At 38.6% G+C, this 140,621-nt stretch overlaps 14 protein-coding genes and 1 pseudogene across 33 annotated transcripts; 9 read left to right on the plus strand and 6 right to left on the minus strand.

Moving 5' to 3' along the window:
- The first annotated feature begins 7,400 nt into the window (after positions 1-7,400).
- On the plus strand, positions 7,401-14,377 carry LOC104417863 (disease resistance protein RPV1-like). Of its 2 annotated transcripts, none has more exons than XM_039299407.1 (5): positions 7,401-7,989; positions 10,261-11,347; positions 11,515-11,823; positions 12,005-13,603; positions 13,692-14,377. In XM_039299407.1, the coding sequence occupies exons 1-5, from the start codon at positions 7,460-7,462 to the stop codon at positions 13,878-13,880; spliced, it is 3,714 nt and encodes a 1,237-aa protein (XP_039155341.1). In that variant the 5' UTR covers positions 7,401-7,459; the 3' UTR covers positions 13,881-14,377. The 2 variants fall into 2 exon arrangements, with proteins under 2 accessions (XP_039155341.1, XP_010027370.2); XM_010029068.3 differs by having other exon boundaries at positions 13,740-14,377.
- Positions 14,378-15,335: 958 nt separating this feature from the next.
- On the minus strand, positions 15,336-20,659 carry LOC104415888 (probable inactive ATP-dependent zinc metalloprotease FTSHI 4, chloroplastic). 3 transcript variants are annotated; one of them, XR_005545440.1, is made up of 5 exons: positions 20,192-20,659; positions 19,350-19,359; positions 19,049-19,294; positions 17,914-18,128; positions 15,349-15,712 (listed from the first exon to the last, which is right to left on the minus strand). XR_005545440.1 is itself a non-coding variant. In XM_039299186.1 (4 exons), the coding sequence occupies exons 1-4, from the start codon at positions 20,477-20,479 to the stop codon at positions 18,016-18,018; spliced, it is 657 nt and encodes a 218-aa protein (XP_039155120.1). In that variant the 5' UTR covers positions 20,480-20,659; the 3' UTR covers positions 15,336-18,015. The 3 variants fall into 3 exon arrangements, 2 of the variants coding, with proteins under 2 accessions (XP_039155120.1, XP_039155121.1); XM_039299186.1 differs by having other exon boundaries at positions 15,336-18,128; XM_039299187.1 differs by having other exon boundaries at positions 15,337-18,138; positions 20,192-20,652.
- A 2,094-nt stretch (positions 20,660-22,753) lies between these two features.
- On the minus strand, positions 22,754-24,145 carry LOC104415889. 3 transcript variants are annotated; one of them, XM_010027286.3, is made up of 3 exons: positions 23,966-24,145; positions 23,778-23,840; positions 22,754-23,638 (listed from the first exon to the last, which is right to left on the minus strand). In XM_010027286.3, the coding sequence occupies exons 1-3, from the start codon at positions 24,068-24,070 to the stop codon at positions 23,543-23,545; spliced, it is 264 nt and encodes an 87-aa protein (XP_010025588.1). In that variant the 5' UTR covers positions 24,071-24,145; the 3' UTR covers positions 22,754-23,542. The 3 variants fall into 3 exon arrangements, with proteins under 3 accessions (XP_010025588.1, XP_010025586.2, XP_010025587.2); XM_010027284.3 differs by having other exon boundaries at positions 22,754-23,092; positions 23,966-24,143; XM_010027285.3 differs by having other exon boundaries at positions 22,754-23,074; positions 23,966-24,141.
- A 4,000-nt stretch (positions 24,146-28,145) lies between these two features.
- Positions 28,146-29,759, minus strand: LOC104415890. 2 transcript variants are annotated; one of them, XM_010027288.3, is made up of 3 exons: positions 29,598-29,759; positions 29,414-29,476; positions 28,146-28,583 (listed from the first exon to the last, which is right to left on the minus strand). In XM_010027288.3, exons 1-3 carry the CDS (start codon positions 29,700-29,702, stop codon positions 28,461-28,463), a joined length of 291 nt encoding a protein of 96 aa, XP_010025590.2. In that variant the 5' UTR covers positions 29,703-29,759; the 3' UTR covers positions 28,146-28,460. The 2 variants fall into 2 exon arrangements, with proteins under 2 accessions (XP_010025590.2, XP_010025589.2); XM_010027287.3 differs by having other exon boundaries at positions 28,146-28,601.
- A 25,277-nt stretch (positions 29,760-55,036) lies between these two features.
- LOC104415891 (mitogen-activated protein kinase kinase kinase 3) lies at positions 55,037-60,335 on the plus strand (the record flags this gene model as incomplete). Its single annotated transcript, XM_010027290.3, has 11 exons — positions 55,037-55,440; positions 56,172-56,492; positions 56,672-56,759; positions 56,853-56,915; positions 57,067-57,227; positions 57,326-57,401; positions 58,156-58,215; positions 58,378-58,485; positions 58,583-58,813; positions 59,329-59,522; positions 59,637-60,335. Coding segments are annotated over 11 exons (1,968 nt in total), but the record flags the coding sequence as incomplete, so codon positions are not given.
- A 1,057-nt stretch (positions 60,336-61,392) lies between these two features.
- Positions 61,393-64,423, plus strand: LOC104415892 (5' exonuclease Apollo). Its single transcript, XM_010027291.3, is given in 5 exon segments — positions 61,393-61,723; positions 61,840-61,945; positions 62,280-62,438; positions 62,441-62,490; positions 62,897-64,423. Coding segments are annotated over 5 exon segments (1,707 nt in total). The 5' UTR covers positions 61,393-61,519; the 3' UTR covers positions 64,085-64,423.
- A 596-nt stretch (positions 64,424-65,019) lies between these two features.
- Positions 65,020-68,566, plus strand: LOC104415893 (ABC transporter I family member 10). The gene is made up of 6 exons (XM_039299286.1): positions 65,020-65,257; positions 65,439-65,610; positions 65,696-65,782; positions 67,560-67,685; positions 67,757-67,879; positions 68,126-68,566. Exons 1-6 carry the CDS (start codon positions 65,184-65,186, stop codon positions 68,333-68,335), a joined length of 792 nt encoding a protein of 263 aa, XP_039155220.1. The 5' UTR covers positions 65,020-65,183; the 3' UTR covers positions 68,336-68,566.
- Positions 68,567-69,976: 1,410 nt separating this feature from the next.
- Positions 69,977-78,040, plus strand: LOC104415894 (GDP-mannose transporter GONST1). Of its 3 annotated transcripts, XM_010027295.3 has the most exons (10): positions 69,980-70,354; positions 70,949-71,089; positions 72,041-72,270; positions 72,393-72,532; positions 73,853-73,982; positions 74,449-74,547; positions 75,122-75,276; positions 75,835-75,951; positions 77,340-77,437; positions 77,515-78,040. In XM_010027295.3, exons 3-10 carry the CDS (start codon positions 72,052-72,054, stop codon positions 77,565-77,567), a joined length of 1,011 nt encoding a protein of 336 aa, XP_010025597.1. In that variant the 5' UTR covers positions 69,980-70,354; positions 70,949-71,089; positions 72,041-72,051; the 3' UTR covers positions 77,568-78,040. The 3 variants fall into 3 exon arrangements, with proteins under 3 accessions (XP_039155278.1, XP_010025597.1, XP_010025596.1); XM_010027294.3 differs by lacking the exon at positions 70,949-71,089 and having other exon boundaries at positions 69,981-70,354; XM_039299344.1 differs by lacking the exons at positions 70,949-71,089; positions 77,515-78,040 and having other exon boundaries at positions 69,977-70,354; positions 77,262-77,398.
- Positions 78,041-78,757: 717 nt separating this feature from the next.
- LOC104415895 (protein DA1-related 1) lies at positions 78,758-85,028 on the minus strand. 4 transcript variants are annotated; one of them, XM_039299342.1, is made up of 13 exons: positions 84,884-85,023; positions 84,607-84,642; positions 83,595-83,744; positions 83,280-83,358; positions 82,191-82,383; positions 81,276-81,396; positions 81,085-81,168; positions 80,333-80,449; positions 79,993-80,205; positions 79,817-79,879; positions 79,582-79,697; positions 79,443-79,501; positions 78,758-79,272 (listed from the first exon to the last, which is right to left on the minus strand). In XM_039299342.1, exons 3-13 carry the CDS (start codon positions 83,694-83,696, stop codon positions 78,950-78,952), a joined length of 1,470 nt encoding a protein of 489 aa, XP_039155276.1. In that variant the 5' UTR covers positions 83,697-83,744; positions 84,607-84,642; positions 84,884-85,023; the 3' UTR covers positions 78,758-78,949. The 4 variants fall into 4 exon arrangements, with proteins under 4 accessions (XP_039155276.1, XP_010025599.2, XP_010025598.2 ...); XM_010027297.3 differs by having other exon boundaries at positions 83,595-83,750; XM_010027296.2 differs by lacking the exon at positions 84,607-84,642 and having other exon boundaries at positions 83,595-83,750; positions 84,884-85,028.
- A 1,593-nt stretch (positions 85,029-86,621) lies between these two features.
- On the plus strand, positions 86,622-90,844 carry LOC108954717 (annotated as a pseudogene).
- On the minus strand, positions 90,756-97,153 carry LOC104415896 (protein DA1-related 1). Of its 3 annotated transcripts, none has more exons than XM_039300654.1 (12): positions 97,057-97,153; positions 95,640-95,741; positions 95,463-95,553; positions 94,358-94,551; positions 93,491-93,611; positions 93,301-93,384; positions 92,467-92,583; positions 92,127-92,339; positions 91,915-91,977; positions 91,699-91,802; positions 91,559-91,617; positions 90,756-91,386 (listed from the first exon to the last, which is right to left on the minus strand). In XM_039300654.1, the coding sequence occupies exons 4-12, from the start codon at positions 94,549-94,551 to the stop codon at positions 91,061-91,063; spliced, it is 1,281 nt and encodes a 426-aa protein (XP_039156588.1). In that variant the 5' UTR covers positions 95,463-95,553; positions 95,640-95,741; positions 97,057-97,153; the 3' UTR covers positions 90,756-91,060. The 3 variants fall into 3 exon arrangements, with proteins under 3 accessions (XP_039156588.1, XP_039156589.1, XP_018716610.2); XM_039300655.1 differs by having other exon boundaries at positions 95,640-95,699; positions 97,057-97,149; XM_018861065.2 differs by lacking the exon at positions 97,057-97,153 and having other exon boundaries at positions 95,448-95,553; positions 95,640-97,050.
- Positions 97,154-99,353: 2,200 nt separating this feature from the next.
- LOC104415897 (protein DA1-related 1) lies at positions 99,354-105,380 on the minus strand. Of its 7 annotated transcripts, XM_039300539.1 has the most exons (15): positions 105,291-105,380; positions 105,161-105,199; positions 104,770-105,034; positions 104,547-104,667; positions 104,231-104,321; positions 103,633-103,680; positions 103,404-103,599; positions 102,472-102,592; positions 102,273-102,356; positions 100,933-101,052; positions 100,601-100,813; positions 100,423-100,485; positions 100,194-100,312; positions 100,054-100,112; positions 99,354-99,889 (listed from the first exon to the last, which is right to left on the minus strand). In XM_039300539.1, exons 4-15 carry the CDS (start codon positions 104,646-104,648, stop codon positions 99,573-99,575), a joined length of 1,533 nt encoding a protein of 510 aa, XP_039156473.1. In that variant the 5' UTR covers positions 104,649-104,667; positions 104,770-105,034; positions 105,161-105,199; positions 105,291-105,380; the 3' UTR covers positions 99,354-99,572. The 7 variants fall into 7 exon arrangements, with proteins under 7 accessions (XP_039156473.1, XP_039156468.1, XP_039156469.1 ...); XM_039300534.1 differs by having other exon boundaries at positions 103,404-103,680; XM_039300535.1 differs by having other exon boundaries at positions 103,404-103,680; positions 104,770-105,025; positions 105,291-105,378.
- Positions 105,381-109,048: 3,668 nt separating this feature from the next.
- LOC104417864 lies at positions 109,049-109,555 on the plus strand. Its single transcript, XM_010029069.2, has one exon. It carries the CDS (start codon positions 109,049-109,051, stop codon positions 109,553-109,555), a length of 507 nt encoding a protein of 168 aa, XP_010027371.2.
- An 864-nt stretch (positions 109,556-110,419) lies between these two features.
- Positions 110,420-111,367, plus strand: LOC104417866. Its single transcript, XM_010029070.2, has one exon. It carries the CDS (start codon positions 110,420-110,422, stop codon positions 111,365-111,367), a length of 948 nt encoding a protein of 315 aa, XP_010027372.2.
- A 20,523-nt stretch (positions 111,368-131,890) lies between these two features.
- LOC120287504 lies at positions 131,891-132,877 on the plus strand. The gene has a single exon (XM_039300311.1). It carries the CDS (start codon positions 131,891-131,893, stop codon positions 132,875-132,877), a length of 987 nt encoding a protein of 328 aa, XP_039156245.1.
- The last annotated feature ends 7,744 nt before the right edge of the window (positions 132,878-140,621 follow it).

Consider the following 140,621-nt stretch of genomic DNA (forward strand, 5'->3'; position numbering starts at 1 on the left):
GCCTTGCTTCGACTTTCCTTTCGAAGTCAACTGGACCTTTTTTCTTTTTACATTCAGCTACATATTTATCCACAAAGGTTGAGTTAGCCTTAACTCCTTTAACGAGGTTGCACTTCCAAAATTGGTTCCCCTTGTTAGGCAAGCTCTTTAGGTACTAGTCACGGTCCCACCAAACGTGGACTCATCGGTTGGCCCTAGCAGCCCATCAAATCCACGAAGGCGTGCGATGAGGTCGTTGTTGAACCAAATGTACCATGCCACATAATGATAGGGAACCACATCGTCAAAACCATCTTCAACCCACACGATAGTAGTGCATCTATGATAGGTGATGCTAACTCCTTTGTCTATAATATCGGTAATAGTCACTTCCATATCAACAAGCAATCCATGACGAACAAGAGGGGAGTCCATACCTGCAAATCTAAAAAACAAGGAGTGAGTCACAGACTTAGTAAGTAAACTCATTAACCCTTTCAACCAAAAAAAAAAACTCATTAAACCTTGGTTAGGAGGATGCCTTATCATTGAACAAAGCATGTAAATATCACCTATCAAGTGTCGATGGCAAATCAATAGCAAACCATTCTGATAATCTTGTCTATATGCATTAGAATGGTTCAACTTACCTTTAATGCATGAATTACCCAAAATCATCAAAATAGAACATAGAAACATGCACATGGAATTTCATTTATTAACTTAACCAAAATCCATCAGTTCATCTGAAATCCACTAGGCATTTGAAAATCAGGCATCTAAAATCCACCAGCCATCTGAAATCCATCTGATAACGTCACCAAAATCCATTGATGACGGCAATAGTTTTTCCATCATGAGACCATGCAACAAACATCACACAATCCGACTTCTTATCTTCGTTTTCTTAGCCGATGCAACAAGGCCCGAAGGCATAAACATGCATGTGTGTGTCATGACCTACAAAACCATAACTATACAATATGCTAAGCGTGGTACAAGGTTTGTGGCTCAAACCAATATGCCTAAGTGCCGACCTAAAACCAAGCAAGGTTTGATTGACATGCCTCAATATCGACCCAAGGCCAAGCAAGGTTCAATCCATCATGCCTCAATGCCTGTTTAAGACCAAGTGAGACCCTTCTATGGTCTAAAGCATGATAAACTTATGGACACTAGTACATGAGCAAATCATAGAAAAACAACCATCAACATACAAATACAAGCACAAGTGAGAACACATCCAAGTCTAAACTACGTAGGGCAACACCCTAACCAAGGATTAGAAAATTCACTTACTACTTGACCAAGCGATTTGCCAATGGCCGAGCAATGGCTAAATGGCAAGGGTGAGAGAGGAAATGGTCGAGAGAGGGCGAGGCGTGCAAGAGAGGAGAAGTGGGAGCAATGAGCCAAGGTTGGGGAAATGAAGGGCTAGTACTTCTATTTATAGGCTAAACCTCAATGATGGCCTTTCCAATTGGTCTAATAACTTTTTTGGGTGGCAAGACTAATTAGGAGAGGTGGTGCCCTAATGCCTTAGAAAAATGATTAGAGCCTTGAATGTGTCTTTCTTATTGGTCCACTTAGCCATGAGTCATCACCTAATGAAGAACCTATCTTGAAGAGGTGGCACACCTACCTTGATGTAGTGACGTCCTAAGGCCGTAGAAGAACTCTTGCCAATCTTCTTATTGGGCCACCTATATCATTGATGATCATGAAATTGTTGAGAAAACATTCTCTAAGCAATTTTGAAGATTTGCAAAACTTATCCGGAGTAAAGACTTTGATTCCGATAATAAGTATTTTTCAAGTGGAAGTCTGATGGGTGTGATTAGATGTTATCAATCAGAACCAAAGTTATGGCTTAAGTACTTCCTTCCATATATGCTCTGTCAAACGGTTAGGATGGAGACAATACACTCGTGCAATGGCTACTGGCGATTAATTGGATTCCTTGCCTTATATATAAGGAGTTCCAAAGGAAAGTTTTCCAAAAACAATCTCTCGAAGATTTAGATTTCTTTGAACGTTAGATCTGAAGCGAACCAATCTTTCCAAATTAAAGTACTCAACTTATGGAAACCCAAAATCCTATATGGGTGGTAGAATTTATGGGAAGTTTTATCCTCGGTAACCTTGAAGCGATCAAATATTCTAATCAAGATCCAAACCAACGTGTAGATTAGCTGAATAATTCTCCTAGAAATATGTCCGACGGTCAACTTGGATAGGGAAGAATATAAAAAGAGGTCTCGAAGCTGAAAGGAATATACAACAAGAGATAATCAAAGCTTATAATTCCAAAATCTGAAGAGTATTTCCAATCCAATACATTCGTCTCATCTCTGTGAGCAATATTGTGTAATCACTTAGAGATGGAGAGTGTGTAAGGAGTTGTTCACACAAGCTTGAGTAATCATTTCTCAGGTTTTATAACCTCTTATTGGTTCGTATAACGAAATCTAGCCAATAAGTTATCAACACGGGAGAAAAGGCGTAGACTTGCAAAAGCCGAACTACTATAGATTTTTGTGTGTAATTTTCTATGCCTTTCTCTCTTGATTTTACTTGTGATAGATTTAATTGTACACTGGCAAGATCTAATCGCTACACATTCTGTCACACGTTGTACTTTTGCAATATTAGTTTTAAATTCTTCTAATTCCTGTAGTATCACCTATTTACCCTCTCTAGATGATAGATCTAGCCCTAATAGAAATGATAATTTGGCTAAGCTTGCTCTCCAAGGCTTACCTTAGCGTAATGATGACCAATTTCCTATAGAAACACCTAAACTTATGAATCATCCTCTTCATTAATTGCTTAGTTTTAGTGTCATCATGAGACTTGGATTTTTGTCACATGTTAAGCTACTTGTTCTCTAAGTTAAACTCCTATCTTGCCACTTGGACGTGTAAGTCATCCCCCTCATTGAATTACTAACTTCCAAAGAACATAATTGCAAGCATGAGAAGGAAGCCAATTTAAGCACCATCATTATTGGATGAGAGTTTCTTGTATTCATCCATGATCGGTTACTCTATTCGGACTGAGGTTCATGACTAATTCACAAGTAGACAAGGTTAGACGTAGCCAACCCTAACCCACATGACTAAGTTGGTGGCCTATCCTAACTAACGCATTGCCAAGATCAACCGAGCTCAAAGCCTCAGAGCTGAGTTGCTCGGGCTCAGCGCCGAGCTGACTATGCTTGGGACTAGCTGATCGAGCTCCAGGTTGGCTAACCAAGCTCAAAGTTCAAGTGACTAGGCTCAAAGCTAGCTCATGGCTTGGCAAAAGGCCGAACTCATGGCATGGTTAACCGAGCTCAAGATCGAATCCATGGCTGGACTGACCAAGTTCATGATTGGATCCATGGCTAATCCATGATATTTTGCAAATGGTTCATGGTCAATCCATGACTGATCCATGTTTGAGTATAGCCGATTCATAATCGACCCTCGATTGACATGCGGTTATGTGGCATTGATCAATTTGGGACCAATACACGATCGCATGGAATCAGCCTATGGTTGTCCATGGCTAATGCATGACCATGTGGAATCACCCACAACTGATACCTAATCATGTGGCATCAATCCATGACCGTCCATTAATCGATTCATGACGGTGCATGATCGTCCCACGACCAACCCTCATGATCGAGCAGCTAATCCATGGTCGAATAACTCTAATCAACTTACATGATTGGTGGATTGTTTCACTGCCGATCCCTTTGCCTATCCATGGTCGATCCTTCAATCAAACCATAGTTGATCCTTAGTTAGCTTTCCTAATCGACCCAATTGGTCCATGACCAATCCCTGGACTGATCTATGGTTGATCCTCATTATCGGCGTACCAATCCCTGAGCCATCTCCTATGAATAAGACAAGGGCCAGAACTGTGAATGTTACATTGACCGAAAGAACTATATTGGCAAATCGTCAAAATGTTTAAAATTAAATTGACGCAATTGAAAAATTTAAGACTAACTTAACAAATCATCAAAAAATTTAGAACTAAATTGGCACAATTGAAAGGTTTAGGTCTAAATTAATCGCCAGACAATAGGTCGAGGACATTTTAGGCAATTTCCTCGATCATTCTATTGACAAAGAAATCAAGCAAACATCCCATCAGTTAACATTGTACATCGGTGAAATCTAAACATATAAATCATGCAACTTTAACGGTACTCATTCATGTAGAGTCTTGTAAGCCAAATGCTTTGTTACAGAGTGCGCGATGGTTGTAATACAAGGCCAATCCCATAGTGGAAAAAAAAAAGTAATTTATAGAATGCTCGTTCCATGAAAGCTTAATACTACGGAAAACTTCAAATTAGTAGACTTGTGACAAATATACCCTTTGTTATTTTTCATTAAGTTTTATTGTCAAATTGTTGAACTAGATAACACATGGCAATTTATAGGTATAACAATTTAAGGTTTTACCTTATATTTATCACAAGTGTTTCAATTTGTGCGAAATCCCACTTAATGAAAACTAATGGGAGATGAATTTATCATAGATATATCAATTTAGGATTTGCCATGATATTAACCTCATTATGATTGTTGCGGTGATAGAACTCATTACGCAATAAAATGGAATCTCGAAGTGGGTCCCATTGTTTCTAGATACATTTATTATTGTGAGTTTAGCTAATTAATCATGATGCGTGGCATCTTTAATTAGGAATTAATGCAGCACTAATCCAACCGAGCTTTCTAGGGAGTTCCTGCGCATGGGTTTGAACCAATCCTAAAGGTCCATGCAATCATTTGCTTTTCAACGTAAAGGCAAAAAATATTTGACCAAATAAAAACATGAAGGCAAGTCATTAAAGTGAAGAGATCAAAGCAAATATTCCATGATGAATGGTACCGATATGCTTAAGGCCTCATTGGTAACTCTCTAATTCTTAACTATTTCTATTATTTTGTTTCTCATAATTAAAAAGAAAAAAAAAATCATTTGGTAACGTCAGCTATTTTTCTATTCTTAGGAATAGATCGGTGATCAAGAAATAGATTTAGAACAAAATCAAAAAAAAAAAAAAAAAAATATTACTTCTTTAATCCCAAAAACAATTCTAGAATTAAATTATTTCTTTTCTTTTTCTTTTTTTTTTTTTTCCTTTGCTTCTTCTTCCTTCTCTAGCCAATCACCAGGTGTGGCAATGGGCTCGACGATGGCCGGCAATTGGCCAGAGGTCTAGCAAACTTGCTAGAGCCTCACCGGCTCTCGTTAAGGTCTAACGACCTCGCTAGATCTAGGCTAGGTCAAGGCCGACCTTGTCGAGGTCCAGCAAGGCTCCCCCAAGGCCAGCAAGATCGCCAGCCATCAGCGACCCACCGATTGGCTAGAAGAGGAAGAGAAAAGAAGGAAAAAAGAAAAGGAAAAAAAGGTAAAATCTCAAAAAATTATTGAAAAATTAAAAAAATTCTATGTCACAAAAAAATTTGAGTGCAATATAAAACACATTCCTATCCTTTTCTGTTTTGAGAATTGAAATTTTATCCAGTTACCAAATACATTTGAATACTCATAAACTTGTACAAGAAACATAATTAGAAAAAATTATTTCGAGCAGAAACTGTTTTTGAGAACATAATATTTACCAAATGCACTCTTAAGAGGTTCTTGGTGGAGTACTTTTTGTGGAAAATGCAGCAAATTCAATTTTGTGATATGAAAGAGATTTTTTTAGTTATCTAAAGTCTCATGTGTCCTTATGAGAAGTATTTCTTTAGGGATTTTTTATTATTATATATTTATATAGATCAATTGTGAATTCACAATATTAGACTGTGATTTTATATATGTTTAACAATAGATTTAGCTACACAACAATCATATATGATTTAAAGAGAATCTTTTTTTAATGCAAAAGTTCAAAAGTGAACTTAGATATATGTTGTCTACATAGCCAGAGCCATATGACAAGCACGAAAAAGAAACTAGAAAGAAATTGGGCCGGGGAAAGGGTATACCTTTGTGCTTCTGTTTTGTAATGATAATGTCCTCCACCGTATTTTTAAAGCTATCCACTTTGTTCATTGTAACTTGGAAGCTGCAGCTGCTGCGAAGTTGCTTGTACACGTTTTTATGGCAAATGGCGTCATATGACAAGCACGATGTTGTCTACATAGCTAGAGCCATAATGATGTATGTTTAACTATAGATTTAGGTACACAATAATCACATCTGATTTAAAACGAATCTTCTTTAATGCAAAGGTTCAAAAGTGAACTCAGATGGATGTTGTCTACATAGCCAGAACCATATAACAAGCCCGAAAAAAAAGAAAAAAAGAAATTAGGCCTTTGAAAAGGTATACCAAGAAAAAAGAAAAGGTATACCTTTGTTTTTTTTTTGGTAATGATGATGTCCTCCACCGTATTTTTAAAGCTGTCAACTTTATTCGTTGTAACTTGGAAGCTGCAGCTATGGCAAAGTTGCCTATACGCGTTTTTATGGCAAATGGGGTCAAATTCAACTGTATGAAGTGTAATATTTTTTAATGAGGATTTTACAAACTAATGCCCTAGAGACATACAAAGAAATTTTATTAAATATTGTTTCTATTATTTTATGCATAATCAATATATTAAAATGAAAACATTTTTTATTAGGTAGGCTAACAAGTGCATTTTGGGCACTCGTTAACAAAATCTTTCTAATAATAATCCTCGACGTCCCCATAACATGTCCTATTCATTATTCAAAAGCAAATGTTTCAAAAAATTTCTTGTAAGGCCACTTACTCTCTAAGTTGGAAACAATGTTTTGCCATGGCTGTTGATGTTCGAACCAATTTCTATGGTGTCTTGATTAGATATGAATACCTGAAAACTTTTAGGATATATTTGTTTCATCAAATTTTTTTAAGAAAACATTTTCCTCATTTTCTAGCGTTTGATTCGCTTAGAAAAACTAGTCAATGGAAAAGATTTTCCTACCAAAACTTAAATTAAAGAAAATATATTTCTCTTTAAAAGAACTGGAAAATGTTTTCCAAAATAATTCGATATATCACTTACAAAAATGAATGAATAAAAAATATGTCCATTATTCACCAAAATAGTTAAGTATAAACTGATGTTGATAATAAAAATATTTTGGATTGATTAACTTTTCCAAGTGATATTACTAACTATTAAATCTTAAATTTTTTTATGAAATAAACACACCCTTAGAATCTGTTGGTCGGCTAAGTCGATTTAAATTTGCCCAATCAATTTGTAATGGTGGGCTCATATGTTGAGTCTTTGTGAAATTAGTAAATTAGTAATATTGTAACGGTCCATTAAAAGTTTGAAAGACGAAAGTGACTTGATATTAAAGTCACCTGTCGGTAGAATGTTCTCAGATGGTAAAGTACTTTGACCGTGCCCATCAGAGAGAGAGAGAGAGAGAGAGAGAGAGGAGGAGGGGGACGACACTGTTTATTGCGAAGTGAGCTCCGATGGCGAACTCAAAGGCAGGAACAAGCACCAACAATACATTAGGAGGTGAATATCAGGTGTTCTTGAATTTTAGAGGGCCAGATACTCGTCGTGGATTTACCAGTTGCCTCTACCATGCCTTGGTAGATGCTGGGATTTGTGTTTTCGTCGATGACGAAGAGCTTCGACCAGGTGAAAAAATTAGCAGCAACCTTCTACAGGCGATTGACAACTCCAAGCTCTACATACCCATTTTCTCGACAAATTATGCTTCGAGTCATTGGTGCCTCCGTGAGCTTGCAAAGATGGTGGAGAACACCTCTAAATCTAAAGAAGATGGCAATAAGAAGGTGATATTGCCCATCTTCTATGACGTGAAACCTGATGATGTGCAACTAAAAACCTTGTTATATTGCGATGCCATACTGAATTTGGAGCAAAAGATGGCGAATCAAAAGATGAAGTTGAGCTCTAAGGATGTAGAAACCTGGCGGCAAGCTCTCAGAGAAGTTGATGGCACCAAGGGGTGGGAGCTGGAGAAATATCCAGGGTAATTATCTAGCTGTGAATGTGAAAGTTATTTTTAAAGTTATACTGTAGATCTAATAATAAGTCATTAATTATATTCCCAGTTAATTTTCATAGATTTAAACGAATGCCTCAAATTCTTCTTTATTATTATTCTTTTAAAATGGGAGATATCCGATTTTTTCTAACCAAATACGATTATTATAATTTCATTTTTGACCTAATCTCCATTGTATAAATTTTGGTTTTGCTTCATCCTTTTTATACTAATTTGATCCATGTCTGCATTTAGATTGTTAATTTCCGTCTTGTTTCCCAACTTTGTTAATTTTAGTTTAGTTGTATCATGATTGTTAGTTAATGCTTTTTACTTACGTTACAATATTTCTCATGCAATATATACATTCCCATCAAAAGTGAAATTTTAGCGGTTCCATACAACAACTTTATGAGAATTAATTGATATCAAATTAAAAGATGCTTGAGTTATTATTTTTAAGTTACAATGAAATTTCAATCAGATATAACTTAAAGTGCGACACAGAGTACACTTTGAATTTGTTGTTGCTATAAAAATATGTTTTGAGTAGTAATATTAGTTAAACGAAAAATAGATCACCACAATGCCAACAGATGATTAAAAGTATTTCTATTGTGTTGATGAACTCTATTGGATTCACCCTCCATCGCTCCTTTGCTTCCTCACCACCATCCCGTCTCGTTCCACTGGCAGCAACAGCAACAAGTGAGCCACAAGCTCACTAGGATTGGCCAAGCCTCGAGCTCGCCGACTCACGTCTTGGCCAATCGGTGGGCTGCCAACCATCGTTGAGGCACATGGCCGACGAGAGGATGGTGGAGGAAGGAGGAGGAAGGAAAATAAAGAAAATAATAATTTTGTAAAATAAAAAATTTAAATTTCCAATCTTTAAAAATATAATAATAAAAAAATTAAAATTAAAATTAAAAAAATTATTATAAAGGAGTTTAAAGAGAACATGTTTGGCTTAAGTGAAAGAAAAACGATTTCCTCAAAAAAGGGAAATCATTCTCCCCACTTTTGAAGGAATTCTTTATGGAGGGAAAATATTTTCCTTAACTTATTCATTTCCTATGAACCAAAGCTAAAAGAAACTGAAAAAAATTATTACCAGAAATTATTTTTCATGAAACAAACGGAGCTTAAATTTTGATAAGTATTGTCTTGATTGCTATATAGAATTCATTGAACTTGCCTTTTTTTTTTTCTTCAGTGAATCCAAACATATATGAACTTATCTTATTTATATGGAGTCTTATTTATCATCGCCACCAATAGTTCCGTTGATTAGATATCAGTCAATTGCTCATGTAATTCAGTTTTTTCGTAGAAGCAAAATCTGGTGTATAGTTTGCTCAAAAAGAAAAAAAGTTGGTCTAACCATTTCTCTCTCGGGTGCGCGCCCATTGGATAACAAATTTAAGTATGTACAAGAATATAGATGGAAAATTGGAGAATTGCTAAAGTAACTATGAAATGTAAACTAAAGGGTGAATCTCAGACATGAGCATGTCATATGACTAAACCTCTCAAAACCTTTGCTTACTTGTATATATGATAATTTTATAGTTTATAGAAGTGAAAACTCAAGACATTTGATGTAAATAATTTTTCGTCTTTTAAGTGAAATAATAATGCGGTGATAAATTTTTGTGTCTTTGAGCACGACTAACATTCAAAAGAATGTACTTACACAACTTTATACGATTTAGTATATTAAGATACAAAAACAACTTTTCTTGCACTGCTTTTGTATTATATTCTTAAGTGGGGTTCATTCTTACTTGCAATAATAAAGTATCAACGTAGATTCCTGGCTCTATCACTTTCACTGAATAGAATTCTATCTATTGATGAGTTTATGAAATTGATTACAAAAGAGAAACGACAAAAGCTTGTTGTATATATGAATAAGAACCACTTAGTTATATACTCCTTTTTCTGTTCTTTTTAATTTTTTTTGCACAAGTATTGTCGATCTCGTAATTTGAAAATAATATATTCTGATTGTGGTATACTTTCATAAGAGCAACTTTTCTTACAAACTTGATCATTATCTGGAATCCTTCCAACATGCTAACAGTATTTAAGATAATCAGATTGAAAATTGTTGACAGTTAGATAATGAGTTTTTCCCCCCGAAAAAGTTTTGACCTCGCGTTCCTATCCGGTTCCTTGGTATATGGTTGGTCAACATGCAGGAAAATGAATTTATTGTCTTTTCTCATTTGAAACTACTTGACTTTGTGGCAGCCATGGGGATCTTATCAAGTTGATTGTTAACGAAGTTATGGATAGGCTCATGACAAGACAAAGAAAAGTGACCGGAGATTTAATTGGAATGGAGGATCCAATAGCAGCCATAAACAGTTTATTGCACATCGATTCTAATGGCGTGCGGCTTATTGGTATTTACGGGATGGGTGGCATTGGTAAAACGACACTTGCCAAAATTATCTTCAACCAGTTATGTCATGTCTTTGGGAAAAACTGCAGCTTTCTTGACGATGTAAGAGAAATGGCAAAAACCAAGGGCTTGGTGAAGCTACAAGAACAATTATTGTCTGATACCTCAAATTCTAGAGTGGCTCGCACCATTTGTAACACTCATCATGGGATTAATAAGATTGGAGAAACAATTTACAGCAAGAAGGTATTGATTGTTTTGGATGATGTCGATGATGGCAACCAAATCAAAGAACTAATCGGAATGAATTCTTTGTATCCTGGTTCTAGGATACTTGTTACCACGAGGGACAAAAGTGTTTTGAAAATAAGGGGATTTCACTATGAAATTGTGCCTTATGAAATGAAGGGTTTAAGCAATGAAGACGCACTTCAACTTTTTAGTAGACATGCCTTCAATGACAACTCTCCTCTGGCCACTTACTACAATCTTTCAAAGGACATTGTGTCTACTGCAGGTGGACTACCTTTAGCTCTTCAAGCAATTGGTTCATCACTTTTTGGTCCAAAAAAGAAAAAAATATGGGAAGAGATGCTAGAGCATTTAAGGAAAACACCAAATAGGGATGTCTTGGGAAAGCTAAAGATTAGCTATGATGCCTTAGAAATGGATCAACAACAGATATTTCTCGATATTTCATGCTTTTTCATTGATGCAGATAAGACTTATCCACTCTACATGTGGAAAGATTGTGGCTTTAGCCCAGAGAATGCTATTGATGTCCTGATTAATAGGTGCATGATAAAGGTTATAGACAATAATAGGTTTTGGATGCATGATCAATTTAAAGATCTTGGAAGGGCAATTGCTAATCAAGACCATACCAGGTTGTGGGCTACAGACGACATCATTCGCAAGTTAAGATCAACAGAGGTAAAGTATGACCAAACTTAATTTGAATAGAAAATCACTTATCATGTTCTTAATTGAGGATTCACATTTTGAACTTGGGAGCTACTCTTCTGTATCATTTTTTTTCTTCTCTTGACATCATGGGATATTGACAAATTCCTGCTCCTGCTCCTCCATGTCATTGGCAGATCAAGGAAAACATTCAAGCAATCCATTTGCCATCTTTGGGGATTAAAGATCCTATAATTGTCACTTCGGAGCAAATTAAGCGGTTCCCATATCTACGGTATTTTCGGTTGTGTGATGTAGCTTGCCAAGGCGACTTCGCGGGCTGTCTTGCTGAGTTGAAATGCATCATTTTGCATTACCCTCATCAAATTCCTTTCCTGGACCGCCATCCACAATTTATGGCAACTAATTTGCATCTTGAAAACGTCGTTGTAATGAGTCTTTTTGGCAATGAGTTCCCAGAAGATGCAGTCAGGAGCTTAATCGAGGTATGTCGGTCTCCCTCTTGATTAAGTGTAATTCTCTCATTCAATAAAGGACAAAATTTGATGGATTTATAGTTTCACATTCTCATTTAGTGAGAGGATCAAATGACAAATGATACAAGTTGGGAGCCTAAATCCATGTTTATTCTATTTTTCTTTCTTGATATTTCATTGGCTTCTATAGGGGGCAAGGAAATTGAAGGTTCTCACTCTTCAAAAAGTTCAGTCATTGCACAGGACACCAACCTTTTCCGGGTACTCAGTTTTAGAGGAGTTGACTATCTCCGATTGTCGTTGTCTGAAGGAAATTGGTTGCTCTATTGGGAAACTAATGTGGCTGACTAACTTGAGTGTTGAGTCATGTTCGGAACTTGGAAAATTACCAGAACAAATTGGTGAACAACAGAATCTTCAGCACCTCTCCCTTAGGAAGTGTGGTAGCTTAAGGGAACTCCCCGACTCAGTTTCGTATTTAAAGTCATTGACAAAGCTGGATATGTCTTCCACGAGTATTACAAGATTACCGGATTCCATCGGTAAACTACAAAGCCTGTCATTTCTCAATGTATCACGCACAAAAATTGTGAAATTGCCTAGGACGATAAGCAAGCTCAATCACCTGCAAACACTGAACCTATATGGTTGTCATGAGATCCAAGAGTTGCCGAAATTCCCCAAAAGTTTGACCACTCTACGGCTTAGATCTATGTCATTGCAGACTGTTCCTAACCTTGCCAACCTTACTAACCTTGTTGAACTGATCCTATCTGATGCCTCTAATTCTAGAAAGAGATCAAATATAACTCAAACTTGTGACTTGTCGTGGATTGAGAGTTTATCCAAATTGAGCAAACAGCACTTGTGCCTTTCAAATGTCCAAGCGACATCTACTGAGTGGAGTACCTTTTCTCTGCTGAAAGAACTTACTCTATATGGACTAAACTTGCATACCATCAAACAACTTCCGTCAAACTTGACAGTTTTAGAGCTCCATCGCACTCAAGTGACGCAAGTACATCTTGACGGGCTTCCTCAGTTAGAAGAGTTGACTGTCAGAAGTTGTGTACTCCTCAAGAGATTAACCGTTCCATCAAGTTTGAGAAAAGTGAGAGGAATCGAAGTGTGTCGGTGCAAAGAGCTAGTTGAAGTTCAATTTCTCGGTGTCTTAAATTCACTGGAGATATTACAGGTTGAGGGATGTGAATATCTCGAGAGGTTGGTTTGTCTGTCGGAAGAGCCAGAGTGTGATGAGCCACAAGCTCTCGAGTTGACTGGTGGGAGGAGGAGAGTGTCCCTTGTCTCAAGCTCCCTAAAGATGCTTAAACAATTCCAGCTGCGGAGGTGCCGAGCGCTACGGGAGATTCAATTTGTTTCAACCTTGGAATCACTAGAAGGTCTTTTCATTCTAGAGTGCGTTTCGTTAAAAAAGTTACGCGGCTTGTCAAGCTTGAACAACTTGGAGCATTTAATAATTGGACGGTGTAAGAACCTGCAGGATGTCGAGGGCATTGACGAGTTAGAGATTTTGCAGTGGTTGGAAGTTTATGGTTGCAGATTACTGGAAAGGATTATCGATACATCGAGCTCAAAAATACCAAATGAGTGCCGAATAGAAATAAGGGATTGTAGTAAGTTAGTCATCACTGGTACATATGGTTCAAGCATCACTTGCGAGTCTTACAGAGAGAAGATTCTGCATGGACCAATACAAGCGTCGGACTCTAAAATTGATACAACTTTTTACAGCTGCGAAATAGAAACAGGGGATCCTCTACCGGACAAGGTGAACTTCTCTTAATTCATAGATCATCGCCGTTTGTTCTTCTCTATTTGCTTTCTGTTTCTTTAACAAAAAGGCCTTTCCTAAATAGAGTCTAGGCCCGAGAGACCGCAGCCCATCTTGTCATTTCCTTATGCAGAATCAGGAAAATAAAGAGGAGAAGAGAGAGGGAAAATTAGAGCCGGCAAAAGCAGGAGGGAAAATTCCAAAAAGTCTTCTGAAGCGGTTCGCTCTCTCGAAAAAGTTCTCACCAACGTGTTTGTGTCGAAGAAGTCCGTGAAGTAAAGAAGCAATTCCGCTCCCTGCTTACCAGCAGCTTATATCTTTGTCGACCAGCGAGCACTTGCGTCCCAGGTGCCGTTTTCCGTAGCATGGCCAGGACATTTTCGTCTCCATTTTTCTGAGATAGCCCAATTGCATGTGCCACTCCTCATGTGCAACTGGGTTAAAATTAAATTGCCAAAATTGGAAAAAAAAAATGAAAGCTAGGTTGTTCGAGTCAGCACCAACAGAGCTAAAGGTTGTTTTCTTCCCTCGATTGGAAATGGAGGATCGACAGTGTGGCGTGGAAGGAGGGCAGCGGTGCGAACCACTTGGATCAAAGCTAACCCTGCGAGGCGATCACATGCATGTCCAAAACCTGGGTAGGAACTCCTGATTTTTAAATGTTTGGGTTTTCATGTTTAAAATTTGGTGTCTATGTTTGGGTGTGAACTCCTCGAGAGATTATCCATTACATCATGTTTGAGTAAACTGAGCCAAGCGAGGTGTCTTCTTGCGCAGAGCTAATTGAAGTTTAGTTTCTCGGTGTTTTAAAATCGATGGAGACCTTATGTATTGTTGAGAGGTGGGTTTGTCTATCGGGGGCTAAAAGCTCCCGAATTGACTTATGGTGGGATGAGAGTTCCCTCGTCTCAAGCCCCCTAAAGATGCTTCTAAGAACTCCTACTGTCGGGGTGCCTACAGCAACTGGAGATTCAACTTGTTTCTTTGTCGAAATCTTAGGAAAAATTACGTTTGTTGACACCAAATAATGACCAACCCTATAAATCGATGAGTAGCAAGCTCAGTTGAGAATAAAGATTGATCAAAACATAAGTCACCAACGAATAAAGCAGTCAACAACTTAAAGGGGATGGATAAGGGCCTTCACCAGCACCATCGACGAACCTACATGCGATCCGGAAGCTGGGAGGCGTGACTGCAGTGTGGTGCTACAATGATCTTGAAGCGAGCCCTACATTCGATCTGGTCATGAATCGCTTCCATGACGCTATGCTGCCCCTTTGGGACCCCAACATAAAGTACTTAATAGATGGTAACAAAAGACTCCCTTTCCCATTTGAGAGTGTGGTGTTGGGATGCGAAGGTGAGCCAGCCACTGGATTTACCGAAGGAGCTCTCTTTCAAAAAGGCTTTTGAGGATGTTAAGGTCATGGTCCGCAGTTACTACAGCTAAGGAACAGGGTGTTGATTAGTTATCCAAAGGCGTGGAAAGAGGGCTTCAGGATGCATGGGTTGGTCCTGATTTGGTCGGGTGCGTTGTGTACACAAGGCTTTCATGCTTGCCGGCACAGTGGACACTGAAACACATCCAAGGACCAAACAGGCTTTTAACTATGCACATAGGCTCCCTTACGCCTGGCATATTATCCTTTGAAGATGCCCAAAAAAACCTTATCGCAGCATTCAACCATAACAATATCATGCAATACGTATCACATGAACTGGAAAATCTGCGGAAAAGGCGCATATGAGTCTACTACTATCAGTTTCTCTACTAGCTTTGATGGGACATAACGGCTTCCCCTAAAAGATCGAGCTGTCTCGTATTGCTTACATACATGTTAAATACGTACTCTTATCAAATGCTCAATTTTATAAAATTGATCAATAACAGTTGATATGGAGAAAGGCAATGCATGATTATGGACAAACCCCAAAGATTTTTCCGATGTGCTGTAGTTTCAAAAGAAATGGCTTGCCATAAGAAGCTGAGGTTTTTCATTTTCTTCTTCCATCTCTATGGCAGCTTCAGCTTTGATTTCCTGAAACCCTTTTATCCCATACACCGTCAATCAGCTTCCAAGTTTTATCACTAATAACTTGAGCCTGCACATAAATGGAAACAGAAGGGCAAGGCAACATCATTTTGCTTGGGAACAAATATAGCAGCTAAAACTCGCTAAATCACATTTACAGGTGCAGCAAATGTGGAAAGTCCAACATTTCCAGGTGCAAAAGTAACGCTCCCTGGTAGCGTTACCATAGTGTTACACTGTAAATACCCCATCATCCAGCATGAACGAGAGCTCCACACTCATCTACAAGACTCGCAGACGGCTGAACAAGGAACAATAGAATAGTGCTTTCAGCAGGTCCATGTGGTCATTGACATGAGTGTTACATGATGAAACCACATAGTTCAAAAATACTTCACATATTCCTCCGAGCCATGAAGCAACAAACAATTCTTTCTACTTTTTGTGATGAACATGTACTGATTGCCAAATTTCCTATTCCTTTTTTCCTCTTTAGCGTGCATCACCAGTTTTTTTTTTTTTTTATTAATCCCATTCCAGATTAGGACGGTGTTGAAGACATCCAAGTAATAGCCAATTATGATGACTAGAGTTTTATGGATGGGTCAACTATTTTCAAATTTTAAACTATAAAATGAAGATGTGGTCCAATAAAAAAGTCTATGCTAGCTCTAATAAGTCCTTTTCCTCTACTATGATTCTCCAATCCTCCAAATTAGAGGCGGAGTTAGATAATGAAGATTCTTATTGTGTTATCTTGCTTCCAACAACACTCGCCTAAGTGATTGCATGTGGCATAGCTTAAGCAAGAACAGATCACATGCCTACTGGTTCATCACAGAATAACTAACCAATCCAATTGCAGAACAGTGACCACTAAACAACCAAAGCAAATATTTTTAATATCTCATGAAATAAATCCCGAGGTATCGGCTTTTATCTCCTTTTTCCAATAAAACACCTCTGAAGCATAACCACAATAAGGAACTAGGAAAGAGAATTTAGTATCACTAAGAAGCCATAAAACCCATTAAAAAAATAATCTTCAAGTGCACTAACATTTATCTTCAACATTAAATTACTCAAAATTAAATGACTTGTTAAATAAGAAACAGGACCTGTGATTGTCCCTACAGCTGACTGGTATTCCCGAAATACCAAGGGGCATTTTTCCACAGAAAACTGCATGAATTCATCTCCAAGAGCTTCCATTCTTGCTGCTAGCTGTTAAAACTAATCAAGTTCTTATATTTATTTCAATATATTTGGACAATTGTTTCAAAAAGTAGCTCTTTTATGGGCCAAAATACAATGTTGTCATACTTGTATTAGCCATACGTACATTTGGCACAAGATTGCCCTGATTTCTATGGTATGCTTTTCCAAATGCAGTCATCCCTGTCTGCAGTTTAGGGATCTTGTGGTTAAGTTTTCCTTTTACATAGTTCAAATTTTCGTTAAGAGGCACCAATGTTTGCACTATATCAAAGCAAGCTGTGACGTAGAGACTTTAAAATCATCCATTTCTGTCGGTATCTGAAGCAGACCTTGTTCCCTCTCTGCACCATCCTATAATAGCAGCAGGTAGAGATGTGTGTGTGTCTGTGTGTGTCTGTGTGTGTGAGAGAGAGAGAGAGAGAGAGAGAGAGAACAAGAACTAAAAACTTAATAAATAAAATGCATAAATGCCTGGCTTAAGTAAAGATCTCAAGTTGAAGCTGAGGAGAATAAAGTACAAGCAACTCAAAAGTTCAAAGAAGTATCTTTACACTGTTATTAAGACTAAAAACAGTTTCAGACAATAGAAAGCCTTCAAAGATGATGAAGAATGAAGAAAATGCTCCATACATAATAAGCATTTAAATATTCTACCATGTTTTCATCAATAACTTTAGCGTTCGGATTAATTGGAGGTAGCCTTGCAAATTCCTAGTACAAATCTCTTTAAGTCCAACATATGCCTCCCCACGTACAAATTTTCATGCTTCGGTCTTAGGTCAAATTTCAGCCTCCACATGAAGGGAAGTGTTGGAGCATTTAAAGGTTAAATCAAGTCTCAATCTAACAGTTTAAACTTTTAGCCTAGTTGACAGTAATTCTACAAAGATTTCACATACAGCATGTAAGCACATCAGTATAGCAAATTGCAGGAACAAGCTTCTAAGTGCTCTTTCATAGCCTTCTCTGTAGCTGGATCAGTATATTTTTTGCAGTGAACAAAGAAGAGCTCACTGCAAAAGTACAAGCCAATTGACAAGGCAAGCCACATACCACATCACTGCAGTTGCTACAGTAGAGTAAACTTCAGCACGGACTGTGTCTGCGTTAATTACATCAACATTCACTATTTGTTGATGCAACTTTTGCCAGACATCATTCCAGCAATCTCGGCATACGGTCAACCACATGGCGCCAGAAAACTATTTCTTTCCGTGAATTCCCTTGGGTTTCTTGTCTATGTCCATCTTTATAGCAAGGTAAGATTACTGCATAAAACTGAAAATCCATCTATCAGATAAGAAGCAGAATTCACATGGAGCACAATTTAGTGGCATGTGTTCTAGCCTATTCAAGAAGGGAAATATTGTAAGCTAGCGAAACATATATTCTCTGCTAGTCAGACAGCATCAATACCAGGACCCAGGCATTCCAGATGATAAGCATGAAGTTTGAATCCAAAATAACTGAAGCAGCTGCATCTAGTGGGAGAAAAGACTTTATTCTCATTTCATACACAGCAACTGTCTTCATAAGTTTGATCTTTTCCTTTCTCTCCTTCTTCTGGCCATTTATTGTTTATCTTTTTCCTTCTTTTCTATTTTACTTTCTTCCCCCTGTGGGGGTACAGGCCTTAAAAACAGTATTTATGGAACAATATAATATATCAAGTTATTGCAATAGCATTAGCTCATGATACACCTTCATAGGCTCAGATGAGATGGAAAACCAGGATTGCAAGGGAAAATGATCCACGTGTTCCAACTGTTCCATTGTTAGAACCTAATGTAGCAAAAATTGCAATATTTCATACTCATAAAATGGGTACCAAAATATCTAAACAAGAAGGCATTTGAAACTAGTTGAAATGGCATGATCTTAGGGATCGATGAGATGGAAAACCAGGATGAGATGGAAAACCAGATGAGATGGGAAAACCAGATCATAGGCTCAGATGAGATGGAAAACCAGGATCGCAAGGGAAAATGATCCATGTGTTCCAACTGTTCCATTGTTAGAACCTAATGTAGCAAAAATTGCAATGTTTCATACTCATAAAATGGGTACCAAAATATCTAAACAAGAAGGCATTTGAAACTAGTTGAAATGGCATGATCTTAGGGATCGATAGTACAAAATAGTGGAAATTTTCTATTTTTAAATAATAGTAGCCAAGAAATCAACCAACCTGACATTGTCTGGCCATAATTCGAATACCCAACAAACTGGACATTATTGGTGTTAAGAAGACCCAGAAAATCACTGTAATCAATCCTATGCGAATTCTCAGGATCCCACTCTGTTCCTTTCAACTTTCCCCGCATAGTCAGCAAGGCCCTGCTCCAACTCGAAGCCATGACCAGCTGCCTCTCTAATTGGACATTTGCCTTCCGTTCAAGCTCTTCCAGCTTACTTATCCGTTGTCTCTCGGCATCTTTTTTTTTTTGGTAAAGTCTAATAATTTTTTTTTGGTAAAGGTCTCTCGGCATCTTTCAGTTTCTGAAAGTTCAAAAATTTAGAGCGTTTAAGAAATTAAGGAAGCAAAAGGGATTCAGCAACCGTACCAGCTAAATTATGAAGTTGAAGACAAGCATCAATGAACCACAAGAACCTCTAAACCCTGCAGCCAAAGCAGCTTCCTAGCAGCAAAATCTGAATAGTAAAAAGAACAGAAGGATCATCCCTTCACGTGCCTCCTAGTGGGGGAACTGTCCATAAACTTAATGAGCGATGCCCTTGAGTCTTTCACCACATTCTCTACCATATTAATCTTATTTAAAAGGCTCAAATAAGAAAATAATGTACTAAATACAATGTGCCCTTAAACCATCCCACTAGCCATATCAAGTTGTATGTGAATCAAGAGACAGCAAGCAAGAGAGAGAGAGTGAGGCGAGAGGTGTGCTGTACCGATAAGAAACGGTAGAGCATCTACACTACACAGAATCTGAAGAACCGGTTACATTTTGCACCAGCCGAACAACACAAGGGTGATTCTACTTTATCTAGACAAGACGGCAAGAATTCATGGATGAAGCTAGAAATGCAGGTCAATTAAAAAAAAAAAAAAAACAAATTTTATCACAGAATGCAGGGCTACAAAAGCAGACCCGGCCCCCAAGCTCACACGGGCTACAACGCCAAGAGCACTCCGCTTGACTCCATTCCATCAATGCATCATCCGAAATTCCACTTTTTTCAGCGTTCAACAGCCTCATTTATCAGAGCAAAGCATAACCCAGAATTCCAAAACACCCACGACGCCGATCCAAATTACATAAACAACAAACTCAATTAACCGAAAAAACCCGAAAGATAACACGAGCCGAACCTCGAAGAGCTGGGCCGCCTCGGGGTCTTCCTCAACGGAGCCTGCCGACGTGGCGACCGACTCGGGACCGGAACCCGCATTGGAAGCACTGCGTATGCCGCGACCGAAGCCGCCTCGGCGTCCGGGGAAGAGGATTGGCCGGGAAGCGGCGGCGGCTCCACCGACGCGGTTGGAGCGACGGAGGCAAGACGCAGAGAAGGATAACCGAGCGGAGGAGGCTCCTCTGGAGAGGGAGGACGGCTTGGGGAAGAGGGCGAAATCGAGAGGTGCGAAGCCGCGAGAGCTCATCTCTCTCCCTCCACCATGAAAATGCAGCAGCAGCAGCAGCTCTCTCTCTAGGAATCCTGCTGAGCTCTTCTCGCGAGAGAGAAACGACGACGGTGCTGGCGGAGTTTTCTGCGGGTTTTAGATTGGTTTTCAGGTGGCGACGCGGTTAAACGACGTCCTTTCAATCCGAATATGGAGTTTTTACTTGATTTGAAGTTGACTTGGAAACTCACGATGGGATTATTTATATGATCTCCATAGATTTACGGTGCGTTTGTTTGAAATTATTTGTGTTCCGGAGACCAATTTTTTACCAAAAAAACGCGTTTAGTAAACTTGTTTCAGAAATAAAAAAAGAACCAAAACACGTTTGGTAAATTATGTTCTTTTTTGTTTCTTTTAATTTTTTAATATTTTTATTTTATTTTTCCTTTTTTCTTTCTTTTTTTTTTTCTTCTTTTTGGCCGGTTGCCTACCGGCCATGGTCGACAAGGGCTAGCGGCCTCACCCGGCCACAACGAGGCTTGCCGCCCGCCGAGGCCGAGCCTCTCCGTGGTTGGGCAAGGCTCGGCCCGCCTTAGCCGGGTGAGGCCGAGCTCACTAGCCACCGCCAGCAACGCCGACAGGCGGTGGTCCGGCGACGCCAAGCCTCGCCGGTGGCTAGGCGAGCTTGGCCTCGTCGAATCTGGGTGAGCTCGAGCTCGCCCAGCCAAGGTGAGGTCAAGCCTCGCCGAGGCGGCGACGGCCCAAGCAAGGTCACCCACCCTCAACGGAGGTCGCTAGCCATGGCCGAGGCCGGCGACCAACAAAAAAAAAAAGAAGAAGAAGAAAAAAAAAGATAAGAGAGAGAAAATTTGTTCTTAAAAATTATTTGAAATAAGAAACAAATTTTTGTTGTTTGTTGTTTTTTTTCAAATGTGTTCGAGAACAAAAAACAGATTTGGAACAAAAATACAAACAAACGCATTTTTGTTCTTTTTTGTTCGAGGAAACAAAAAAAAAAACAAAATTTTTGTTCATAAATAGAAGAAAAAATACAACCATGGACGCCCTTAGTAGCTTATGTACGACTTCTTGCTATATAAATATTTCTTTGTTATAAAATAAAAATCCATTCTTCTTCGTTCTATGTAAATTGAACAATCGACAAATGGAATACTCTGTTTATTCATTTTACATTTCTTAATGTTCCTGTTTTCACTTGAGTAATGAAGTGCTTGCTATATAGATGGTCCGTTGGATTCTGGCCAATGGTCACGCATCTACCGTTTGCACTCTCTAAAAAAGGTCATGAATTATCTTTGGGGATGCTTGGACGACTCGAACATTCTAAAGTTCTTATTTTTCCATCGATGGTTGTCGAAAATATTTGATAACATTAAGTACAATTTGATTGACATACTTTTGTCCATTTCCAAGTTATAAATTAATGCAAGTGAAGTACAATAGTTACGATATATTAGCCAATAGTGTCAAAATGGAAAAATTATCAAAAATGTCATAAATATGTTATAATTATGCTAATTCAATTATAAACATTTCAATTTAACCAATTTAGTTATAAAATTTTTGATAATTTACTAATTCAATCTACCTAATTAATTTTGACTATAAATCGATCACATGGACACTAGCATGACTAGCATTGATGTGAATAAATTTTTTAATTTTTAAATGGGAAAAGTATTAAAGGAATCATAAACCTATTACATGTGTATCATTTTAGTCTTAAGTAATTCAATTGGACCAATTTAGTTCTAAAACTTATAAATTTGTGCAACGGAGTTCATCCAATTAAATTTTAATCGAAAATCGTTGACGTAAATGCCAGTTGTCTCATAGCATGACCACACTAATTTGAGCAAATTTTATCATTTTAAATATTTTTACATGTTTTTCTTCTTCTTCTTTTTTTCATTATGGCCGAAGATGGTCACCAAGGGCCTGCAATCCCTCGCTCGCAACTAGCAATGGCCCACAAGCCCACCTTAGCCATAATGGAAAAGGAAAAGAAAAAAAAATTGTAAAATTTCTCCATGACAATGCTGGTCATGGCACATAGACAGCTAGAATCCATATCGATAATTTCCGTCCAAAATTAATTAGATTCACACAATTGACACAAATACAAAATATTTAGGATTTAATTGATACCAATGCAATAAATTTAAGACTTTTTTATACTTTCCCTTTATTTAGGACTTGCATTAACATTTGTGGAAAATATCGGATGCCCACGATTTGTAACAGCCTTAAAGTATGGTATAAGTGTACTACTTTTGAATCCGAACCAAAGGCAGCAACAAAAGTTAGAGATTATAGTATGTATAAACCAGAACAGAAGGGATTAGGCAAGAGAAAGGAATGGCAGCTAGATCGATGATAATCCTCATTTTCATTTTGGCAAAAAAAGAATGGAATTAATATAGTGGTAAGGCTATCAGGGAAGAAAAGCTCAATAGCATCTGTACAAAGTGTCCGCCCGGCAAGAGTGAATTAGAATGGCGCAGAAACGGCATCCCTCCGAGATGGCAATTGCAATTCATTGCCATCGTCGTCATTAGGCTCTTCCTGCAAATTGAGTCCGTTGCCACGACAAATTACTGGTTCCAAGCCCTGTATCATGCAGCAACTCTGCCATTACCACGTAAGGAGAAAAATTGAAGAGAACTCCTCACCGCAACACCCACTCCACATGAAAGATAGCTTATATGCTTATGGTAAAACAAAGATACACACCAGTAAATTGCTTTAATTATAACAACTTTCAACTCCATTAACCAGATGATATTGGTAATATTCGACAATTGCAAATAGAACCCTTAAAATATATTCCTATCACCATCTAACTATTTGCCCAAATAGTTAGTCCAGATCTCAATCCGACCTATTATCGTATGCACCCACGTGACCAGCTTAATTTAAGAATTTATATGTGCTAGATAGGTGCACATGCGATTACATATTAATGATGTAAAGCATACAACTAAGATAGTAAGGAGAACATTTCAGCTGCTGTCAAAACCTGATATATTAATCCATTCAAGTCAATCTAAGGTCAAATGTTATGAATTTTCCCACCATTTATAACCTAAAATGTTGCTGAAGCAGCGATAGATTTGAGCAAACAAGGGGCGTCGCATCATTACTTCGAAGGTACAGATCAAGGGAGGGCGAGAACTGAAAATATAAGACAAGAAAGCTATCATCGACTCCTCTAGTTTTGCCCTGTTAATCACATATGCAGATCAAGCATGAACATTAAGGAGGAAGTGCTAACAAAAGAGGTGAGGATGCTTCAAGACAAACATGATGTTACCTCAGTGAAGATCCTCAAGGCCTCTTCCACGGTGCACGTATTCACCACGTACAGAGCCGCCTCCTGCTATCCATGCGCACGACATTAACGTCGACATCGATCGCCATCGAAAACTCACGCTCATCAGTTCCCCATCGAAGAATCATTCGCTTACACTGAAAAACAAGCATGAACAACAAGATCCTTACCCTGGCAAGCTTTATCTGATGGAAGCTGAGCGTCTTGGGCTCACCGTCGATGGACGCCCTGCCCTCCATGCGCGCCAGCGCTGCTCCTCCTTCTTCTTCCATCATCTTACAGACAGAGAGATGGAGAATGTTTAGTGGCGAGATTCTTATGAAGGTGGGTTTCAAGAAGTGGGAATGAGAAACGTCACCTCTTTTCTCCTTATACCTGCGAAAGTCGCCGGCCAGAGCCGCCGCCCTACCGAAACCGACGTGTGGCCGCTTGGGGGCGGTGGTATCGAACCACGTGGACGGCGCGATCGGGTGGTCACGAATCGTAGGGTAGGAGGCGGCGGTGGAGGCGTGTGACGTGGAGGTTCGGCAATGGCGGGCCGCGTTTCTAAGGCGCTACGTACGCGTGTTTGGTGAGCGTTTGGACCAATGGAAGTCCAACACTAAAGCACCGGCAAATCTCTGCGGAATGAATCGGAGAGAGGTCGAGTGATGGCGACGCCTTCCTTCTTACGTCGTGGCATCCGATGTCGTCCTGGATTACATAAGATATTTGTCGTCCCCAGGGGGCGTGATGTCGTACTTGCTGTCGTAATTACAGGGTAATTGCGTGCAGATTGCTTCGACTTCATCGTCAAATAACCAAGATAATTGACAAATGATTACTCGAGATTCGCCATCAATTGCATCAGATTTTAAACTTATCGAACTCCCTAACGAGAACCTTAACACACGAGCCAAAACTCGACGATCACAGATGGATGATTACTTTATTTCACTATTTTCTAAGCTTCATTTGATTATATTGTCCACATCTGCAAAGTTGAAAATCAGAGCAAGATCCAATGTTCGACCAACCATTATAAATCAACTGAGCTATTCCCTATCGCTAATTTTTTTTTCATATAGACGCATATCTCGTGTTTAATAAATTATGGAGGTCATGCTTATGTGTGAATACTTGATATTGTGGTGCACGTTTTATATATTTGGGGCAATGTGCTGAATGTATTACCTGTATTGGAATCGATGCTTTCCAACTTGCATTATGTAAAGCCTATAAGAGGCATAGCCTCTGGCTAGGCATAGGGACAGCATAGAAGGGGGATTTCAAGTTGTACACTCAAAGGAAAAAACAGAAAACAAAAACAAAAAGCTGTAAGACACTTTATGAGCGATACGTATTACAATTGTCGACCCGACAGATCATTCCGACTGTATACGTGCGGATGATCTGGATCATGGCTTGCAGTCTCAAACCTTAAACAAACTGTCTTTTATTTTAAGAAAATTTCGTTCATATATCGTAATTAAATATAAGAGGAATATTAAAATTTCCAAATAAAGGAAATTCCAAAAAGGTTGCAAAACAAAACAAAAACCTAAAATAATATTAAAAAAAGAGTACGGCTTTCCAATTTTAAACAAGCTCTCATCCTAAAAGACCAGATTTGTTACAACATCAAAAAACAATTGGCGGTTGATCATAGGAACCATCAATGATGAGCACACAACGTTCTTTGCGAAAACTACAACTTACAGTGTGCTCCTAAGTTCAACATCCTCAACATCATTGCCATGCAAAGATGATGACAACAACAACAATAACATGTTGAACTATCATAGATCGAACACTTCTGAAAAAATTCCCAAATCTAGATTTAGATCAAGAGAAAAAAAAAACGCATAAATTTAGATTTACACCTAAATTAAGAGAGGAAAAACAATCGATGGCTGATCACCGGAACCGTCACTAATAGGTACACATCGTTCCTTGCAAGAACTATAACTTGCAGTGTATGCCTAGGTTCAATGTCCCCAACATCATTACCATATGGAGACGACAACGACAATAATATGTTGAACCACCGCAGATCGAACACTTCTAAAAAACTCCCAAATCTAGATTTAGATAAAGAGAGAAAAACTCACAAATTTAGATCTACACCTAAATTGGGAGAGGACAGCTTCCGCCTAATCTTGGGGAAATCGTAGAACCACGTATCGCACATCTGTTTGTTTTCATTGAGAGAGAGAGAGAGAGAGAAAAAAAGAAGAAGAAGAAGAAGAAGAAGAAGAAAGTCAACTTAGAAAAGAAAATCCGAGCAAAGCAGCCTCGCGTCGATGAGAAGTTTCCTTGAGAGAGGGTTTTTTAAGGGAGAGAGTTTTCATTCATACAAAGTCGGAATTATTTGTATGACATTTAGCAGCTTACGTACAACTTCTTACCATATATATATATTTCTCCTATAAATACAGATCCGTTCTTCGTCTTTCTACATAAATTGATAAATCGATGCACGGAACACTGTGCTTGTTTTACATTTCTTGTTGTTCCCATTTTCACTTGAGCAATGAAGTGCACGTTAATTAGATGGTCCGTTCGATCCTACGCGATGATCGTGCATCTACTTGTTGCACTCTCTGAAAGTCTTAGCGTGCCTTCATGGACAATGTTTAGACAACTTGACTACTATTGATGTTATTTTCTATCGGTAACTATTGAAAAAATTTCACAACAATAAGTATAATTTGTTGACATACTTCTATCCATATTCGAGTAAAAAACCAACGTAAGTGAAGTTAATGGTTACGATATACTACTCAATAACGTCAAAATGGGAAAATGACAAAAAAATTTATTCATATTGCATTTGCCCTAATTCAATCATAAATCTTTTAATTTGGCCAATTTAGTTCTAAAATTTTGATAAGTTCTCAATTCAGTCCATCCATTCAATTTTAGCCTAAAATTGATGATGTGTACATTGACCGTCTTACATGATACGGGCGGCATCTACGCATAATTTTTTTTAATATGGACGACATCACCCTATTAGCCCTAATCAATAAAAAAATCAAAATCAAAATCAAAATTTTAAAAAAATTTCCACGTCAACGCCTTTGGTATCACATTGGATTACTGATATTGATGTCATGAATTTCAAGTCAAAATCGATAGAATTCACTGAATGGCTAAATTGTTAAAATATTTATGACTAAATTAACTAAATTAAAAGGTTTAGAATTGAATTAACAAAATTGTAATAGATTTATGGCTTCTTTTATCATTTTCCTATGTCAAAACTGTTTGTGATGAATTTCATTGGATCAAATCATTGAAACAATTGCAAATATAACAAAGGAAGTCCCAATGAAAGCTCATTTTAATTAAATTTTTAAGAATATTCAGTTTACCTTCTTTGCATGACTCCCCTATATTATCTTATTAATCCCGCACGACATTCTCATTTCGGCCATGTGCTTCCCCTTCTTGGGTTAATTCTATAAGCGACTGGGATGGGATGGCTCTGACTAGTAGTTGAGACTGGTTACATCTCAGAAAGTTAGGTCCATCCATTTCTAATTTAAACGTATGTGTGAAATCGACTATACACGATAATGTTAGATTTATCTATATTACAGAAAATAGCACGAGTTATTAAATAACTTCTTTCATCTTGTCCCCAATAAAATAAAAAATCGAGATCTTATTGCGAATCAATGTTATACGACATCTCTTCCATTTATGCACATGTAACATGGACAAAGGCTCAGATTTTCATCGCAAAATGATTAGCATACATATTATTCTCTAACAAGCTTAAGCTTTTTAGAAAGAAAAAAAAAAACATAATTATATACTTCGACATGGTAGCACCCGAACCAAGAGGTTTTGAATTTGATTCCTTAGACTTCTTTTCCCCCAATTTATAAAATACATTATGTACCGCCTTCCAACTAATTTTAAACTTTCAAATGAGACGGCCATGCCCTACATCTTAAAGCGATTTAATGCAGATAAGAGCAAGGATTTGTCCTGTTATGGTTTCACATATAATTGACTTTTAGTGATTGTTTAAATCCATCGGATACTAGACATCATTTGAAAGGAAAAATACTTTTAAAAAAATCCCAAATTTATTACATTTGTATTTCTCGACAGCCACCAATGAGGATCTCAGCCCTACCCCAAACCATTGCTGGGCACAAGCAAAGGCTTGTAGGCCCTTGCCAGCCATAACAAAAAAGAAAAACAAAAAAAAAAATTGTAAAATTTGTCCACAACAACATCAATCATATCACATAAAATGGCTATCATTCATGTTAGTAATTTTCGGCCATCAAATGAATTCAATTAGCACAAGTGCAAAAAAATTTATGATAGAATTAGTATTGATGCAATAGCCCCTCATTTGAAACCTGCATTAACATGTGGAAATTATTGGATGCCCTCGATTTTTAACAGCCTTGAGGTATAATAAAAGTGTACTCCTTGTGAATCCGAATCAAAGGCAGCAACAAAAGCTGGAGACTACAGTATGTATAAACTTGAAACAAAAAGGGATATGGCAAGAGGAAGAAAACGGTACCTAGATTGATGATAATTCTTATTTTTCATTTCGACACCTAAGTTAATCACATAATGGAATAAATTTATTGGTCAAGGTATCGAAGAAGACAAGTCCAGTAGCATATGTACAAAGCGTCCGCTGGCAAGAGCGAGCTAGAACGGTGCGGAAATGACATCCCTCAGAGACTGCGGCAGTCGCAGTTCATCATTTTCGTCTTCATTAGGCTCTTCCTCTCGATCAAGTCCGTTGCCACAACAAATTATTGGTTCCAAGCCCTGTATCATGCAGCAAGTCTGCCATTACCATATCAGGAGAAAGATTGAAGAAAACTCTTCACCACAACACGTACTTATACACACGAATATGGTGTATATGCTCATGGGAAGACAAAGATGCACACCAACAAATCACTTTAATTATAATAACTTCCAGTTTCATTAACCCGATGATATCAATAAGATTTGACAATTTCATCACGAATGCCACATATTATCCGCGGGGGAAATAGAACCCCTAGAGTGTATACATGTCATAATTATAATAACTTCCAGCTTCATTAACCTGATTATCTCAATAATATTTGACAATTGCAACACAAACGTGACATGTTTCTATGTGTGCCCAAATAGTTAGTCGAAACCTAGATCTGACGTATTATCGCACGCACCCATGTAACTAACTTGATTAAAGAATCCATTTATGCTAAAAAGGTGCACATATGAAAAACTTCAAGCATGCAGCCGAGATCATAAGGAGAACATTTTAGGTGCTATCTGGAATGACGTCTCAATCCATTCGAACCAATCTTTTACATGTCAATGTTATGGATTTTCTCATCATTTATAACCTAAAATGTTGCTTGACCAGTGATAGACTTGAGCGAACAAGGGGCGGGCGTCGTCTCGTGAGTTTGGAGATACAGGTCAAGTGAGGGGAGCACTGAAAATTCAAGACAAGCAAGCGATCATTGACTCCTCTAGTTTCATTATTATCCGCTGCATCGACTTGAATACCGTTCTTAATGGCATACGCAGATCACGCAAGAACATCAAGGGGAAAGTAAAGATAAAGAGGTGAGGATGCTTCAAGATGAACAAAACGTTACCTCAGTGAAGATCCTCAAGGCCTCTTCGACGGTGCACGTATTCACCACGTCCAGAGCCGCCTCCTGCTATCCATGCCAACGACATTAACGTCGACATCGATCACCATCGAAAACTCACGTTGATCAGTTCTCCATCGAAGAATCATTCGCTTACACTGAAAAACAGCATGAAGAGGATCCTTACCCTGGCAAGCTTTATCTGATGGAAGCTGAGCGTCTTGGGCTCGCCGTCGATGGACGCCCTGCCCTCCATGCGCGCCATCGCTGCTCCTCCTCCTTCTTCCATCATCTTACAGACAGAGAGATAGGGAATGTCTAGTGTCGTGATTCACGTGAAGGTGGTTTCGAGAAGTGGGAATGAGAAACGTCGGCTCCTTCCTCATCCTTATAGCTGCGAAAGTCGCAGGTGAGCAGCTGCGCCACGGAAACCGACGTGTGGCCTCCGGTGGGGACGGCAGTACCGAACCACGCGTACGGCCACGATCGGGTGGTCACGGCACGTGGGGAGGAGGGGCCAGCGGACGTGGAGGTTTGGCAATGGCGGGTCTCGTTTCCTAAAAAGCCCTACGTACGCGTGTTTGTTGATCCAACGCTAAAACACCAGCAAATCTCTCCAGAATGGACGAATCGGAGAGAGATTGAGTGACGGTGACGCCTTCCTTCTTTTGACGCAGCATCCCTTTGCTCCTCCTGGATTGCATAAAATAAAATATTGTCGTCCCCATGAGACCTAATATCGTACTTGCTGTCGTAATTACAGCGGAATTGCGTGCAGATTGCTTGGGCTTCCACGACAAATAGCCAAGATCTATCAGAAGTGACTGCCCGAGATTCGCCATCGATTGCATAAATTATATACTTTTCTTAGACGGGTAGCTCACTATGATAAAAATAAATTTCAAACTTATCATACACTTTGAGTGTGTTTGGATGGACATTTAAAAATCCCTTCAAGCCCCAAAATTTTCATCCCAAATTAGGGTATTTGGCAACCATTTTTCAAATGGCTTTCAAGTGAAAATCAACCCTTGAAAATGCTAAAGGCCTTGTTTCATGAAAATAATAAATTGCCTATTTTGCCCTCAAAAGTTTATTGAAAAACCACTTTTGCCCATTTTGAAAACCAAAATAATCTTAGATCTCGTTTCTCTTCCCACCCTTCATCGCTCTGCACCCTTCCATCACTCTCTCCCTCATGACGACCGCTTCTTGCTCGACTACGCTCTTCGCTCAACTACGCTCTTCGCTCAACTACGCTTTTCCTTTGCTCGTCCTCTGTAGGTTCATCTCTCCTCTCTCCCCCTCGCTCCTGAAGCCCGGTGTTCCCGGTGAGGAAGGGGGGGAGTCAGTGGTCTTGGACTACGGCCAGCGGAGGAGCTCCTGTGGGTACTGCAAATCGCCGAGTGGGTCTAGCGTTTCTCACGATTCGTACGGTTTCTCCTTCGTTTCTTGTGGTTTCCCTCCCCTCCCCTGTTGTTGAGTGCAGTTTTTTGCGCGAGCTCTGGTGGCTCGGGATTGGAGATGCCGTGCTTCGGGTTTGCCTTTTTCCGGCTTTTGCCGTCTGTTGTGACATTCACGGTCGCTGGAACTGCTGATTCGCATTTAGTCTCTAGTTCTAATCTGATGCTTTGTTGCATGCGTCGACTTGTGCTAACGATTTTTTCTCGTTTCGAGTTGTTTGTTTTTTAACGTCTTTTCAACTTGGATCGCAAGCTTGATTGTGCAAAGCCTAACCGTGGATGACTATCAAGGTTGGTGCGCAATTTCCTATTTTGAGAGTCTGGGCACCTCTGGATTGTCGATGCGCTGTTACTAATCCCAACTCACTGCTCTCTCTGATGGAAGAATTGGAGTGGGAAGTAAGATCTGATTGTAATGACTATCCAAGGATTTTGGGTCTCCAGAAAAAATGTGTTCTTTTTTCAACTTGCTGTTCATGAATGATAAATTTGGGGGATACTGATGAGCTTTCCCTTTTTTCTTTTCCCGTCATCTTGTTGTGTTATCTTGTGTTAATGGTTTAAAGATGTTCTAGGGGACTAAAGTAAAACCATGATCACGTTCTTGATGTTGTGACTGGACTTTGTGACGCGAACAAGTTATTTGTTAGACAGGGCTTGATGACACAATCTGGTTCAATACCAGCTCCTAACAAAAGCAAGGGTTAGGCTTTCGACTATTGGCAAATCCTAATGTAAGCATCAAGCAATTCTGTATCAATGATGAGGGTGCATTTTTGTTAGTATTATGGACAAAGCCTATGAGTCGGCATCCCTTATTTTGGTGTTTTGTGGTGTGGCTGGTTATTCATTTTAGCTTCTTGTTCCATGGCATGTGAAAATTAAAAATTGTGGATTTTGAATCACCGATGCATGTTGTTGTAAGGATCCTTTTTGGTAGACCTCATTACTTATTTGGTAGCTCAAGATAAAATTTAGTAGATATAGAACAAATTCAATGACTCCTTTGAGGCTTGGACATTGCTTCCCTTTTTTTTTCCTTAGTTATTCATACCAAATTAACACATTGGTATTTGGCATTGAGTTGATTAAATAGGGGACTGTACGCTTGACTCAGTTTTTTGTATACTAATACATCTAAGTACTGATCTAAACATACCATGATGTAATTGATTAGCCAAGCGTCTTCAACATGGAGTTATTCCAAAGGTTTAACCAGATGGCTTAAGCAAAATGAATGTAGAGTACCTTAAGCTTGAGACAACTTATTTGTTGAGGAATTATACAGATGCTAACTAATGCCTTGATAACATGTGGGGCTTTTTCTCCATTACAGATGGTATAACAATTTAAGAAAAGTGACATATGTCCCTGGATTCTTTACTGAGTTACAAGTATCAGTGAAATTGTGTGAGATCATTGAGCTTGAAGTAGTTGCTTCATGCAAAATGAATTAACACAGTTTCTAGATTAAGTAGTTACTTGTATGTGCTGACTTGACTTTTCATAAATTCCAATTCAAATACCACTTGAAGTGTACTTGCAGATACTTATCTGTACCTAATGCTTGATCTTTCACTGCATATACTTTAGATAAGCTCATCCAGGGTTCTAAACGGCAATCTCTTCTTCTAGAGCCAAAAAGGTTAGTTCCAATATGATCTTTTTCTTCTGGGGTTTCTACATATCCAGTAAAAACCCTTGCTTTGCCTCGTTTTGATTTGGTACTTTTCTTGGTCTTCTTTGCTTTTGATTTGAGTTATGTTTGGTTTGTCGTCTGTGAACTTTTACTTGCTCTGTTGGTTGATGAGAAAGCGAAGAAGCAGATGCTAGTAGAAGAGCCAATTGCTAGTTAGGGCTTTGTGATCCACGCTAGGAAGCTAGAGTAATGAGTGAAAGACAATGCTCTTAGATCAGTCCAATTTGGCTGGTTTTGTTGATCTTTTTTACGAAACCTTGTGACTTAGGAGTAATGTGTGATCTGTTGTAGTTCAAAATTGAAAAAAGCAATTCAGTGTGGATTGCATTTGTTGTCTATTGTCTTTAAACTGAAATTACACTTTTTTAATGTTGCATTTATTAGTAGATGGCAAGTTCATCAAAGGAAAAGACATTTTGGAGCCTTAAAGATGTAGAAACCTTTTGTAAGTTGTGCGTTGAACAAATTGACAATAGCAATCATCCTATAAACAATAAAAGGGATGGATGGACGGTTATAATTAAGAAGTTTGAGAACCTAAGGGGTAAAAAGTATGATAAAGGTCAAATGAAGAGTAAGTGGGATAATCTTAAAGAAGATTGGAAAAGATGGAGGACATTGATCCTAAAGGAAATTGGATTAGGATGGAATCCAAAAAAAAAAAAAATACCATTGATGCAAGTGATGAATGGTGAGAAAGGAAAATTCAGGTTTTTGCCCTTTTTTATTAATTTTTTTTAAGTTCATCTTTTTTCTATAAAACTCACGAAAATATTTATTATAATATGAAAATCCTAAGATTAGAGCTTTTAGAACGAAAGACATACATCCGTATCTTCAAGTTTTATTGGATAGAATGTTTGAAAATATTGTTGCCACTGGAAGTATCACATGGAATCCTGTACAAGGCTTACCTATTGATGAGGATGTTGTGGCCACACAATTTGACATCGGTGGTTCAGCAAGATTTACTGATGATAATATAGAGGACGATGTGGATGGAAAGACTAGTGAACAACATCAAAGTGATAAAAGAATGTCGCAGAATTCGATGAGACAATCTCAAGGAAAGAAACAAAAGAAATTGAGTATAGATGATAAGCTAGCAATGCAAATGAAAATGATTTGTTCAGCTATTGAAAATAGAAGTTATGTCGAAGAGTTTCATCCTTACAAGGAACTCATAGAGATGTTGAAAGCTATACCTGAGATTAAGCAAGACCAAGAGTTATATTTTTTTGCACTACATTATTTTTCAAAAAAGAAAGATAATAGACAAATTTTTATGAACTTGGATAGTGATCAAGAAAAAGTCACATGGCTCAAGTATAAGTTCGCACAACGTAGGGCTCACTAGGATATTTTCTATTTATATTTTTCATGTGTAATGTTATTGTAATGTTATTTTCACTACTTATTTGTATTAATTGGCGAGACATATTTATGTTATATTATCAGATTTGTTTCTAATTGGTGTTCTTTTTATTGAATGGAGTTTGCATATATATATATATATATATATATATATGTATGTATGTATGTATATGATAAGCGTTTTTTGTTGATGAATGATCTAAATAATTTATTATATCTCTTATTCTAATTCTATTTTTGTTACTTTAATCAGTTCTGGTTGATTCTCCTGAAAGGGAAAACTATGAAAAAGAGATAGAAGAATATTGACAACTTTGTGCAGCTGCACATACCTACGGTGTTTATTAGGCAATATATGATCAAAAAATACCATGCATGGCATCGTCATATACGGGAAATGCATGGTTAAAAGAGTTGATGGATGTTGATGGATGCTGATGTTAATCCTGAAAGGTTTTATCGAATGTTTAGAATGGATATAACTGTGTTTAGGAATTTAATGAATGATTTAGTGACATGATATGGTTTGCAAAGAACTAGAAATATTGATATTGCAGAAATGTTAAGATTGTTTATTTATATTTTAGGACATAATATAGGTAATAGGTTAGCGCAAGAGCGCTTTCAGCATTCTGGGGAAACCATATGCAGGCTATTTAGCTTAGTTTTGGAAAAAAAATATGTGAAATGGGAGTAGATTTGATCCAATCATCCGATCGGCAATTCAAGGAAGTTCAAAAGAAGATCAAGAATAATACAAGATTTTTCCACATTTTAAGGTAAGTTATGATTATACAATAAAAAATATGAATTACATATAAATCAAATAATATTTTTGTTCTTGTTTTAATATTGCATTATAGCTATAGATGGTACTCATATTCCAGCGGTGGTACCTATGAGTGAGAAGTTTCGTTTTATTTGTCGAAAAGGAACACCAACACAAAATGTGATGCCCGTATGTAATTTTAACATGGAATTTACTTATGTTTGGACTGGTTAAGAGGGAACATCTCATGATACTCGTATATTTTATGAAGTTATTAGGAGACATGATTTACAATTTCCCCATCCTCCGAAAGGTTCGTTAATTAATAGTTTTCATGCATTAATATATGTATGTGTTATATGTTGATTAAATTTACCACTTTTTTATGTAGGTAAATATTATTTGGTTAATGCCGGATTTCCAAATCCCACGGGTTATTTGGGGCCATATAAATAAGTTAGATATCATTTACCTGAGTTTCAACGAGGCCCTCAACCGATGGGTTATAAAGAAGTATTCAACCGTGCTCACTCCTCACTACGATCAGAAATTAAGCGAGCTTTTGACGTATTGAAGAAGAAGTGGAAGATTTTAAAGAGTATGCAAAGTTATCCATATACAAAGCAAGTGAAAATTGTGATAGAAACAATAACTTTGCACAATTATATACGAAAAAATACCCTGAATGATGCACATTTTGCTAGAGTCAATTTGGATCCCAATTTATATACAATGGATTCTGATAATGTAAGTGAGGAGGGTAATATTTCAAATGATGATGTAAATATGACACGTTTATGTGATCAAATAGCTATGAATTTTTTTAGGAAATAATTAAGGATATTTGTAATTTTTAAGGATAATACGCTTCTTTCCTCAAAGCATATGTTATCATGTTTTTATTGTAATGAAAGTATTTTTGTTGTAATTGAGAAAGAGAACATGTAAATTTTTTCCATCTAATTTTTTTAGCAAAAAAAGAAATTTTAATTTTAATAAAATTATTTACACAACATCTTTAACATTGTTGTCAAATATAAATTAAAAAAGTCACAAACATTATTTTTTAATTTTAAACAAAAAAATTAAAATATTTAGATTAATCACCAAAGGGGCTTTGCAAATATGTTTTCTACCAAACAGCTTTTCTCTCAAAGTTACTTTTCAAAGCAAAATTTACCAAACAATCTTTGCATTTGTTCAAAGTAGCTTTGGGCTTTCAGCATTTACATTGGACTCAAAGCCCCTTGCAAATGTTGAACCAAACGCAGCCATAATAATCTCAAAAGCCACATTGAAACTCAACGAATAGCCTTAATGGGAAGTTATTTGCACTTCATGGAGAAGCAATGCCGCCTTACAATTGTCGACAATTGATCATTCCGATTGTTTTTGTCCTTACAATCTTAATCATGACTTGGAAGTTTGAAACCTTAACTCTATACCAATGTTATAATTGAAATGAGATATGCTTAACTCTAGTTTGATATGAGCAAATTGCAATACTACATTTGAATTAGGGCCAATTGAAGATGCGTTTGTTTTATTGAAAATTTTATAATAAAGGAAAATACTTTTTACAATAATGCTTGCATAACCATGTAATGGTATCACGGTCATACCTCAACTGTAAGTGTTATGAATGTAATACACACACACACACACACACATATATATATATATTATGGGGGGGCCCACTTTAGGTCTTGTAGCTAGCATTCCAACGTAACACAATTACACTATTATGTTAAAGGTACTCTATTTTTAATGAAGATCATTTTCAAGGAAAATGATTAATTTAAATTTGTCTAGTGGTTTAGAAAAAGTGATTTCTTTTTTACTAAAAAGAAAAGTCGTTATTCCCCCAAATTAAGCTATTGTTTTCAGTTCATAAAAAATGCATTTAGTAGATCAATTAGTTTTTTATCATCCAAAAGTGGATGATCGAAAAAAATTTCATAGAAATGATTTTTCTTCAAATAAACAGACCTCAAATTTTCTTTTTATTTCCCTAGATGTAGCAAAGCTTAGTATATTCTCCCGTGCTGAAATGGATTAGGATGCAATAGAAATGGGTTATTAATAAAGTAAAATAACAATCTTAAGTGGTTATTTGATATAACGTCCAATTAGCTTTTCATCGGAAAAAGTACGAAAATGGTTTTAAACCTATTGCATTATTACCAATTTATATGTAAACTTTTCGATTTGATCAATTTAATCTAAATCTTTTTAATATTTTGTCAATTGAGTCCATTCGGCTAATTTTGTTGGAAATTTGTAATATAGATGTCATTGATTCTACATAGCATAGCTAATGCTGATGTTGACATTTTTTTTTATAATTTTTTTCTTATTTCTTTCTTTTATTTTGTAATATCTTTCTGCCAAAGATCGGCAAAGGCCATGGTTAACGAGAGCTAGCCTTTTCGAGCAAGGGTCGCCCTCATCGCCACAGGCAAGGGTTGGCCTAACTTGGGCAAGTGCAAGCATCGACAAGACTAACCCTCTCCTAGGCAACACTCGGCAAGCCTCGCCCTAGCCTAGGTGAGGTTTGACCTCATCTCACCGGTGCTCATCCTTGCCGGCCATTGGTAGAAAGAGAAGGGAAAGAAAATGAAAGGAAAACATATATTGCTTAAAAAATCCATATCAACACCAACTGTGTCAAATAGGATGCTCGGCATCCATGTTGGCAATTTTCAATCTAAATTGATCGAATGAACTCAATTTAACAAAATTTAAAAATGTGTTGGATTAAATTGGTCAAATTGAAAAGTTTAGAATTGAACTAGTGCTAATATAATAAAGAAGTTCTTTCATCTAGTCCAAAAGAAAGAATAATCGAGATGTTATCGTGAATGTTATATGACATCCCTTTCATTTATGCACATGTATCATGGACAAAGCTTCAGATTTTCATTGCAAATTGATCGACATATATCTCATCCTCAAACAAGCTTAGACTTTTAGACAAAACATGGTTCGAGCTAAACTTCGACATGGCAACACTAGAGCCAGGACTTTTGAATTTCCCTCGTTGGACTTCTGTTCCCCAAATTTATAAAATAAATTCCGTGCCACACTTTAACTAATTTTAAACTTTCAGATGAGACCGCTAATGCACCACATCTTAAAGCAATTTATTTAGATAGGAGCAAGAAGTTGTTCTTTTATGGTTTTACATATAATTAATTTTTAGTGATTGTTTTCATCCATCAAATGCTAGATATCGTTTGGAGGGAAAAGCACTAAAAAACAAAATCATAAATCTATTAAATTGGTATCATTTCAATTTTAAAACTTTTGATTTGACTAATCTAATCTAAAACTTTTTGCATTTATATCAATTGAATTCATTCGATCAATTTTGACCGAAAATCGCTGACATAAACACCAGACATCCTATGCCAACACACGCCAGCAATACCTTGGACGTCAGTTGTTCTATGTGGCCATTGCTAGTCGTAGGCGTGGGCCACCAAGCCCTCACGCACAACTAGCGACGGCTCATAGGCCTTTAGCAATCTCGCCAACCAAAATTTAAAAACAAGAAAAATTGTAAGATTTTGTCTACGGTAGTGCCGATCATTGCCATATACAATGAATGGCATCTATGTTAGTGATTTCCAACTGAAATTGGATGGATGGACTCAATTTGCACAAACATAAAAGATTTAGGTTTGATTAGTGATTAGTACTAACGCAATAATCTTAGGACCTTTTTGATGCTTTTCCCTTATTTTGAACCTCCATTAACATCTATGGAAAGTATTAAGTGTTGTTTGGTAACACTCCGAGGAACTTTTTTTTTTTGTTACCTGTTATAGAAATAGAATAGACATGCATTTGGTAATTTTTCTTATTCTCAAGAACAAATTTGTTTTTCTGAACAAATTTGAAACATAAATAAGAAATAAATAAATAAAAGTTGCTTATTTATTCCTAAAAAAAACTCAAGAAAGATGCATTTTTCTCTTTTATTTTCTTTATTTTTCTCTTCCTATCTTCTTCCCCTTGGTTAGTTGTTAGCCTCGATGATGGCTAGCGACCGGCCAAACGAGGCCTGGTGACCTCATCGGCCCCTCGGGCTCCTCAGCCACCGGCAACGCCCCCCAAGCTTTGTGGTGACCAAATAAGGTTGACGACCGGCTAGAGGAAGGAGGAGAAGAAGAAAAAAGAAAAGAAAAAAAAGAAAAATGTAATAAAATTATTGATAAATTAGGAAAAAAAACTCAAGCCACACAAATATTTAGAGTCATATTGGACACATTTTTATTTTAAAAATAGAAATTTTTTGCAAATACCAAACGCGTTCAAATGCTCAAAAATTTATTCAAGACATAAAAATATAAAAAATTGTTTTTAGACAAAAACTGTTATTGGGAATATAAACATTACTATACACACCCTTAGATGCTCACGATTTTTAACAATCTGGAGATTAGTATAAGCATACTCCTTGTGAATCCAAACCAAAACCAGCAACAAAATCTGGAGACTATAGTCTGTATAAAGTGAAATAGGAGGGATTTGACAAGAGGAAGAAAATGGTAGCTAGATTGATAATGATAACGCTTATTCTATTTTCTATACCTAAGTTAATCACATGATTAGATCGTTAGCGAAAATGAAAGGAATAAATTTAATGGTAAGTGTATTGAAGAAGAAAAGCTCAATAGCATTATACAAAGCGTTTGCCTGACGAGAGTGAGTTAGAATGGCACGAAAATGGCGTCTCTCGAAGACAATAGTTGCAGTTCATCACAATCGTCATCATTGGGCTCTTCATTTAGATCGAGTCCGTTGATAGAATAGATTACTGGTTCCAAGCCCTGTATTATGCAGCAAGTCTGCCATTACCACATCAGGAGAAAGATTGAAGAGTACTCTTCACCACTATGCACACTTATACACATAAAGATTACTTATATGCTCATGGGAAGACAAAGACCGGCAACTTGCTTTAATTATAACAACTTTAAACTTCATTAATTCGATAATATGGAAAAAAGTCAACGCAAATAGAAGCCTTAGAATATATGCATGTCATGAATTTATGTGTGCCCAAGCAGTTAGTGCAGACCTCAATCCAACGTATTATCGTGTGCACCCATGTGATCAACTTGATTTAAGAATCCATGTATGCTAGGTAAGTGCACATGCCGTTATGTGTAAACAATATGATGCATGCATCTAAGATAATAAAGAGAACATTTTAGGTGTTACAAGAGTACACGTCTTAATCCATTCAAATCAATCGGCACATGTCAAGTGGTCTGAATTTTTCCATCATTTATAAAGTAAAGTACAGTTCGGCAAGGGGCGTCTTCATGCTCGAAAAGAACAAGAATCTCTCGTTACTTCCAACGTACAGATTAACTGACAGCGAAAACTGAGAATTCAGGACAAGAAAGGTACCACCGACTCCTCTAGTTTCAGTCTTATCTGCCGCCTCGATTTGAATACCGTTCTTAATCGCATTTGCAGATCACGCAAGAACGTCAAGGAGGAAGTACCGACAAAAGAGGCGAGGATGCTTCAAGACAAACAACATGTTACCCCAGTGAAGATCCTCAAGGCCTCTCTTCCACGGTGCACGTATTCACCACGTGCAGAGCCGCCTCCTGCTATCCATGCGCACGACGTTAACGTCGACATTGATCGACATCAAAAACGTTACCACCTTTCTCGTCCTTATGCCTGCGAAAGTCGCAGTTGGGCGGCTGCGCTACGGAAACCGACGTGTGGCCCCCTGTGGGGGCGGCGGTACCGAAACCCGTGTGCGGCCACGATCGGGTGGTCGCGATAAGTAGGGAGGAGGAGGCGGCGGACGTGGAGGCTTGGCGATGGCGGGCTTCGTTTCCTAAAAAGCCCTACGCACGCGTGTTTGGTGATCCAACACTAAAACACAGGCAAATCTCTGCGGAATGAACGAGAATCGGAGAGAGATCGAGTGACGGTGACGCCTTCCTTCTTTTGACGCAGCATCCCTTTGCTCCTCCTGAATTACATAAAATATTGTCGTCCCCAGGAGGCCTAACGTCGTACCTGCTGTCGTAATTCCAGCGGAATTGCGTGCAGATTGCTTCGACTTCAACGACAAATAGCCAAGATCTGTGAGAAGTGATTGCTCGAGATTCGCAATCACTTGCATAAATTGCGCACTTTTCTTATGACGAGAGAACCCGTCACAAGAAAAATAAATTTCCACCTCCTCGAACACCTTAATAATAATCGCAAAACACAAGCCAAAACTCGGCTATTAACATGAAATTATTTGCAAAAGCGGTCCTATGTGTTTCTCGTGCCCAATCCAAATGCAATAACTAAGCAAATCCCAAATGGTAATATAGTTTTTGTTGACCCTAACCCTTAATTAGTTTGACAATCGCAAATCATACTAGAATCGGGTGACTAATCTATCTCACCATTTGTATGATTCATTTGTTTATATTGGGTAGGTAAATTGAAAAATGCAAAAGTTGGAAGTCTAAGGAGAATTCAACGTTCAACCAGTTATTATGATTCGGCTGAGCAATTCTTTATCATTACTCTATACACCCATATTGTGTGTTTTACCGAATTACCTAGGCCATACTAATTCGTAAATACTTGATATTGTGCTGCATATTTTGTATATTTGGGCCGATGTGCTGAATTTATTATCTGTACTGGAATCGATCCTTTCCAACCTCCGTCATATAACAAGCCTATGTAGCATAACCTCTTGATGGTCAATCGGACAGCAAAGAAGGTGGCGGAACTAGGGGTGTGCATGGTCCGTCATATACCAATCCTACACAACATGACCATTGATGATGTTGACTCTTTCTTATAATTTTTTTTTCTTTCCTTTTCAATCTCTCTTTCAAAGGCCATGGTTGGCAAGAGCTGGCCTTCCTAAGCAAAGGTTGCCCTCTCACCATAGGCAAAGCGTACTCCTTGTGAATCCGAGCCAAAGCCAGCAACAAAAGCTAGAGACTGTAGTCTGTATAAACCGAAGTAGGAGGGATCTGGCAAGCGGAAGAAAATGGTAACTAGATTCATAATGATGACGCCTACTTTCATTTCTATACCTAAGTTAATCCCACGATTATATCATTAGTGAAAATGAATGGAATAAATTTATTGGTAATCGTATTGAAGAGGAAAAACTCAATAGCATCTGTACAAAGCGTTTGCCTAGCGAGATCGAGCTAGAATGGTGCAGAAACAGCGTCTCTCGGAGACAGCAGTCGCAGTTCATCACGATCTTCATCATTGGGCTCTTCCTCTAGATCGAGTCCATTGCCACAAGAGATTACTGGTTCCAAGCCCTGTATTATGCAGCAAGTTTGCCATTACCACATCAGGAGAAAGATTGAAGAGAACTCTTAACCACAATGCACACTTATACACATGAAGATAACGTATATGCTCATGGGAAGACAAAGATACAAGCCAAAAAATTGCCCTGATTATAACAACTTTAAACTTCATTAATTCGATAATATAGATAATATTCAACAATTGGAAATAGAACCCTTAGAATATAAACACGGCATCATTCTATGTGTGCCCAAATAGTTTGTCGAGACCTCAATCTGCGTATTATCGCACACACCCATGTGATCAAATTGATTAAAGAATCCAAGTGTGCTAGGTCGGTGCACATACGATTACATGTAAATGATGTGATGCGTGCAACGAAGATCGTAAGGAGAACATTTTATGTGTTATAAGAGCACAACGTCTCAATCTATTCAAATTAATCATCACATTTCAAGTTTTCTAAATACTTCCGAGATACAGATTAACTGATGGCGAGAATTGAGAATTCAGGACAAGAAAGCTACCGACTCCTCTAGTTTCATTATTATCTGCTGCTTCGATTTGAATACCATTCTTAATCGCCTTTGCAGATCACGCATGAACGTCAAGGAGAAAGCATAGATAAAGAGGTGAGGATGCTTCAAGATGAACAACACGTTACCTCAGTGAAGATCCTCAAGGCCTCTTCCACCGTGCACGTATTCACCACGTACATAGCCGCCTCCTGCTATCCATGCGCACGACGTTAACGTCGACATCGATCATCGCCATTGAAAACTCACGTTGATCAGTTCTCCCATCGAAGAATCATTCATTGGCAAGCTTTATCTGATGGAAGCTGAGCGTCTTGGGCTCGCCGTCGATGGACGCCCTGCCCTCTACGCGCGCCATCCCTGCTCCTCCTCCTTCTTCCCTCATCTTACAGGCAGAGAGAGAGAGAGAATGTTTAGTGTCGGGATTCCCATGAACCTGGGCTTCTAGAAGTGGGCGTGAAAAACGTCCCCTTCATTCTCCTCCTCCTCCTTATACCTGCGAAAGTCGCAGGCCACCGTCAGCCGAAGCGCTACGGCAACCGACCTGTGGCGGCGTGTGCGGACGGCGGGAACCAACCACGTGGGTAGTCACGATCGGGTGGCCACGAATTGTATAGGTGGGAGCCGCCGGAGGAGGCGTGTGACGTGGGGGTTCAGCGATGGCGGGCTTCGTTTCCAAAGCGGTACGTACGCGAGTTTTGGTGCGCGATTGGACCGATGGGGATCCAACACTAAAGCACCGGCAAGTCTCTCTGGAATGATCGAACCGGAGAGACATTTAGTGATGGTGACGCCTTCCTTCTTTTGACGCAGCATCCTATTTTCTCCTGCATAGATAAAATAATGTCGAGACAATTCCAAACGAATCAAAGCACCCTCGGGGAACGACTTGTCGTCCCCATGAATCGTAATGTCGGACATGTCGTAATCACAGCGTATTTAGGTACAGACTGCTTGGATTTCATCGACAAATAGCCAAGATCTATTTTGTACATATCCAACTATCATCGACTCCCAACATATGCCTGAGAGATTTGCTGTATAGATTGAGTTCTGTTTTCGGTGACAAGAGAACCCACTTTGAGAAATAGATTTTGAGCTTATCGAACGCCCTAATAATAACCTCAAAATATGAGCCAAAACTCGACGAATAGCCTAAACATGAAATTGTTTGTGCCCCATGGTGTGGATAAGTGGACCTATGTGTGTTGTGTGTCTAATTCACACTCAATACTTAAGCAAATCCCAAAAGATTAATGTAGTATGTGTTAACCCTAACCCTAAATTAATTTTGACGATTACAAAACCCTCGTAGAATTGGGCGATTGTTTATTTAGTTATACCGCACAGCTCTCAAATATCCGAAAGATTCGGAAAACTGCGAAAGTTGGAAGGCTGAGCAGAATCCGACGTTCAACCAAGCATTATAAATCGGCTGAGCAATTCTCTGTCACTACTCTTTTTATTTATACGCATACCATGCATTTAATAAATTACCTGGATCATACTAATGTGTAAATACTTGATATTGGGTTGTATATTTTGTATTATTGGGCCAATGTACTGAATTTATTATCTGTATTGGAATCGATTCTTGCCAGCTTCCATCATATAACGAGCCTATGAAGCCTTACTAATCATTTGGACAGCATAGAAGGTGGTGGAAGGGACAGATGCATGGGACATGTTCAATCGCGTGCGCCGCCAAAAGGGACGAGGAAAAGGACTTTCAAGTTGGAAGACACCTTTCTCTACTGAAGGAAGAGCGATGCCGTATTCCAATTGTCGACCCAGTTGACCATTATGGCTGTATCTGTCCTTACAATTTTGACCATGACTTGAAGTTCGAAATTATGCTTGACTCTAGTATGACACGAGTAAATTGTGATGCCACATATGAACTATAGGACAATCAACGGTATGTCTGTTTCGTTGAAGATTTCATGACAAAAGAAGATATATTTTATGAAACTTCTTTTCAAGCTAGGTAGTTTTGATTTGTTTGGTGGTTTAGGAAAAGTGATTTCCTTCTCACTAGAAAGGAAAGTCGTTTTTTCCCCCCGAGTTAAGTCTGTTGTTTTCAGTTCAAGGGAAATGCCATCCAAGCATTGAATGGTCGAAAAACGATTTTCTAGAAACAATGTCCTTTCAAACAAACAAACCTAAAATTTTCTTTTTGTTTCCCTTGATGTTACAAAGCTTAGTATTAGGGGTGAGCATGGTTCTTAAGTAGAACCTAAAATCGAAGAATCAAATTGGTGAGAACTTGTCCAATTCCATGTTCCAAGGTATATAGGTAGGTTTCAAGATCGGAAAATTGGGAAACTTGTTTCAATGGGTAAACTCTAAATTCTAGGGAGGTGGAACCTGAAACCTAAAACAAGTTTTTGTGTTTTTCTTAGTTTATGTTTTCGCATGATCTTGCGGTATTTCATGGGGTCAAGGAATATCCGCAGTCTACTTAGTTTGATCAACATCATATTCCTACTACTACTAGTCAAGGAATATTTGTAGTCTACTCAGTTTGAGCTTCCATTTTAGGACCAACACTTTTACTTTGTTAATATTTCATTTTTTTTTTATGTGTCTAAATATAAGTTGTGGTTAATGAATTGTAACATCAAGTGGCGATCATTAAAAGAAAGCGATGATTTATTGTAATCGTTCAATTAATAATACAAATGAAATCTAAGTAGAACCTAAAACGTGTGACAAAGTAGGTTTTAGGCTCTAGAGTATGCAAATAAGTTCAAAGTTCCAAAAAATAAGGAATATGCTTCAAAAGATATATTACAAGTTCCAGGTAAAACTTATATGGAACTTAGAATCACTCGCCCCTACTTAGTATGTTCTCCCAAATCATTGTTGGATTAGAATACAATAGAAATGAGTTACTAATAAAGTAAAATAGCAATCCTAAGTGATTATCTGATATTACATCCCATTAGCTTTAGTTATATTGCATATATCATTCTTGTGATATTTTCTCGATTTAGATGCCCATTAAGAGATGTGGTTTGGCTCATGTGTCCTTAGATAGGTCCATTCTAAACAGCGAAATTGTGTCCTTCGTGTAAAAAGATTACGGATTCTTTTCTTCGCAATAATAAATTTCAATAAGTGCTGATAAGTGAGAAAAAACTGTCGATAAGAAAAATAAACAATGATCTCTTTTCCAAATAACTCATTAGTAACTAACCGACATATTTATATATTAAAATTTTTATTATAATTTGCAAATTACAAAATTTCTACTAGCTTACCAACTTTTATTTGTATAATTATCAACGCTTCAGATCTACCAATTCTATGAAATCACCAACCTAAATTATAGTGACTTAGCATACTTTGTCAATATTAAATTACCGACTAGTTTTTTGGTTTTCATTTGAATTATTTGCCTATGTTTAATTTTATATATTTTTAATTTACAAACTTTTCAATTGAATTATCGACTTCATCTAACTCGATACTAACTTTTTTTAAAGATTACCAATCTAAATTTGCTTAACTCGCCAATGTTTTTCCCTCATTGAATTACCCCCTTAGTATCTGTCAAGAAAACAAATAAATGTTTATAAACAAGTCGGGTGAGAGTTGATAAATTAAAATTAATCTATAACTTTATCGAACATGAAGTGGTAAGTTACTCAAATAAAGATCGATAAATTTATATTGGAGCTGGTTAGCCGTAAGGCATTCTTTAAGAAAAAGAGTTGGCTAATTTGCAACCTGCCATATCAAACGTGGCAAAGTTGACATGAGATTTTCTGGATATTTTTTTTCTTTTTTTGGGTGATCGGGCTGGGATTTTTTTCTATAAAAAGAAGGGAATTTGAGGCTGTCAATTGTTACGGATTCACTTCACTCCACATGTGGTGGAGCAAAAGGACTGCCACCCAAATTCACTTTCTTCTTTTGGTTTCCGGGGGCTGCTAAATGCTCTCTGACGGTAGGGGCCACATTTTCACGAGAGGCAGCACCAATAATTCTCCACAAGGTACGACCCCCACATAACATTCATGAACCTCTTCAATTATGGACCTACCTAATATCATTTTGGACCCTCCAATTCATCATTCGGAAATCTTTTGCGAGAACCCGAAAATTAAATTATTCTTCCCGAAATCGAAGTACATCATGATGCGACCCGTGCCAATTTTCGCATGCTCACATGTTAATTTTAGATCATCAGAGGCGTGATTTGAATCGTCAGCTTAACTTTTCTCGTTTCAAAATTTTAATGGAGATCTGTCCTTCTAGAAGAGAAATAATGATTTTAATTTTAAATGTATTGTTCTAGTTTTCTAACCTTTTTTCACGCGATGATAAGGTGCACAAGGAGTGGGGTCCCAACTAGAGTGGCCAACCCAAGAGCGTTCCTAAAAGAGTGTCGCTGTAGAGAACGCTTGATGCCAATCGTGTTCGCGCCCACCTCTTTTTTTTTAAATGCGATGGGGTCCTACATTATCTCACGTACCAAAAAGTTTGATTTAAAATGACATATATATGATTTTTAATACCGACAACCCAATAGAGTCACAAAGCCCTAATCTAATTCTTTGTCTTCTTAATTGTCGCAAGTTTCTTCGAATCAGGCTCGATGCTTTGTTAGTTCGTGACTAATTGTTTGTAAGGTGAGGGAGATGTTAGATCGGTTTAAGAGAGCATCTTTGGGAAGAAATCCAGGCGTCCGGCAATAATTAAACGTTCTTAATTAGATACAAGGTAGTGATTTTAAGATAGACAGTGGACGATTGTTTAAGGCAATTATTGTATAGTGTATTGATAGTAGGTACGAGAATCATGGGTGGGGATTTCTTCTTCATTCTTTTTTTTTTTTAGAACATTATAAATATCGATAAGTGATAAAGCTAGAACCGAGGCGGTTGGGCTAATCGATGAAAGAGCCGCTGGTCTTCCACGAGGTCATTAATTCAATTCATGCCGGGAACGAAGCTCTAAATAGTTCATGTTGTGTTGCCTAGCGATAACATATATTCTAGACCGTTAGCATTTTAGTGGACACTTGGTAACGGGCTTGTCAACTTTAAATTTTCAAATCTTGGGTGACACGGAGTAATTATGACTCAAATTCGAAACTCTATAATTAGTGTTGGGTTTTTATGGGGACGTCCCAGTGAGTTGCCAGTATCGATCGTCCCTTCCGACCCCTTTGATTAACGTTAAAAAAAGTTATAAAATGCAACAAGAGAAAAGATAATTGCGGTGCAAGAATAAGTATGAGAAATAAGGTCATTCGGACGTCATATAAAAAAAAAAAACAATTGTTAACTTAAGTTCGAACTTGCTCGTGGCAGCAAGTGGTCCAGACAAGTTAGGTTCCAAATATTATTTTATGGAGCTTGTGGATAATATAGCTTTAAATGGGTTTAAATCTCAATGTTTTTCAATCTCAAGGTGATAACAACACCATACTATTAAATAATAAATAAATAAATTTCTCGGATAAACCCTCTTCTTCTGCAAAATATATAAATTTTTAAATTTTCCCTATCAAGTTTATTTTTAAAGAAGATGCCAATTATAAGAATATTATTCTTTTCTTCAAACTTTGTGTCCTTCCGGATTTTTTATTTTTTTATTTTTTGCTTTTTGAGGTGGTGATGGAAGGACCAGCAATGAGAGTGAGACAGACGCATGCGTGATCAAATAAAATCATATTATATGGAAAACAAAATCGATTATAATTAATTAAAACCAAGAAGACTCAAGGGAGCTTCATAAAGTTTTTTTTTGGTGTCATCGCCTTCCAGAGTCCACTTCCAAGTTCCTTTCGCACTGGCCAATCCGAATACAAAATATTCCCAGCTGGACAGCACCGAGACATATCCAGATAGAACTTAGGAGGAGCTCTGGGTAATTGTTATCTCAATAATTATATAATTAGTAATGCACACGAAGTAATCTAAGAAAAAGTCACTGAAAAATTCCACAGGGTAAATTCGTTTAAAAATTTAGACTAAAAAAATTCGTTTCCAATGAAAAAAGAAATCAAATCAACATTCAAAAAAGTAAAGTGGCATATTGGTGAAACGTAAACCTATCAATCATGCGGGTTTGATGACGTTCGTTCATGAGTAATGCTATAGTTTGAATGTATAATTATATGCTAGAAGATGCACGGTGATGGGACACGGTTATGATTGTAGCAGACAAATAAATATCAGAGAGTGGTTATTGTTGGAATGACATGGTGATTGAATTGATCACGCAATGGAATTGGGTAATAACTATCTCTATTAAGGTTAACACTATTTAAAATCTCAAATCGGTTTCCTCACAACATATTTACTGCTAAATAATGAGACAAGGACCTCCGACCTGAATCCAAATTCATTGATATTTGTTTACCATCCTATTAAAAATGCATCAACGCATGTGGTAGATAATGGCAAAAATAGATTTGGCACGGACAATAGAAAAATTTGACATGAAAAATCCACATGTGATGACATATATGCACTACAAAGGAGGGTGAGTTTCGATAGGCTCTATCAGTCCAAGATTCTTCGTGAGATGAAGACTAGTTTTGGGGACTGAACGTATCGAAGGGTAACGGCTTTAGAATTTTCAACAGTATTAACCCCTTCAAAATCTCCATATGGGTCCCGTTGTTTCTAGATGCATTTATTATTGCTAGTTTAGCTAATTAATCATGATGTATGGCATCTTTAATGAGGGATCATTCCAACCCTAGAAAGGCTGTAGACCTTTTCTAGAGAGAGAGAGAGAAAGAGAACGCGTTGACCGAAAGGGTCAAGAGAGGTGGGGGATGTATGCGAGGCAACGTGATGGGAAGCGAGAGAGCGTGGTTGGCCCCTCCGTACGAAAGTTTGAGTCCAAATTGCGCGGCCATGTCGCCTTGTGCTTGACTTTTACGGCCATTGGACCCTGATTCCGTCCTGCGCCTCGATACTTGCAACCTAAAGAAAGGAAAAAAAAAACGACGTAGAAAAAGACATGGAAAGGGCTTTCCAATGTGAACTCGAGAGACGAACGGGTCAAATTGTGGAATTTTGGGTAGATTATTTATCCTCTGCCAAGATCCGGGAATGGATTGCAATCGCACTCATGCAACTTTACAACTTTCCGACATTTTATATGATAATGGATTATGATTAATTCAGTTTATGTCAAATTACGTTGACATATTAAGCTGTGATGCAAAAGGCCGAGCTTTCAGAATCTTTTTAGATCTATTTTAATCTTATTCAAAGGTTGATTTACACGGATTGGCTAGTTGGATTGTTACAACGTAATATAATGAAATATCTGCTTTGCAAATATAGCACGATGGTGAAAGCATTTGCCAATAAATTACGACGATGATGGTGTGTTTTTTATCATAGCGTCGCAGTAGATCATGTCAAGAAATTAGATGATCCCTAACTCTTGATCCCTTTTTAAAGAGGGACAATTTAGTAGATTTCACATGAACCGTCTATCACGTGTCACCAGATGATGATGCGAAAAAATTGAAATTTCAACCATAGAGTACTGTGCTTCGGAAATCATGTGGAGGGCGTTCCGCACGTTGGATCGCCTCTTTTGAGTTTCGTTCTTTCTCACGGTGGAGTCAAAAATTGCCGGATTGGATGGCCCCGAAAGTCCACGAAACCGCGAGACACGAGGGGAGAATATTTACATCACCTGCTATGCATATATCTCGAAAAGCGACCAAAACCGTCTCCGATCGAGCCAACCACTCCCCATCGCTTTGCTTCTCGAAGACGATTCTTCCTTATCTTACAAGACGAAAGTCAATGACATGTCAATTGACGTAATGGCAAACGCCCCCCGCCACAAAAAAAAAAAAAGAAAAAGAAAAAGAAAAATCATCCAATGACGGCAAATCCTCATGCAATCTTCCTCCCCTCAGATCGTCCATATTCCCTCATCTGGAAGGGATTACGACCATTCCACCAACGTTGTTGCTCTCGGCCCTCCGACACACCACGTGCCCAGAGCTTTTGTCCTCTATCTTGCTCATCCATCCCCTCCTCTGGTCTCTCTCGTTTTTAGGGTTTTACTCCCTTGCAAAAACGTGCTAAATAGTCTAAACTTTCTCGAAGGGACTTTCGATGCTGAACAAAATAATGCATCCTTAGCTTTCGATTATCGTTGATTATCGTTGAATAAAAGTGCTCGACTTTATCCTTTCTTATGGTAGCTGTCGAGGATGGATGTTTCATGCTGAGCAAGATTGGGTTATTGTGCCCGGCAACTTTTGGGCATGTACACATAGCAAAAGGGATCATTATGTCCTGATACTTATTGGCGATTGCTCTGTAAAACAAGGAGAATTTTTGCGACGATTGAGAGAATCACAATCCTAGGATGGTTCATTGATTAATCATGAATATTCAGGCAGGCTTTAAGTTATTGGGTAGTTATGAATAAATAGTACGCGATTGTGCAAGTATGCAAAAGACAATATTAAAGTTTAGGAATTTTCTTTCTTCTCCTTTTAATTAGTAAGGCAGGTTGGAGATGACTAATCATGTCTCAAGCTCGAACCCAACAACTACGATGGTATATCAAATCCAACTCCAAACATGTGTTTCGTCACTATTTTTCTGCACTTCTATATTTTTTTTTTGTCAAAAGAAAGTACTTTGTAGTACCGCAATGAATTATCTTAACATTTGTTTATAAACCACTATCCACGATTTGAACCTCTAACTCTCATTTAGGATTTATTTATGGGATTTGAAATCTATCCAACACCTAACTCTTGTCATGACTTATAGGGGGTCCTTTTTCTTTTTCTTTTTTGTAAAAGGTAAGAAACTTATAGGGGGTCCTTGTGGGTGGGGAACCCAATAAAAACTCGACCATGACCATCCCTATCACTCATTGCTTGATACTCGATCGGAATTTTAGTTTATAGAGTTTCGTCAATACTTAACATGAATCTGGTAGGATAAGCTTCAACATTATTCTAGAGGTCCCAAATTAGATTGTTTGGCAACGTCGAAAAAAAGGCCTTGACAATCTCGTGCGAGGAAAAAGATGATCGATCTCAGTCGGCTTTGTTCCTTGCATGTTTAAACAAGTTCACCCACGCAACTTCGTAGCTCCAAACTTCATAATCGAGCATGAAAGACAAAGCCAAACAACGTAATACGCACATCACGATGCTTTTCCTCGACCTTTTGCTACAAATCAAATCGAGAACAGTAGAAAGGGATTGGTGTGACATGGGATCAGATGAAGATCTAACTCAATCGGTTCATTCTTGTTACGAAACTGGGGGAAAATTACAAACATAGATTTTTCTTTTTCTTTTATTTTCCTTTTGTAGGACGAGTAGGTTGTCCATCCTAAACGTTATCTTCTTGCTTGATTGGGGGGAAAATGCCAAGGAACATTGACTGTTAGAATATTGTCATAATAATTCAAAATTTTAATTGATTTTATAATCTTCCGGAGAGCTAATTTTCTTATTCCATCATCCCATAAACATGTTGTTCATGTATAAATACCCTTCCATCGTAATGAATCTAAAATAGGATATTATGGTGACCCCCTTCTTCTTTTTTTATTATTTCGATTCTAGTTTGATACTAGTTACAGTTGCATCAACATGGACTTGGATTTTTTTTTTTTTTAAGATGGATCTCAGGAATGCTTAATCAAATGGCCATTTTGCCAAATTCAATACTACTACTGTCGAGCAATTTGGATCTCAATTAAACTCTTAAGGTGAAGCATTATTTGTTCATCGTAGTGATCGAGGCATTCTGTTACTTCTTCTTTATGTGGATATATATATGATCATTGCAAGAGATGATATCGAAGAAATCACAAATCCAAAGCAATATGAGTTGGGTCTTCAATGAGCAGGTTTGACCAACGATAGAAAATTGGCTACCGTACTACAGCCTAATGACAAGCTGGACCTTTTTTGTGGTACCCCTATGAGAGATGCTACACTTTATGACTTTAGCGATTCATATTGTTAGGAATGCACAGTAGAAACTTGATACCCAAGTCCGAATTTATCAACATACCTAATAGATCTATTTTCACTTAGAAGTTTAAGTCAGTAAATTATTAATCAATTAGAATATATATTAATTTTTTAACGCCCATTGGGTCTGTGTTGCTACACTACAATGTTTACTGACCAAAACGTGCATTGGTCATTGGAGCAAAAGCTTGATACTTTTCATTCGAGGAGATTGCAAGAGCTTGAACTTTCTTTCATTCAAAAATTTAAATCTATAAGTTATAGATCAACTAGAATGTACTAACCACTTACACCATACTAATTCCCTAATGTGAGATTTGTTTTTTTTTTTTTAGCACAACTCACACTTGCATATTATATGTGGTTTATATAGCGAGCCAATTAAAGTCTACTTTGCATTTTATCCATTGCCCTTCGCTATACATCTAACTCCAGATTAGGGTTACGAGCCTACTCGGTTGCCCACTATGCTAGGGATGTAAATGACCCCATATTTACAAATGGTTTTTATGTCTTTCTCAGCAATTTTTTTTTTTTAATTTCTTGGCGTGTGAATGATCGCCTAGGCACTTTCTGGTGCTGAATCCGAGCATCTGGTGCCGGCTAATACTAGGGTCGAACTTGTCTGGCATTCCCCGTGAAATCGCACACTGTTATTTAGCAAAAGCACACCCTGGGTAGCTCACTAGGCATAATGAGAACGAAGGCTCTTTTGTCCTTATCTCTTTTGCTTTTCAAGCCACGGAAGAAGGCTCCTTCGAGCCACTTCGAGTCTAAGATGTTAGAATATTATCCAAATATTCCGACTTTTAATTGGTTTCACAATTTTTGTGATTTTCCAGGATAATTAGCTTCATTGTTATATTAGATTTGCTTTCTTTCTCGTATTATTTGCAAATAAATATCCATTGATTTTAGTATCTTAGATAGTCCCATGATACCATGATTCTTTTCTTATCATCGGTTCTAACTTTGACCCTTTTTTTTAATCTTTCTTCTCTTACTTTGCATGCAGACCTTGACCACTTTAGAGAAGGAAGTGGGATTTATTCCCGTGCCAATTTCTTCTCTACTTCATCCAACATAGGATTTATATATTCAAGGGTCTCTCTCTGTCATTTCTTTTCAAGAGCATATTGACCTTTTGGACTGTCGTATTAGTCTTTCCATATTATAATAGGACGTAAACATGATAGCATTTTATAATTAGTTTTATGTTGCGTTCCTTCTTTCTTTTCATGATATTTATATACTGTTTGACGAGTCATTTTCATTAGGAATGAGTACCGGTCTCAGTTCAACCTATCAGTTCTCAAAATTTGGAACTGAAAATGAATTGTACCGGTATGCCTTTTTTTAGATAATCTTTTTCGCTTTGAAAATTAAAGCAACAAGCATTGTTGTATATGATGTCATACTAGTAACAAATTAAGAAATTTTAGAAAAAACTCACATACGACGAAATATGATCATCAACGCAAATTAATTTGTTTTCTACATTATTCAATCTTATGAACTATTGAATAAAAATGATACGATTTGAATATAATAGATACAATTAAGATGCGTACAATAGACATTCTATTTACGGTCAATCTTATTTTTTTAGCTCTCAAGTATATGTTTAGAATTAAAATCCGTTTAGTAACTCAATTTGATTTTTCAATTTCTAGAACAAATTATCAAAAGTAAAATGAGTACTATTCGTGTCCTTACCGACCTAACTCATGCAACATGAATAGGTAGGTAGAAAATAGATAAAAATCAAGTTAATCCCACCTTACGTAATCATTTTTTTTTTCTCCTTTTCCCTAAGCAGAAGTGGGGTGGGACAATGCCATAAAGCTTTTGTCGATATTTTTTTTCTGAAATATCGATCTGCAGAAACTTTTTCTTGGCAAATGAGCGTCGCAATTCGACACGTGGGGGATGAAATTAGGGACGCGGACAAGACACCCACGTTAACCAACGCTAACGCCATCTCCCCCCCTTGCCTTGCCCTCTCTCTCTCTCTCTCTCTACCTCTACCTCTACCCGCCCAAACGCACTTTCTCTCTCTAGGCCCGCCACGTCATCCTCTCTCCTCTTTATCCAACCACCTTCCTGCCGTCCCAACCATTTTCACCTTCACTTCTCCTAGCTGTTTCTCACTCCTCACTCCCCCCACCCCCTCTTTCTCTCTCTACAAAAAAAGAAAAGCAAGAGAGAAGAAAACCCAAGAAAAAAAAAAAGTTGTCTTTTTTAACCCCCACCTCCCCTCTCCATCTCTCTCTCTCTCTCGTTTCTCTCTCTTCGTCTTCCTGGCAGCTTCTTCCTTATAAAATTTCCACGCAGAAACCAAGTCCAATCTTTCCATCTTGACTCTCTCTCTTTCTTTCTCTCTCTATCAATCTCCACTCGTTCCACCTCCACAGGCTCAAATCCTCTCTCTCTTTCTCTCTTTTGGTTTCTGGGTTTTTCTCTTCCGCCCCTTTTGAAGGAACCCACGGGAGAAAGATGCCTTGGTGGCCGAGGAAGTCCAGCAAGTCCCGGGAGGACGCCGCCGCCGCCGCCGCCAGCGGTGCCCAGTACAGCCCCCGCAAATCGTCCGTCAAGAACGACGCCAAGCGGAATCCCAGGAGCTTCGACGAGGCCTCCTCCTCGCGAAACTCGCCCAGGAACAGCCGGGACTTCGGGGGGGCGGCGGCGGCGGCGGCGGCGGTGGGCCCGCCGTCTTGTTCTCGGGCTTCGATTCGGATCGGGGCCTCCCCTTGCCTCGGCCCTCGGTCTCGTCCATCCAGGGGACCGAGAATGGGTCGGTCTCTGTCTCGAGCGTGAGCTCGTCCGGGTCGTCGGATGATCCCCAGCTGGTCAATGGTCACGCCCAATTTGGAGTCCAGAGGTTGGGTTTCGCGAGATTCGCGATTAATCTCCTTCTTGCCCTAATTTTTCCTTCATACATGATTGTAACCCTTCGGTGGAGGTTGATGATTCGGCGACGCGTGAAGTAGATTTGGTCCTTGGTTTTAGGGCTAGCGTGAATTATTGGAGTCGACGGTCGCTTCTTTTGCAGGTGATGCTGAGCGGCGATTTGTGTTGGTTTTTGCGTAGTAAAGGGTAAATGATTAGCTGGGTAAGGAGGGTTTCTTGGTAATTGATTGACATGGGATCGAAAGAGTCGATTGTTTTCTGGTCTTGTCTCTCTTGATCATGTCTTTCCTCTCTCGAGGTCGGAGCTTTGATCGTTTCAACATAAGGACAAGGTCAGTTTGGTGGCGAGTTCGTGTCTTGCGCAATCTGAAGTTGTGGGTGGCTTTCATTTCTAATCCCTTTGATATCCCTTGTCTTTGTGTGTGCGGGTGTATTCGGCTTGCTTTTGTTGTTTGAGGTTTGGTAGGCTCAACAGCATGTATGATCGTAAGTGTAATGACTTCATAATTAAAGCGATGGTCTTTTAGAGACCGACTTGCGTCTTGTTTGTGTTGAAGAAGATCAGATGAGTAGTGAGTGAATATGATTCTCTATAAATGGAGGGATGGCATTTGATGTTGTCCTAAGAGGTGCTGTGGGTAAAAATGATTGCCTGTATAGGCAGCACGTGTAAGTATGATCTTTGTGGTGTTTTGATGACAGGGGACTTAGCAATACAAAGTGCACTGCAAGGGCAAGGAGCCCCAGTCCTTGTGCGAGGGGGCCCACAAGCCCCACATCGCCTCTTTGTACACGATTGTCGGGTTTCAATCTTGATTCTCCACAATCAGGAAGGCAAGATGATGCTAGGAGCCAATGCCATCCGCTGCCTCTTCCCCCGGGTTCTCCTACAAGCCCTTCTTCGTTGCCCAACAACAGAAATGGTGGGGCGCCTGAAAGCCCCACTTCTACCCTTTCAAAATGGAAGAAGGGAAGACTTCTGGGAAGAGGAACTTTTGGGCAAGTTTTCCTTGGATTCAACAGGTACGTGTACTCCAAAATTTGCTTGCAAGCAGAATAATTGAGATGTCTCACTTTTCCTCCATCAACTGTCATCTACTCTAGATGGCTTAATTTGGATAAATGGTTTTTGAGCCTTTCCATGTTCGTTCTTCCAGCATAATCGACACATTTGTTAACTTGTCTTTCTGCTAACATTACAGTGAAGGAGGGCAAATGTGTGCTATAAAGGAAGTGAGGATTGCTTCGGATGATCAGACATTAAAAGAGAGTTTTAAGCAGCTTAATCAGGTCAAATGTTTAACCCATTTTATGTAAAATTATCACTTTTAGTCTTTTGATGGTATGAAAATTGATGAACTTGTTGTCTTCCGTCATCTGCAGGAGATAAACTTGCTTAGTCAGCTTCGTCATTCAAATATAGTGCGATACTATGGAAGTGAATTGGTATGGGCAGGATGCTTTAGTGGAAAACTTAAAAATTCATAGGCTCATGCATCAGAATACATGCAAATAAACACAAAATGCAAACATTGGCACTTCTGTGTGGATTTGCAGTGAATTAATTTTTGATATTCTGCATCTGTCGTTCTTGTAGGGAGAAGATGCACTCTCAGTTTACCTTGAGTATGTATCTGGTGGTTCAATTCACAAATTACTCCAGGAGTATGGTGCGTTTGAGGAACCTGTTATTCAAAATTATGCTAGGCAGATTGCTTCTGGCCTTGCCTACTTGCATGGAAGAAATGTGGTGCACAGGTAATTGCCTCTCAACAAGAGTTGTGATTTCTTGTAAATTGGATGGCCAACCTTATAGGGTTTATTAAGTTTCGCTAATGGTATTGCGCACCTTGCAGGGACATCAAAGGCGCAAATATTTTAGTTGATCCCCATGGTGAGATCAAATTGGCGGACTTTGGCATGGCGAAGCATGTATGTCATTTGAATCAATAAGCAGTTTTAAATTTCCTTTTCTTCAATATTGCAAAGGATGGCAAGTTTTCTTGGGGATTTATGTTACTCCTTTCATATGTATTTCATGACTCTCTTTAATTACTCCACCCAACAAAGATCCCACCAAAAATCGCATTTTAAATATTTGGAACGGTCTAATGCAAATTTCGACTTTAGGGGCTACATTGGAACTATATACCCTAGGGTAAACAAAGCTTGCCCCTTGATTTTTTTGTTTGACATGAGGATTCCTTGGCAAAGTTAGAAATGTTCGTTTACTTCATTGGGTTCTCTGGTGTGAGAGATCATCTTATTGTGAAGTTTAGTGATTTTTAGCCTGAGTGGCTGAATGACAAAATTCTTGCACCCATCTGATCCTATGAGTGTTCTCTCACCCATATACCCATGGCTACCCACAAACATGACCACAGCTATTGGGAGGTGTATATGGATGGTCCTTTTGCTAGTGCTAACACTACTATTCATAGACCATGGAGTTAGCACAATTTGGGTAAGGAGGAGATGTATATAGGTAGGTAACAAATCAGAGTGGCACAACAAAGCATGGTGAGCCCATAACCCATACCCAGAATTGAAACTGGCTCTGATAACAGAGAAGTTTCAGCCATGCCCATGTTTTTACTTACAGGAGGTGAACAATTTTGCAGCATGTAATTATTTTACATAGTTCATAACGTGCTGAGAAATTCTTGTCCTCTTTTGTTTGATACAGATAACATCTTGCCAATCAATGCTTTCTTTCAAGGGTAGCCCTTACTGGATGGCACCTGAGGTACTCTCTCTCCCCGCCCCATGGGGTTGTGTCTGCATGTGCATGTGCATGTACTCATCTTGTGGTGGCTACCATTTTTGCATACATTTTATATCACTTCTTATCCATGTTCCCTTTACCCATGTCTTTGCCCACCCACTTATATTGAGTAATTAACCTCAGGTTGTGATGAACACGAATGGCTACAATTTGGCTGTTGATGTGTGGAGCCTGGGATGCACTGTTCTTGAAATGGCAACATCGAAGCCACCTTGGAGTCAGTTTGAAGGGGTGCGTTAGACTATCCTGAACATCAATGTGCTTTTTTCTTGCAGTTCCCAGTAGTCTGCAGGACTAAATCTGTTTTCTTTAATATTGAATTAAACAGGTGGCTGCCATTTTTAAAATTGGAAATAGCAAAGATATGCCTGAAATTCCCGATCACCTTTCTAATGATGCCAAAAGTTTCATAAGGCTGTGCCTGCAGCGTGACCCATCGTCCCGGCCCACAGCTGCGCAGCTACTTGAACACTCTTTTCTTCGGGACCAGGCAGCATCAAGTAACATTAGCATTACCAGAAATGCCTTTCCTTCAGTGTTTGAGGGGACCCGCACGCCGGTAAAGCCTTCTAGAATGCTTTTGTTTCCCTTTTGAGATTCATTTGTCTATTCCTTTAGTCCATGCTTTTTTTAAGTGAGAAAGAGTGTTGCACTATATACGTTGAGATTGTGTTTGTTGAAGAAGCATTTGCAATGTGTCCCATGGAGATGGATGTATGGTGAGAAAGGTCTGTTATAAACTCGCGTTAAGTTTCTGGCTAAAAGAAGATTTTGCATTAGGTTTTTACTTGTGAGGTTTTATTTTTTGCTGAATGCATTAAGGCTGTTTTGTGTCTATTATTGTGTGTCCGCCCTCTGAATAAGTATTTGGGACTTATTTATTCCGATTTTGTATGAACCAGGTTCATATGCGGTGCTCAGTGTGTGTGGTTCTTCTTTATCCCAAAACAAGGAAATGAAGAGAGGAATCTTGTGATAATTTAGTTGTTGTAGAGAAGATTAGTGTACCGAAAAAATTGAGACTGGTTACATTGATTATGAACTGGCATTTACTTCCTCTTTTGCTTTGAGCAGCCAGCGCTGGATCTCCATCCCAACAGAGGAAACGTGACTCCGGGTACTGTGACTCCGCCTGAAGTGGACTACCCGAGACAGCCAGTGGGAATGGTCTCTCTCTCCAACAGAGGAAGCATGACTCCTCCTGAAGTGGACTACACGAGAAGGCCAGCAGGAATGCTTTCTCCCTCACGAGCCTTGAGAAGTCCAAGGTATGTGCTTTTCCCATGCTTTTGGTCATGTGCATGTGTGTGATTTTTGTGTTCCGTTGTGGAACAGAATTACTTTTTTCAGGATGTGTATTAAATATTTTATCCTCCTAGCAGGAATGATGTGAGAATGATAACATCTTTACCCGTATCCCCAACTTCAAGCCCATTGCGTAATTTTGGAAATGCACAGAGGAGCGGGTTTCTCTCACCTCCTCACCCATCTTATGCTAATGTTGGACACAGTGGTTACACCTTGAACGACTACCCCATATATCCTACAAGACCAAACACAAGACAGCCTTTGGATCCTTGGCATGAAACACCTCTTTTCAGTTCTCGGACGCCCAATGGATCCCCGAGAAGGGCACTTATTTGATGTAAATAGCAAAGTAAAACTGTAGGTCCTTTTTCAATCGTAACAGGAGAGGAATGAGGCAAAGCTCTATATGCTGTATCTAGAGGGAAAGTATAGCAACGCGTCCTTTCAGACAAAAGTGGGGGGGTTTCTCTGGCTGCTCACTACAGGAGCTTCGAGACAAAGTATAAAGAGGCTCTTCATGGCTTTGGTGGAACTTGCGTTTCTCGCCTTTACAAGTTCCTCCTTGCATATAATAAAAAAGGGTGATGGAACTTTACGATCGGGGATGTACTGTAGCTTGAATCTTGTAACAATTTGTTGATTGTTGTAACTGAGGCGATATCTATGTTTGTAACATTCTTGTTTATAGCTTAAAGGTTATAAGATGAATACCCAGACTGCTGTCAGCCTGATAAAAACGAGAGGATTTGGCCCTTGGTGGTTGTTCCCTTTCCTGTCTGCTTTTACTTCACCTGTTCCCAAATATGTGGAGTGTTCATATTTTAGAAGTGACCTTGGACAGCTTATCAGAGTATGCATTGGCGCCTGGCGTTGTGGTTTTGCTTCAGTTTTCTCATCGAACGCCGCAGCTCTATGTTCCGGCTGGTTAGATAAACTGTGGAACTCAACATGTGCTGGTAATGTTGAGGTAATTTTCTGAGCTCTCAAATTGGCAACAGGACTTTGGGAGGACGGATTCCAGCTCCAGTGCATCGGAAGTAAAATCCCAGTCGTGTTTGGCGAATCGAGAATGTGGGGTTGATTGCACATTTGGCGATGGAAACTGGTTTAGGCTGCAAAATGGCAACAAATTTTTGATGACCTTTCCGGAGTCTTGGGTTGCATTAGAAGTTGGAACTAGGGAAGAATTCAACCCAGGCCTCAGCTGATTTTTCGAGCCTCGGTAATTGTACGGGAACGGTAACGAAAGATACGGTGGACCTAGTTCAGCATTTTTCAAAGCGTTTTGGAGAAAATTTATTGTGTTTAGCAAATTACTCGTACTGCATGATCCTATCCATCGGTCACCTCTCGTGTTTCTGTTCATTCCCTTTTTAGCACGTTGCGTCTCGTGCTTTTACACAACAAATCACAAGTGAGGTAAAATATCTTACCATCCATGAGAAATAAATCGAACATTATAAACTCTAGTTTATTAATTTATTCAATATTTTCAATATATTTAAATTATTGCATGAAGAACAAATACTTCGGTGAACTCTAATCAAGACCCCGATGATTAGAGTTTTCTCCCTCCCGAGGAGGGAGAGGTTCAAAACCGGCACGTCTCCTGCAGCTAGATTTATTTATGATGGCAGTTCAGTTCGTCTCATTGGGTTTACCCGGCGGCCAACTATACGGGGTTTTGGATCATCAAAAAAACGAAAAAAAACAAATAATAGCGGAAAGAAGAGAAGAGGGATCATCAAAATAAACTCATTTACAATTCAGCACGAAAAAAAGGAAAAAAAAAAGAAAAAAAAAGGGATTTCAACTTTTCCCACCATTTTTCCTCTGCAACTCTCTCCCTCCCTCCTCGCTTCCTTCCCATGGAAGCTTCGAGGCTTGAAGAAGAGACCCTTCTCTCTCTCTCTCTCTCTCTCTGTGTGGCAAAATCGGAACTTGAAGGAGGGGGAAGATGCCGGTGGAGATGCCGAGGGGCCTGCCGTTCTCGGTGGACACGTGGACTCCTCCGTCGCCGTCCCGGCGGAAGCGCCACCGCTTCCTCACCCACGCCCACCGAGACCACTCGGCCGGGATCGCGGCAGCCGCCGCCCGCTCCTCCCGCCCCATCTACTCCACCCGCCTCACCAAGGCCCTCGTCCTCCACCACTTCCCTCAGGTCCGTTCCCCAGAACCCCTCCTCGTTCCATCGTGGCTCGTGATCCTTGCCTTTGGGGGTAGAAATGGAATTTCGGGTCGATTGCTGATTAGGGTTTCGTTGGTTTCTGGGTGCAGCTTGACGGTTCGTTGTTCGTCGAGATTGAGGCGGGGCAATCCCTGGTGGTCGACGATCCGGATGGGCCTTTCGCCGTCACTGCTTTCGATGCCAATCACTGCCCCGGTATGCGATTTTATATGATTTAGAACTGAGGCTGTTGAGTGCGTGATGATCTTGTGGCTGCTGAGGGGATTCTATTGGAAAAAAATTGGTTTTCTAGATAAAGATGCATTAACCGCTTCTTTTGCTTCGTTCATTAGCATTGGGCGAAGAGAGTTATGCAAAAAGATGGCGAATTTTGCCTTGTCTTGATGTTTTGACTTTCATTCCGTGATCTTTTTGTATTCATCACTGCGTAGGAGGATTCTTTTTTCGTTTTCGGTTTGGTGGTTTCTAAAGGATGCTATTGACATATGATCCTGGTCCATCTCCTGGTGCTGGTTTTTTTGGATGCCAGGAGCTGTGATGTTCTTGTTTGAGGGCGCCTTTGGTAACATTTTGCACACGGGAGATTGCAGATTGACCCCTGAATGCATGCTGAACTTACCGAACAAATACATTGGGGGAAAAGGCAAAGAACCAAAGTGTCCACTGGATTTGGTTTACTTGGATTGCACCTTGGAAAGTACCGCCAAAGCATGCCAAGCAAGCATTCAGCAATACGACAGGTATGAATTGAATTAGTTGCCACATAGCCTCTCATCCTTGTTCCTTTGATTGAACTGCATAGCTTAGTCATATCTCCACCCAAATGCTGAGGCTTGTTTTTCAAGCTATATGGTTGGTCTACATCATCTCATGCCTTAGCTCCATGACTTTCTTAGTCAATCGACAAGTGTACAACTTTTTGTCATGCTGTACTTTTACAAGATATTGTCATTAACATTGGCATAGTGATCGTCATTGTCCTGAACTCCAGTTTTGCTCATGTGCTTTTTGGATTTATCTTGATATGGGTTGCAACTTAATAACTCACCGTCTCTGTGATGCTTAGTTTGTCAAAAATGAGAGGAATGAATCTCTTGGTTTAAAGTTGTGAAAAACAACAGAAAAGTATTTATATTGTTTATGCAGGTGATCAATTGTATATGGAAGCACCCTGACGCTCCAGTTGTCTACCTGACCTGTGATTTACTTGGCCAGGAAGAGATACTGGCTGAGGTGTCACGGACCTTTGGGTCCAAGATCTATGTTGATAAAGCTGCCCATCCAGAGAGTTTACGTTCTCTGGCACTCACATTCCCGGAGATCCTCTCGGAAGATCCATCTTCTCGTTTCCATTTGTTTGATGCCTTCCCTAGATTGTTCGAAAGGGCTAAAGCAAAACTTGAGGAGGCTCGAATTAGTTTGCAGCCCGAACCCCTAATAATTCGGCCTTCATCACAATGGTATGCATGTGAGGAGGAGTATTCCCTGGCAGAAATTAAACTAAGACAAAGATTCAATGAAGCAGTTAGGGATGAGTTTGGTGTTTGGCATGTCTGTTACTCTATGCATTCATCAAGGGATGAATTAGAGTGGGCCTTGCAGACTCTTGCCCCTAAGAGGGTGGTGTCAACAACACCGAACTGTTGGGCTATGGAACTGGATTATGTCAAGAGAAACTGTTTTGGAACTAAAGTAGCCTCAGAGGACCCTATCTGGAATCTTCTAGGCATCAATGCCAAAATTCCCATCAACATTGACGTCCCTTCTGAGTGCATGAAGTTTCCACCTTCATTATCTGAGCAAGCTCATAGTTTTGTGGACTGCGAAGGAAAATCAGCAAAACCATCCACCGGTGGGAGTGAAGTTTTAGATTTATCTCCTCCGAGTAAACGGCCCTCACTGACACTATTTGGTAGGGCCAGAATTGGTTTTGAAGGCTCAATTCATCTGCAGGAAGAGAAGAAAATTGCTTCCAGAAATGATGAGCCATCACATATTATTTCCACCACTATTCATCATACTCAATCTGAACTGTCATGCCGAGAAGATAGATATACTTCGGAGCATTGTGAGGAATTAAATGAAGAAAAAGTTGAGGAAGATATTGCTGAAGTAGTACAGACTAAGAGTCCAGAGGCAAAAGAGCCAGACAATTGCAAGTTCGATTCTTTTTCATCGCTTGGGTCATCGAACAATTTCAATCAGTGTTTGAGAAAGTTGTACAGATCAAAGAATGTCCCGGTGCCTCGACCTCTACCCTCCTTAGTGAAATTAAATGCCACTAGACGTGCTATTGGGAGCTTTAAAGGTAAGCCGGCTTGTGTTCGCCTCTAAATGTGGACAAGAGAGCAGAAGTCGGAAGAGATGCTCTGGAGGTTTTGATTATTGGTGAAGACTACAGGAATTACAGGGTATATAGAGAAAGAAATAGGCAATTTCGCCTTCGGGATTTGGTTTCTCAAACATACAGCTATCAAGCATTTGATAGTCAAGGCGGCAAACCATTTTTATACATTCCATTCTTTCACATAAGTGCAGATGATTGATTGTAGGAACATTGCCAAATTGGCAAATACAGAGATGCACATATTCATTTGTAATATTGTTATAGGACACTCATATAAATTGATTGCGTTGAGGTATGTAATTAGAGCCCAATGTTGGTGTTTTTCATGAATTTTTATTTCCTTGAAGCTTCTAGGAATGCAAACGGGCTCGGAAGATTATGTAGTCGGTCACGAGCAGGAAGAAATCAGAAATTATCAACCGTATACAGAGGTCTTATGCATAGCGAAATTCACTTTAGATGCTGAATCCTCCACTAAACGAAGTCCATTCAGACAGCAAAGTGAAAAAGGAGACGAAAGAAGTGAATTCTGCCGGAAAAAGAAAAACATAAATAATCAAAAAATTATTAAGGTTAATATTATAAAAAACTCAAAAAATTGATATATTTATGATAAATTTACTTGATTATTTTCGTTAAATTTTATCATTAAATATCGTTTGATGACACGTGACTGTTGACGATTGTATCACTTTAGAGTTATATTTTTCGTTTGTTGTATGTGTATCGGGTTATGATATTAATATAAATTTTATCTAGAAATAATGGAGGGTCACTTTGATGGGTTTTGATTATCAAAAAATTAATTTGGGATAATTTTGCATGTTTCAATTTAGGATTTATGATGGTCAAAAAGCTAGTTTAAAGTAAATTTGTTTGATATGGAGATTTTTTGTGTTACTAACCCAAATTACTAATAAATTGAGGAGAATCACTCTGCTTTGTCGGCGGCTATATAGCAAGCGTTTTTCGACGGGGACAGCGTACGATGAAGCCTCGTTCTTGCTCGTCGGAGCTGAAAAGCGAACGTCTTCGGTCGAGTTCGGAGCGAGCGACGAGAAGAGACTTCTTCGCCATCGAAATGCAATGAATCTCCTCGCTCCCCTCCGCCCATCGCCCGCTCGTCCTTCTTCCCTCATCCGCTCAAATCCGCTCTCCAGGTTCATCCCCTCGCTCTCTCTCGAAAGCAAGAGGCCCGCGCATCGGAAATGCGAATTGTTCAGCTCGGCATTTCTTCAAACACGTCGTGTGCTGTGGGTTCTCTTGCTTTTTGGGCAAGTGGGTGTCTCTGTCTCTCTGTCTAGCGAGTCATGTGTGCGTTTCTCTCTGTGTTTCTTGAAGGGTCAGCGCTCGTGACGACTTCGCCATTGAAGCTCGGCACGTGAACTTCTCTGTCCCGACGAGGCAGGGGGCGCCTGTGTCCATCCTCAAGGACTGCTCCGTAAGCATTCCTGCGGGGCAACTCTGGATGCTTCTTGGCCCCAATGGGTGTGGGAAGTCGACTCTTTTGAAGGTGCTTTCACTCTTTTTCTTGTTGTCTAATTGGCTGATGGTGTTGTTATTCTTCGTGCACCTGACGATTTAGTCGTGTCGTTCAGATTCTTGCCGGTCTTTTGGCTCCAACTGGAGGGAAGGTGTATGTCAGGAGGCCCAGGAGTTTTGTTTTCCAAAATCCTGACCATCAGGTTAGTTTTTTCGTTCTCAACATGTTTGACAAGGTTCCGTTAGTAGGCTTTTTATATGCTTTGGACTGGGGATCTTTTAGCTGGTTCTTGTACCTGTAGAGATGTTTTTGTTCTTTAGTATATATGGAGATTGTAAGACCGAATGTAAACTTATTTTCTGGTTGTTGACAAGTGGAAGTTGGCTAATGTATGATAGAATTTCGGTTGGTTATGGTAAAATGAAGGTCATGTTGAAGAGTTGTTTTGCAAGATATCTGAGCAGGGACGATTTAGAATTGGGGTTGTAGACATTACTGTCCGAGTTATAGTTGGCATGGAAATGGCATGAAAGTTCTGATGTGTATCTCCATCCTAAAGCATTGCCTTTGTGAACTATTGGCTTTGTGCACAAGTAAAGGTTGAATTTAAAGTCAAACTTCCAACCATGTTGGTCAGTTTATACTGAATTTGAGAGCACATATGTACTTCACTTCCATTCTTATGTAACTAATTGTAGTATTTACTAGCTGTCTGCTTTATATTAGTCACGATTGGCGTTCTGTGACACTTCTAATTGAGATCTGCTAAACCAAGTCAAAACCTCAAGGACCCTAGTACTTTTTTGGGTCAAAAGGACCCTAATATTTAAATGCCCTAAGAACTTGAAGTAAATTTTCCTTCTGAAGCTAGTAGAAATGTAGCAACTCCTTGCAATAATGTCAAGAAATGCCTACATTAGGAGGATTGGAGCAGGTTTTGTTAAGTTGGGTTCATTGCTCAAACCCTATCCAGTTTGTTAATATGGATCCTGTGATCAAGACACTCTGGGCATGTGAAGCTATTTGCCAATTGTAAATGGTATTGATGTCAGCTAGCACCTGGTATATTGTGAACATCCATTGAGAATGCATGTGCAACGCATGTAAGCACGTGTGTGCATACGTGCATAGTAGGAAGGGAGGGTTTCATCTTAGGTTATCTTTGGGATCATCTGCGAGTCCAAAAATATGCTCTATTTGATGATAGTAACAACTTGTGAGGGTTATTGTACACATATTGTCCGCTTTGGATACTAAATTCTCACGGTTTTGTTCCTTTCGGGGCAGCCCATACCTATCCCAAGAAAACGCGTATGTATAGTTAGAGGGACCTAAGCCACCCCTTAACAAAACATCGTCCTCGCTGTGGCCCCACACGCGGTTGAGAGTTGGCTTTGATATCCGTTGCTCTCGGGGCAGCCCATACCTACCCCAAGAAAACGCGTATGTATAGTTAGAGGGACCCAAGCCATCCCTTAACAAAACATCGTTCTCGCTGTGGCCCCACACACGGTTGAGAGTTGGCTCTGATACCCATTTCTCTCGGGGTAGGTTCCATTCCTCTCGGGACAGCCCATACCTACCCCAAGAAAATGCGTATGTACAGTTACCTTAACAAAACAAGGTCCTCGCTGTGGCCTTCTCTCGGTTTTGTTTCTCTTGGGCAGCCCATACTATCCCAAAAAAACACGTATGTACAGTTAGAGGGACTCAAGCCTTATAAGCTAGCTCAGGACTTCCTCACTAGGCGATGTGGGACAAGAGAGGGACTCTTTCCTTGCGCACGTCCGGGGACCGAGGCGCAGACGCACCGCCATCCCTCTTCCCCGCGCACCATCACTTGGGTCATCACAATATTAGGAAGGGAGGGTTTTGTCTTTGGTTATCTTTGGGATCATCTGCAGGTCTAAAATATGCTCTATTTGATGATACCAATAACTTGTAAGTACATACCATTACCAGTGTTTTGCATGTTTCAGGTTGTGATGCCGACTGTGGAAGCTGATGTTGCATTTGGCCTTGGCAAATCCAACCTTACTCAAGAGGAAGTAAGGTCCAAGGTGTTCCAAGCTTTGGATGCTGTGGGCATGTCCGACTACATGCAAGTAGGTGATGGACACTTTTAAGTATACTATGATCTCTAGATCATTAGAATTATATGATGCTCACCTTGCAGAGACCAATTCAAACCCTCAGTGGTGGTCAGAAACAGAGGGTTGCCATTGCTGGTGCCTTAGCTGAAGCATGTAAAGTTCTGTTATTGGATGAGCTCACGACATTCTTAGATGAAACGGATCAGGTATTATCCCATGGGCTTGAGTAATTGCAAAATCAAATTCTTTTGAACTACGAATTATGTTCTAAAATAGATCTTGTTTTTTGGTTTGGATTCAGACTCGTTATTACATTGGTTTAAAAGAAAAAAATTGCATTCAGTTTACGTGTTTGAATTGGATATGTGAACTTGTCAACAGTTTATTCTCTAAATTAACTTAATATTCAGATAAGTTTGAGACTGAACCCTGTGCTTTCCTCATCTCACTAGATTGGTGTGATCAAAGCAGTAAAAAATTCTCTAGACAAATCGCAAGAAGTTACTGCATTATGGGTGACTCATCGGCTGGAGGAGCTAGAGTATGCAGATGGTGCCATATACATGGAAGATGGGAAAGTTATTTCTTATGGAGATCCAGCCAGAATTACGGATCTCATCAAAGATAAGCAAGCAGCTTATATCAATGACATAAATTGTTGACACTGTTGTTGTATGTTGATTGTTTGCATGATACGTAGAAAGAAAAGGCAACAAGAACGATTGATACCATCCCCTTTCTTAATGTGGGGTTGCGTCTTGCCTATGCTCTGGATTATTTATTGTGGGCACTGCATTTGAGTTGAAAGTTTGTTTCCATGATCAGTGCTCACAATGCAACATGTATAAATGCAAATTATTTTTAGACGCAATACAATTTCTTTGATTGATATCTGTGTGCATGTGTACGGTGTGTCTAAATTTCTATAACACTACTTGAGAGACTTGGGAGTTGATTGTTTCTGTTGGTATTGTACAGAAGAAAAATCTTACATGATATTCATGTTTGGTAAAAATCAGCTTCTCTTTTTTGGTTTTAAGTTGCAACTCACCCATTCATTGGCCTGGCTTCCCTCCCTCGCTTGGAGTGCAAATGGGTGGCCCTGGAAAGCATTCTACCTATGAACACTGATGCAACTGACTGGTCCGTTTGAGCATGTCTTATAAGAATGGCCCGATGCAATCCGAGGATGCTGATTTCTATAGCAGAAAGAATTCCGGTTTCTTCTTGCTGCAGCTTTGCCTCTGGCCAGGTTTTGCATAGTTCCCAAGTAGTCATAAGTGTTTAAAATAGGCATGGAAATGTTATGCCCTAGCAATGAATGCCAAGAACAGACATGACCATCGATTTTGTGTTGCGGTATTTTTGCTTCGAGTCCATCAAGATGAATCTCTCTCTCTCTAATAAACAGGTCATCTGCGAGAGCCAGTATAAAATATCCAGTTATACTCCAGAGGGAAAATGGTATCAGGGAATCCATTTTCGCGGAACACAAAATATGGAAGTAAACTGAAGGAAAATAAAGCTCAATTTAACACATGTGAAACCGGTACTTATCATGAATATGAACCAGAAAACTGATTTCTAGTTCTCAATCCAAAGACTTGGAAGGGTACTTATGTTCCGAATACTATGACCCCAATATCGAGCTGACTTGCTGCTGAGTTCAAGCAATTTGTACTCATCACATGAATCATAGAACAAGTTTCTACAATATTTCTTTTCGAGTGTAGTGGAAGCAAAAGTTCCCAGGAGAAAAGCAAGAAGAAAGAGTGCGTCATTCCAAGGTGTTTGCCCATGTGCTTCAATTGCCAACGGTGGATGTCTAGCTACTATGATCGGTTGATTGGCCACTGCAGCATGGTCCCCGTATAAATCTCTTGCGTAAGGTCAACGGCATTTTTGCATTTTTCTAACTGATGAACTTTGACTTTTCCTCCTGTTCGAGTTGAGCAAAACTGCACTAGCTTCCCACTTTGGTTTCAACCCCACATCCCGCATCCCGCATCCCGCATCTTGGTGTCATCTGACCAAACACTAGAAGTTGCTGAATCTATGATAACTCATCAAAATATTTAATATAATTAATGTGAACTGTCTCGACTTTTGAAGTGTTTTTGTAATCACGCATTGTACGAGAAATATGCCGCATAAAAAATCAGGAACTTTCTTAAACAACGGGGAGAGCCAATATTTTTCGACGATATCTTTCGAAAAATTGAAATGAATAAATAATTCAATTTTGGGCATAAAGAAAGAATATGAAAGTGATGCTGTGCCAAAGCTTCAAGAGGAGTTGACCATCCGGTCAAACATGGAGGATCTGCAAAACTAGAGAGAGAGAGAGAGAGAGAGAGCCTCCATTTTTCACTCAACCAAAAAGCCTGCACCCTTTCTCCCTTCCCCTTTTTTTGAATGGTCAACGCGCCAAGCTGTTTGCACTCTCCCCTCTCTCTTTGTCTTCCTTCCATGGTCGCCTGCTTCCATACATCGCCGGCTCGACGAATCGGGAAGCAAAAAGCTCCGGCCTTTGCAGCCTCTGCGGCCTCTTCCCTGCAAATTCTGTAGAATTCGTTGAGCTCGAGGAGCACGCCGCCGTCTCCGGCTCCGTCTCCGGCCCGATCTTCCGTTCCGGGTTGCGCCGATCTCTCTTGCCGGCGGGGGCGATTGCGAATTCGAAGGTAAGTTCGAATCTTTTCGCGTTTTTCGTTTCTGGGTTCTTTCTTCCGGCAATAGGGTTGATCAGTGCGCGATAAATTTACTCTCTCTCTCTCTCTCTCTCTCTCTCTCTCTCGTGATTATCTGCCTCGTTGCTTCATCACCTGCTCCGACTACTTCCGCGAGTGTCAAGTATGTGGGAATTGCCGTTATTCCATTTCTGGAAAGGTGATGAAGTTGGCAATTTTGGTATGACTGGTTAATTTGGAAGGATTTGCATCGGCTGCTGGATTCGTTCTTTTTGTGTCAGTAGCTGATCTACATGTTGTGTATGTAAAGCAATTTCTGACCCGTATTAAAAGTATGGTCAGTTCAGTCTTCTTGGGTTAGAGGGACCTCGGTCATGCCTGGAAGCACTTATTCAATTGTAGATTGATGTGAGTTAATGATTGGATCGAATGATGGGATGTCTCATGTTTCTAGTTAAAATTATCTTCTTGTGAGAGAGGATGGTGCTAGCGATTTCGGATTGTATGTTTTTGCGTGCAAAAGTTAGTTGGTTCTTGGGTTCTTTCTGAATGCTGTAGACATCTTATGACAAGAACTTTCATCTTTAGGTGCTCCAACAGATTCTTTAATCATAAGTGTGAGAGGGAATCATCAGAGGATATTGGCGCCAAAAACGGGTTTTGCGCTGCAAATTCCCGGACCTCAATAGAAATCTAGGTTAGGACAGGTCCGGTGAGACTTGGTGAGAGGTACGCTGTCGGTAACGCAATACTCTAAACTTCCACTGCATATTGTTTGCTTTACCTAGTTACAATACCTTTTGTTAGCCACAGTTTACTAGTTGATACTTGACTTTCTAGAATTTAGTTCTTCAGCCATTGATAGAAGAAGGCACTTAGTTATACTTGTACATGGTGACAACTCGAAATCACTGCTGTGTTGGTCATTTATTAGCTTATTGTTTCTTGTCCTCATCTGTTCTGCCTTTGCCTTGTTGCTTGCTTTTGTTAATTAGAGTATATTCTTTTATTCTATTATTTTATTATTTTGCTCTCATGCCTGAAACCTATAGGTGTATTAGTTTGTGGTTTTTTTTCCAGACTGATGGTGTATTGTAAGTGAAAATGAGCAATTAGTTTGAGTGATGCAACTGCAGTGTGATGTGCACTGTGGAAGGAGGAAAACACAAGAAATGAAGAAAAACAGAATCAGGTGAAACCTGTGAACCGGATTGGATGTGAAGGGGTTTAATTGGTCAGTTAGTGTCCTTCTCTCAAGCTTGGTTCCCGGTTTCAGAATGAATAATTCCCAACCAAAAAAATTTGGTTCGATGTAGTTGACAATGTTGAATTGGATTGGACCAGTCAGTCCACAACCCCAGTTATGACCCCATACCTTGAACCTATCTTTTGCCATTAGGTTCTCCAGTTTTTGGCCTCTATCCACCTTGGTCCCTAACCCATCTTGGAACTCATTCAATTATGCTGGAGTCATAGGCTTCCCTGCTCCTTCCTAATCTGATTTCTCATCTCGCATTGAAGTGTTAAATGTATTGTGACTGTAAGGTGAATCTTACCTTTTCCTTGCTCTATTCTAAGTTTTATCTTCCTGGCTATTACTCCTTATTATGCATAGACGATCTTCATTTTATTTTTTATTTTTATTGGGTCATAAACAATCCTTCATGTTGTTTACTGCAGATTATCACACAATGAAACCTTTGGAAAATGGGGACTCTGATTTGGAAGGTGGAAGGCTGGGAAAAGACAGAGAGAGAACAACAAGAAGTGGAAGGACATTTAAAATGCACAACCAGGCCTTGTTATCTGGGCTTGCATATTGCATGTCATCCTGCAGCATGATCCTGGTCAACAAGTTTGTACTCTCCAGCTATGATTTCAATGCAGGCATATCATTGATGCTCTACCAGGTGCTTTTTCCTGCTGTGTTAGTTTTGCTTTACCCGATTGTTCCCATGTTAGGATATGTGCTGAATATCTGATGGCTTTATGCGATTACTGACATAGCCTGTAACTCTCTTTGGAATTGCAGAATCTTGTGTCAGTTATCATTGTGTCTACATTGAGCCTTTTCGGTGTGATATCGACAGAACCACTGACTTTAAATTTGATTAAGGTCTGGTTGCCTGTGAACGTAATATTTGTTGGAATGCTCGTTACGAGCATGTTTAGGTATGTTGATTCTTCCCCCCCTGGGGAAATTAAAGTCTTTCACTACTTGGCATTGGCCTTTTTTTTTATGTCCACATCTTTTCTGAAATTGGAAGTCTCCTAGCATGCATATATATCCTAGTCATTCAATCGATTAAGATTACATGTCTTGGTGAGAGTTAATTCAATGCAGCTTTTTGGTAAGTTGGAATAATCTTCTGCATCCCTGTGGAAGCATAGCAAATTGATCGTGGATTGTCTGTTTATACTGTTCTAAAGGAAGAGCTAAATTAAATGGCTATTTATGTTTGAAATTTTCCCTTCATCATCATTGTCCCTGATGCTTTTCATTAACCATCCTATCAAGAGGTGTAATTAAGTGTTAAATCTACAATTCTACGTTCTTATGACGATTTTCAATGTAAAAGACTTGAAAGTACAAACTTACTTAATCTGATGTGCATATGAGCTTTCCAATAAACTTTAATCTATATTTTATTCTCTGGGTTAAATGCCGCTATCAGTATTCTCTAGGAGTACCTTGTGTATATCTTTTGTGGTTCACCACCTAATTTTGATGACAACTCCCCAAAAACTTATCTTAGAGAGAGTTTACAGTACTTGTTACTAGATGATTGGTATGGATGGGCATATAGGGTGCTTAGATGGTGATTCGAGTTCCTAAATACACAAAGTTTCCCATTGTAGGATCCATGTATATTTGAATTCTTAAACCATGTTTGCTAATTCAATGCAGACATTACTCGTCATAAAACATGAAATTTCATATCTCATTGGACAGTTGCGCTGAACTCATTAATCTCTTTACTTTTTTCCCTCCATCTGGTAAATGATACTGAACTCCGATCTTCCCCTTTTTTTTTTCAGTTGATTTGGGATTACAGTGAGAAAAACCAGGTTTTGGTTTCTATGCAGGGCCATCCATTTTAGTCTGTGAATGGGGCAGTGAGAATTTAGCTTTTAGCATGTGGAATCGACTGAACTGCACATGCTAAAAAATACATATATAATACCAGCATAAATCATTTAGAATATCTTTGTAATATGAAAAATTGGAATAATATTTCATTTCAAAGCATGAAATGGAAAGTCCTTTCTTGGGGCTTAATGAATTTATGCCTTTTTCTTGTAAGCATTTCATTTATTTCCTGTCTTTTGCCCCCAAATTCCTGTCACATGGTTGTGATTCAAAACCAGCTGTTTTATTGCGAAATGTCTTCATCATCTTTCCCTCTTTAAACCTCAAAATTTCATCCATAAGATTATCTCAATTTTTTTCAATGAGTCAATTAAATTGACTCGTCTTTGTTGTTTCTGCAGCTTAAAGTACATAAATGTTGCCATGGTTACTGTCCTGAAGAATGTTACAAATGTGATTACAGCAGTTGGGGAGATGTACCTATTTAGTAAGCATCATGATAATAGAGTTTGGGGTGCCTTGTTCTTGATGGTATGTTTCTGACTTTTCGTTTAATTTCATGGGGACCAAGATCAAGATTGACAATTTCCAGTTACAGAGAAAGCTTATACTTGCATAACAGAATGTATATAAGCAAAAAATTGGTCCACCTGATGGAAGCATTGACTCATCTTGCTGAGGTGTTTTTATGAATGGAGCAAGCATTATTCTGGTGTATTGAATCTTCTGTTAACTCCATGAGAGAATGTAAATGTCCATACATCTTCTATTGGCCAACAGATCTGTGATGCGTTTAATAAGCCATTGCATTGTTGTAGCTGCATGCTCTTTGCCATTGGTTCTTCTGCGCTTTAAATTTCCATCAGTAGTCTCTGCAGAAAGATTAGCTCTCTCGTATGATTGTGCTTAGTTTTCCTCTTTTTGATGGATTGCTACTTTAGGAAATTTCATGAATTCGGAAATGTATAACTACTGAAGGTTTTGCTTAATTTGGCAGATCATTTCAGCAATTTCTGGAGGGATTACTGATTTGTCTTTCCATGCAGTTGGCTACGCATGGCAGATCACTAATTGTTTCTTAACAGCGTCATATTCAGTAAGTATGCTCAAGGTTCCTTAATGTCATGTGGAAGTTTCAATTACCTATTTTAGACGTTTGACAGAGTGTAGAATTTGCATTAATGATACTATAATTAGGACCATTGAGATCAGATAAACTTTGCAAGTTTCAAAGGAAATCTGTGGAAGTACTTCTCACTAGTTGTTTCAAATCAGAACTGCTATGGTTTCCCTGCTTCTACTTTTAAAGATTTGCCAAATGCTTATACAAACTGCTGAAACTTCTAAAAAATCTAGAATAGACTCCCTGAGCAACCCTCTCAAACAGGTGGGCCTTCTCTAGATGAACAGATGAAATCGCATATATTGTGCATAAATTAATTAGATGAGAATTTGGTCTTTAGTTAATTATAAGTGCAATGTAAGTGTCCATACTGCCATATTCCTATTTTTGTTCCCAGTGGTTGTTAAAACTACATGAGGTTATCCTGACTGGGTTATGGGATCTATCATCCTTTTCTCTCACCAAGCTCTTCTACTTGTTTGAGTTACCAATTGAGATGGAACTGGTGTGCGTCCATTTATCCATTTACTCTTTTTGTCTAATGCAGCTAACACTACGTAGAGTCATGGATACAGCAAAGCAAGTCACAAAATCTGGAAACTTGAATGAGTTCTCCATGGTCCTTCTAAACAATACCCTCTCTTTGCCCCTTGGAGTTATTCTTATATGTGTTTTCAATGAGGTGGACTATCTGATTAGCACGTGAGTTTTCTCTTTCTTCATTTCATGATTATTTAAGTGCCCTGTGATCTTGTTAAAGTTGTTTTCCTTTGATTTTTGTATTCTTGGTATGTTTGTAAAATCTTTTGCTGATCGGTGACTGAACTCAAGCTTATATGAGTTTATTGGCTGCCTTCAACCTGGTGGCAATTTATTTGTCCTTGACCATTAGCTGGAATCTCATGTGGCTGTGTATCGTGCTTTTTTTTCTTTCACTTTTAAGTAGCCTTGCACTTCATTTCTTTTGCTAATTTTTCTCTTTGACGTCTGAAGATGTTATTTTGACAATGTGTTATGTTGACGCTCATATTAACCCAGTGGATACCTGTCACTTGTGATTGAAATAAGTTGAGGATGTCCTATGTAATATGAAGTGACAATGTTTTCATGATTTTGCTGTTTCTATCGATTACAACATGTTATTAAGCTTCAAATTGTTTTCTAGTCAAGAAATCATGCTTGCATGATATGGGCAATATGTAGTTTTAAACCTGTTATAATCAAGCTTATGATATTTTCTTTGTATTTATGTAATTGCAGTCCTCTTTTAAGGTTACCAACCTTTTGGTTGGTGATGACATTTAGTGGAATTCTTGGGTTGGCTATAAGCTTTTCTTCTATGTGGTTTCTTCATCAAACAGGGGCCACCACTTACAGGTTTGAACATCAAGTTTGCTCTGTCTGATATCAATACAATATTGTGCAAGCTTTGGGTTTCTTGGACAGTGATTACTGCTTATTGTGGTTTACTGAAGAAATCCTGTTTTTGGCCAATATATAGACTTTAAACAACTAGCAGACAAACTGTAATTTTTTGCCCATGGGAACATGTGTGTGACTTCCTGATAGTTGAGCCCTGATTGCTCTCTGAAGGGTGACTAAGAAAATTTCTACTCAGCTTTAGGAAGAAATTGAGAAAAACATGAACCCTAAGTACGTGTTGACTTAAGAAATTTTTGCTCTTATGTTGACGTTTTTCATTAGCTTTTCTGAGTCACTTTTAGTTTAAACCCCCAAGTCCTAGTTGGAAAATTTTTGATGGAGAGTGTCTTGTTAGCTCAAGTCGTGTGGATCCTCACCTCTTATGTCAGTAAAAGCGTGCTGCTCTTACTCTTTTATTTCACATGTATTTCTATCAGGTTTAGTTCTTGGAACATTATACTATGTTTCACTTGTCTTTTATGTTGTGTTTTTACTTAAATGCCCTTGCCATCCTGTGGGCTTGGAAGCTGAGCAAAACAATATTTTCAAAAATCTCGACCTGAATTTTAATTCTCTGTATGGTTACATCTTGTTGCATGTAGTTATGTTAGGTTGAGGTTGGAGATAGCTAGCTTTCTTACACTTTGAGATATGCTGATATATGCAGGTTAAATCTTCTTGCCAACTTGCATGTTCCTTCTATACTTGACAATTATCTAAAATCATTTGCACTGTCAAAAATATCATCTGTTCTTTTGTCGATTTCAGGTTTTTCTTCTTAAAAAGTTTGTGTATTTTCCAAGCTGCATGGTCAAATAATATCAAACAATAACACCGATAAACAAGTTTGGAACAATTGGATGATGACCTAAGTTTTTATTTGTGATTGAGTTGTCTGGTCCCCATCGCTGTTTAGTGTAAACAAATGAATTGATTTAGCAATTTAAACAGTCAAGGTTTAGCGCCTGTTTATGTATACTGAATAAAGGAAAGAAGGAAGATGTAGGATTTGCCAGTTACCAACATCATACTTTTGTTACTGGCCAACTATTTAGCTGACGATTTGTGAAGTCTAATAGGCAATCGTCGCATCTTTTATTTGCCTTTTCTTGACACAAACAATCCCCCTCTTTCCCTTCTTGATCAAAATTATCAAAAGATTGGAAAATTAAAAATTATCCTTGGTCTTGACCCATGAAAGAGTTGAATATGTGAGTAGAATATAATTCATTTTCGCAATATGACCTTTTGAAAATATGTGATAGGATGGACTTCGAAGTAAAATGGATTCTAATCATGTAAACAATACGTGGACGATCTCTCATACCAGATGCCATATGCAGCCTTGTAGGTTCATTAAATAAGATCCCATTGTCTATTGCTGGCATCCTCCTGTTCAAAGTACCGACTAGTTTGGAAAACTCTGCAAGCATCCTCTTTGGTAAATTTTCTCCCTCTGGTCTTCACTATACCAGCACAGCCACAGAATATTATGTCACGTGTTATTGTGTCCTGCAGGTCTTTTGGCTGGAGTATTTTTTGCGAGAGCCAAAATTCGGGAGAGATCATAATTCCAAGTTGTTAATCAAACACTTGTTGCATGGCTATTCTACGTTTTTCGCACATCAAAGATCATCGCTGCTTTCTATTTTGGTGAGAGGGAAATTAACTACACTCCACTGCTCATCAGCTCAATTTCTTCCTGTTGCTGAGGGTTTGTGCTCTACTTCTCTTTGCTTGAAAGAGAGGAATTTTGTGGGCTTGGGCAGTCGGGATCTTCTCTGTTGTATTCCAGAAAGAGGTTGCTTGCTAATTGTTGTGTTAGGAAATATACCAGATTTATATTGTGTTGCTTGAGAGTGACTTTCATCTTGGCTGTATTGATGAAGAGAGCGACTTGGCTAGCAATAGCGCTGTAGTAGAAAGCAGACTTCGCCTTATACATCTATGCAACAATTCTTTCTGCTGTTTGGTGGAATTTATATGTAGAAACTGCTCAACAGAGAGAAATGGAAGTATGACACGATCATTGTTAATTGCTTTAGCTTGTTCTGCATATATGATGTCTTGTGTCAATAGCTATGGAGGCCATGACATTTACAGCGAGCATTATGATTGGGGGTGTTAAATATTACGTACGCAAATTAAAAGGCCTGAACAAACTGCTGGTTCTCTTAGATCTCCCATGGCAAACGATCACCTGAAATATTGATCCTTAGTCCTGTCGTACGCCCTATGCGAATGAAGCTTTGATGTTTGTTGTTTGGGCAAACTACGGTATTTGCGGATTACCATAGGCCTACTTCCAAGAGCGTTAAGTCTGAGGCCAACTGGCCATCAGCTCAGCTTGGGACAAAAATATCATGCAGTTTGTGGTAGTTGGAGAAGCAGTGATGCCTCCATGGTTGCCGGTTATGATTCGTTAAGGTTAGCAGTTGTTGGTTGAAGTATGCGAACGCTGGAGTTTGACTGCTCGTAATCCTTAAATTTCTAAATTGTAGGAAGGTGTTGAAGCTTGATTAATCATAGTCCTTCAGTGATTCACTATGAACTGATTTATGCCGTCCCGGGTTATTAGGTACCCCAGAGTTGGGAACTGAACTGTTTGAACAAAAGCTAATTCCAGAAGAACTGACGCAGCGACTCTGCAAGATGAGATACATTGGCATGACAACGAATTCCTCATGATGAACCCAGCATTACACCTAGATGGAAAAATGTATAAGCAATGCACATATGCACTACCCCGACCCCTTTTCTGTTACTTTAGAAAATAGAATATATTATCTTATTATACCCCTGGTTCTGACATCTGCTATATAAACGTCAAGCAAATTTGATTGCTTATAAATTCATAAGTTCTACTTATAATCTTGCTTGAGCTGTATTAAGTCACTAATGCAAGGCAACTAACCACTGAAAATCAAAGTTCCACAGACAGCCACTTAATAAATCACGGTGGATAGGTCCCCGTGCGTCGAATGTAATCGAGAGTTTCCCTAAGGCCATGCTTCTCCACTGCCTCGTTTCCTAACCTAAATCCCTCTCCATAGGCCTCTGAAATATCATTCTTTATTTGAAGTTTAAGAAACTCGCTCAGTTGTATCTCAAAGTCTGACCATTTGCCCTTCTTCGAAGTCGATGAAGCGGAAGATGATGGCAAGGAGGATGACGAAACATCATTTGTGGAGCTTAAATTGATCGCAAAATCTAACCACATATAAGCCAGAACTTGACAAATGCCTTCTTCAACCTCTGGAGCAAGGTTAGGAAAACCTGAAAATTATGGACATTAGTTCTGTCCCTCTAAAACTTTTACAGGAAAAGGAAAAACAAATGCAGTATTGACTTCTTTTGAGTAATGCCCATATCTCTGTACATTTTTATCAAATAGGCTGTTTCTATTAAATTAAAATAACAGCAGATACCACAGGCCATAAAAGAACCTTCGAGTTGAAGCCAAGCATGCATCATCTCATGTGCCAGGATTGAGCCTGTTAACAGCCTGTTTTCCGAAGAACGATCAGCACGGTGCAATGATCATACAGAAGAAAAACTGAGATTTGCTGCAAAACTTCACATTACCTGGGTAGACCATGCAAAATGAGGATTGCATTCACGTTGCATGAGTGAACCAGCTTATGAGGCTTAGGTATCGTAGCAAGAAGGTTGCCTACTTCAATTCTTGCCCCTCGCATATCCTGTTGGATTATTGAAAAGCGGTTCTGAAATCCCTTTTTTTCCCCATCAAATACAGTCACAATACAGTCACAATGTAAACATTTGATGATAGCCCAATCTAGTCAAGAGCTTTTCTTACAGTGGGAACACTCCGCCCTTCTGATAAGCATAGTCCTCTAGTTTCGTGTGAGTGATGATGCCCCTTAACAAGTTTCAAGTGAGTATGAAAACCACAAAAAGGAAAAAAAAAAATTAAAAACAAATGTTGATATTTGGAACCATATTCACCTAGATAAGACTTGCATCAGTACTTACATTGGTTTCTCCTTCCATTGCTTCGTTCAGCGCTTGTCTTCCAACCAAGAGTAGAGGAATCTGCTTGTCCACTTTCATATTCATACCTTTATAGAATTTTCGTATTTCGAGATAAAGAGGCTGACACTCGTCGGTATCCATAATTGCAGATTGTAGACACTCTAGACATAGCTTTCGACCGTCATCAAGCGACAAGTACGTCGTGTCTCTTGACTACACAGATTTGACGTTCTTATGTCAGCAATGAGATGGGAAAATTGAAAAGTGCTCTATAGCCTAGAGTTAATGTCCTACAGTTCTACCAGCAAGCAAAGCAGGATGTTCATGTGTGGGAACTCACTTCCATCCTGTCACAGCTAGAACATCTTGGAGTCCCATCTTGCTCATGTGCTGGGCAATAAATTTGCTTCCAGAAAGGAAGAAACGCGTACTCCATTCCCTCGTTGTTTGTTGGCAGCTATGTGACGCAAAACAAGCAGAGCGTTTATAGGAAGCACAACTTTTCATTTTAGATGTAGCAATTTTATGACAGACTACACTTAAGAAAAATGGAAAGAAAGTGTCGTCGTAGATTTGTCGGTATAAAATTTGTATTATGAGAAAATCAAAACAGCAGATGGCTTTGAGTCTGACATTCAGTACCATAACTGGGGCATTTCCTGTGCCTTGCAGTGTAGTAACTAAGTATTGTAATAATTAATTATGAGTCTCGGGAGTATATTAGTTAATTCTGGAGTGAATATGAGTTTCCCCACACGACTTTTATGCTGAAGATTATTAGTTGAGGAAGGAAAAGCTCCAAGAGTACCCTGAGCTGCTTCTTCGATTAGTTTTTAATCGTTATGGTTTTCACTTCATTTGCTTCTTCAGTCTTGTAAAACAGGAAAGACTTCCAAAAAGTATTCTCGAACACCCTCTAAGTCAATTCCCTTTCATGTTTTTATCAAAAGTCAAGACCTGCCAGACTGTCTTACGGTTTTGCAGTCTGAACTTTATACGGAGGATGACACTTTCCATAGCTCGGGACTTTCACTTGATAATCCTTTGTAAACAACCTTTCAATACAGCACCGTTCAATGAGAAAGGACTTACATAATTCCTGCAAACGTCACATCTTAGCTGATGGTAGTCTCTGTAGCATTTTTTATGATAGGGGTGTTCCCCGGACACTGAAAACTGCAATATCAATCTTTCGTTACATAGTATATACTGTGGAAACTAATATAGTTGAAAAACTCATAGGCCAAACCTCAATCCGAAGTTAAGTGGACATAAAAATTTACCTCAGGATCAGCGATTGCAAGATCACATGCGTGGCAGCGAAAGCATTTCGAATGCCAATCAGCATCCATGCACCTCAGGAAATCTCCAAGACCAATCTCACTCTTGCATCCTGCACAGATTCTGAATGACTGATGTTGTAAGTAAAGTTGATTGTGAGATAAGTCCTTCTAAAAAGAGGACCTTAGTCTGAATATGAGAACGTAACATAAAATATGCATGAGAAGTACTGTTACACCAATCATGCATTCTATGCCAGAGAGCTGCTGAGAACTTATGGAACCCGCAAGTCGATTTGCAGATAATTTCTCAAAAGAAATTGCTTCTGTACAACAATAGAACTGACATCAAATCAAATAGCCATATTTTTTTCTTGAGATTCAACAAATCTCAACACCTATTCCAGCAACTTGTGCTAAACTTTACTATATATGAATTTAACAAATTAATTCTTCAGCCCCCCAAATTGGAACTGGATTCATCATCCACATGTTTTTGCCCCATACCAATTGGAAAACTCAGTTCCTTGACAACACTAGTTAAATGTCACAATCTCTATATTCTATGCCTGACCTGTTACATCTACATAAAATATTAGCTTCAGCACATTTCTATTCATGACTGAAACTTCTCTCCAACTACACAGTAAATCACAGGAAAAGAGAGGTTACAGAGGAATTCTACATATTCCAATCAGTATCAAAGCTAAAGCCACTCTATTTCACAAACTTCTACCTTCCATCTCAAGACTTGGACATTGTATTGTCTCATATCCTTTTTGATATCTCAGCAATAAGAGAAGCCTTGAACTGTTAAAAAGAAAGAAAGATACTAGAAACCTCTCAAAATGAAAGATGGAAATTGGACTGACATTTCAAAGATAACCAAAGACAAGAAAGCTCAACAGCTGAATATACCTTGAGTCTGAAGATGAAACTGGATGAGGTTGAATTGAATTTTCATAGCTCTGTCTAGATTCTTCTACAATTAAACTTTCTTGGAGAGCTATGGCGAGCAGTTCATCCTCCACCAACTGAGTTTTATCATGACATTTGTCTATATCTAGCAGGGCTTTAGATGCTTGTTCATATTTGGATTGATATTGATCATCTAGGGAAAGATTCAACAGACGAATCATGAAATCACTCAATCATTTATGTAAACTTTTTTATTGACAAGTGAGAAATATTGTTGCACAAACACGCTAGAAAGGGGGATTAATCCTGCATACAAGCCCTCACCAAAAACGACTAGCAAGAAATCCCCCAAGAACAAAGAGAGTTGTGACCACTAAAACAAACAGCAAATTTACTTTCCTTGGACAATCTAAATCTCACATGAATATTTGGCAGCATGAGCAATCTCAAAGACTGAATAGCTACGTGATTTATGGATTCTAAGATTTCTAGCTCTCAATGTATGATAGTGAAAGACATTGCAAGCTAGCTTATGCAATATACAACCAGAGGCTTTGCCTTTAAAAAGAGCTGATGACCATTTCAAACCTTCTTCCCATGAGCCAGGCATTTTGGAAATCTGCATAACTGAAGGATGGATGCCCATAACAGACAAATTATGGGGAACCACCAGAGAAATTATGGGGAACCACTTATATATGTAGAATTTACATATGTAACTTTTGAACATATAATGAAGTATATTGGTAGTAGAAAAGAAAAGCATGAAGTGGTTATGGTACAAAAAGGTGAACAGATTCAATAATTCGCAACTCCAACTTCAGCAACACTAAATAGCCTACAGGCGATCTATTCTATATAAAAGAGGGTAAGAAGAATTGAAATAGAGAGTAAGAACAAGGCTTGAATACATTCTTTTGCGTATGCTGCAGTACTTTTGCTTCTAAGTCATTCACTCTTGACAGATTAATTTCAGAGGCATCGCACATTCACCGCATTATTGATGAGATAAGAATCCCTGTGTAATCATTCAATCAAATGTTCATCGTAAATGCTTACAGTTTGGTGATGCACCAATGAAATTTTTACCTTTCTGATCTTCTTCTGAAAGCGAAAGGGCAATTGCATGATCTATAGCATCCCTCTCATCATATTCTGTTAACTTGTTCTGCATCCAAATTCTCAACTATGTAAACGTGACAAGAAGGTGCCTTCAAAGAGAGTTAAGGACAAAATCCACAAGCTAATAAGAGTTTTGTGACATTCCCTCTTTTTGGAAAAATAGCTTCCAATGAAGAAAATGACTGCATCATTTCCCCTTTTTGTCCAATAAATGGGTCATAGAAATAGACAATTTCCAATTTTAGTTAAAGCACGGGAAAAACCTACAAAAACCGTTTATACCGCAGAATTTTGTTGACTTATCCAGAATCTGTGACCATCAGTATTTTGCTGATGTTGTCTTCCATGGCCAAGACCTTCGAGTGTCTGGGAATACCTCTCCATGATGCAAAATGTTGCTAGTCAATAGCAGCAAGCACTTAAAGTAAAGACCTGCAGCTGTGAAGATAAAATCTTAGCGACTGCTTTGGGTGAACTGAAGCACAAACATCTTATGGTAATAGAGGAATGTTAAAGCTACCTCAGTGGTCCCAAAATAACTCATAGGCAGTGGATCAATCACTAAGTTTTTAGGCATTAGTAAAATAGAATTGCATACATCAGAAAAAAAATAAAAATAATCAGATCATTTGTATTGAAGAAAAGAAATGAGGACCTTCGAAGTAAAAGATGCATAAACTGACTCGACGGATCCTAAACGAGCTCTATTCAGCATCCAGATTCTATATAACATTGGATGAAGCAAAAGAAGTGACAGCCCACAAGAACTAAGACCATAAACATGACTAACAGGTGACGGACAGGAAATTAAGATTTCTTGCGCATTTTGGACGTCCTATTTCATGAATGAGTTGAAACTTGCAAAAGCGATTTCATTCGTGGCGAGCCATAGGCCCACAGTATTGTCTCGAGCAGGAGGAAATGGACGAAAATAATAAGATCGATAAGAAGTAGCTTAGTTCGATAAATGTTGCCTACTAGACCATAAGATGCCCTTTAGAAGGACCGCCATAACAAGTCTCAAGGAAATTAGGAGAGTGATTTTCTATATTCTCTCTCAATTTCATATTTAGCTGAGCTTCTTCCACATCAACAGAAGGGTGATCATAATTCAGCCCAAGACCAATAACATACTAAAAGAGAAAAAAAAAAAAAACAGAAAGTAGTTAAGTCTTGTTCTGGACATGGATCACAAAATGCTCAAAACACTGCTGTCCGATTGCAATAATTAAACAAGTTATCAACAGTTCTATGAGTATATAGATAGATAGAGCACTGTATCTCGGAAACCCACCAGTGATCAAACAAGAATCTTCAGAAACAGAGGAATCTGTAAAAGAAGTGGAAAAAGAGAAGCAAAAATCAATGTCCCTCAGCAAAGTTCAGTCTTCTAAGAAAAACCAAAAAAAAAAAAAAAAAAAAAAAAAAACGTCACGAGGAGAAATAAGAACCTGAGTTGCATAAACTATTAAACAATGGGTGAATCCCAGTCAAAATGGTAACACTTAAACAAATTTCAAAGATCATGAAGCTGGTGACCCTCTATGTCAGTATGTGATGCATGGACATACCTTGATCAGACAACAGAAGGAGTGAGATTGTTAGAGAGTAAAGTGAAGAGCAACTGGACTTGAGTATGGAGTTTTTAATGTCCACGCTTTCTTCTTTTTGTGAAAAGCTGGTCCTCACCTTCTAACCGGTTTCCTCCATGTAACTACAGACTACTGGTCAAAAAGCTAGAGCGTTTGTCGTTTTGATTATATAATTTATATGCACTCTTACGTAAGGTGACCAGTCCACAGAATTTAGTAACATACTTGCAAAGCATTTGCACTTATCTCTCTTTTTTTTTTTTTTTTTTGGTAAACTCAAAGATAATACAATATAATAGTAAATATATTGGAGATCCCGACCTTAAACTTGTACTGATAAATTCCATTAAAAGATCCTTTATTATTTATTTTTTTATTTATTTACCGAGTGAGTCATAATCTTGTCATGTTGAAAGTGAGTGGAAAATTCTACCCCAAAGCAAGTAACATTTGAATCATAATTTCTTATCTTTCTTTACTAAGTTAACCTCTTCCTATTTTACAAAAAAAGTATGTCTCCATTAATACATCGAATCTTCGGAATTATATATATAAGACAATTGATTTCATAAATATCTCACTATCTAAATTTAGATTTAAATCACTCTTATACAACTATTTTTTTATTACCTGAACTAACTAAAAACTTTAAATATATGTCACGTATGGAAATGCGGTCCGTTGATAATAACTATAAAAATGAATTGAGTTGTTAAGAGTATTTTGATCTATTAATAGTAAAGACCGAAGTACAATCTTCTTTTTTTGACCTCACTCCTCTTTTGTATGTACATGGATTGAACCTCACAAGCCCTTTACCAACGAGGCCACGTGCCTGTTGATGATTGGAGTAATGTTCGAGGAGAGTATATTCAGCCACAAAAAATCTACACCGAATGAAAAAAAGATCAAAATGGGGTTCTATGCAAAGGAATATAAGTGAGGAATTTCTCCTTTCTAACGAGGATTAGACATCGACCAAAAAAAAAAAAAAAACAAGGATTAGACGAATTTCGCCGGAAATATAATGATAGGACTTGGCAGAGGAGGTTAATTATCCTTTGCTCTCAACTAATTTTCCACATTTATGCTTGTACAAATTTGGGTTTTACACTTTCTCAGTTTCTCCATGGTAATTTATTTTTATATGTTCTTTTTCTTTCGAATAAGTGATTACTTCAGAGGTGAATGATGCTTTATGTTGCTCTTATTCAGGTGGCCTAGGAAATGTGAAGTCCGGTGGGTGGTGGCTTTAGTATTTGAAATTTCGTCAAGACAACTTTAGAAAAACAAATGTAAAATTTCATGGTTATTTTATTGCTATTTTTATTTGATACATTGTTCTCATCTAAGTATCATAGACACTGATACGCGATATGTGACACGACATGAATGATACGCCGACACGTCGTTTATCAAAAAACATATAATTCCAACACATTGAGTCATATTGTATATAAATATATATTTTGTATATATACATAATAAGTTATCATTTTTGTGATTATTGATTCAAATTCACAAATAAATATATATAAATAAAAACCCTAGAATGAATTTACATTAAAAACATTAATCTACCATTTATTAATATTTTTTATTGTTTAATTTGATAAATTCAACTTCATTCCAATAACCTATAAAATTTGAAGAGAAAAAAAAAACAATCACATTCTGGACTTGCATGTCAGAATTATCAGAAGAGAAGAGAAAAAACATGAGTGGTGAGTTGTGTATCATAGGAAGTGAAAGTTAGAAGAGAAGATTATATTTTTCTTCTTTTCATATCTATTATTTTTATTGTTGTTTTTGTTTTTTTAATATATATACATTTTGATCCCTCATTTATTAAAATTTTTAAAAATTGATCTTACTTGTTGGAAACTTGTATATTGGAATTTCAATTCTAGTGTTGAGAAAGTTGATTAGGTGTTGGATTTTCCGACACGTGTTGACCAAGTGTTGAAGAGTATTCAAGAGTGTTGGAGAGCATTGGACAAATGTCCGAGTGTCTGACATGATCCAAATTTTTCGAAGAGTGTCGGTGCTTCCCATGTCCTCACTAGGTGAGTATTTTATTAAACACAATTAGTGCATTCATCACTGGATGATTGTCAGGTAAAATAAACTACACAGGCCTATTATGAATTAGTTTTAGGATCTGCCATCCTTTTCTCTAATCAAGCACTTCTACTCATTTTAGTTGCCAACTAAAATTAGACTACTGTCCATATTTACTCATTTTTCTAATGCCCACTGATACTGTAGAGTCATGATACAGGGCAACTCGCACAATCTGGAAACTTGAGTGAGTTCTCTGTGGTCCTTGACAATAATACGCTCTCTTTGCTCCCTTGGAGTTATTCTTATGTGTTTTTTCAATGAGGTCGACTATCTGATATTAAAATGTACGTTTTCTCTTTCTTCCTCTCATAATCATTTATTTGACCCATGACCTTGTTAAAATTATTTTCCTTTTGTTTATGTATTCTTGATATGTTTGTGAAATCTTCCGGTGATCGGAAGCTGAGCTTATGTAATGATCCGGTCCTGTGAGGGATGGAAAAAGAGCATGCCTCGTGAGGATGGCGATGCGGGTGGGATTGAATCGAATCCCATATTGTCTAGGGAAGGTGACGTGATTTGCTATATAAAGAGTAGTACCACTCTTAACTGCGAAAATGCGTTTTCTGGGTGAAGCCTAGAGGAACAAAACTGTGCGGGTTTCGGTCCAAAACAGATAATATCTGGCAAGTGAGGCCAGAGGTCGGCCTTACAGTTTAAGCTTATATCTCAGTTCTCTTCAAACTGGTGGCTATGTGATTGTCCATGACCATTAGGTGAAATCTCATGTCGCTGTGTGTCTCGTGTTTTTAATTTATTTTTCACTTTAAAGTAGTCTCTCACTGCATGTCTTCAGCTAATTTTTGTCTCTTTGACAGCTGAATATGTCCTTTTGACGATGTGTAATGTTGACATTCATATTGTTAAGGCGTGCTTACATGACAAATGCAATCTGTAGTGTCAAACCTGTTATAATTACGCTTATAATATTTTCTTTGTTTTTACGTAATTGCAGGCCTCTTTTAACGTTACCAACTTTTTGGTTGGTGATGACAATTAGTGGGTTTCTTGCGTTGGCTATAAGCTTTACTTCTATGTGGTCTCTTCATCAAACAGGGGCCACCACGTACAGGTTTGAACGTTATGTTTGCTCTACAATATTGCGCACGCTTAGAGCTTCTTAGATAGTGATTACTGCTTGTTGTGATTTACTAAAGGGAATCTGTTTTCGGCCAATAAATAGACTTTAAGGAGCTACTGGATGGACTAAGTTCTATTTTTCCCCCAGGGAAACATGGTTTTGACCTCCTGTTAGTTGAGCCCTGATTGCTCCCTGAAGGGTGACTAAGACACTAACTATTCCATGGCTTTAGGAAGTAATTAAGAAAAGCATGGACTCTAATTAATGTTGACTTCAGAATGTTTGCTCTTATATTGACATTTCTCATCAGTTTTTCCACCTCATTTTTAGTTTAGACACCCAAGTCCTAGTTGGCAAAATTTTCAAACGAGGTGCATCTTGTTAACTTGAGAAGCGTGTGAATTCTCATATGTCAGTAAGAGTGTGCTGCTTCTTGCACCTTTTGTTTTACTTGTACTTCTATCAGGTTTAGTTTGTCTTAGAACATTATACTGTGTTTCACTTGTCATGCATGTTGTGTTTTTTGTTAAGTACCTTTCCCATTATGTAGGCTTGTTTTCAAATCTAATTGAACATTATGCTAGTTCATCTTACACAATAGTTTTCAAATCTCTTGAACTGGGCTTTAATTCTCTCAGTATGGTTACATCTTGTTGCACGTAGTTATGTTAGATTGAGGTTAGAGCTAGCTTTCTCTCTTCCATTTTATCATATACTGATATTTGTAGGTTAAATCTTTTTGCCAACTTGCATATAACATTTATACTCGATGATAATCTAAATTCATTTGCACTGTCAAAACATCATCAGTTATTTTGCCGGTTCAAGTTTTTTTTTTTTGTTAGAATGTTTGTGTATTTTCCAAGTTGTACAATCAAATCATGTCAAACATTAACAGCTATAAATAAGTTGGGAGTACTTGGATGATAGGCTAAGTTTCTATTTTTGATTGAGTCGGACAGTCCTGATCGTTTGTTTAGCATAACAAAATTATTTTGTTTTAGCAATTTATAAAGTCAACGTTTGCATGTTTATGTCTACGGGTAAAAGCAAAAGGGAAGATGCAGGATTCAGTAAATTACCGACAACATACTTTCATTACTGGCCAACTATTAGCCGAAGATTTGTAAAGCCTAATAGGAAATCGTCCCATCTTTTCTTTGCCTTTTCTCTACCCAAACAATGCCCCTCTCTCCCTTCTTGAGCCTAATTGTCAAAAGATTTAAAAACTAAAAATTCTCCTCCTTGGTCTTGATCCATAAAAGAGTTGATTATGTGAGGAGATAATTGATTTTCACATTCACATTCGAAGAGGCATATTGATGCGATAAGATGGACTTTGAGGGAAAATGATTTATAATCATGCAAACAATATGTAGGTGATCTCTCATTGAGTAAGATCCCATTGTCTATTACTGGCATCCTCCTATTCAAAGTACCTTGGAGAACTCTGCAAGCATTTTCTTTGGTAAATTTTTTCCCTCTAGTCAGCTTTACCATGACAGGCACTGCCTTGGTATAGCATGTCACGCGGTATTGTGTCTTGCAGGTCTTTTGGCTGGAGTATTTTTTGGCAGAGCCAAAATTCGGGAGAGTAATTCCGAGTTACTAATCAAACACTTGTTGCATGACTATTCTATGGTTTTCACATATCAAAGATCATCATTGCTGCTTTACAATTTGGTGAGAGGCAAATTAACTACTCGACACTGCACATCAGCTCAATTTCTTCCTGTTGCTGAGGCTTTGTGCTCTGCTTCTCTTTGCTTGAAAGAGAAGAAGTTTGAGGGCTCTGTCAGTTGGGATCTTCTCTGTTGTATTCCACAAAGAGGTTACTCGCTAAATGTTGTATTAGGAAATATATCAGATCTATACTGTGTTGCTCCAGAGTGACTTTCTTCATGGCTGCATTAATGAAGAAAGCGACTTGGCTAGCAGTTGCACTGTAGCAGAAGGCGGACTTTGCTTTATACAATTTTTCAAGAGTTCTTTCTGCTGTTTGGTGGAATTTATATGTAGAGACCGCTCAACAGAGAGAAATGAAACATAATTATTATTAATTTCTCTAGTTTGTTCTGCAGATTTGATGTCTTGTGTTGATAATTATGGAGGCTATGACATTTCCATCAAGCACTATGATTGGGGGTGTAAAATATTTTGTATGCAAACTAGAAGGCCTGAAGAAACCGCCGGTTCCAAAGAGCTCCGATGACAAATAACCATATGAAATTTGATCCTTAGTCCTGTTGTACACTCTTTGCAACTGAAGCTTTCACATTTATTACTTGGGCAATCTACGACATTCGCAGATTACCTTATGCCTACTTAGAAAAGTGGTAAGTCTGAGGTCAACAGGGCATCAGCTTAGCTTGGGGTTCGGGGTAGGGTTGCTTGCAAAATTCTGTTTGAAAAAGCGAAGAAAATACTATGCAGTTTGTGGTAGTTGAAGAAGCAGTGTTGCTCTCTCGATCACCAGTAATGATTTGTTAAGAATTAGCAGTTATTGGTTGAAGTGTGGAAGTGCTGAAGTATAATTGCTCCTAATCCTTAAATCTCTAAATCGTGTGCAGGTGGTGAAGTTTGATTTATGGCATCCTTGGTCATTGGGTACTCCAAAGATGGGAACTGAACTGTTTGAACAAAAGCTAATTCCTCAAGAACTGATGCAGCAACTCTGCAAGATGAGATACATTGGCATTTCAACCAGTAAAAAAATCACACAAGCATATGCGTAGGCACTTCCACCACACCGTTTCTGTTACTTTACAAAGAAAAATATCATATTTGTACTATACCTCTAGTTCTGACTTCTGCTATATAAACGTCAGGCAAAATTCAATGCTGATTTAATCATAAAATCTTCTAATGCTCTTGCCTGTGCGGTATTAAGTCGCTAATGCAAGGTGACTAATCACTGAAAACCAAAGTTCCACAGACAGCCACTTAATAAATCACAGTGGATAGGTCCCTGTCAGTCGAATGTGATCGAGAGTTTCCTTAAGGCCGTGCTTCTCCACAGCCTTGTTTCCTAACTTGAATCCCTCTCCATAGGCTATTAAAGGTTCAGTCTTTATTTTATGCATTAAAAATTTGCCAAGTTGTATCTCAAAGTCTGAATATTTTCCATTTTTCAATGTTGTTGACGAAGAGGAAGATGACAGCAATGAGGATGAGAAAACATCATTGGTGGAGCTTGAATAGATCTCAGAATCCAACCACTTATGAGCCAAAACTTCACAAATGCCTTCTTCAACCTCTATACTAAGGTTAGGATAACCTGAAAAATATCAACATTAGTTCTGTCCCTTTAAAATTTTTGCACGAAATGGAAATTAAGATGCAGCATTGACATTTTTTTAGTAATGCCCATGTCTCTATACATTCTTATTGAATATGGGTTTCTGTCAAACTAAAATGATGACAGATATCACAGGCCATAAAATAAGAACCTTCTAGTTGAAGCCAAGCATGCATCATCTCATGGGCAAGGATTGAGCCTGTCAACAGCCTGTTTTCCCGATAATAATCAGCCACAATGCGATGATCACATAGAAGAGTAACTTAAATTTGCTGCAAAAATTCACATTACCTTGGTAGGCCATTCAAAACGAGGATTGCATTAACCGGCTTATAAGGTTCAGTTATAATATCCGTAAATTGGTTGCCTACTCCAATTCTAGGCCTTTGGGTAACCTGTTTGATTATTCAAAAGGGATTCTGAAATCTTTGTTTCATCAAATATAGTCGCAATGTACACATTTGATGATAGCCCAATGTTGCAACTATGAGCAAGAGCTTTTCTTACATTGGGAACATTCCGTCCTTCTGTTACGCACAGTCCTCTAGTTTCATCTGGGCGATGATGTCCCTTTTCATGTTTCAAGTGAGTTCGTCCAAAAAAAAAGAAAAAAATTTCAAGTGAGTATAAAAACCAAAAACAAAAAGAAAAAACACAAGAAATGAAATGATGCTAGCTGGGACTGTATTGACCTAGATAAAACTAGCTTCAGTACTTACATTCAGTTCTCCTTCCATTGCTTCATTCAGCCCTTGTCTTGGTACCAAGAGTAGAGGAATCTGCTGGTCCACTTTCATATTCATACGTTGATAGAATCCTTGTAATTCAAGATAAAGAGGTTGACATGCTTCGGTATCCATAATCGCAGAGTCTAGACATTCTAGACATAGCTTTCGACCATCATCCAGCAACAAGCATCTCATGTCTCTTGGCTACACATATTTAACGTTTTTTTATCAGCAATGATGCTGGGAAATTGAAAAATACTCCATACTCACGAGTTAATGTCCTACAGTTCCACCAGCAAGCAAAGCAGGGTGTTTAGAAATTGGAACTCACTTCCATCCTGTTACAACTACAACAGATTGGAGTCCCATCTTGCTCATGTGCTTGGCAATATGTTTGCATCCAGAAACGATGAACCGAGTACTCAAATCCTTTGTTGTTTCCTGGGAGCTACGTGAAGCAAAAGAAACAGATTATTCAAAGGAAGGAGACCAATTCATTCTAGAAGTAGCAATTAAATGACAGGGATACTGCACTTAGGAAAATCGGAAATCATCGTAAAGTTGTCATAATAGCATTTGCACTACGAGAATATTGAAAGAATTTGACTTATCAGCTAGATCATCAACCAAAACAGCATAGGGCTATGAGTCTGCCTGGTACTCAGTGTTTCTGTAACATTTTGGACTGTAACTTGGGTGTTTCCTCTGCCCTGAAGTGCTGTAACTAAGTATTAGGATAAGTAATTATTTGCCTTGGGAGAAAATTAATTTATTTTAGAGTGAATATGAGTTTCCTAACATGATTTTTTCACTTAAGATTATCAATTGAGATTAACATCTGCATAGAAAAGCTGCATCAGGAAAAGCTCCTAGATTACCCTGAGCCATTTCTTTGAATTAGTTTTTAACTGTTAAGGCTTTCACTTCTTTTGCTTCTTAAGTCTTGTAGAAAAGGAAAGACTGCCAAAAAGTCTTCTCAAACACCCTTTAAGTCAATTCCCTTTTACGTTTTTTTCAAAGTCAAAACTTTTGGAATGTCTTATGGTTTTGCAGTTTGAACTTTATACGAAGGATGACAATTTTTTGTACCTTGGGACTTCCACTGGATAAGCCTTTTTAAACAACCTTTTGATACAGCACCCGAGTTCAATGCTAAAACACTTACATAATTCTTGCAAATGTCACATCTTAGATAATGGTGTTCTCTGTAGCATGATTCATGATAGAGGTGGTCCCTGGATGCTGAAATCTACAGGAAAGTAATCTATCAATCATTTGTTATGTACTGTAGAAAGTAATATAGCTGAAAAACTATTAGGCAAGCCTTACTCAGAAGTTAAGCGAACATAGTTTACCTCGAGATCTGCAATTGGAAGACCACATGCGTGGCAGCGAAAGCATTCTGGATGCCAATCAGCACCCATATAACTCTTATAATCTTCAGGACCAATCTGACTCTTGCAACCAGCACAGATTCTGAACAATTAATGCTGTAAGTTAACCTGATTGTGAAATAAGTCCATCTAAAAGCTGGACTATTGTTGCAATATGAAAACGTCATGTAAAATATGTAGGTGAAGTACTGTTACAATAATCATGCATTCTCTGCCAGCAGAGCAGCTGAGAACTTTTGTTACTGTCAAGTTGATATGCAAATAATTTCTCAAAGAAATTGCTTCAGTACGATTGGTTGAGATCCACCAAATGTCAATATCTTTTCCAGCAACCTGTTATTTTCTTTACTATAATACAAATTTAACTATTTAAGACTTTCCAGCCCCCAAAATTGGAACTGGATTCATCAGCCACATTTGTATTGCCTCCATACTGAAAATCAGCACCTTGACATACACTAGTTAAATGTCACCATCTCCCTATTCTATGCCTAACCTGGTACATCTACATAAAATATCAGCTTCATCACATTTTTAAGCAAGACCAAAACTTCTCTCAGACTACACAGTAAATCACGTGAACAGAGAGGTTACAGAGGAATCCTGCATCTTTCAGTCAGTATCAAACCTAAAGCCACTCTTTTCCACGAACTTCTACCTTCCATCTCAAGACTTGAACATTTTCATATCTCATATCCTATTTGATATTAGCAATTAGAGAAGCATTAACTGTTTAAAAAAAGAGATAATATAAACCTCTCAAAAGATGGGAATTGGACCAACACATCAATAATAACCTGAGACAAGAAAGCTGAAGAGCTGATATACCTCCAGCCTGAAGATGAAATTGTATGAAGTTGAAATGAATTTCCATTACGGTGACTTGATGGATCTTCTACATTTAAGCTTTCCTGGAGAGCTTTTTCCAGTAGTTCATCCTCCCGATTGAGCTGTAGAATGATGTTTGTCTTTTTCTTGCTGAGCTTTAGAAGCTTGAACGTATTTGGATTTATATTCATCATCTAGTGAAAAATTTAACAGACAAATAATGGAATCACTTGATTATATATGTGTGACATTTTGGTTTGATAAGTAAGAAATTATTGTTGCATTAAACACACTAGAAGGTGGTCCGATCCAGCATACAAACCCTCACAGAAAACTACTAGCTAGGAATTCCCCAATACAAACGAAGAGAATTGTGAGCACTAGAACAAACAGCAAGTTTACTTTCCTTAGACAATCTATGTCTCACATCACATTTGATAGCAATAGTAACCTCACAGATTGAATAGCTGTGAGATTTATGGATCCTGTTACTCCTAGCTCTCCATATAAGATAATAAAAGGCATTCCAAGCTAGGTTATACAAAATACAACCAGAGGATTTGCCTTTATAAAGAGCTGATGACCACTCCAAATCTTCTTCCTACGAGCCAGACATTCTAGACAAATTGCATAACAGAAGAATAGATGCCCATGTACCCTTAGAGAAAGAGCAGTCTATGAGTAGATGGTCCCTTGCCATTGGAAAAATTGCATAACTGAAGGATAGATGCCCATAACAGACAAATTACAGGAACCACTCAATTATATATCGTAAAATTTATATACGTAACTTTTAGACAAATAATGAAATACATTGCTAGCAGAAAGAAAAGCATGAAGTGGTTATGGTGCAAAAAGGTGAACAGGTTCAATGATTCGCTACTCCAACTCCAGCAACACTAGATAGCCTAAAAGAGATCTTGATGAGTGTACATCTCTTCAAACTAAAAGAGACTTATACTAAATCAAATGGAGAGTGGGAACAAGCTGAAGACATTCTTTTACATATGCTTCACTCATTCACCATATTATTGAAGAGATGAGAACCTCTGTGTGTGCATTCGATTGAATGTTCATAATAAATGCTTACAGTTTGGTGATTTACCGATGAAATTTTTTCCTATCTGATCTTCTTCTGCAAGTGAAAGGGCAATTGCATAATCTATTTCCTCCCTCTCATGGTCTGTTAACTCGTCCTGCATCCAAATCCTCAATCATGTAAATGGGATGAGAAGGTGACTTACGAGAAAATTAAGGACACAAACCACAAGCTAATGAGGACCTGTGACATTCTCTCTTTGGAAGTATAGCTTTGAATGAAGAATGTGACTGCGTCTTTCCCCTTTTTTTCAATCAACAGGTGACAGAAATGTATGATTTCCAACTCGAGTTAAGATACAAGAAAAATCAAAAGAAAACCGTTAATTCCACAGAATTTTGCTGATATGGTCCCCCTTGGCCAAGACTGTCCAGTGGCCAGGAGATTCTCCATGAAGCAAATTGTTGCTATGCAATTGCAGTTAGCACTTATAGTAAGACCCGAAGTTGTGAAGACAAAATCTTAGCAAGTGCTTTGGGTGAATCGAAGGACAAACATCTCATGATAATAGAGGCATGCCAAAGCTGCCTCAGCTGTAACTCATAAGGCAGTAGATCAACTGCTAGGTTTGATTCAACCAAAGAAAAAACTGCTAGGTTTTAAGACATTAGTGGAATAGAATTACATACATCAGTGGAGGGTAAAAGTTCAAGATCACATCTATTGAGAAAAAGAGATGAGGACCTTCAAAAGAAAGGATACTGAGGGTGAACAAAAGAGGCATAAACTGACTAGATGAATCCTAAACGAGTTCTATTCAGCATCCACATTCTATATCACTTTGAATGAAGGAAAATGAGCTAGAACCCACAAGACCCAGGACCATGCACATGGCTAACAGGTAATGGACAGGTTATTAAGATTTCATATCTTGGATGTCCTATATCATGAATGACTTGAAAATTTGCTAAGGCAGTTTTGTTTATAGCGAGCCACAGGCCCACAATATTATTATCGAGCAGGTTGAAATGGATGAAAATAATAAGATCAATGAAAAGTAGCTTAGTTCAATAAATATCGCCTTCTAGACCATAAAATGCACTTCAGAAGCACCATCATAACAAGTCTCAAGGAAATTAGGAGAGTGATTTTCCATTTTGTCTCTAAATTTCAAATTTAGCTGAGCTTCTCATTAACAAAATAGCGATCATAATTCAGTTTCCAGACAAATGACAAACTAAAAGAGAAAAAAGCACAGAAAGGAATGAAGTTTCTATAGCTCTGTAGAGTTATAGATAAGAAATAAAGAAGTGCACTTCTTCCTAGACATGGATCACAAAATGCTCAGAACACTGCTTTCAGATTGCAATAATTAAACCAACTATTGACAGTTCTCTGAGTGTATAGACAGAAAGAGCACAGTGCATCTCAGAGACTCACCATTAATCAAACATGAAACTACAGAAACAGAGGATTGCCGACGAACAAAGGGTAAAAAGGAAGAAGAAGAAGAAGGAGCAAAAATCAGTGTCTCTCAGCAAAATTCTGTCTTTTCCGGTAATTAAATTCTGTGTGAATCCAAGTCAAAATGGTAAGATTTACCCAAATATCAAAGATCAATAAACTGGTGACCATGCATGACAGTATGTCATCTACATACCTTGATCAGTGAAGAGAGGAAGCGAGCTTATGAGAGAGTAAAGTGAAGAGCAACTTGACTTGAGTGTGACTTCTTCAATGCCCATTTCTTCTTTTGTGAGAAGTGGGTCCTCACCCCTCAATCATTTTTCCACAATGTAACTCCACACTACAGGTCTAGAGCTAATGAGTTTGTCGTTTCAATTATGTGCACTTTTTTGTGAGACGACAATTATCTTCCCCAGAATTTTGTAACATATTCGCAAAGCATTTGCATAATTCTCTTTATGTGTTTATTTCTTTACTTAATATTTTCTCTACATGATAAAGCAAATATGTTGGAGATTTCGACCTCAAACTTTTACCGATCAACTCACCCTTTACCAAAAAAAAAAACTTTTACCGATCAACTCCATTAAAAGCCCTTTTATTATTACTGAGTGAGTTGCGATCGTAGCATGGTGAAAGAGGGGGTAATATTTTGCCCAAGACATGTAAAAGGCCTTATGTCCATAGTAAAGGCTCAACGCACTAATTACAATAGTAAAAAAAAAATAAAAAATTGAAAGGTAGAGGAATATTACACTGTGATAACTTTTATTCTGGCTCGTAGACACGTGTTTTTTTGCCGTAACTCTTATACGAAACCTTGTAACACATAATTTTTTTGATGATTTCGCTCTGACGGATGAAATATAGTCGCATCATTCTCCAGCAACCGAGATGTTTCTGAGTGATGCCTCGCAAAATCCCGGTTACACCGTATAGAAAAATTATACATTCCTTATTCTTTATTGGGTTAACATACGAGTAACAATTCTCGCGATACAATCACTCAAATTTTTGTTTTGACAGAGGATCAGACATCCCCATCTTTTATTACTAGCAGTAGATGATGCCTTTGTCGAGTTTGCCAACGTCTGTAGTTACGCCCTCACTTGCAAAAGTCCTCATCCCCGAGCACCGGCCCTGGTACATTGGGACGTACTGGGGCACAGCAAGCACTGCGTTCCGTGCAGAGTCGGTGAGTCCGACGCATTCTTGGTCACGGGGACCATCTTTAATGACTATAGCTCCGCTGTAGTCTCTCCTTTCCCAGAACGGAGAAGGCGATCGTAGTGCAGCCCGTCGCGAACAGCCCCACTTCGGGTGTGTCCTGGTGAAAAATTTCCTGAAGGTGCTTGCCAGGCGACTTATGCACAACCCCGACGGCTTATTAGAACTACTGCCGGATATATTTTCCGATAGGCTTCGAACATATCCAGAACATGCTTTTGAGCAGAACTGTCGTGATCGCTGAGACAGGAGATTCTTGATTCAATTGTTAGAAACTTAACTGATATGGGTTAGCAAAGTAAGCATTCTTTCGATATGATGAATCTTCCAATCTTGTTCAATGGCTTTCACTGGGTCCGCGCTTTATGGCGATGTTCATTTGCTCGAGATCTCAAATAGATGATCGCTCCAGGTATCTTGATGATGCGGACAGAAAGCATCATCTTCCTGATAAACAACCGCGGATACGCCATTGAGGTCGAGATTCACAAGCGACCTTACCACGTAATTAAGGACTAGAACTACACCGGCTTAGTATGGTCTATCCACAACGGGGAGGGCCAGTGCTGGACAATACATATACAAGGTGACAAGCTTGTTCTTACATCACTCGCTGCGTTTCCACACCACGTCAGAGATCACGGAAAGAATGAAAAGTCTCTTGCTCGTCTTGCAAAGCCTGTGTGCAAGGAAGAACTTGCTAGGTGCCGGTCATGCCATAGGATCATCAGCATCCACTTTAGTAGTTTTCAGTCTAAATTGGTTGGATGGAATGAATCAGTAACCGATATGAAAATATTTATAGCTAAATTGGTTCAATTGAAATGTTTAAAACTGAATTGGTACCAATTAAATAAGTTTAAAATTTTCTGGTATTTTTCCCCTCCAAGAGTGGAGAACTATGATGAAGGTGTGCAGTATGATTGTCTATACAATATGCCACGTCCAAATATACTGGGGGAGCACAAGCAAATGCACCTCAAATGGAGCCTAGCAAATGGGATGGGGTCCATTCAATACAAAGGGTATTTGTCGGCTCTCCCATGTCAATTGGAAGATCAATTCCACCAAATTCTAATTAAGGCCTTCTAAAAACTAGTCATGCTATGACCGGAATCTAAACGTCTTTGCTTAAGCTTTTATAAAAATATTTCCCTTATTTAACTCACAGTATGCCGCAAAGCCAGCAGAAATTGAATGTACTATGCATCACTATCCACCATAAAATTACATCAAAAAAATTAGCAGTAAACAGGCATGCAATTTAGGAAAAATGTTCAAGTTCTGACTTTGGAGCTTCATTCAATTCATGTCCATATCGTGTTATCATGGTTTAGCATATTGCTGATTACAACGGCTGGTAGATAAATTACAAGCACAAGTTTATTGCTTATGTCTATAGCGACTTACACACTTTTTTTCGGTCCTGTCGTATAATGCAAGGTGAATTGACATTGAAGATTATTGTTTCCACAGATGTGATCAGAGCGGAAAGATCCCCGTTATTCGGATGTGATCAAGTGTGCTCTTAAGGCCGTACTTTTCCACCGACTTATTTGCTGACCTGAATCCTTCTCCATAGACCGTCGAAGTATCAGACTCTATTTGATGTTTAAAGAAATCACCAAGTTGCTTCTCATAGTCTGGCCGTTTGCCCTTCTTCGATGAAAAAGATGCAGACGACGACGAAGACGATGCGGCGTCATTCGCAGAGCTGGAATAGATCTCGGAATCCAACCACATATGAGCCAGAACTTGACAAATGCCTTCTTCAACCTCCGGTCTTAGGTTAGGGAACCCTGAAGATTACCAACTTTAGTTCTCTTTCTAAAATCCCAAATGAGAAAAATGCGATATAGATCCCCCTTTTCAGCATTATACCGTATTGATGTGTGGTTAATGCAAATGTTTGTCATGTGCATGTATAAATGGCAACAGTCATCAGAGGACAAAAAAGACCAACCGTTGAGTCGAAGCCATGCGTGCATCATCTCATGAGCAAGAATCGACCCTGTCAACAATCTGCATATCTGAACATTGTCAGCCATTGATTATGATGATCATACAGAATAACCATAGCTTACAGCAAAGAACTCGTGCTACCTAGGAAGACCATACAAAATGAGGATTGCTGTCACTTCACACGAACGGACTAGCTTATAAGGTTCAGTAATCATTGGAATTAACGGGTAGCCTGCTCCGATTCTCGGCCTCCGTATAACCTGTTGTCAAGTGAAGAACGATCTCAAAATCTACATTATGCTAATTCATTGTGAACTTAACAAAGATGATGATCTCACAACCAGGCAACCCAAGGGTAAAAGTTTCATACAGTTGTAACACACTGTTCTTCTGACAAGCAAAGTCCTCTAGTCTCAGGCATGTGATGATGTCCCTTTCGAAGTGAAGGTTTCGGAAGGCCAGAAAGAAAAGAGTTAGATAAACAGATAGAGAGAAAAATCTAATCTTTGGGATAACATGGACCCAGATAAAGTTGCGTTTGTTCTTACATTTTTTTCACCTTCAATTGCTTCATTTAGCGCTTGTCTCTCCACCAAGAGCAAAGGAATCTGCTGGTCCACTTTCATGTTCAGACCTTCATAGAATTCTCGTATAGCAAGATAAAGAGGTTGACATTCATTTGTATCCATAATTGCAGAGTCCAGACACTCCAGACACAGCCTTCGGCCATCATCCAGTGATATGTATCCATGATCTCTTGGCTACAACATTGGGTGCTTTTCTTTAGTAATGACACTGGCAAAAGGTGCTTTATGATAACTAGTGAACAGTCTACAATTCAGCTAGCTAGCCAAAGGGGTATTGATTAGTTGAAAATCACCTCCAATCTTTCACAGCTACAACATCTCGGAGTCCCATCTCGCTCGTGGGATGGGCAATACTTTTGCATCCAGAAAGGATGTGCCCTATACTCAATGAGACCTGCTCCGTTTCTGGGGATCTGTACAAGAAATGAAGCAGTGAGGTTGTTTTATCCAAAAGCAGCAATTATCAAGCAAGTAAATGACATGAAGAACAGAAAGGAGATGATATCTTAAACTTCTTGAAAATTCACTATACATCAGAGGAATCTTCCTAAAAACTGGCTTGACTAAAAACTATAGATCATCAATGGTGGAGGGATTGGTCTGCGATTCAACCAATAACATCCAGTTTGATTCAATAACAAGAAAGCACTCCCCGCTAAGTGGGATTGGCTACATCCTACATCGATCCCCTTATGCAGTCATGCTCTATCCCAAACCAGATCCTCCTAATATCCAAGCACATGAGATCTTTCCTTGAGTTTCACGTTCATGTCATCCCCTGCCTCATTCATGCCATATTTCCATAATGATCGTAGACGTTCCCATTGAAGCATCTAAGCATGTCCACACCACCTTAAAAGGAAATTCTATTAACTACTAACCAGACCAAGTTTTCCACCAGTCCCCCCCACAGACAAACCCAGTCCAACCAGGATTTGGACCAACAGCCACTTAAATGATACAACCAGAAGATATAAGGGAATTTTCTGCTAAGACTGCTGTCAGTAAGCACCTACAATGCTTCCGAAAATCATATTAATGAAATTTCCAGAAAGCAAGTGCTGGTCCTCTATGAACTTCAAACTTCTAATCCTTTACAATCATTAGCAACATAAATTAAGGAACTGCATGGAAACAGTTGCGCAAAGATTTTTCTAGCAGTGTTGATCATAAGACTAATACTTGCTTGGCGTTATTCCCCATGAAAGAATTGCGTGAGGTGGTATAATGGAAACATAATTTACTAAAGTCTCCCAAGAGAGATCTCAGTCACCATGAATTGTTCAACTAATGAATTTACAACAACAAAAATCACTACAGCAGTCAACTGACCAACCTTTGTGTTTAATTATCAAAGAAAAATGATAATAATTATAATAGTCATATACAATATGCTATAAAACCAGATGCTTCTGCTTTAGTGGTTATTTTGATGATAAAATCTGCTGAAACCTAGCCTTTGGAGTGAAATTCTGGCACAAAGAAAACTTATCTTGCTCCACAGAAAGTCCAAACCACAAGTGATGGCCAATAAAATAATGTGGTTGCTTGCAAATGTCAAAACAGAAAAAGAAAAAAGAAACTCTGAATTACTTTTGATCAAGCACCTCCTACTTACTCAGAAGCCACTTACATGATTCTTGCATACATCACATCTAGGATGATGATTCTCCTTGTAGCATGATTTGTGGTAAGGCCGTTTTCCTGCGAGCGAAAACTAGCAAAAGATGGCGATCCATCAATCTCTGACTATTTATTACAAAATACAATGCATAATTACAAAAAATTAGCAGACCAAACCTCAACCACAACTTTCAATGAACATATTATACCTCGGGATTGGTAATTGGAAGACCACATGCATGACAGCGAAAGCATTCTGGATGCCACACAGCATCCATGCAATTCAGGAATCGCCCCAAACCAATCCTACCGTTGCAAGCTGCGCAAATTCTGAAAGATCTAATGTGGTAAATCTATCTGATTAAAGTATGAATTCATATTACAAAGGAAATCATTTTCAAGTCCAAAGTGTAAGATAAAATACTACAGGTGACATGTCACTGCAAAAAAATATATTTCCTGCTGGCACAACTGTTGAGAAGTTAAGGTATTGCAAATATAATCTCTCAGATGAGGTGCTTTATCTATTATTATGGTACCATTTTCTCTAACAAAAGCTACCCATATTTTCTTTTTCAGGTTTGACAACTCAATATCTATTCCCGCAATTCACTCATTGAAATAACAGCAATTGATTGTAGCTCACAAAACATGCCAATCAACCCACGCATGTAATTATTTTCCCAATGCTGATTGGAAAGTCAACTAGTCTCGGTGAACCATAAGCAGAGTCCTACAGTCTCCCATCAATATCAAAGCCCAAGTTAATCCTTTTGTCACAAGCCTCCATGGAAAAAATTCTTCCTTCCTTGATATTTCAGCAATAAGTGATGAGCAATGTGTAGAGATGAAATGTTTATCAAAAAGTGTAGTTGTGAATATAACAAGCTGACATATGCTGATCAGTTTATCTGTTGGAAATAGAAGTAGAAGTAGTGGAGGCCCAAGGGGGTTGGTAATACAATTTAATAAATTACAAAAGTAAGCACCTATTCAGCAAATGAAGCATCAGCTTCGTATGCTGAATCTTAGTTGAACATGAAAGAATATATCCTCATGAGAATATTTTTAGCAGAGCCATTAAAACCTTAACTGATGGGTCGATGATAAACAGATTATAACAACAAAGGAAAAGATATACCTCAAGCCAGAAAAAGGGGAAATAGGGTGAGGTTCAATTAGGTTTCCACCAGGTCTAGTAGGAGATTCTACAGTTAAACTTTCTTGAAGAGCTTTGGCAAGTAGTTCATCTTCCTCCAACTGAGCACGCTTTCTATCTTCCTCCAATAGAGCTTTAGCACGCCTTTCATCTTCCTCCAACTGAGCACGCTTTCTATCTTCCTCCAATAGAGCTTTAGCACGCCTTTCATCTTCCTCCAATTGAGCTTTAGAAGTTTGTTCTCTTTCTTTTTCATGATCTAGAGAAGGAATAAATTGTTTAGAAAAGTATACAAAAAATGGGAGTCACTTGTACTACATTAAACTTTAGTTCTTTACTGAAGCAACATAGCAGAAAATGATTGCGTGATTATGGCTGGTTAAAAAGTGAACATAGTATCCCTCTCCATTTCTCTTCTATAATTTCTTTTGAAACTGCTAACTAACTACTACAAATACTAGACTCAATCAGGGTCAAGCATTGAAAGCATCAACAGATTGATTGCATATTCTTAACTCTAACAGCATCAGTTCCTTAAACTACAAATCTGAAAGTGATATAAAAGAGGATAAAATAAGTTGTTATCAATATCAATCCCAAGGAAGAGGCTAAGACAAAACCAAATAAAGAGTATCAACAAAGCTTAAAGGCGTTCGTCCACATTTTCTTCAGTATTTCTTTTCCTATGGCATGCAATTCCCCACTAATATCAATTACAGCCCATCAGTGCATCAGTTAAGACATTACAACCTCCGTTTATGCATTTCAAATGAAGGTTCAGGATAAATGCTTACAGCTCAGTGACATACCAATAACATTTTTCCCTTTCCAATCTTCTTCTGAAAGGGAAAGGGCAATTGCATAATCTATTTCTTCTCTCTCATGATCCGTAAACTCATCCTGCATCCAATCTCTCAACTATTTGAATATGATGAAAAGTTTTAAAGAGAAAATTAAGGACACAATCGCTGGTTACTGTTCAGAGTTCCCAGCATTTGTCTCTTTGGAAGATAGCTTCGTCTATAAAGTACTTAATCGGACCATCCACTGCTTTTATACAACAAGATGACAGAAAGGAAATTCGTCAGAACAAGAACACAACAAACGGGCAAAAATTGGTAATACCGCAGAAGGTTGTTGGTGGTTCCAGTATCTATCATCCTCATTATATCCATGATATTGTCCTTCATAGCTAGGACCTTCAAATATATGTGTTACCCAATCCATGAAGCAAATTTCAGCTTTCCTGTAGCAGTAAACCACATATTTAGAAGTGAAGCTGCCAATTTGAGACTTTAATACATCGATGAAAAGCGAGAACAAACTAGCTCTATTTGATAAATCTTGCCTGGTCTACCCGTAACAAGAATTTAGCGACACGGAAGTGAAGGGAATCCATTTAGTTCCATACAAGAACTTGGTTCACGCCAGCAAAAGGGTGTTCAAAATTCAGTGCAGAGACAAGACTTGTCCGTCCTCAGAGAGGAGCTCCCACATGGGTCTTCAATATTTTTACAGAATACAACGTTATCAGAGGTAAAGAAACATCCCCAGAAGTTATGACGCCACCAATCCGATCACCCAAGAACTTGATCACTGAAAAGCTGCAAACACTGAAACGACCATAAACTTCTACTTCTATCAGAAACGGCGTTTCAGAAAGAAAACATTCATCGACGACGGACGATGAAACCGAGCAAAGAGAAGCAGAATTCACGGCTCCGGACCCAGAAACTCACCGTGTGGATAGCACCACGAGTCCACAGAATCAGAGGAATCTGAGGACACAGACAAGGGTCAGTAATCAATCGAAACTCTTCGAATTCCCATGAAAAAGGAGGCATGTTCCATCAAAAGCAGAGCTCCCACCAGTGACGAATCTAAGCTTACGCCTGCTCAGTCAGTCCGATTCAGCTTCCCAGAAAGACAGAAAGAGGGAGATAGAGAGAGAGAGAGAGAGAGAGCCACTTTGATGTGCAGAGTTTTGTCCTTTTCTGTGTCATTTCTGAAGGTCGTCCTCTGTTTTCCTGCTCGTGTGGGGTTGTGGGTCCCTTCTCTCCAACCATTTTCCACCGTTAGGTACCTAAAATGTTCCAAAGAGGTCAAAAAGCTAATGAAATTTCATTGGGTCCCTATAATAATACTGCATTAATTAAGTTAAAATGCAATAATTCTCGACCGTTCAATCGATATCAATCTAATCAGTCGTCATCTTATCTTTTTTTTTTTAAGATCCAATCCTAATGAATTTTTACTCATGAGGGATGGTATTTCCTATGGACCATAGAATCGCTCGAAATTTTTTATTTTTATTTGATAGATTGAGAGAATAAAACCCAATGGGACTTCCTTCTCCCGACGCATCATGTTATTTTGGATTTTCTTTTTAAATTTTAAATTTTAAAAAATATTAATAAAATTAAAATTTTAAAAATTTTAATTTTATTTATTTAAATTTGTGTTTTATTTATCATTGAAATGAGGCATTATAATTTCTATGACAAGAATCACACAAAATAAAATTTCAAATATCTTCAAAGACTGATTATCTGTATCTTTAAGCATTTTCGAAGATATTTCATTCCATTTATTTTTGTGAGCTTGTAATATCAATCCGGTCATTGTCTTTAAGAGTTAAAAAGAGTAACAAATTCATTTATAAACACACGAGAAAGGTAGTTGTAGTTAAAGTGAAGGCATTTGTCAATGTGAGTGACTATTTATAAATATTTAGATGTATGGTTTATAGTTTGGGCAAATAATCTACCCTGTCAATGTGTCACGTACATGAGGTGTGGGACAGACTACTGGAGGGCACAGTGTTTACTTAGTCCATAGCAGGTTACTGTAGAAGGAATTCCACTTCTACACGGCAGCAAGTATCATACCTAGTGGAATTTGACCTCTTTTGCTGCTAGAATTAAAAGAGAGAAATAGGCACACCTCAACTGAATCTCTATAGAAATCTCGTTTACACTCTCTTTTCCTAAACTCGTTAATTCCGATGTTTATATTGCTAGTTCACTTCATGCATATAAACATGATACTATTGGGGTAGGTTCCATATATTTAGTTTGTGAATTTTTGATAAACGAATTCACTTCAGATCGATTGTTTGGGCCTAACAATTAGTAATCGATGTTGAAGTACTTGAGGAACTCACATGTACTGCTTTCTTTTTCCTGTACCAAGTTCCAAACTTTCGTCGGCAGTCCCGCTCGATAAGGACGACATCTCTCCCGTGAGGCGGCGATCCTCAGACCGTGCCCAGCAGCATTCGTGCATTAGACAGATTGTCCATCCAGCTCCTCACCTAGGCCAAGATTCATCGCGCATCACTCGATTCACCGAAGTGCAGATGTTCATAATATTGTGCAAGCAAAGCTCCGACATGGTTCATCTTGAATCTCACATCCAAACAAGAAGAAAAAAAGACTTTTGTCTAAATCGGCCGGAGCGATGCGGACAATGTCATTGTCTCAAGTAACAGAAAAGACTTTTGTCTGATACACTAAAATCACTTACAGTTCTCAAGATTTCTGCAGACAATATCTTTGATTTGCCGATATGGCAATGTCTTAAGCGACAGTTGGTGCAACTTCCGATCTAGCCCGATCCAGTGGGTCATCATCACACAACAATATGTGGACATAGTTTCGCTTATCCATAAATAAGGAATCAGTGAGACTACAGTTATTTCTGGATCTTTCAGTGAGACTCTACGGTTATTTCTGGATCTTTCTCTTTGGAAATGGACTTGCAATTTCTTATGTTCGTCGATTGTGGAACGAGCCTAAAAAGTAAAAATGTGGTTGCAGCGCCCCTTGTACGTACTGGACAACTCTTGGATGTTCAAGGAAGGAAAATTATCCAAAAAATCCCGAATTTATTCCACTTTAGTAATTTAGTCTTAAACTTTTTAAATTTTGTCAATTGAATCTTAATTATTTTTACTTTTTGCTAATTGAGTCCATTCGGCCAAAATTGATTAGAAATTGTTAACATGGACAACCATCACAGATGTAGGCATTTTTTTTAATAATATATTGATAAAAATTTTGAATTTTTTATTGTTTTTTTCTTTGCTTTTTTTTTTTTTGGTTTTTGGAGTTAGGACTAATGAGGGTTGCTGTCGCACCCCTACAGGCTTTGTGCGAGGGCCACGACCTCGCTTGGGGACGGCAAGGGTCGGTCGGCCCTCGCCTATGGCCAGGTTGGCAACTCTTGTCGACCCTAACTCCAAAAATCGGAAAAAAAAAGCAACGAAAAGCAGAAAACCATAAAAATATTATCAAAATACTATTAAATAACATTTACGTAAGCACCGATCATGCTATGTAGGATGGTTAGTGTTTACATATGCGAATTCTAGTCAAAATTATTTGGATGGACTCAATTGGTAAAATATGAAAATGTTTTAAACTCAACTAGCGAAATTAAAAGGTTTAAAACTAAATTGACAAAATTACATTAAGTTTAGGATTTTTTTGACAATTTTTCCTTTTTGAGGAAGCGAAGTGGTTCCTCAATGGTGAGCGTATAACATGCAAGTCGCCATTGGTTCCTTGCCCCTTCATACTTGAATGGGCTGTCGATATGAGTCGTTACACTAGTTAGGCTTCCCCAGGCCCGAACATTTCAACGTTATGTTTCTCTTGGTGCCTCCTCAGGTGGCCCGTCTCACCTCTGTATACAGCAGATAAGTGCTTGCACATACAGGGAGAATCACGATTTTGAGTGTGTTCCACATATCATGCACTCTGATCGTCGATGTTGAAGGTAGGAGTTCCGATGAGGAGAAGGGCGTCGACGTCGCCTCGAGCAAGGACTGCTGCCCACTGTTGCCCCAGTAATCCTAGTAATCATCTAATCAATCGGGTCTTGTCGCCATCGTTGTGGAATTCTTGTTATTGTTCATATGGAATTTTTTTTTCTTTTTCTGTTCACTCGCTTTTCTTTTTCCTTCTTCCTTTTTTGGTCACAAGCCATGGCAATGGCCAGGGACCAACCATAGGTGAGAAACGAGCTCGCTGCCATGCTTATCACGGTATGCCTAATGTATACAGAGTGAATATTTTGCTTGCCCCAGCTAATGTATGTGCACATGGCACATGATACAGCTTATGCTTAAAAACACTTTCATCCACAATTTAGGCGAGATAATTTCCTAACTCAAAGTAAATATTTTTTTAATAACCTCCACGAAGACCAAGATTAGAGAAATGCAAAGTTAAACTCTCTCCTTCAAGGGAAATGCCCATCATCCCCAGAAATCCATTCCAACCTTTTCGAAACGCCATCTTCGAACTCTCTCTGTGAAAGAGAGGAGCAAATTTGGCCATGGAAACCAGAAATCTGGATGATCTGAAGACACTCGATTTCTTTGGTATCTTCTGCGAATCCTTCGGAATCGCCGTCATCCATCGAAAACTCTTTGCCGCCAAGCTCTTACCCGCATGCGTTCTTTCCTTCCTTTTCATGGCTCAATTTCCAGTCTTCACGCTTCTGTCATCTAAATCAGGCCTCCTAAACTACTTCAATCCCAGGAGATCGGCTTCGAGAAACTCCTGGGTGTGGTCCCAAAACTTTGGAAGAAATTAATAGTCACATTTATATGGGCTAACGCCATGCTTTTAGCTTACCACGTTATCGTGTGGTCGGCTTTGAATCTGCGGGTCATCATTGAGAACACATTTCTTTTGGCTGTTTTATCGACTGCGTACGCTCTAGGGTTCATGTACATAATCATGGCTTGGGACATGGCTAACGTGGTTTCTGTGCTAGAAGATGTTTATGTTATTAAAGCTATCATGAAGAGTAATGGTTTGATTAAGCATAACATCGGGACCGTGGTATTCATCTCCTACGTGTTTGCCTATTTCTATTTGGTTCTGCAGCTACCGATCCTACTCTTCGTTGGGTTCGATGTTGTTGTGAGAGAAAGAGTGCTTCGAATAGGAATCGGAGTGGCGTGCTTCTCGTTGATGTCAATGGTAGTGATGTACTTCGTCTGCAACTCTAATGTCGGCCCCCATGAGAACATCGACAAGTCTTTCTTGGCTGAGCACCTCCAGGCGTATCTCGGAGGAGAGTATGCGCCTTTGAAGATCAATGGTGATGTTGAGATTGTATAAACCTTGTATTTAATGGTACTTCGCAGGAAAATTGAAAGTGTGTTGGCTCAATTACGTGTATTATTCATTGGTGATGTGAATTGAATGCGACATGTTCATCATGCACATGCCTTGAGCAATCGATTGACTTCTATCATGTCTCTTCTGCAATTTTGAGTGTAATATTGGGAACAAGTTGCCTTAAAGCATAGGCATCCATTGGAATGGTCTATGTATCTTTCGCAAATCAATGGTTGTGTTTGTTACAATTGTAACCACCGACTGATATTGATATGTATAATTAACTAATTTCTCAATTATCAAGGTCATTTTTGGAGGAAATGACCGGAGTTTCTAAGAGAATTCGTAATTTACCTATATTGCTCATCTTATGGTACAAATTTTCGTAAATCTTTAGCAGGCCTTCCCTAATAGTTTCGATTAGACAAACACAAACGACAAAGAGGTTGACTTGGTTGCACGCACTAAGTCAATCGAAGGAGACTTCGTTGCTCTCGCTACTTATGTACCTTCGCCTGCCGGGTTTGTCGCTTCTCTTTTTACATAGAAATGCACAGCCAACTTTGTCTTTCCCCCCAAATCGCACCCTCGAAGACGACGTAGATACATTCCAACTGTGAGAGGAAGCTAATAATTGATACCGGGATGTATATAGTTTCAAACATCGCACGCTTACAATGCCATCAGTATGATAATGACATAATGTTGAACTATAATTGGTTTGTTTTATGTGCATTAATTCATGAATACAGAACTCTCATGTGTATATATAGGTTCATTTAGACGTATCATCAATGCCCGACAACTGTGTTCTATCTACAAAACCCTCGGTCTTGACGCTCCACATATTCGAGACATTAGAGGATGGATCGAGAGCAAGAGGAGAGGCAGTTCCTTGGTTTCTTTGGCATCGTCAAGGAATCCATCAAGCTCATCTTCACATGGCGGAAGATCTTCAGCCAAATCGCACTAGCCTTCGTCCTCCCTCTTTCCCTCGTTGGCTTAGCCAACATCCAGATTTCCGCCTTCCTCCTTGCAAAGATCCACCATGACGACGCTCCCGGATACTATGAGCTCTCCGATTTTGTGACCTTGGACACAATCCAGCTCTTGCTCTTTGCAGTCGTCTCCTCCGTCCTGGGCCTAATCATTTCTGTTCTTTCCATGTCTGCGGTCATGTGCACGACCGCGTTCGTGTACAGCTCGCAATCCATCACTTTCGGAGGAGTGATGAGGGTCCTCCCAAAGGCGTGGAAGAGGCTCATGACCACAAATTTATGGATTTCTCTTGCTTTCCAAGTATACATGGTCGTGACTGTAGCGATCATCTATCTCTTTGCCCTTATTCCCTCTCTTGCCGTTGTACTAGCCCTAGTTTCCATCTTCCTCATCTTACAGATCACTGGGTCGGTGTATTTCAGCGTCATTTCGGACTTGGCACGTTTGATTTCAGTGGTAGAGGACGTCTATGGTATTGATGCCATGTTCAAGAGCAAAAATCTGATCAAGGGTAAGTTGGGTACCTCAGTAGCTATCAGCCTCTTGCTATCGAATGTGTCCATGCCAATCCAAACAGTTTTGTACATCTTTGTGGCCAACGGACATGGATCGGGATTTCTAAGGTTCGGGGTTGCAATTATCTGTTTCTTGTTTCTGTTCATGTTGCTCCTCTTCAGCCCCATCGTGCAAACCGTGTTCTACTTCGTGTGCAAGTCGTACCACCACGAGAACATCGACAAGTCGCCGCTGATGGATGAGCTCGATGTCCATCTTTTGGCCGAATACCTTCCTCCTAAAGCCGACGATGTCTAACTGGAACAAGTCAACATTCGGATGTTCTAATAATGTAAGAGTTTGGGACTGCATCTATATATATATGCAGAAATAAGTTTCTTTCACTTACTATTCTAAGAGTGTTTGTTACCTTCTTGGGTTACTTGCAACTCGCAAGTTCTCTTCTTGTTACTAATCTTTTACGTAATTTTTCACGTGTGAGATTGTTTTGGCTTTTTGCTCAATCTCACTTTATCAATATAATAAGTGTTATTACTATCCTACGCCGCTCACTTAAGTATTATAGCTTTTTTTGGATCATTTAGGGTGCGTTTGTTTGCTTCATTTAAAAATTGTTCAAGGGAACGAAATAGAAAAAAGTGTTTTGCTCCGGGGAACAATTTTTGAACAAAAAACGCGTTTGGTAAACTTGTTCGGGAATAAAAATAAACAGAAACACGTTTGGTAAATTTGTATAATTTTTTTATTTCTTTTTATTTTTTCTTTTTTTTTTTCTATTTTTCCTTTTTTTTTTCTTTTTCTTTTTTTCTTCTTTTGGCCGGTCGGCTGGCCATGGCATGGCGACCGGGCCGGCGAGGGCCGGCGGCCTCGCCTAGCCACGGCGAGGCTCGCCGGCCCCGCTAGGCCGAGCTCGCCTAGCGGCGGGCGAGGCGCGGCCTCGCCGGCCACCGCCGGCGACGCCGACTCGCCCATCCGGCGAGGCCGAGGCTCGCCCGGCCAAGGCGAGGCCGACCCTCGCCCGGCTACGGCGAGCCTCGGCCTCGCCGGGGACGGTGAGCCTCGGCCTCGCCGGGGCCGGCGAGCCTCGCCGTGGCCGGGCGAGGCCGCCGAGGCCCTCGTCGGCGGTCGGCCGGCCATGGCCGAGGCCGGCGATCGGCCAAAAGAAAAAGGAAGAAGAAAATAAGAGAAAAAGAAATAAGAAATAAAAAGTATTTCTCAAATGTGTTTCAGAAATAAGAAACACAAATTTTGTGTTTCTTATTTCTCGTTTTTTTTGTTCCGGGAACAAAAAAAAAAAAACAGAAAAAGTGTTTAAAAACAAAAAAAAGAAACACAAACAAACGCTGCCTTAAATGCCACATTTATGAAAAACTATTCATTTAAGTATCCACGATTTGTGTGGCTAGAAAATATGACATGATATTAATTTATTATAAATTGACTTAAGTGGCTAGCCGGAAACATCTTATAAGAAAAACCACATGAAACAACATTGTTTGGGTCCTATCAATGGGAGAGAGAGAGAAGGGGGGGAGGGGTGGAGGGAGAGAGCTAGAGCATCAGAGCAGCCATGGAAGCCTGAATGTTTGCTGATATGCACTCGTCTCTCTGTGGAATACCACGCTTTCTCATTGTTCTCGGCTTGGAACGCTCCTCTTTTCTTCTTAGAACTTTCCCTTGTCATGCTCAAGCCCCATTCCCAAATCGTGAAGAACCCTGATTCCCTTTAATTTTTGGGCAAAACTAGCTCCGAATCGTTTGGAGTAATAGACAAAGGAATGCGTGGAAAGCAATGATGTTGCTCTCTTGTTCAAGGTCCCTCTTTCACTCTGCGAATCTGATTTCCGGGATCGAATAGGGGAGTATGGCCTCGGTATTTCTCCTTCCTCGACTGCTTCGTCTTCTCGCTCAAAATGGAAGAACGAGTTTTTCGCTGAATGTCTTGGATCGCGCACAACGAAGCCAAGCGGAGTCAAGGACTCGAATTGCCTCAGACAAATCGCGCAAGGTGCGGAGCTTGGCAAGCTCGACTCGCTCTATATTTTGTTTATTCCTCTTCATTCCAAGTCTCCAGCGAAGAAGAAAAAGGAGAAGAGAAAGAATGGCACGTAAGACTCAAAATTTGTTCCTTTTCCCACTTTGGACATGATTTTTTTTTTTAATAAAGCCACCTCAAACTCAAATATTATTTTAAAAAGTCACGTAAGATGAAGAATAGACACTCTAGTAAATGATTTTTCACTAATGTGGCACTGAAGTGTTCGAAAAAAAAAAATTAGCACTTAAGTAAGCGCCGTATGAAAATTATGGCACTCATGGTGTTCTTATTTTTCCATGGCCTCGGTTATACCTTTTCACTTACTTTTTATGACTACCTGCTCATCACCCTCAAGCCGACCCGACTACTTTTATAGCGGGATGTTTATTGGCTAGAATGATTATATTAGGAAAATGGTCAAAATTGTAGGATTAAATTGACTAAATTGAAAAGTTTAGTACCAAATTTGTCGCTATACAATAAGTTTAAGACTTTTTGAACAATTTTCTCTCTCGTGAGATTTGTTGCGATGCAAATGACTCTTATGGAGTTTAAATTCGTAAAATCTATGAAGGGGATATTTTGAAAAAAAAATACAGAAAGTCAACAAATTAATTTTGTTCAATAGTAAAGTGAAATTTGCAAATCAATAAACTAGTAATATGTTTTTGCAATAATTAAATAAAAGTAACTTTTTTTGGTCGAAAAATAAAAGTGACTTTCATTTCCTACAAAAATTATTATTTTTACATGTGTTGAGTAGCATTTCTATAGCAAAGTTTTTTTTTTCTTTCATGGCAAATAAAGATTATATCCTTAATTTTTTTTTTGTCGATCCTATTTTATTCCTACTCTAACTCTCACTCTTAGACTTTTGCCATACTTTCTTGTAGGACGTGGAAGTCGAAACATACACTTGAAACTAAATTGTTTTACCTTAACCATCTCTCCCTTTCATATTGGAAGGGTGGCCACTGGGGCAAACCTCAGTGGTTAGATTATATCCTTAATTGAACAAGTACACAAATGTGACACCCCTCGACGGCCCCCGATCCGATTTGGGTCGCCACAGTTTGCTTACCATTTACTTTCCTAATAACATGTCACTCTGATACCATTTCAATTGCAGCGGGTCCATACAACCATGGGGGTTTACACATTTTTTTTTGATAGGTCCCTTACGCAATTCATATACGAAAGCACATCTAGCAAACTCCCTTCCCATGTTTAGAAAACGATGCACACCTACTAAACATCTTATATAAGTTAAAGCCGTACACTTTTATTTACATAAAGCAGATGGACATCTTTAATCGGTACATCAAAATGCCATAGTTCCCTATACATGGCTATACTTCAAAAGATGACCGACATCTCTTCCCACAATCGCATGCTTAAGGTCCATCATCCAGTGTTGACGTCCAAAGGTTCCCTCCTTTGCTATCCTTCTCCTCGCAGTCATATCCAACCGCTCAAACCATCTACTAATCTGAAATGTTGGTTCCCAGAAGGGGTTAGTACAACCACTCAGCAGGTAAAGGAATCTAATAACCACTCAATGCATCATACAAGTCATACATGCATTGCAGGCATTACTTACCTTGAAGCCATGCATATACTATCATGCCTCATCACCACAATCATAACACATACATGTGTATCATTATGTCATATTCATATCATCGTCATCATGACATTATTATATCACACTCATGTCATCATCATCATGTACATGACACCATCATACCATACACATGTCGTCATCATCATGACATCATCATATTACACATGTTATCATCATCATCATGACATCATCATATCACACATGTCATCATCATCATATTATACACATGTCATCATCATCATGACATCATCATATCACAACATATATGCATGTCATCATGCCATATCATATATCATCATCATTATCATCATCATGCATATCATGCCATGGGTGATCATCATTATTTCTCATCACATATCATCATCATCATGCATATCATCATACATATCATGCCATGGTTTAATTTCTACTTTTAGCTTTCAATTTGATCACCACATCACCCATTCCTCAAATCATCAATTTCATCATCCCCTCGGGCAAAGACCACCGAGGCTTCCGGCATTCAGCCTCCCAGGCCACCGAGCATCCGGCCCCCCACATTTTGGGCATCTCGCATCCCAACTAGCATCACGAGGCATTCCCTCTGGGCAGAAACCTCCGACAGGGCTTCCGGCATTTACACTCCCTGGCCGGGCATCTCGCACTCCAATCCTGGCATCGCGAGGCATTCCTTTCGGGCAAAGACCTCCGACAAGGCTTCCGGAATTATGTACCGACATACCACCAGGATCCCCCCCTCCTTTGGAATTATGTACCGTATACCACCGGGCATCCCTACACTCCCGGGGAATCTCCGGAATTACGCCACTAGGCCACCGAGCATCATCATCCACCACAACCACTTCCTCACTTATCATTATCCACATTTACCATTATTTTGATCTCAATTTAACATGGCATATGGCGTGACATCAAACAAGTCATACTTGGCACACATGCATCACAATTCAATGTCATACATACACCAATATCTCATCATACATGCAACAATGCATAATTATTTATTTATAAATTCAATGGAATTTATGGCCAATAAAATAATCCATTTTATTTTATTATTTTTATTTATTTATTTATAATAAATAAATATTAAATTCAATATCTATAAATTCTCAAAATTATAAAAATTCAAGCAATCATTAAACAAACCAATAGGATGACAATTTCATGCAAAATTCATGGCCACATTGAATTTCACACAATTTCACAATTTCCACAAAACAACACATAATATTCGGATAAAACAAGAATGCACAGTTTCCGAATAAATTCGATTAAAATATACATACGGTCTCCAAAAATTACTAAAATTTTCAGAGTGATAGCCAAAACATTTTCGCACAACTTTCATCAAGAACTCCAAGCCATATTATTTCTATATTATTTTATACAACCTCACGAAGCTTCTGGATCCATTACCGCATCGTCCAGTGCACATATCACCGAACTATTGAGATTTAACCTACCTATTCTCTTTCGTTTCCTCTGAAATTTAGATATGGTATACATCAAGGTGTCCTCTACAAGTTTCATGAAGAGATCCAAGTCAAATAACCATATTAAAGTCATAATTTAGGTCCTTGAAGTCTCGGGTATCTCGGAATACATCACCAGAATCATCATCTTCAAGATCTAGTCGATTTACTAGGATATAATTGTTAAGTTCACTTAAAATTTGAGTAAGTTGTAGTTTAATATGTCTCCTACAACTTTCATGAAGAAACCGAAGTGATATTCTCAACACAAACCAACATGCAACCACGAATCCAGCAAGAGGTCAGTAAAAACTCTCCAGATCTGAGGTCTCTGTAGAACAAGACTTTAACCCCTCAAATATCCATCATTTTTCACGAAATTTCAGTATGTTGTATTTAAATATATTAGCTACAACTCTCATGAAGAAATCAAAGCCAAAATCGGACTCTAAACACACATGCAAGCTCAAACAAGTTTCTGACTCACACGGTCCGAACACAAACAGCCACACCATCCACACACAACTCATCCATGCTTCGGTTTTTCTCATCTAACATCCAAAAATTCAACATGCAAACAACACACAAGCATGCAAGAGAAGCTAGAGGACTCCCACTTGCCTCTAGACCACACGAACGGCGGCACACTGGTGACAAACACAGCGGACGGACGGCGACGGGCGAGCTCCTCCTCTCTCGGCTTCCCTCTTCTCTCTCGCAACTCACTCTCTCTCACTTGGCTTGGCCGAATGCCACTCTCTCTCTCTCTCCCTTTCTCTCTCTCTTTTTGGATGGCTTATATATTGCATGTACCCCCTCTTTGCATGGGGGACACTTGTCCCTAAGAAGGAGACAAGTGTCTCCTTGGTTGAAGACACTTGGAGGCCATGCGGCTACTCCTCCTCCCCCTTCATGCACCGACGGCCCAATGGGCTTCATGGGCCGGGCTTATGGCCCACTTTAGGCCCATCTCACTTGGGCCTAAAGCCCAAACTTAAATAGCCCAAAATAAGTCCATTTCACTTTTAATAATTTACCTTAAATCCCCATTTATATAAATACTAAATTACGATTTCATATGGCCATAAAACTTGAAATCATAAATCCATAAATTCCAATTTATAAAACACATGGCCAATGATAGGATTTTCTTTCCTACCAAATAATTATCCATTAAAAGCTTGGCCATAAATCTTATTACAAATTATGGATTAAATGGCCATAATTTGATGGTACTTCCATCACCTATTCATAGAATTTAATATAGCTAGAGGTCGTTAAGAATTTTGGGATGCCACAACAAATGATATAGATATATGAGTGAAGGGGTCTTGAAACAAAAAGTATCAACATGAAGTGGAAGCCTAAGAGGCCTAAATTGACAACCTTATAGAAGCAAAGGCCATGTAGGCCCAATCAACAATAATCCCAACGACTCAAATCATGGCATGCTATAGTGTGACATTCAGAAGATTCCTACCTTATAAATATGTAGAGATTTGGTTGCAACGAATTAATATGACTGTTTGAGCGATGTGTTAGAAATTTACTAAATTAATTGTTTACTTATGTTAGGAAAGTTTTAGTAAGTATTTTGACAAGTCCAAAATATTTGTGGATTTATTAATATTTAGAACGGACACTAGCTTTCATATTAATGTACCAATTCCCTTGAATTCTTAGCATTTCAACTGAAGAGGTTATTTTGGAATGTTGTTCTCTTGGCTCATTTTCCATCGGCAAGTCTCCGTTTAAAGATTGCCTTTCTAGCTTGCCTCCATAAGCAAGTTGAAACATTGAACTAAATCTTTATTGATGCCATGCCTACTTCATCTATGTTAACTTCTACTTCATTTATGCAAGGGGTGACTTATACACTTACTTGGCCAACCATCAGCAAGTTGAAACATTGAACTAAACCTTTATTGATGCCATGCCTACTTCATCTATGTTAACTTCTACTTCATTAATGCAAGGAGTGACTTATACACTTACTTGGCCAAAGGAGATGAATCCCTCATAAATACTTCTTCTCTTGGCTTATGAGATTATGTCACACGCCTAAGCTACTCATGTAGGGGCTACATAAACTCTTTTAATTGGAACAATAAGCCTCTCCACTTTGATTCAATGATTTCACCTTGTGAGTTCTTTAACCATGGTTAACCACCTCCTCTTGCATTCTTGGTTATGGCCATATATATAATTAAAGAGGGAGACAATTCCCAAGACAAAGCCCCACTTACAAATGCGATCATGCAGAAACAAGTTTCTTTCACTTAATATTCTATGAGTGTTTATTACCTTCCTCGGTTACTTGCAACTCACAAGTTCTCTTCTTGTTACTAATCCTTTAGATAATTTTTCATGAGCCAAATTGTTTTGCCTTTTTACTCGGTCTCACTTTATCAAGACAAGTATACCACAATTATCATAATGATTCGCTCACTTGAGTCTCGTTACTTTTTTTCGATTACTTAAGTTTCACATTTATGAAAGTCATTCATTTAAGTGTCATTGCCATTTGTGTGGCGAAAAAAATATGACGAGACATTAATTTATTATAAATTGGCTTACATGGTTAGTAAAAAATGTCTAATCAATAAAAATTATAAATTGGCTTATGTTGTTTGCTAGAAACGTCTAATCAATAAAAACCACATGAAATGACATTGTTTGGACCCTATCAATGGAGAGAGAGAGAGAGAGAGGTCATAGATGAACTACTGCACCGAGTAGTTCCCCTTTTATACTTAAGCCCCACATGATATGCACTCGTCTCTATGAGGAATGCCATGCTTTCTCATGGTTCTTGGCATGGAACGCTCCTCTTTTCTTCTTGGCACTTCCCCTTTTTATACTTAAGCCCCATTCCCAAATTGTGAAAGGTCCTCATTCCCTTAATTTTGGGTAGTTCGATTTCGGAAATCAGATTCACAGAGGGAAAGAGGGATCTTGGAACAAGAGATCAACATCATTATTGTTGAAAGATATGCTTGAGATTCAGAAGATTTATATCGATTATAATTGATACATTTAATCGGGATTATGATCAATCTAGGATTAGATTTTGATACACCAAGATTAGAGAATTTTTTTTTTTTTATTGATTCTTCTTTGTACTATATATTTTCACTTGTACACAAAATATACAATGAATGAAAAGCATACAGTTCTTCTTCCCAAAGTCCTTCCCTCTGTTTCTCTCCACCTAAAATGGTGACATGGTATCAAAGCCGCTGAGCTTCTGATTTAGCTTCCGCCTCAATTGCCTGCTGAGGGACTCTAACCTGCAAAACAGAGTTGCCACTGGCGTGGGAATCAATTTTTTGAAAGGGAAGGAGATTTTTATCATCATGACCAACCCAAAGAACTCGACCTCTACCTTTGACGACCAGCCTGCAAGAGAAGTGACGCCACAAACCTCACAAAATCAAGATCCATCCATGATAATTTATGTGTTCAACCAGCGGCATAATTAGGCCCAACATGTGCAATGGCAACCTATCCAGGCTCAGTTTAATTTGGGGCAACCTTTCCAAGCCATCTTTACCAGTGGGTACTCTATCCATCATACCTTGGGCCAAGCCCAAATACATCATTGCCAGGAAATCAAGGCTACCAAAGCAATGTCCAGTCCGATGAAGGCCCACCAATTAATAACAGGGTAAACCCAACCATTGGCTCAGAGCAAACGGGTGGGTCAGGTGAACCGGGTATGGAAACAAATCTCTACCCGGGTTTTGTTAATGCGGGTCATGGAACCGGATTAAGTAGTTCGGGTATAGGGGCAAATCCCTACCTGAGTTTTCTGCCCGGATTTCTTTCGTACCAATTTCTCACTGCCAGCGATCGGCCAGAGCCCGGCGATACCTTTTACATGACGAGCGCCAACGGATCGGAACTGAAGCTTATCGCCTAATAATTAACCGGTCCCGACAATTACTAGACTTGGTCACAGGAGTTTCGATGAGCATTGGTAACAAAGGATAAAGAAGGTTTTCTTGACGAAACGACTCCGATTCCATCCGATGAGAGGCTGGCGCGACTTTGGAAGAAATGCAATCAACTCATCCGAACATGGATTGGGAATTGCATCGCCCTTGAAGTCATGGTTGGACTTCCCTCGACGGAGGACTCACGAAAAATGTAGGAAAACATTAAGAATATGTATGAAAAATTGGATCAAATAATAAAAAATTATTAATTCAACATATCTCAGAACTAAAGCAAGGCAACATGACTATTGTAGCTGTTTACAATAAACTTTCAACTCTGTGGAACAAGTTAGAAGCGGCCGAACACAAGTTTGATTGGTCGGAGCCCATTTTGCAGTAGTATAAGAGCATGAGGGTGAGGAAGAAGGCGACGGGGTTCCTTCTATCAACTTGCCATCAAGGAATAAAGCCAACAGAGGGCGATGGCGGACTTAGATTTTGACCATGGAGCCCATGCCGATGCTTGGCCAGATCTATCAACTTGCCATCTAGGAATAAAGCCAACAAAGGGTGGTGACGGACTACGGCAAGGGCGGAGAAGGGATGGTTCTAGCGATGACGACCCATTTCCACCCTCCAGTGAGAGCCACGGTAGGTAGAGGACAAAGTGGGGCACATCTAGGGTTTCCTGAGGAAGACTTGAGAACATTCAAGAAGATGACGAACGACTTAGATCTTGTTGGGCGATTGGATGGTCCATGATCATTTTTACCCTTAGCTAGATCCGATGGCCCACATAGTAGCAATCCAGCTGGATTGGACGGTCCACGCAAATTTAGTCCTTATGGATCGGATAGCTCATGTGGTTCCCTTTTACCTGGATCAGACAGCTCATAAGGGTCAATGTTGGCTCTGGTTTTCAAGCCTTTGAGCAGTCCCTCCTCAGCCACATCAACAAGAAATAATGGTTAACAAGGAAACTGTAAGTTATATTGTGACTAGTGTAAGTGTCCGCATCATACGATTGATAATTATTGGAAATTGCATGGCAAACCTGGAGAAAAAGGAAAAGGGGAATTTTCAACCGTTTTTCAAGTATCATGTCAACGACTTGACAGGTCAATCGGCCATGAACAATATTAGGAGATGATGAAAGCCTTGAAGAAATTGGATGCTTCTAATAAAATTGGGAGTTTTACTAGTATTTCTTATTGTTTGATGAACTCAATTTTAAATGACGCATGGATAATTGATTCAGGTGTTAGTGACCACATTGTCTGTGATAAATTTTTATTTTCCAATATCAAGAAATTACCTTTTCCTATCTCAGTATACCTCCCAAATGGAAATATCATACATGTTGCAATGATTGGCACTGTGAATCTTAGTTCCCTTATCACACTCCGAAATGTGCTTTATGTTCCTGATTTTCACTTCAATCTCAAATTTGTTTCTCAAGCTTGTGAAGAAAATTCCTGTCATACCCTGTTCAATTTTGATAAGTGTCTCTTTCACGCCTTTGCAACTGACAAACTGATGGACTTGGGTAGAGTCTCTCAAGGGTTGTATTTTTGGATCAATTCTCCAAGCAGTTTTAAATTGTCTTCTATTGAATTCAATAAATCATTGTGTAACATTGCTACCAATGACAAGAATTTCCTTAATCATCAAAGATTGGGTCATACTACTTCATTTCCTTGTCCTCAGTGTTCTATCTACCCTCTAGCAACTTGTACGAAGGACTATGTATGTGCCACCTTGAATTCATTAGGTACTTATTATCCTATCTCGTCATATGTTTCCTTTGATCAGCTATCATCATAACATTTATGTTATATTAGCCATATCTCTGAGGAATGAGAACCCTCTATTTATAATAAGGCAATACATAATCCATGTTGGCAAAAGGCTATGGAGGCAGAACCACAAGCCCTAATGGAAAATCATACTTAGGAGATCGTGCCATTATGTCCCCACCGCAAACCAATGGGATGTAAGTGGGTATATAAGATTAAATACAAAGCAAATGGTTTTGTTGAAAGATATAAGGCTCGATTAATGGTCAAAGGCTTTACACAGCGAGAAGGATTTGATTACCACGAGACTTTTTTCGGTGGCGAAGGACGTTACAGTTTGTTCTTTTTTATTGGTTGTTGCTTTTCGTGACTAGCCATTATACCAAATGGATGTTAATAATAATTTCCTTCATGGTGATTTGGATGAGATTATTTACATGAATCTTCCACAAGGATTATGTAGATAGGAGAAGTCTAAAGTATGTCGTCTCTGCAAATCTTCCTTAAACGGGGATGTCACACCCCAAATCCCGAGCACGCCAACATCCCACCATGGTCATGCAAATGCGACATTTCCAGGTAGTGTCGTCGACCCGAAAATTATTATTGCGCAAGCGGAATGTATTATAAAACCCCTGACAATGAAATATGGAATAGAAAAGGATGAAGCAAATTCACAATCAATCACTTACATAAACCAACGGAGTTACAAACAAAGGCCTACAGCCAAAAGTCTACAACAAAATGGGCTCTTAAAAGTGAACTGTCCTACGACCTACAAGTCGGACACGTTCTCCAATCATCATGACCTCACCTCTACAACTCCTCAAGGTTAACCAAAGCTATCTAGCCGCTCCGTCCACCAGGGACCTGAAATTGTAATCCCCAAACCGGGATGAGACAATGTCTCAGCAAGTTCAACCCCCTAAATCCTTATTAGAAAGAAAATACGCCCCGGGTGGCCTAGCCACATCATACCGAAGACTTACCTCGTATCAATCTTCATCTGCAGGTTAGCACAGTTTATATAATTCAACCACGTGCAATTATGATAACCAAACGACTGAGGCATAATCACATTATTAGAACAATTCAACCACTTGAATCGTCTCAGCAATCAATCGACTCGGCCGATTACATATCATTCTAGCAAATCAATCACTACTTCAAATCACGACCCTATAGGAAGGTTTAACGACCAGTGGCAATCACGGTCCCACACGGCACAATTAGAATCAGTGGCATCACGGCCTCACTCGGCACGACCTTTAAAAGGTGGTAGATCTTGGCCCAATGGGCACGACCTCTAGTAGGTTGTAAATCACAGCTCGGTTGGGCGCGACCTCTATCAGGTGGCAATTTACGGCCTCACTGGGCACGACCTCTAATAGGTGGTTAATCACGGCCAATTTCCCATCAATTTTCACAATTATGATTTTATAAAGAATCCCTATTGATCGCAATCACACTCAATTTGGCCACAACTAATCATCAAATTCAAATTCTAAATACACAGCAGCGATCGGCACGAAATTCTGAGCAACCAGGGTCAAAAATAATTTTTTTTTTCGTTTTTTTAAAATAATAATATTTTAATAATTTTGGAATATAATATAATATTATAAATTCCAAAATTTCGAAACAATTAAAAAATTCAAAAATGAAACCCCATTATGTCCCATCAAGGCTTATTATTGAATAACTCTATTAGCCTTAATTAAACACACTTTAAATTAAACAAACTTCTTAATCCAAATCACAATTAAATAAACTAAACTATCCACCTAAACTTGCTTAACTTAGACTAAGCACACTTAGGGCATCATTAACCGTCTAATCAAGATTTAGTGAGCTAAACTCATTGGATTAACGAGCTGAGCAGACCAAAACGACGAGGACGACGCGAGGATCGACTTTTCTTAAGGTAGGCTGAGCATTCGGGGGCGGGAAGCCGACCAAAACGGGCCAAACGTCCGCTGCCATACCTATTTTCTGCAACTACTGATTTGAGGCTACGAAGGGCGGATTTGGCGTCGGAATGGGCGGAGGAAGGCGGCGGCAGCTCGTGCGGGTGAGGCGGCGGCTCCGGCGGGGCCGAGGCGGGGGGCACACGGTGGCCGGAGGCGGTTGAGCCGTGGCCTAACCGGCCGAACAGCCTCCTGGAGGCGAAGACAAGCGAGGACGACGGTGAGGGATGCGGGTTCACGCGACAGCAATGGCGTGTGAGGCGGCGGACGGCGCGCGAGGGGCGGTCGGCGGTCCGGCTAGGCTACAACTAGCCTTGGCGTGCTCAGATCTGCTGGGTCTTCGAGCAAGAACCAGAGATGGAGGAGAGAGATCGCGACGGGAGAGGAAAGGGGAAGACAGAGGGCGTGCGGCCAAGGCGGAGCGGCGACGGTGCGAAGCGGTTCGGTGACGAGCGAGTTGGCGGCTGAGTGGCGTGAGGAGTTGCTCTAGCTTCTTCTCGGCATTTTCTGGTCTTCACACAACGAAGATGGAGGAGAGAGGCGATGGGGGAGAGGGAGTAGAAAGGAGAGAGAGAGAGAGAGAGAGATGGACCCACTTCAATTCACATCTTCACTTGTCTGTAGAACCAACTTAAGTCCCAAAAGCGCGATCAAAGGTAGGCCTACTAATTTCTCGAGCCAAATTAGCCATTTTATGATTTAATTGCTGAAAAACTCTGATTGCATGAGAAATCTTCCAAAGATGAGTCAAAGATCCTAAAATGATTTGTGACACACCATGACTTCCAATTTCTGGATTCAATCTCAATTTCACGGTTAATTTCACTTTGGCACGATACTAGCGCGGCCCAACCTCTTGAGTAGCCTTTAGAAATTTTCATGCATTTGACCTGTGGTTGATCATCTCAAGCCACATTGTACATTTTGAAACATTGGCAACTTTCGGTTGTCGGGGTAATCTCAAGGTTTCAAATACGAACACGGGTACCCAATAGATAGAAAAGTCGGTCTAGTGCCGATTGACAAGAATTGTGCGATCGGTGGAATCACCCACACCTTGATCACATGCCTCGTCGAGTCGACCTATCTCCGATCTCAAATCGATTTTTAATTGTGCAATAATGACCCTTGCAGATTAGCTCGGTCGAAAAGTGACTTCCTGGTCAAATTCTCGAGTCGGATGCATTAGAAACTCTTAACGGCTTCACCCGATAGATTAGTTCACATGAGTGGCCGACTCAAGGAAAAGAACTATATGCGTGCCAATGAAATGCATATCTCAATTTATTGAAAATAGAATTGGAAAATCGGGATGTCACATGTAAGTGGGTATATAAGATTAAATACATAGCAAATGGTTTTGTTGAAAGATATAAGGCTCAATTAATGGTCAAAGGCTTTACACAGCGAGAATGATTTGATTACCACGAGACTTTTTTCAGTGGCAAAGGACGTTACAGTTCGCTCTTTTTTATTGGTTGTTGCTTTTCATGACTAGCCATTATACCAAATGGATGTTAATAATACTTTCCTTCATGGTGATTTGGATGATAATATTTACATTAATCTTCCACAAGGATTATGTAGATAGGAGCAGTCTAAAGTATGCCGTCTCTGCAAATCTTTTTATGGTCTCAAATAAGCCTCTCGACAATGGTACGCTAAATTTACCAATGTACTTACAACTGTCGAATTCAAACAATCCAAATATGATTATGCTATATTCACATGAACAAAATGTATGTTGTATATTTACTTAATGATCTATGTTGATAACATATTTATCCTGGGAAGTAATGAATCTGTTGTGAAGAAGCTTAAACAGTATCTACATTCCACATTTCACATCAATGATTTAGGGTCACCTAAATATTTTCTTGCAATTGAGATAGCTTGTTTAGATCAAGGAATCTTTCTTAGCCAATGAAAATTCGTGCCAGAGATTATGTTAGAAGCAGGATTATTAAGGTGCAAACCAGCTATTATTCCCATCGAACAAAATGACAAGTTGACTACTGTTGATTATGATGCTGGCATATCTTCCCCAGATAATGATCTATTATTGAAAAAGCTATCAAGCTACCAGAGACTTGTTGGAAAACCGATCTATCTCACCATGGCCAGGCTAGACATTTGTTATGCAGTACAGACTCTTAGTTAGTTCATGCACAGTCCAAAATAGTATCATATAAATGCAACCTTGAAGGTTGTGAAGTACTCGAAGAAATGTCTAGGCCTAGGGATATTTCTTTCTTGGAAGTGCAACATGGACAACCTATTGTGATGCGGATTATGCGACTTTTCCTATGAGTAGGAGATCTATAACTGGTTTCTATATCAAATTTGGGGAATCATTACTCTCATAGAATACAAAGAAGTAGTCTATAGTGTCCTTATCATCAGCTGAGGCCGAATATCGATTTATGGCCAAGACGGTTGGTGAAATAGTATGGTTACGAGGCTTATTTCTAGATCTTGGGGCACAAGCTAAGGGACCAACATTACTTTTTTGTGACAACGATTCAGCACTCAAACTTGCAGCAAATTCATCAGTACATGAGAGGACGAAACATATAGAGTTTGATTGCCATTTTACTTGAGAAAAGATCCAAGAAGGAGTCGTTGAGATGAGAGGGATTAGAACTACAAAGCAACTTGTGGATATGTTTACTAAACCTCTTTGTTAGAAACAACTACTAAAGTACAGTCTAAGTGCCAAAACTTGGCACGGAGAAACACTTAAGTGCCAAAATCGGAGCCAAATGGATCACTTAAGTGCCAATCTAGTTAAATTGCTGACGTGGCAATTTTCTGGCGAGGTGAGTGCAAAACGACGTCGTTTTGCACGCCGACGTGGCTAAAAAAAAAAAAAAAAATGCAAAAACGACGTCGTTTTGTCTCTATGTGGTAAATAATTAATATAAAAATTAATTAAATTAAATTTAAAACTAAATTTCTTTAAAATATTTAAAAAAATTAAAAAACTAAAAGTTAAAAAACTTTTTTTAAAAGGGGGCCGAAGGGAGGCGCGAGGACTAAACCCTCGTTGCCTTTTGCCTCCGCCATCGCCAACAAGGGTTGGCGACGAGGGGGAAGGGTCGGCCGAGGTTGTCGGCCCCCGGGCTGATTGGCGACAAGGGCCGTGACCCTCGCCTAAATCGCCGGCCCGGCTGACTCCGTGGCGAGGCCCGCGAGCCCTCGCCGAATGGGGGGCGAGGGCTGTCAACCCCGGCCAAGGCTCGGTGACCCGGCCAACGCTCCCCCTAGCATCGTCGGCCCATCTTGGTGACGGCGGGGAGGCGGCGAGGGCCCGTGAGCCCTCGCCCGGATCGGGGTGAGGGTCGTGACCCTCGCCTAGATTCAGCCTAGGGCTCGCAAGCCCTCGCCCTCGACCGGCGACCCGGCCGACCCTTCCCCACCATCGCCGGCCCTTCCTAGTGGCGGCGGCAAGGGCTCAACCTCGGCCGCCTCCCTTCGACCCCCTTTTTTTTTTTTTTTAATTTTAAGTTTTTTAATTTTTAAAATATTTTAAAATATTTTAATTTTTATCTTAATTATTTACCACATCGAGACAAAACGTCTTTTTTGCATTTTCTAGTCACATCGGCGTGCAAAACGATGCTATTTTGCACTCACATTGCTGGAAAATTGCCACGTCAAGAATTTGGTTGGATTTTTGGTTAGATTGACACTTTAGTGATTTATTTTGCTCCGATTTTGATACTTAAGTGTACATTTCGAAACTTTTAGCACTTAATTGTCCCTCCGTATCAAGTTTTGGCGGAGCTGTACTTTAGTCCATAAACAACATGCATATCTCTTAAGCAAACTAGGTGTCTTGAACATATATAAGCCATCAGCTTGAGGGGGAGTGTTGGAAGATATGATTGAGATTTAGAAAATTTATACCAATTGTAATTGATACATTTAATCTGTATTATGATCAATCTAGGATTAGATTTTGATACACCAAGATTAGAGAATATTTTCTTTCTTTTTTATTGATTCTTTTTTGTACTATATATTTCACTTGTACACAAAATATACAATGAACGAAAAGCATACAGTTCTTCTTCCCAAAATCTTTCCCTACATTTCTCTTCACCTAAAATTGTGACAATTGTTTTTCACTTATTTCTCTGTCTATTGCTCGAAACGATTCATAATCGAACAGACGAGTATGGCCTAAGTGTTTTTCCTTCCTGAACTGCTTCGTCTTCTCACTCGAAATGGAAGAATGAGTTTTTCGCTGAACGTCTTGGATTGTGCACAACGGATTGCCATAGACAAATCGCGAGAGGTGCGAGGCTTGGCGAGCTCGACTCGCTCTGTATTTTGGTTATTCCTCTTCATTCCACTTCTCCAATGAAGAAGATGACAATGAAGACAATAAAAAGGACAAGAGAAGGAATGGCACGTGAGAACTAAAATTTGGACTTGAAATTTGTAACCTTTTCCAGCTTGGACATGAATTTTTTTTTAATAAGGCCACCACTGACCGAAATATTATTTTAAAAAGTCAATTTAGATGAATAACACTCAAGTAAATGATTTTTAATAGATGTAACATTGAAATGATCGAAAAAAAGAAGAAGTTATAGCACTAAAGTGAGCATTGTACCAAAGTTATAATACTTGTGGTATCCTTATTTCACTTTATCTAAATCGTGCATTTGGCTGGTTTTCATTCATAGCTATTTGAGATAGTTCAATGGAAAAGTAATTCCCAGATATACCTCTTCACTTACTTTTTATGATTGTCTACTCATCACCCTCAAGCCGACCTTATAAATTTTACAGCGGGATAATTATTGGCCAGAAGGATTATATTGTCACATTGTTAAAGTTGTAGGACTAAATTGGCTAAATTAAAAAAAATTAGGATTGAATTCACCGCCGTGTAATAAATATAGGACCTTTTGCACAATTTTTTCTTTTGTGAAATTTGTTGAGACTCAAATTATATCTCTTATGGAATTTAGATTCTTATAATCTATAGAGGGGGTATTTTGAAAATATATATATAGAAACTAACCTTCAATAAATTAATTTAGTTCAATATGAAATTAAATTTGCAAACTAGTAAGACGTTTTAGCAATAACTAAATAAAAGCGACTTTTTTTGGTCGAAAAATAAAAGTGAGTTTCGTTACTTACAAAATTAGTTATTTTCCCATTTGGTAAAGCTTTTCTATAGCAAAGTTCCTTTTCTTTTTCTTTTTTTGGCGGCAAATAAGGATTATATCCTTAATTGAACAAGTACACGAATGGTACAGATACGTAAATGAAGGGGTCTTAAAACATAACAGAAACAGCATGGAGTGAAAGCTTGAGAGACCCAAATTTACAACCTAATGGAAGCAAACAACAATAATTCCAGCAACCCAAATCATGGCATGCCATACAACTGATGCGTAGTAAACATTTTCATCCCCAGTTTAGTTCTATTATACAGGCACATAGCAAATTCATCAAGATTTAAAAAAAAAAAATTATAAACCATTATACGAATGCCAATTTAGTCATTATTCTTTTGACAATTTACCCAAAAAATCATTCTGATCAATTTTAACTTGCAATTATCAATATGGATGTTAGTCACCTTATATGGTACGATCTGTATTAATATACACAATTTTTTGCATTTTTTATTATTTTGTAAAAATTTTGAAATTTGTTTACCTTTTTCCTCCGTCACTTGAAAAGGACTTCGTTGCTCTCATTACTTTGGTACCTTCGCCTGCAGGATTTGTCGCTTCTCTTCCCAGACAGAAATGCCATAGCTATTTGTCTTTCCCCCAAATCGCAGCCTCAAAGATCACATAGATACGTTCCAATTTTTGGAATCAGAACACGACACTTAAAACGAAATGATGGGTGCGAAGAATCAAGTCAATTTATTTCAAATGCGTTTATTTTGTGAAAAATTCAATGACGTAAAAAAATACTTTTTGATATATATGATTAGTTTTCTTTTGTTTGGTGATATATGATCGAAAACGTTTTTCGATGTTTGGATATCATTGAAAAATGATTTCAATCTCATAACTTTATTTCAAAAAAAAAAGTTCGAATTTTTTATTTTTAATATTTTAATTTTTAAAATAAATTCGAATTTTTAATTATTGTATTTTCTCTTTTTTTTATTTTTATCTTCTTTTTTCAAAAAATTGAATTTTTAATTTTCTTCTTTCTCTTTTCTTTTTTCTTTTCTTTCTTTTTATTTTTCTCCCTTTCTTTGTTGCTACTGACTAGTGATGGCTACAAGCAAGTTCCACCTCGCCAAGATCAACCAAGCTGCAAGCTCGTTGGCCTCAATAGAGCCCGGGTTGGCGAGCTCGGGTTCACTTGGATTGGTCAAGCCTTGAGCTTGTTGGCCTATGTCTTGGCCGATTATCGGGCCGTCGTTAGTTGCCAAGGCATGTGGCCAATGGAGGAAGAATAGGGAAGGAGAAAGGAAAAGAAAGAAAAGAGAAAAGAAGAAAAAAGAAAAGAAAAGGAAAAAGAAAAGAAAATAACTAATAATAATTTTTAAAATATTTACGATTTTTTTATAATTATTTTTATAAGAATAAACTTGTCATTAACCATGGATCTTTAGACTAGTAAGAAAATGTTTTCCGTTTCTTCAAAGGGGAAATCGCTTTCCTAAATGTAAGTTTTAGTAGGAAAGCATTTTTTATTTTTCCATTGACTAGGAAAACATTTCTTGTTAACTCATTATCCTAAGCAAACCAAATGCCAAAAAATGATGAAAATGTTTTCCCGAGAAATGTTTTCTATGAAATAAATGTACCCTTAAATTGAGAGGAAACTAATGATTGATTTCGCGATTTTTATAGTTTCAAACATAGCACAATTACAATGCCATCAACATGATAATCACATAATGTTAATGTTTAATTGCTTTGTTTTGTATGCATTAATTCATTCCTTGTCTCTATGAATACAAGGCTCTCATGTATATATAAGTTCACTTAGACGAATCATCAATGTCCAACAACTATGTACTATCTATAACACCCTCAATCTTGAAGCTCCACATATTCGAGACATTAGAAAATGGATCGAGAGCAAGAGGAGAGGCAATTTCTTGTTTTCTTTGGCACCGTCAAAGATCCATGGCATGCTTTAAGCAATCCGTTGACTTCTAAATAACGTCAGCCATGATCCTATGGCTGACGTTATGATCCCATATGTATGCACCTGATCCATGGCATGCTTATCGAGCAATCCGTTGACTTTTAAATAAACTCCTTTGCCGTATCGCCATCATAATTATTTTCAATAATATTAGGGAGAAGTTACCTAGAAATAGAGGTATCCATAGGATTGGCTGAATGTACCTTTCATGATCCTATGGCTGACGTTATGATCCATCTAATTAGCTAATCTCTTGATTTATCAAGAGTCATTTTGATCGGAGATTCAGTCTAGACAAACACTTTGTTTTCTTTAGATTGACTTTGGTACCTTCACTTGCCGGATTTGCCATTTCCCTTCCAAATAGCAATGCATGCCCAACCTTCCTTTTCACCCCCAACAATCCCCAACAAAAAGATCGCACACTTGCATTCCAATTGTTGAGCATACGGAGTGCCAATGGATAGAATCGTCTCTTCTGAAGACGGCTTTGTATTCAATTGACGTTAAACTCAAAGTGCTAATCTCGTCCATAGATCATAACACGAGACACCAAAAGAAATGAACGGTTGCGAAGATTCAAGCCAATTTATCCCTTAAATTGATAGGAAACGAATATTGATATATAAATATAGTTAAATATAATAGAAAGAGAATGCCGTCAGCATGATAATTACATTATTTTAAAGTCTGATTGCTTTTAATGCAATAATTCCTATATTTTTCTTTAGGAATACGGTACTCTCATCTCTATATAAGTCCGCTTAGACAATGAATTGATACCTAAAAACTGCGTTCACCCTCAGTCTTGAAGCTTCCCAAATTTCTGAAATTAAACGATGGATCGAGAGCAAGAGGAGATGCAACTTCTTGGTTTCTGTGGCATCATCAAGGAATCCATCAAGCTCATCTTCACATGGAGGAAGATCTTCAGCCAAATCACGCTTGCCCTCCTCCTCCCTCTTTCCTTCACCTTCTTGGCTTACACCGAGACTTCTCACTTCCTCAAGGCAAAGATCCAGCATGATCAGAGTGCACTCAACCACGCCAAAGCCGGCACTCCCAAATACAAGATGCTCTCCAACCTTGTGACCTCGGACATAATTGAGCTCAGTCTCTCCAGGGTGGCCTACTGCATCCTTGTTCTAATGTTTTCTCTTCTTTCCATGTCCACAGTCGTGTACACTATCGCATGCGTGTACACCTCGAGACCCATCACTTTTGGGAGAGCGATCAGCGTCGTCCCAAAGGTGTGGAAGAGGCTCATGGTCACATACTTATGGGGTTTTCTTGCTACCATAGTCTACACCATCTGTACCACCGTGACTATCCTAATCTGCTATCTCTTGTTGGATCTTCTTCACTCTCCTGCCATTAAACTAACCCTAGGTTTCATCCTTCTCATCTTATCCCTCTTTGGGTTGGCGTACATCAATGTCATTTGGCACTTGGCAGGTGTGATTTCAGTGCTTGAGGACATCTATGGCATTCAGGCCATGTTCAAGAGCAAGAACATGGTCAAGGGGAAGACGGGGATCTCAGTAGCTATCAGCCTCTTGCTAACCATTGTGCCCGTGGCAATCCATACAGTGCTCCGCATCTTTATGGCCAATGGATACGAATTTGGGTTCTTAAGGTTCGGAATTGCCACTCTTTCTTTCTTGCTTCTCCTCGCGTCGACTCTCATCAGCCTTGTCGCGCAAACCGTTATCTACTTTGTGTGCAAGTCGTACCACGACGAGAACATCAACAAGTCGGCACTGCTTTTGGACGAATATGTTCCTCTTCAAGCTAACGACGTATTATCAAAACAAGTCAACGTGTAAATTGGCGTACGGTTATTGTAAAAATGTAAGAGTCTGTGGCTGCATCTTGCATGTTGTGCGACCATATACGATGATAATGAATAAGTAAGTTTTATTTGAGCAAATTTTCCATTGACTACGGAAGCCAAAAGAAGCAATACAAGAGGCGCACTCTAGTTTAAACGGAATTGCTCCCTAGTATAGTCAACTGTTAAGTTCACCTTCTATTAGAGTGATTATTAACTCCTTGGGGTATATGCAACATGCAATTCGCTTGTTACTAATCTTGTACATAATTTTCCATTAGCGAGATTGCTTTTAACCCTTTACTCTGTTTCAATCGATATAAATAGACCACATTGTTGGTTTCATTCATCGCCATTTGAAATATTTCAATGAAAAGTAATTTTCAAAATATACCTATTCACATTTACTTTTGATGATTGCCTACTAAATCCTCTCAAGTCAGCCTAATTATTTTTAAATTTCTCGTGAAATTATGGAAACAACTATAAACTTTTCACTATATTTATTATATTAGAATCAACCATCAAGCTTTAATTGGCTAATTTGTTGTTACACAAATTTTATGTCTTATTGAGTTTGAATTCATCAAATCTATGAAGGGGATGTTTTGTAAATAATTTAGAAAATAACATTCATGAAATCTATTTAATTTTGAACTAAAGGGAAATTTGAGAATCAACAAACTAGTAATACGTTCTATCAATAAATAAATAAAAGTGACTACCACTTAGAAAATTAGTTATTCTTCCACGTGTTAAGTAGCTTTTCTTTATGGAGAATTACTCAAAAAAAGTCTTAGATCTATTATGATTGTGTCAAATTAGTCTTAATTTTTTTTTTGTCAATTTAATACTAAACCTTTTGTAATTTTGTCAATTTAATCCATTCAATTAATTTTGTCCGTCGACGTTAATGTGGACAATTTTTAATAATATTTTATTTTATTTTTGAATTTCTTATTACTTTGTTATTATTTTCTTTTTCCACTTCCTTTTCTCTTCTTCCTTCTTTTCCTTTGTTTCCCCACGGTGGCTGTTGAGCAAGGACCTCAATAGAGTCGGCGAGGGTCATGACCCTCGCCCAGCCTGCCAAGGGCGGGCGGCCTCTCTCGCTGGTAAGGCCATGGAGACATTGCCCAAGCCTTGGTGAAGGCAATCATGGCCTTGCCAATCGTGGGCCAGGCTGCCTTCGCTTGCGATTGGCAAGCCCATGGCGAGGCTGACCTTACCTAGTGGCTAGCGAGCCTTGCTAGAGCCTCACAAGCAAAAAGGAAAAGAAGGCGGAAGAGAAAAAAAAAGAAAAGAAAAATTAACAAATTAATTAAAATTTTGAAAAAAATAGGATATTATTAAAAAAAAAAGGTCCATGTCAATGTTGGCCGACACAACCAATGTTTGCATTAGCACCGACTAGCCAAAGTTGGGTGGATGGATTGAATTGACACAATTGCAAAAGATTTAGAACTGTATTGGCAAAAAAAAAAAAATTTGTTTAGAAGCGAATTGACACAATTTCAATAAGTTTATGATTTCTTTGGTAATTTTTACATTTTCTTTAGCAATTTTTTTTTTTTTTTGCGGCGAATAAAGCTTTTATGTAGAATTGAACAAGAACACAAATGGTATGGTACAGATACATGAAAAATGTTAAAAAAATTTTGAACCTATTATATCAGTGACAATTTAATCCTAAAATTTTTGACCTAAAACCAATGCAGTTATTTCGATTAATTTTGATAAGATATTGTTAACATGGACACTAGCTAGTTTACATGGCACAGTCAGCGTTGATATGGACAATTTTGATAATTTTTCAAAATTTTCTTTTCTTTCTTTCTCTTTCCTCTTTTTTTCCTTCCCCTTCCCCACTTGGTTGTCGGACCTTAGTGACAAGCCAAGAGCAAGGGCTAGCATGGATGAGCCTTGCCATGGTTGGGTAAGGCTCAACCTTGTCAAATCCAACGAGGTTGTGCCTCACCCAACTCTCGGGGAGGGGTGGTGAGGCTCAAGCCCTCACCAGAGGTCGCGAGGGCGAGGCTTGACCTTGTTACATCCAAAGTGGTTGTCCCTTGCCCAAACATGGCACAACTTGCCATTGACGTTGTTAGTAAGGGCGAGCCACCATGCCGGCTCTCGCATCTAGCTGATTGTCGAGATCTGGCGATTGGCTAGAGGAAGGAGAAGGAAAAAAAAGAAGTAAATAAATAAATAAACAATTCAAAACATTATTAAAATATTATTAAAAGTTGTTCATGTCAATGTCAGCCATCCCACGTAGGTTGACTGGTGTCCAAGTGAGTAATATTCGGCCAAAATTAGCCGAAATGACTAAATTGGCTCTAGGTCAAAAAGTTTACTATTAAATTGATACCATTAAAAAGGTTTAGGATTTTTCTGACATCTTTTCCCTCTTGAAGCATAATAGAAACAACACGAATTAAGAGCCAAAGAGGCACAAATTCACAGCCTAATACAAGCTAAAGGCCATGCAGGCCCCAAACAACAACAGTCCCAGCAACCCAAACCATGCCTTGCTTGTTATATGAATGATGCCTAGTCTACATTTTCATCTACAACTTAGGCTTATTACATAGGCGCATATGGAATTCGTCACCCCTTAAACCCTCATTGGATTAGATGAGATAAGTTCCTAACAAAAGGTATTATTTGTTGGCCATTAAAGTAGCATCTCAGGATCTATGTAGCTAGAAACTCGAACATATTAGAGAAAAATACAAAGATTTGCGTACCTGATTTGAAATTTATTGTTCTTTATGCGGAATGACGACGGTTCAATGCTCAGATGACAAGCTGATGCTTAAGTTCTTCTACGCTATGACCCTTAGTTCCTGGCTCGATGAGACTGCCACTTACAGCTTGCTTTATGTGAGGTGAGAGAAAGTTCATAGAAGATTGAGGACTAGATGAGGGACCTTAGTGATATTTATAGAGTTTTCAACTGGGCTTTCTCATCATGGGTCAAGCCCAACTCGGCCCATACAAGCCAAACCCATATTCAACTATTAAAAAAGCCTTATGCTTTATCTTATTAGACCAACCTCATAAAATGATAAATTACAATCTTAATTAACGTAGCCCACATCAGAAAAACTCTTATATTCTCCCACTTAGACTATATTAATTGAGATTGTACTGTATGCACGCACTTTTATGTTGATCTAGTGATAATTCTTAATAGTCAATCATATCCCATAAGTTTCAAACACCGAATCATAGCGATAACTGCATGTACCCACACAGAGCCTTCCATGGTCACTAATTCTTTCAATTTTACTGATATGAATTCAATATAGTTATGTGGCAAACGGATAATACTTCATACAAAGTAATACCTTATATGTTATCTCATTTGTCAGTCACTATTCTCTTACCTTAAGTGTTACAAAGAATCGGATGTGCCGTCAGAGAATATTCTTATGGTTCTAATAAATCCACATATGTCTTATCTTTATGATTAACATTTTTTATGTGTAATAAGACATAGCTCAAGGCTGATAATCGAATGCCCCCAACCTTCACTCAATATTTACACAATACCTTGAGATTTCATTTACATATAATCAACTCAATATGGTGACCACATATTCAGGAACACTTTATTGAATGTGTAATGCATGTATAAGCTTTATTAGGGCAAAATCAAAATAGCCCCCACTAAACAACAGCATCAATGATGCTTCTCAGCGTATGCTCACAACATGTCGTTCAAGTACACAATGGCAAAAATCTTTAGTTAGTGGGTCCACAACCACATTTTCTATTGAAATATGCTTTGTTGTAGTGTCACCATTCTGTACCGTTCCTTTATGGCCAAGAACTTGATCGTCACATATTTAGACCCCTCGAGACCTTTATTGTTGTTGATAAACAGCACTTAAAAGTCATTGTCTCAATATAACCGTATGGATTTATTCTTAATATCAAATATAGTCAACTCCTTAATGAGATTCGGAGGCCAAATATCCTAAGTAATAGCTGAAATGTATGCTACATACTCCGTTTTATAGGGTAGAGGATAACATAAATTTTTGTTTATCACTTTGTCATAATACTATACCTTTTGCTAATATAAAGACATATTCCGTTGTTAACTTATTGTCATCTTTATAGCTAGTAAAATCTACATTTGAATACCTTACTAGCTTTAGATCATGAACATGTTTGTCAACATAAAGTTTTCTTGTCCTTTTCAGTGTCTCAAAATCTTATTGATAGTAATCTAGTGATCATGTTTTAGACTTGACTGATATATGTCTAAAACTCTTGTGGCAAAAGCAATATTTAGCATAGTACAAACTTAAGCATACATGACACTTCTAAATGCATTAGCATAAGGTATATCATTCATTTGGTTTTTCCCAAGATTTGAACAAGAACAATGTCAAATGTTCAATATATCAGCCTTAACGACAGGAGCAATTCCCGACTTGTTGAATCTTTCAAAAATGCGATGAACATATATAATTTAAGAAACATTTGACATATGATGAGAAAGATTCCTATGGATTTCAATGCCAAGAACAAAATATACTTCACTAAGATCTCTCAAGTTAAATTTCATTGACAACATATGCTTTGTCTTATGTAGTAATCTAATGTTGCTACTCACAATCAAGTTATCATTTACTTAGAATGTGAGAAAACTAAATTTTCTCCCAATGACTTTGCAATATATATACTAATCTAATTTATTCTCAACAAAACTGAATGAAGTAACAATACTATGAAACTTCAAGTACCATTATCTACAAACTTACTTTATTTATGATCTTAAGTTTATCCACAAGCTTACCTAAATCATCTGCTGCAAAACCTTTAGGTTATACCATATAGACTTACTTATTAAGGTATTTATTGAGAAATGAAGTTTTAACATTTATCTATCGTAACTCCGTATAAAAAATGAGCTACCAATACCATATTCACTTTGAAATAGTCTTTAGAAAAGACTAAGCTTCTCTTTGAGTGAAACCTTTCACCATTGGTTTGGGTTTAAACTTCTCAGCATTCCTTTAGAATTTCATTTAATTTTGTACATCAATTTGCAGCAGATAAGTTTGTGACCTTCAGTCAATTTAATAAACTCCCAAACATTATCACGTTTTATAAATTGCATTTCGTCTTTCATCGTATCTAACCGCAGATCTAATTGAGGACAAGAAATAACATTTATATATACAAGTCACTAGATCGACCACACAACAGATATCGCAGTCATGTTCTTATAGATAGACTATTTAGTCCAGTGGTATAACTAAACGTCTTTCTCTAGTTAATCTCCTAAGTAGAGGTACTGCAACCACTTCATTCTGCACTTGAGAGGCTTTATAGACTTTATTAGGAATTGTATCAATAACAGCATCCTGAGCCTCACAAGCTTAGTTTGTGGTGTAGAAGACTTCACAATTATCTGTATAGGCAAAAACAAAGACACAATAGTCTTCACCACATTATTATTTTTAATAGTCTAAGAGTAGTTATCATCTGCAGTTACGTCAAACTCTAGACACTTTGTTGTTTGTGATTCCACAATTCTTATACCTCTATTGGAATTATAAACCGATATCTTTTCAAATGACTAGGTAAGATTTGAAATAACACCGAGTGGCTTTGCAGTCCAACTTACTTAATATTGGATTATATAATCTCACTTCTACATGACACATCAAACCTTAAGATGATTCAAGTTAGGTTTACATCCAGCCCATGACTCAAAATGATTCAACGTAACATTTTTGGTAGAAGTTCGGTTTAATGCATATTGGGCTCTTTTGCCCCCCAAAAAATATGATAAATTAGTCATAATAATCATACTCACTGTCATATCCATTATGATGCAAGTACGCCTTTCGGTCACATTAATTTGTTCAAGATTTTCGAGCATAGTAAACGAAGTTACCATCCCAAAATATTTCAAATATTTGGCAAATGACCATTTAAACTATCAAATATTGCCATATTTGTCAATATACAAACCATTATGGTCATATTTGACAATCTTTGAGACTTATCCCAATTATTTCTTGACTTTAGTCTAAAAGATTTTGAATCCATCCAAAGATTCAGACTTTTTTTTTAAAGAAATAGTTGTCAATGACTATGTTGAAATGAAAAATTCTATTATTATATAGTTCACTAATATCAGTTGAATGACCTCCAATAGGTTAGGACTCCAAACTGCAGTTTTCTTGATTATCTTAATCATCACATTTAATGTTGAAAAGTCCTTGCATATATTCCAATATCAGCATTAGACAAGACACAATTTTAAGCAACCAAGGCTTTCATCATCATTTTAGCAAAGTAGTCAGCTGGTAAACCATTTTCAAATGTTCCTAAAGAAACGCCTCATAGATAACGGACAAATTTAATTACCATTTTCCCAAGCAATAACAAATACTTTCTAGTTTTATATCACTAATAGTGAGATTGCTAGCACATTCTCAGTAAGAGCAATATGAACATCTACCACCTCCATCCCAAACAAAAAATCCTATTTTTCACTACTTAAAATTTAACCCAGTATGAACTTCAATTACAACGAAGTTGCCATTACAAAGAATAAAACTTGATAATAAGCAGCATATGCAATTGATATCATGTGAGTATTGTATAACTTGAAAACCTTATAAGTACACATTCTGAGAGTTATACGCATCATCATATAAACACTTTTGGGCATAATACATGATATGTAATTGCATATTCTCCATATGATAGTGGTCATAAGAATATATTATAACATTTTGGGAATTCACCACTTTTGGGTGTATGAATCACTAGGGTCAGTTACACTTCAACCATATGTTGTACATATATCCCTCCATGAATGAACACACAATTACCTCCTTTCGGAGTATAATCACACATTAGAATAAGAGAAATCCCATTACAATATGAGACTGATATTTCTCAAATCCAATTAAGTGTCCCACTTTGGTAGTCACATCCCAATTGAATCATTGAAACTTTCTCATATAAGGGATACAAACTTTAAGACTCACATTCACCTTATATATGTGATTTTAGACTTGATGACATGGGCAATTTGTCACTAAAATCACATGTCATGCCAATCTCATTACTCTATTCATTAATACATGCTGAACCTTATACATATCATTAATGAATCAATGCTTTACACAATATTTATGTGATGATATATATACAAGTTTACATCGTACTTCCAAAACCATAGAGAAATGCATGAAAAATATGCAAAAATACCTAAAAAATCACGTACTTTAGGGTTTCATGTGCATTTTTCATATCCATAAATCATCAAACATATAAACTAAACACATTATAGTGTAGAGAATTTCAATATGAGTATGACAGTTTTAAAAAAGTGCCGATCCAACACTGCATGCACTCTCACATGCCGCTAGAATTCGCAACGCGTGAGCCACACACGCTTGTCCTCTTGAGCCGGCTTGAACTCGGTTAGATTGGGTTTGAACGGTTCGATTGGTCAATGGTCCAACTCGTCTAACAATCCAGCCGGTCAACCTGGGTCAGGTCAACCGGTTAACGGACCACTGGGTCTAGTAAACAAGGTCAATGGGTCGGGTCGACCTGGTCAATACGGGGTCGAGTCAGCCCGGTTAACTCAGATCAAGTCACAAATCGTATGGTGGCATCACATGCCACCTGTCAGATGCATGTAAGGCGGTGGCATGTGACATCATCATTGACACTTGTCTAAGTTGGTGACACAT

This window comes from Eucalyptus grandis, chromosome 8 (assembly GCF_016545825.1).
Source record: "Eucalyptus grandis isolate ANBG69807.140 chromosome 8, ASM1654582v1, whole genome shotgun sequence".
NCBI classification, from domain to species: domain Eukaryota; kingdom Viridiplantae; phylum Streptophyta; class Magnoliopsida; order Myrtales; family Myrtaceae; genus Eucalyptus; species Eucalyptus grandis.

What these genes read in the sequence shown, in the direction of transcription:
- LOC104415896 (XM_039300654.1), bottom strand. Translation starts at nt 94,551, where the DNA reads ATGATGAATATAAATCCAAATACGTTCAAGCTTCTAAAGCTCAGCAAG. An exon ending in CAATGGAAGGAGAACTGAAT is followed by an intron (nt 91,978 to 92,126) that starts GTAAGTACTGAA and finishes AAACATGAAAAG; the next exon opens with GGACATCATCGCCCAGATGA. An exon ending in TGCTTGGCTTCAACTAGAAG is followed by an intron (nt 91,387 to 91,558) that starts GTTCTTATTTTA and finishes GATATTTTTCAG; the next exon opens with GTTATCCTAACCTTAGTATA.
- LOC120287504 (XM_039300311.1), top strand. Translation starts at nt 131,891, where the DNA reads ATGGATCGAGAGCAAGAGGAGATGCAACTTCTTGGTTTCTGTGGCATC.
- LOC104417866 (XM_010029070.2), top strand. Translation starts at nt 110,420, where the DNA reads ATGGATCGAGAGCAAGAGGAGAGGCAGTTCCTTGGTTTCTTTGGCATC.
- LOC104415895 (XM_010027296.2), bottom strand. Translation starts at nt 83,696, where the DNA reads ATGGAGAGGTATTCCCAGACACTCGAAGGTCTTGGCCATGGAAGACAA. An exon ending in GTGACGTTTGCAGGAATTAT is followed by an intron (nt 80,450 to 81,084) that starts GTAAGTCCTTTC and finishes TGCGTCACATAG; the next exon opens with CTGCCAACAAACAACGAGGG. An exon ending in CAATGGAAGGAGAAACCAAT is followed by an intron (nt 79,880 to 79,992) that starts GTAAGTACTGAT and finishes AAACTTGTTAAG; the next exon opens with GGGCATCATCACTCACACGA.
- LOC104415890 (XM_010027287.3), bottom strand. Translation starts at nt 29,702, where the DNA reads ATGATGGAAGAAGGAGGAGGAGCAGCGATGGCGCGCATGGAGGGCAGG. An exon ending in ATCAGATAAAGCTTGCCAGG is followed by an intron (nt 29,477 to 29,597) that starts GTAAGGATCCTC and finishes CATGGATAGCAG; the next exon opens with GAGGCGGCTCTGGACGTGGT. An exon ending in CCTTGAGGATCTTCACTGAG is followed by an intron (nt 28,602 to 29,413) that starts GTAACGTTTTGT and finishes TGGTAATGGCAG; the next exon opens with ACTTGCTGCATGATACAGGG.
- LOC104415893 (XM_039299286.1), top strand. Translation starts at nt 65,184, where the DNA reads ATGAATCTCCTCGCTCCCCTCCGCCCATCGCCCGCTCGTCCTTCTTCC. An exon ending in GGAAGTCGACTCTTTTGAAG is followed by an intron (nt 65,611 to 65,695) that starts GTGCTTTCACTC and finishes CGTGTCGTTCAG; the next exon opens with ATTCTTGCCGGTCTTTTGGC. An exon ending in TCTTAGATGAAACGGATCAG is followed by an intron (nt 67,880 to 68,125) that starts GTATTATCCCAT and finishes TCATCTCACTAG; the next exon opens with ATTGGTGTGATCAAAGCAGT.
- LOC104417863 (XM_039299407.1), top strand. Translation starts at nt 7,460, where the DNA reads ATGGCGAACTCAAAGGCAGGAACAAGCACCAACAATACATTAGGAGGT. An exon ending in GAGCTGGAGAAATATCCAGG is followed by an intron (nt 7,990 to 10,260) that starts GTAATTATCTAG and finishes ACTTTGTGGCAG; the next exon opens with CCATGGGGATCTTATCAAGT. An exon ending in GGGATCCTCTACCGGACAAG is followed by an intron (nt 13,604 to 13,691) that starts GTGAACTTCTCT and finishes TTTCCTAAATAG; the next exon opens with AGTCTAGGCCCGAGAGACCG.
- LOC104417864 (XM_010029069.2), top strand. Translation starts at nt 109,049, where the DNA reads ATGCTTTTAGCTTACCACGTTATCGTGTGGTCGGCTTTGAATCTGCGG.
- LOC104415888 (XM_039299186.1), bottom strand. Translation starts at nt 20,479, where the DNA reads ATGAGCTCTCGCGGCTTCGCACCTCTCGATTTCGCCCTCTTCCCCAAG. An exon ending in TTATGGCCAGACAATGTCAG is followed by an intron (nt 18,129 to 19,048) that starts GTTGGTTGATTT and finishes AGTTTTATGCAG; the next exon opens with TAATCTTACCTTGCTATAAA.
- LOC104415889 (XM_010027284.3), bottom strand. Translation starts at nt 24,070, where the DNA reads ATGATGGAAGAAGAAGGAGGAGCAGCGCTGGCGCGCATGGAGGGCAGG. An exon ending in ATCAGATAAAGCTTGCCAGG is followed by an intron (nt 23,841 to 23,965) that starts GTAAGGATCTTG and finishes CATGGATAGCAG; the next exon opens with GAGGCGGCTCTGTACGTGGT. An exon ending in CCTTGAGGATCTTCACTGAG is followed by an intron (nt 23,093 to 23,777) that starts GTAACATCATGT and finishes TGGTAATGGCAG; the next exon opens with AGTTGCTGCATGATACAGGG.
- LOC104415894 (XM_010027295.3), top strand. Translation starts at nt 72,052, where the DNA reads ATGAAACCTTTGGAAAATGGGGACTCTGATTTGGAAGGTGGAAGGCTG. An exon ending in TATCATTGATGCTCTACCAG is followed by an intron (nt 72,271 to 72,392) that starts GTGCTTTTTCCT and finishes TTGGAATTGCAG; the next exon opens with AATCTTGTGTCAGTTATCAT. An exon ending in CTCTGCAAGCATCCTCTTTG is followed by an intron (nt 77,438 to 77,514) that starts GTAAATTTTCTC and finishes TGTGTCCTGCAG; the next exon opens with GTCTTTTGGCTGGAGTATTT.
- LOC104415897 (XM_039300534.1), bottom strand. Translation starts at nt 104,648, where the DNA reads ATGGATTGGGTAACACATATATTTGAAGGTCCTAGCTATGAAGGACAA. An exon ending in ATTTTGTATGGTCTTCCTAG is followed by an intron (nt 100,113 to 100,193) that starts GTAGCACGAGTT and finishes TCAGATATGCAG; the next exon opens with ATTGTTGACAGGGTCGATTC. An exon ending in CGCATGGCTTCGACTCAACG is followed by an intron (nt 99,890 to 100,053) that starts GTTGGTCTTTTT and finishes GGTAATCTTCAG; the next exon opens with GGTTCCCTAACCTAAGACCG.